We start from the raw sequence: 144,179 nt of genomic DNA, 5'->3' as shown, positions 1-144,179 counted from the left end.
TTCTAGCTAAAACTTCTAGGACTATATTAAATAGTATTGGTGAGAGTGGGCACCCTAGTCTGGTTCCGGATGTTAGGGGGAATGCTTGCAGCTTTTCCATGCTTGCTAGCCATGGGTTTGTCACAAACTCTCTTGATTGTTTTGAGGAAAGCTCCTTCTATACCAACTGCTTAAGGTTTTCATCATGAAAGTATGTTGTATTTTATCAAATGCTTTCTCTGCATCTATTGAGATAACCTTATGATTTTTGTTCTTCATCTTGTTAATGTGATTTGTCACCTTGATTAATTTGCAAATGTTGAACCATCCTTGCCTAACAGAGATAAACCCCAGTTTGTCTTGGTGAATGGTCTTTCTTATGATAACAACAATGTAACAGAGGCATAACTCAAAGATAAAAGCTATCAGAAGATAAAAACAAAAGTCAACTACACACATGCCTAAAAACAAATGCAGAAATTCAAGAAAGAAGAATTAAGAAGACACCATGACCCCATTCCCCAAAGGAACACAATAACATTTCAATATTAATATGTGAAGATGAGGCATTGAGGAAATGCCACAAATGGAATTCAAAAAATTAATCATTGGATTATTCCAAAGCAACCAGAAACAAATCCTTGAACTAAAGAAAACCATCCATGCCACGAATGAAAATTTATCCCTTGAAATTGATACTTTAAATTAAAATCAAAATGAAATATTAAAAGTGGAGAATTCAATAGGTCAAATAAAAATGCAGTGGAAAGCATTAACAGAAAATTTGGTAAAACAGAAAAAGAATATTAGAACTAGAAGAAAATCTTTGGAAACCTTTAAGTCAGACCAAAAAATACAAAAAAATAGAAAACTTATAAACAGTTTTGGAGATTTATGGGATACTATCAAACAACCCAACATACAGGTCTTAGGTATGGGAAGAGAAAATGGGCTAGAAGACCTATTCAGTGAAATAGTTATAGAAAACGTCCACAATTTGGAGAGAGAAAGGGACATCCAAGCAGAGGAAGCACATAGAACTCCTAACAGAAATGGCCAGAAAAGATCTTGAGCACGACACATTGTAGTCAAACTTTCCACAATAATCATAAAGAAAAATTCTATAGTGTGCGCAAGAGAAGCACCAGATTACTTCTCATAAGAAAACCTACAGAATAGAAGGGAATGATGAGATATAGTCCAAATCTTGAAGAAAAAAAAAACTGTCAATCCAGAACACTGTATGCTGCAAAGCTCTCATTTATGAATGAATGTGAAATAAAGACCTTCTATAACAAACAGAAATTGTGTGACCACTCATCCTGACTTATAAAAGATGCTTAAGGATGTGCTACACACATACACACAGAAAGATAGCAATGAAAGAAGGTAATGGCAGAAAATTCCCCCAGTAAAAATATAAAAGAAATCCAAAGCAAACAATAGGGATATTTATGGAAAAATTGTAGGACCAATTTGTTACTTATCAATAGTCCCTTTGAGTTTAAATGTCTTCAACTCTTCAGGTAAAATATACAGAGTAACAGAATGGATTAAAAAACAAGAACCACCTATTTGCTGCCTACAAGAAATACATCTCACCAACTAAGATACATGCAGACTGAAAGTGAAAGTTAGAAAAAAAGATATTCCACACTAACAGAAGCCATAAAGGAGCTGGTGTAACCACCCTAATATTAGACAAAATAGACTTTAACATAAAAACTGTTAAAAGAGATGAAGAGGGGCACTATATAATGAATAAGGGATCAGTCAACAGGAAGATGTAACTATAATTATTGTACATGCACCCAATTACAGGGAATTGTCTATTGAAAAGAAATATTAATGGATCTAAAAGGAGGCATACTCCAATGCAATAGTAATGGGGGACTTCCGTACCCCACTTTCGGCAATGGACAGTTGAAATAGACAGAAAATCAGCAAGGAAACATCAGAGTTAACTGATATGATAGACTGAATGGATTTAAGAGGAAGAATACATATTCTTCTCACCAGAACATGGAACTTTCTCTAGGATAGACCACATGCTAGGCCATGAAGCAAGTCTCAGCAAATTAAAAAAAAAAAAAAATTGAAATCATATCATAAGTCTTCTCTGACCACATGGAATAAAGTTGGAATTCAACAACTCAAGAATTTCTAAATAATATGTAAACACATGGAAAATGAACAGCATGCTCCTAAATGAACAATGGGTCATGGAACAAATCAAAAGAGAAATCAAAAAGTTTCTGGCAAAAACACGCCGGCGACAGGGCTCAATAGGCTAATCCTCCGCCTGCGGTGCCTGCACACAGGGTTCTAGTCCTGGTAGGGGCACCAGATTCTGTCATGGTTGCCCCTCTTCCAGGCCAGCTCTCTGCTATGGCCCAGGAGTGCAGTGGAGGATGGCCCAAGTCCTTGGGCCCTGCACCCGAATGGGAGACCAGGATAAGTACCTGGCTCCTGGCTTCAGATCAGCACGCCGGCTGCAGCAGCCATTAGAGGGTGAACCAACGGCAAAGGAAGCCCTTTCTCTCTGTCTCTCTCTCTCTCACTGTCCACTCTGCCTGTCAAAAAAAACAAACAAACAAACAAAAACAAACAACCAACCAAACAAACAAACAAACAAAAAAAAACAAAAAACAAAAAGGCAACAACAGATCATACCAAAACTTATGGGATACAGTAAAAACAGTTTTAAGAGGGAAGTCTCTCACAATCTGCAATCGGTGCCTACATGAAGAAATTGGAAAGGTACCAATAAAAGAACTTTCAATGCATCTCAAGGACTTAAAAAAAAACATCAAATCAAACACAAAATTAGTAGGAGGAAATAAATAATTAAAATTAGATAATAAATAAAATTGAAACAAAAATCAGTGAAATGAAGAGAAGGTTTTTGAAAAAATAAACAAAATTGATACACCACTGGCACAACTAACCAAAAATAAATAAATAAATAAAAATAGGGAGCAAAACAATAAAATCAGAGACAAAAAAGGAAATGTGACAACAGATTTCACAGAAATAAAAACAATCACTACAAAGAACTGTATGCCAACAAATCAGGAAACCTAAAAGAAATGGATAGATTCCTGGACACATCCAACCTACCTAAATTGAGCCATGAAGACATAGAAAGCCTAAACAGACCAATAACCAAGATGGAAATTAAATCAGTAATAAAGACCCTCCAAACAAAAGAAAGTCCAAGACAGGACAGCTTCACTGCTGAATTCTACTATTTAAAGAACTAATTCCAATTATTTTCAAGCTAATCAAAGCAATTGAAAGGGAGGGAATCCTCCCAAACTCCTTCAAGGAAGCTTGCATCACCTTAATTCCTAAGCCAAAACATGATGCAACAGAGAAAGTGAACTATGGACTAATAACCCTGATGAACATAGATGCAAAAATCCTCAACAAAATATTATTTATTTTTAAAAAAATCTTTAATATCTGTGACACAAGGGTAAAGAGAGTGTGATGGCTATATTAAATCGAAGTATATGAACAGTATCACTTTGGATGATAAATAACTGACAAAGTGGGAAAATATTTTTGGACAATTGTGACTATGCATTTGAGAGGTTTTAATCATGGATTTAAAGTTAACCCAAACCTCCAATTTGCACTCTTCTCCAGTAAGATTAAACTTCAAAAATTGACTACATATGTTTAATAAGACTCTTAAATTGTCCCTAGGAATTAGAATACAAGAAGAGTGAGACAGGAGTATGGGATTTTATCATAAACAGAGACTTTAAGGAGATACAAACTATGAAAGATGTGTCAATGAAAGATGATCCTGGTGTTAGCTAAATTGCACACACACACACAGAGACAAACTATAATATAATCATATAATATGAAACAATCACAGGAAACAGTACTTCCAAGGCTGACAGAAGACAAAATGATGTTTTCAGAAATTAGGATTTGAAAAAAGTTCTTTAAAGATTGGTATTAAGAGCAATGAGGGTGGTCTCAGTCTCCTGAGGGCGGGGTTACCTGGGAGTCACTCAGCCTGGAAAACTGCAGACTGTGTCCTGTCCTACTGCTCTCCAATCTCCAACCAATACTACCCAATGGGAGGACCTCACTGAAAGGAGTTAGCAAGGACATTGGGAAATGAAGTTGGCAAACTCCCAGCCCTAGTATCACAGAGGGGAAAAAATGTAAAAGCTTTAATTGACAAGTTCTGGTATTTCTCTGGTGGTTAAGCACGAGTTAACTCCTGAGTATAACAATGTCCTTGTGTCGAAGAATTTCACAATAAATATTAATTGCTTCATCTAAAACAATGGAAAAAGTGAAACCCACAATGCCAGAAATAATTCTTGACCTCCCTTGAGGACACTGAGCACCTTCAAACATATCCTTCAGTGAATGTTTATACCAGAAACTTGGTTCCCAATGTTATAATTACATTGATTCAATAACAATGATAAAGCGACCAAAGTCAATGCAGGCACTTTCACTATCGCCACAGAGAGGATATTTATCTGGGTAACAAGTTTCATTCTTTATCTTTCATTGTCATGTCACCTGTCCTTGAAAAGTCCTTGTGTTGGGTCACTAGTGATTATAATTTAAAGAAAAACATAGAGTTGTAGAAAAATTCCATTAAAAGAGAAAAACCAACACGAATAGATTATTCCATAAATATGCTTGAAGAAATTATGTTTAACTTGAGTGATTTATGCTCCATTTTTATTTGAATTCAAAATGATATACAATTTATTTTATAAGCATAAAATCATATTTGGCATAAAGTATGTTCATATTGGAGTTTATCATAGTCTGGCTATGTTAAAAGCTAATTTTATTTTCCAGAAAAGGTGAAAAATACACAATTACCAGCAAACAAATATTCATTAACCAAAATTTTAGAACAGTGGGGTGTGGATTCAAAACATTTTAATAGGGAAAGTTTTAAAAATAAGCACATTTAGATTTCTATCATTTACTCCAGTCATATAAAATCATTAGAATGACAAACCAGTTGTTCCTTAAGATAATCAGAAACTAAGCTGGAGCAAACCATTCTGAAAAAGCAGAAAATTATGATAAAATTTATTTTCAATAACCTATCAACCTAACTTCATTATTTTGTTCTCAACGTTTTTACTTGTTCCCCTGGAAGTTTGCAAAATAATACAAAGTTAAGTTAAGCAGTATTTAAACAGTTTCTGTTTAGTAACATGTTACTGAAATACTTTTGGATAAATAGGCCTAATAATTTAAATATGTAGTGCTTCGTAATGCAATAATTAAGTTCTTCCATTTTTTTGGATGTTGTACTTTATGCTCCAAAGTGAAAGATGAGATAATTTCTTTTAATCTTCATTTAGAAGCCAAAGACCAATAAAGCTATGGGCAGTTATCCAAGTTGTGTTCTTGCTAATTAGTTCCTCTAAGATGACAATATTTCATTATCTCCTTTCTCATTCTACATATCTGCTAGCATAACTCTCCTGTTTAGGAGGTCCAGTGTTTATCATTTATGCCATTTAAATGCTGTGCTTCATTTGTCAGCCAAGACTTCATTTTCTTTCTTTGTATGAGGCTGATGCCAGGTCCTGGGCCCTTTCTTCCTCACTGCCTGTGCCATTAGATGACAACTCATAGAGGGCTACTACAGCATTCAATAACTAATAAGTTTATCACAGAAGTCCCTTATTGCCAAACAGATATATCATCCTTCAACATACTTCTTTAAATTCTAAAACAGTGTTGACAACAAGTCCTAAAATCAGTGAATCCTAAAATGCATGTAGTTCTCAAAGATAACAGGATTTCAGTAGTATCACCAGCACAATAGAAATTTCAAGAAATGTCGTTCTCCCTGCAGCAACATCAGCAAAATAGAAAGCTGACCAAATGATGTCTTTTTGTAGACTGAAAATGGAAATAGCTTTAGAGTAAGTATATTGAAAACAAAAATGTCCCTATAACTATGACATCCTTTCAACAGAAAGAAAATAACTTTATTTTTATTCAGATGCTCACTTGGTAAAGACTGTATGGGAACTCACATATGTACCTCTGAATAAGGTTGTTTCCTCAGTTCAAGACGTCAACCAAGACAATTGATTTCTTCAGGGGTCAGAGATGAGAAGGTTTGGAGTATTCACTCACAGTATTATTTAGATACAGCATAATATATAAAATTACAAAAGAACATATGAGTTTGCAATACAAACATGTGTCTGGCAAAGTCAACATACTGGTAAATTTCATAGTCTGTTGTTGTTGAATTTGCAATGCTAATATTGAAAGTTTCTTTAAGCAAATGAGTAAAAACACCACATAGTCATGGCATTTTTTTACCTAACACAGGATGAGCAACATCCTGCCAGGTAGTCCTGTACCATGCTGTTACTTTGTATAGTTCTGAGATAGACTCTCCCAAAAATTGTCACTTTCTATGCTACTCCCACTATTTTCATATCCGTATTCTGGTTATTCAAGCCTCTCTCTAGCCATTCACTTCCATCCTCTATGTTTGAGCCTTAAGCTACCTTTCTTGATTTTAATTTATTTTCTTTTCTTTCTGATAAGCGTCCCCCTTGCTTCTGTTTTCCAGGATTATTCATACTTACACTCCTGTTTTTTTTTTTTTTTTCCCAAGAACATCTTTCCTTTTTTTCCCCCAAAGTAATGTTTGAATTAGTCACTGCTATGACCCTGTCACACTCTGTGCACAGACATATCATTGTACCATTCACATGGCTTTCAGCTAACTTAATTTGTTTCCATTTTTTCCCTCATTTAATTGCTCTTGGATGTGTCTTCAAAACTGGGATTTTTAAAAACCTTCCAAGCAATTCTGGTGTGCAGACAAAATTGAGAATTCCTTTTTTCAAGCAAGGAAATATGTACATTCTCCTACTGTAAATTCTCTAATGGTTATTATCAGCTGAGAAAGAGGGGGGGAGGAGAGGGAGGGGCCAACTAACACTTAACATTCTAATCTACAATTTTGAAGGTATTTCAAATGCATATGATACTTAGGATATCAGATGAGATAACAGCTATTACTGGTGCTGTTCTGTGAAATCCTCCATTCTATCAGGTCAAAAGGCCCTACAGAGAAGATGAGCTTCCCCCTACCAGTATTTGAATCAAGTCTGTGCATCCTCTTCCCGGCCCTTCTGTTCCCTAACTCCCAGCTTGGAATGATTTCTTCAATTCCACTGATGTGAGAGACTTGCATAGCAGTAGTTAATAGCTTCCAATGTAGAGTGGCTCTAGGTTATTTATTATCATGATTCTATAATAATAATAAAATCAGAGCAATTGAAAACCAGTGGTACTGTATGAGTAACTTCTCATTCTGTCAAGAAATCCAAATGAACTGATGACTTGCTCATGCACTGTCTGATCCACATGGTAAAGCAGTTTGTAGTGGTAGAGGTGCAGGAATGTAAAAGCTCATGTTTTAGGCCATCCTGCAGTTTTTTGCAGTGATTGCTATTCATTCCTGCATACCTTACCTCACTCACCTTATCTATCTTTCAGTTGCCACAGGTATAGTTTTCCTACCACTGCTGAGTGCAAATAGCCACAACTGTAGAGTTGTAAAGCAACACAAATTTCCCCTCCTAAAGACCTGGAGGCCAGAAGTCTGTAAGGCTCTGCAGGGCCATTGCATCAGTTCCAACGACTTTCTTTCTACCATAGGCCGCCTGCACCACGTGGCTTCTGATCCCCTCTCAACAGAAACAGTAGCCAGCTAGCGTCTCCTCTGCCCTACATCTGCTCGGTCGTTCTGCATTCTCTTCTTCAACCTAACTTCTGGCATTTCAAAGGAGACATGGCGACTTTTGGAAGTAAAGTCTATATTTTATTACATTTAAAATGCATTTGCATTGGTTTCTCCCCCCTCTCAATTTTGATGCTTTAATTTCATTTTCAAATAGAACTCATTTTTTTTCTTTTTTAATATTAAGGTTTCTCTATTGGATACATGAAATAAAATGTCAAGTATTCTAAACTTCGCATTTAAGAATTTTCTATCTCTAAAACTAGCTATTATTAACATACTACTTACAGATAATTTCTAAAATACATCTAATGAATACTTGTAAATCTATACATCGAATATTTTGTTCACATATCTAACTATTATTTGGTTGAATATTACATTTTGTTAATACTGAAAATATTATAACTATACTTTCTGCTCTTCATTATACATATTTTATAGATCAACACAGTCATTTGCCATGTAAAACCTCCAATAATTTTCTATTCAAGAGGCTGAGGTTTAGCAAAGTTTATTTGGAGTTTTTAAAATTCTTTTCAATCCTCTTCTTTTTAATGTTTCAAACTCTCAAGGGATTAAATCCGTTAAAATGAAGCTCGTCTTCAATTAGCAAGAAGAACATATGTATGCTCTTCATTAAAATCCCCAGGTATCATGAGTAGCAGTTCATTTTGGGTTTTCAGATAATTAAAGCCTCATACACATTTTCTAATACTCCATCTGGCATTAGAGTGTATTCAACTATAGACCACTTGAGTTAGCAGACTTCTGAGAAGCTTAATAACACATATTAATATTGGGATCAACTCTACATTGATGTTGCACAGATAAGTGCATTGTTATAGCACTACATTTCCTCACAACATGAAAGCAAAAAACGATGTTGGATCTTGTCTTCTTTGACAACCTTGCTAGGTTAACAGTTAGACATTCCTTTGAAGTTTCAGTATAAATATAATTTAAATGGCTACCAGACTGAAAATGGAGATACAAAATGAGATTTGAAATTTTATTTCCAGAAGTATTCTTTAACTCCATTTCCTAGCTGTGATCCTCTCACCTTCCTAGCCATTGAATTATGATGATACTTCAAAAGTTTAGGGAAAATGGAATCAAAGATAAAGCTTATTTTCTGAAATATTTTTGAAGTTCTCTCATACACATCATAGAAGTAATCATATACTTGTTGATTGAGTAAACTGCAGTTCATCATTTGTGTCCAGTTGAAGTATCACATATCTAGTCTTAAAATATTTGAAGCTTAATATAATGTTTGCTATTTGCCTGACTTTTGGATTTGCATCACTAAATGTTTTATAAGATCTCTTATAATTAAAAATGTACTCCATAGTTACAAATTATCTTAAGGATTAGGAGTCATTGATTTTTCAGCTGAGTCAAAGTTTACCTTGGTTCACTCCCCAGATGGCCACAACAACCGGGGCAGGGCCAGGCAGAAGGCAGGAGCCAGCCAAAAGCTGGAGCCCAAGCATTCGGGCCATCTTCCTCTACTTTACAAGCACCATGATAGTAGGGAGGTGGATAGGAAGTGGAGCAGCCAGAAGGCACACTAACACCATATGGGAGCCAGCATAGCAGGCGGCAGCTTAAGCAGCTGCAGAAGTGCTGGCCCCTCTCATTAGGTCCCAGCTCCCACGATGTTGCACTGGGGATTAAACGTCCAACATGTGTTCAAGTGGACACAGTCAAATCACAGCAAATACTGAAATGAGTTCTAATATGTCAAATAAAATTGCACTATAATTTTTACTAGAAGTTGTTATAACTTGCTATAAATTTATAATAAATTGTTATAATTATTAAGAAGATCTACCATTTTGAAAAAGGGGAAAGACTGTTGATGTTTCTTTCAAGTAAAGTTGGACTTGGCATTGATTGCTGTCATTAAGATGATTCATGCTCTGTGATTTAAAATAATAGTTTCAGGGGCCTGAGCTATGGCATAGTAGGCTAAGCCTCTGCCTGTGGTGCCGGCATCCCATATGGGTGCCAGTTCAAATCCCGGCTGCTTCTTTTCTGATCCAGCTCTCTGCTGATAGCCTGGGAAAGCAGTAGAAGATGGCTCAAGTCCTTGGGCACCTGCATTCACATGAAAGACCTGGAAGAAGATCCTGACTCCTGACTTCAGATTGGCACAGCTCCAGCTATTGCAGCCATTTGGGAAGTGAACCACTGGATGGAAGACCTTTCTCTCTGTCTATAATTCTGCCTCTCGAATAAATAAATACTAACAATAAATAAATAAAATAATAGTTCCCTAAAATGTCATGGGTATTCTACTGAATGCAACTAGAGCTCAGTTATTTAAAAGTTACTAGATGATATGTAAACACAGGTATATATGGAGGAGTAAAGTACACTGGGAATAATGCAAAAGTGGCATGATGAAATAGATGAGAATTTTTCAAGTTTTTCTACAAGAGAGTATAGACTAACTGGAATGATAGGCAAATGCTGGAAAACATAGTGAAGTTCAAATAGAATATGCTGTTATCATAATTGCTGCATGAAATTGTCAGTTAAAGAAATGAATCTGATCAATGTTCTCAGTATTAAAAAATAGAATCTAGTATGATGACTATTGCAAGTTAAAAGGAATTTCAAATGAGGAGAGCTACTTTAAAAAAAAAAAAGATTTTATTTATTTATTTATTTAATTGAGAAGTAGAGTTACAGACAGTGAGAGGGGAAAGACAGAGAAAGGTCTTCATTCCATTGGTTCACTCCCCAGATGGCTGCAACGGCCAGAGCTGTGCGATCCAAAGCCAGGAGCCAGGTGTTTCCTCCTTGTCTCCCATGTGAGTGCAGGGGCCCAAGGACTTGCGCCATCTTTTACTGCTTTTCCAGGCCACAGCAGAGAGCTGGATCAGAAGAGGAGCAGCTGGGACTAGCACCAGTGCCCATATGGGATGCCAGTGCTTTAGGCCAGGGCATTAACCTGCTGCGCCACAGCACTGGCCCCCGAGAGCCACTTTTGTTCTTAAGAATATATATAGAGCCGGTGCCATGGCTCACTTGGTTAATACTCTGCCTGCGGCGCCGGTTGGGGCGCCAGTTCTGTCCCAGTTGCCCCTCTTCCAATCCAGCTCTGTGCTGTGGCCCAGGAGGGCAGTGGAGAATAGTTCAAGTGCTTGGGCCCTGCACCCCCATGGGAGACCAGCAGGAAGCACCTGGCTCCTGGCTTCGGATTGGCTCAGTGCACCTGCCATGGCGGCCATTTAGGGGGTGAACTAACGGAAGAAAGACCTTTCTCTCTGTCTCTCTCTCTCTCTCTTACTGTCTAACTCTGCCTGTCAAAAAAAAAAAAAAAAAGAAGAATATATGCAACAGCAAATTTTTACTTAAAAAAACAAAATAGGACTCTTCTTAATTTTTTAAAATTTATTTCTTTAAATACAGAGTGATGATGCAGAGAGAGACAGAAGGAGAGAGAGAGACAGAGAGAGAGAGAGATTTTTTTCATTCCGTGGTTCACTACCCAAACAATTCTAACAGCTAGGTCTGGGCCACACTGAAACCAAGAGCCAGGAAATCTATCTTTGTCTCCTACATGGTGTCATGGTCCCAGATATTTGGGCCATCCTCCACTGCCCTCCCAGGCACCTTAACAGGAAGTCGGATCAGAAGCAAAACAACTATAATTCAAACTGGCACTCCAATTTGGGATGTCAGTGTTGTAAGTGGCAGTTTAATTTGCTGCACCATAATGTTGATCCCAATGCCTTTTAATATTAATCCATATTAATTCACAAAGAAAATTATATATGTACATTTTCCCTTTCTATTGATAATATTCATCAAAATCAAAATTTTCTTTAGAAGTTGATAGTACCATTTTACTAAAGATTGTACAGAAGGATATTCTATTTAAGCTATGATTAAAAGTGCCTGAATACGGAAAGGTTTGCATTTTAATATAAAATAAAATTCAGGGAGTGGGTATTTGGCCTAGTCATTAAGACACACATAATGACATCCCTGTCCTATGTTCTGTTCAAGACATGATCATTTGAGGGACTAACACTTAGTTCCAGCTCCAGCTCCTGATTCCAGCTCCCTCTTAATACAGACTTTGAGAAGCAGTGACAATGAATTAAATAATTATGTTCCTGCCACCCACATAAGACACTTGGGTTGCTTTTCTGGCTCCTGGCTTCACATGACCTAGTGCAGCTGTTGAATGAATTTTAGGAGTGAACCAACAGATTGGAACTCTCTCTGTCTCTCTGTTCCTATCTCTCAATCTCTCTCACTCTCCACATAAAATTAAATAACTAATTTAAAATATTCATATCTTACAATTTTTAAACAAAAGAGAAATAAATACATGGAGAAATACAGATTTTGAGTTTTAATTTTTAAAACAGATACTTAAAAATTCTGCTGTAGAATGATTCAAAACTGGTTTGAAGAATTGCTATTAAACCCCTCACCCAACATGCAACAAGCCAATCACTGACATAGGGTGGTAGAAGAACTGAGGTGCATTAGGAAAGTGCAGAACAAGCATCCAGGCAGTTGTTGCTTAATTCCCAGGCTCCCTAGGAGTTGGGGATAATGGTTCTGAAAGATTGCATTTAGGGCACAGAGGTGTGCATTCAGAGGACGTTCTAATTCCTGGTTGGTTTTCAGCACTCATGGCCTTTCTTTAGTTGGTTGGTGATACTGGGCCCTCTAGGGAATTTTGGGTTTTAGGGAATTTTAGTTAATAGTCTCAGATCTATGTGCAGATGGAAGCTATTTTTTTTTTTTTGCTCAGGGACTGGAAATTCCTGGAAAAGCAACCCCTCAAACAAGATGTGCATCTATGTTATCTATAGCAGAAATAAATGACCTTGCTAATCCAGTGATTATGGGCCTTGTAGAGCCAGTTACACCACCCTCTCAAGGCAATGAGATAATTTTAGTAAAAAGTTGACATGCAATCATAAAGCAGGACAAATCAACTTTAAGCTAAGAGGATGAGGCTGAGAAACTGTGGGAGATTAGAACTCCATGGTATCTATCATCTGCCTTCAAAGCCCATTTGGAGCTTCAAAAGCTCCATTTCAGCTCAAGTAACAAACTTGCAAAATGAAATTGATATCAAGAGGGATATAATAACAATGTTTTAGATAATTTTGTTTTCTAAGAAATATTGAAAGCAATATTTGTTTAAAATGTTTTAAATATATTTTAACAGCTATACTATATTGAGGTAAGTATAAAAAATATTAATTTTTAGAAGTTTAACTTTGTCTTTATCACTATATCAATAACATTTATCACTGATTAAATACTTCCAAGGAACTAAATACTACCTTAGAACACTAGATATATTCCTAACTTTAACCATGTTTTCAAAATCTGGCAAGAAATTCATTGTTATATCTCCCTCTCTGGTGAAGGTAAAATGGCTTAGAGTCTTTAAGCTGGCAGTGGATGGAATGAGGATTTAAATAAAGTTTTCTTTTTGACTCTAAGGCTTATGCATTTATCCACCATTTATACACAAAGGAGTAGAACAGATACTGCAGTGTGTGTGTGTGTGTGTGTGTGTATGTGTGTGTGTGTGTGTGTGTGTTTTCTGCTGAACTCCTGGGCAGGTTTCCTGATCAGTATGCAGTGCCCAGACATCTATCACTTAAGAAGTTTTGCTCCCTGGAATGAATTGGGTCATGCCTGCCATGCCAGAATCCACTTTATCAGCTTCATGTGGACAGGTTTAGTATGTAATTCTTGTTCTTCCCTCCCTCCCATAAGTCTTTTGAACTGCAAGATCTCCAGTAGAAGAATTTACCTTTATCTTCTGCTACAAACTCTTAGGGTTGGTGAAAAATCGGTTCTTTTCCTGTTGCCTGATTGAAAGGGGTATGAATTCAAATCACTTCCTAGTTTAAATTGGCTTTTCATTTATGGAGCTCTTCCTCATGTATTTGTCCTGGTTGTTGGCTGAGATTTTTCATTCCTAAGTGCTTTGGTTTTATTCAGAGGAAAAGCATTATCTAAGTGCAAAATGTTACAATTAATATTAAAATGAGATTCCTTGGTCTTAAAAAAAGACTTTAAAAGAAGCCCAAGGAATTGCTTAGGAAAGACACCATGTGGTTCTTTGTATTTTATAGATATGCTTTTTCATAAGGTAGAAGTGGTTTTTCAGGACAGGTAGTTTTTAAAAGAGAAACATAAAGAGCTACATATGCAAACATAAAGTATTAAGGATTCTGAAATGTCAGAAAGGAACAATGCAGTAAAGATACTTTTCATGTGACACACATTTTGAATTTAAACAGATATAGGAACTTCATTTTGCCTTACTTCATAGCTTTTATAATTGATCAGACACATATTCAACTATAACTATTGCATTAATGGTTTTGGATAGTAAGAAGTGGCTCATTGTTTCTAAAATGCAGCAGTGATACTGAATGAGGCAGTGAGACAAATACCAACACAATGCTGCCATTCCATAGTGCTCTGAAATAAAAATTATGCTCACTTAATATTGAGTTCTGTCTTTGTTCAATATGGAAATAAGTTCCTGTGTTATGAATATAAAATAAACCTAAGTGCTGTTTTGAATAATTCAAAGTTTATATATTGGCATTATACCTCAATCAAAATTATGTTTATAATTTTTGAATTTGGTCAACTTGCACAATAATCATATGGTTCTTTAGAGGAAGACATGAATAAATCATGCTCACAACAACATGCTTTCCTGAAGAAATTATAGTTCATGATATTATCATACAAGTACTTATGAAATACTTTATTGATTTATTTGAGAAAGAGAGTTGCAGAGAAATAGAGAGACAAAGAGATAAATCAACTCAAATGATGGTTCACTTCCAAAATACCCACAAACAGGGTCTGGTAGTTGCAGGAATACACATTACTGCTACTTCCACAAAGTTTGCATTAGCAGGAAGCTTTAGCCAGGAACCAGAGCCCAGCTTTGAATATAAATAGTCTGATATGGGTGCAGCATCTTAATTGCCATCTAATTGCCCACACCAAAAATTTACTTTAAAAGATGAGGAACATAGTGTTTCAATATATATCACTCTATATATACACCTGTGTGTAAATAGCAGTTCCTGTTACAGTTACATCTATTTATTCCTTCAAACAGCATGAATTTTCAGCGACTAACTTTTGTAATTAGGATGTCAGACAAACAATTTTAACTTTTCATGAAAATGTCAGGTAAAATTGCAGGTAGTCTAACATACATTCCAGCATGATACATTAAATTTTAATTTAATGAACCCAAGTTTATAAGCAATAAGGTCTTTAATACAATTCTACCTATCAACTAAAAAATACAAGGGGACTTCAAAGAGTTTATGGCAAAATGAAATTAAAAAAATGCACATTTTTCCTTTAACTTTTTGATCTCCTTGTATGAGCATTAAAGGGATAGATTTATTTATTCAAAGGTATTTTTATCTAGTCTCCCAAAACACAATAGTTTTGGTGTGCATTAATTGTCTGAAATATAACCATCTAAATTAAAGCAGAAATTCAAAGCAAGACAAGGATTTAGTAGCAGACCTTTTTCTTCTTCCTGGGTTGGATATTTATGAGTTTTATTAAAATGGTTTACCATAAAATGATATTGTAAGGAAATTTCAAATTAAAATGTGATTATACCATTTGAGAGGTGTTGAACTCACTTAGCAGACAATATACCTAGATTATCATCATACTGCTCTTAAATGTTAGGAGAAATACATCCAACTAAGGGGAAGTAAGAATTTCCATTGTTGTTATGTACTAAGAATGATCCCAAAGATAATATTCAATATTTTGGTACAGTTTTTTTTTTTTTTTAACATGCAAGCATGATTGTTTTACTTGGTTGATCTTAGCAGCTCTGTGTCACATGACAGCTTATCAACTTGTGTCACATGACAAAGCTATTCATTGTTCATTGCAGAAAGGGGTGTGTGTGTGTGTGTGTGTGTGTGTGGACTCACTTACCAATAAGATGATGGGACTATTCGATAGTGTGGGGACGCAGAACATATCACTCCTAAATGCTGAGCTGAAGGTACCTGAGAAGAAACTGAGTCAGGAAGCATTTCTTTCCTTGTCTATCTGCCTGAAAGCAGATTTACAAAGAAAAAAGTTAGTGCCAACCTCCCACTGCCACTCCCCTAGCCAGTCAACATCCTTTGTTTCACTCCTTCTCTAAAATTTCATTGTTCTTTTTTTTGTAGACACCATATAAGCCAGAATTCAAAGCCATGTCTTTCAGAACTACTTACTTTCGAGATGTCCTTCGCATGGCTGGAGGATGAATGGATTCATAGGTACATAAGAAGTGGGAGAGGTAGAGCTTTGTTTTAATCCAGGTCCTTGCCTTCTACTTAGAGATGCATTTTAAGTGCAGGCACACAGACAGTTCACAAGTGGTAGAGTTTATTTAAAAGGTGAGAAAGCAAACACATACACACACACACACACATACACACATACACACAACAATCACACATACACACAAACACGTGAGCATAGTGAGGAGTGGAGTGGGCCTGGAAGGGAAAAAGGGTAGTAGAGGGAAGTTGACAGAAGGCACCTTCAGCACCTGCTTTCGGTCTCTTTTATGAGGCTGGAAAGGGCATAGATACTTGGCACCTCCCCCAGGTCTCAATAAAGGAGCCATACAGGAATAGGAAGGTTCTGATTAACAAGGAAGGGCAGGTGCCTATGGTTTCCAGCTAGTGGATTTAATCAAATTATCCCATATCAGCAAATGGCCCAGTGAGTAAAACCTCCACCTGCTATGAGGGCATCCTGTATGAGAGCTGGTTCGAGTCCTTGCTCCTCCACTTCTGATTCAGCTCCCTACTAGTGGCCTGGGAAAGCAATGGAAGATGGCCCAAGTGTTTGAGCCACTGCCATCCTTGTGTGAGACCCTTATTAAGCACCTGGCTCCTGGCTTCTGCCTAGCCCAGCCCTGTCTATTGTGGCCATCTAGGGAGTGAACCAATGGTTTTAAAATTTCTCCCTCTCTTTCTCTCTTCAACTCTGACTTTCAAATAAATAAGTGAATCTTAATACACACACACACACACGATAATAAATTTTAACTTGTTTTTCTCTTTCTAATCTTCTTGCTTGCTACAGAAGGCTCTACCAGCTAAGAACTTATCAGCACTGACAATAACATGCTTCTTCCTCTATATTTGTTTTATGTGTTTATTCTTCAGCTGCAGAAATATATTTCTCAAAGTACACATGCTCAAAGTACATATCCACATATCCTTTAAAACCATCAGTAAAGTTAGTTCTTCTATTGGTTAAAAAGATGAAAATCGACAGATTATGCTTATATTCAGTCAAAGCAAAACGACTTCTTCCATTTAGTTTTCTGCAAAATTTCCAGGAGAGAATTTTAACACTTTTAAGACAAATGACTATGTAGTAAATTGGATTATTTTTAAAATGTTCCGGGGGTGGCAGTATGACGTAGGAGATAAAGCTGCTGCTTGTATCACAGGCACGGGTTTGAGTCCCAGATGCTCCACATCCAATACAACAGAGGAACACAGCCCAAGTGCTTGGGCCTCTGTGCTCCACATGGAGACCAGGAAGAAGCTCCTGGCTCCTGGGTTCAGCCTGGTTCAGACCTGGCCATTGCACACATTTGGGGAGTAAACCAGCGGATGGAAGATCTCTGTCTCTCCTCTTTCTGTAACTCTGCCTTTCAAACAAAAAATAAATAAATCATTTTTTTAAAAAAATTCCTATTTTCAGAATGATGCATACATGTGTGCACAACAGTAGATTTGTAAAGTAAAATTTATCAGATTTATCAAATGTGGTATTTTGTGTTTTTGTTTCATGGGATACTATGCATAATTATTCTGAATAATATATATATATAGATAATTTTATCTACAATTTCTTCATAATATGTGTTTTCTATGAAATTTTGAGGATATTTCATAAGTATGGAATTAAAGTTTTTCATACCAAAAAAAACTTCTGTTTTAATTCTGTTTTCCACAAACTTCTTTGAAGTGTTCTTGTTTGTGTATACAAATGTGCAGTGAATATATTTCACATATGCCATGAATATTTAAAATTTGCTTTTAAAAGATGGGCTTCATAACCCAAACCCTTTAACTGCTATGCAGTTGCCATGTTTTTATCCATGTTTTACTATCCAAAAGTTTATCTTCAGCTTATATTTTATTATTTAAATCAATTTCATAATTTTGGTTGCTTAAACAATTTATGAAAAAAATGAAAGCTTTATAAACTGTAAGCATGTTGTCATTTTGTGGATGTATACATTTACCCTGTCCATTTGCTCACTAATTGGTACACAAAACTTCTTGTTCCAGTAGTGTTATCCATGGCAAAGGCATAGAAATAGAGAACCAGAACAGGTTTCTACATTACAGCTCATCAACATTAGTTACGGTGAATGGACAGGGACTACATGTCATAAAAATTCTAATGTTTTTCCCTTGTAAATTTACCAGATGTTGAGTCATATAATGTGGGAGGTTTAAAATTAATCATTCAAATCATTGCTCTGTCATTATATTCTCTGGTGTTGGAGAAGATTTTAGTTGATAAATACAAATTACTAAATCTCTCTTTTTGAATGTAAACTTAAGACACTAATTTGATTATAAGGAAGGAAAATGGAAAAAAAAAGAAGTGGCTGAAGGATTTATCTAACCAGTATTCTTTTTAAAATTTTTTTCTTTATTTATTTTAAATTCAGAGTTACACAGAGAGAGAAGGAGAGGCAGAGACAGAGAAGGGTCTTCCATCCACTGGTTCACTCACCAATTAACCACAACTGCTGGAGCTTTGCCGATCCAAAGCCAGGAGCCAGGAGCCAGGAGCCAGGAGCCAGGAGCTTCTTGCAGGTCTCCCACATGGGTGCAGGGGCCCAAGGACTTGGGCCATCCTCCACTGCTTTCCCAGGCCACAGCAAAGAGCTGGATCAGAAGTGGAGCAGCCAGGACTCTAACTGGCACCCATATGGGATGTTGGCACTGCAGGAAGTGGCTTTACCTGCTACACCACAGTTTTGCCTCACAGTATTCTTTTTAAAATTATTTATTTATTTGAAGACAAGAAGAGACAGGCAGATAATGAGAGACAGGCAGACAAAGACTTGTCAACTCCTGTTTCACTCGCTAAATACATGCAACAGCCTAAGCTGGACCAGACTAAACTGGGAGCCAGGAATCCAATTCAACTATCCCACATATATGGCAGGGACTGACTATTTGAGTTGGTGTATTTGAGCGAGGACCTGGAATCAGGAGCAGAGCTGATCCTCACACCTCGACAATCAGATATGGGGGGACATTAACTTGTATCTTTTGTATCCATAATTTATTTATTTATTTATTTATTTATTTGAAAGTCACAGAGAGAGGGAGAGGCAGAGAGAGTGCGATCTTCCATCTGCTGGTTCATTCCCCAAATGGACTTAATGGCTGAGGCTTGGCCAAGCCTAAGCCAGGAGTTTCTTCTGCATCTCCCACATGAGTGGTGTATCCCCCAGCATTTGAGCCAAGTTCTGCTGCTTTTGCCAGGCTATTAGACAAAAGCTTGATTAGAAGTGGAGCAGCTAGGACATCAGTCAGGATACATACGTGATGCTGGCCTTGCAGCAAACAACCTTACCTGATATGCCACAAGGCTGGCCCCAACTTGTATTTTAACTGAGAGGCCAAACATCCACCCCAGGCAGTATTTTTGAAGCATGTATAATATTTATCAATTAATTAAGATATAGCCATTTCATCAGGGAAATGCAAATCAAAACCAAAATGAGGTTTTACCTCACCCAGTTAGAATGGCTTTCATATAGAAATCAACAAGTGACAAGTACTGGTGAGGATGTAGGGAAAAAGTTACCCCAATCCACTCTTAGTGGGAATGTAAATTGGTCCAGCCAGTGTGGAAGACAGTATGGAGATATCTCAGAAATCTGAATATAGACCTGCCAGATTATCCAGCCATCCCTTTCCTGGGAATTTACCTCAACCAAAAGAAATCAGCACATGAAATAGTTATCTGTGCCCCATATTCATTGCAACACAATTCACAATAGCTAAGATATGGAATCAACTAAGATATCTATCAATTGAAAACTGTAAAAAAAAATTATGCTATATATACTCTATGGAGTACTACTGAGCTGTAAAAAAGAATGAAATCCTGTCTTTTGCAACAAAATGGATACAACTGGAAACCATAATAATAGTGAGATGAAACAGTGTCAAAAAGACAGGTATCATATGTTTTCCCTGATCTGGGATAACAGAGTACCTAAAATGTAATGTATTGTAGACAAATGGATGTTTTGAAATTTGGTGATTGCTTATACTCCTTGTCTCTTCTGTTGAGGGACAGTGGTGTTTTTTTTTCTTCATAGTATTTGTTGAACTCTTCTACTTAGTGTAGGCTTAACCTTACCATCACTGGGTAAACTGAAAGTAGATCTTTGTGAAAATTAAGAGTTTGAATGGGGAAGGGAAGAGGAAGAAGAGTTGGAGTGCAAGAAAGAGGGAAGGTAGGGTGGGAAGGATCACAGTGATCCTAAAACTATATATATGAATACATGAAATTTGTATAAATTAAATAAAATCTGAAAGATAATAAACCAATGGCACTAATTTACATTGAAAAAAGATATGGACATTTATCATATACATCATAATCACTTAAACTTAACCTGTATTGTGTCACAGTGCAATGAATTATGATACTGAAGCCATGAAAATACTAGCACTAATTGTGTCATGTGTAAATATCTGTGCTAATTTGAATAAGGAATCAGTATATAATAGTCTAAGCCATTACCAACACTAATTTTGTATATTTCCTATAAATATTGAAAAATTAACTAGTTGTAAACTAATAATTATAAAACATCTTAGGATACCCTTAATAAAATTTGTTTCAAACGTATAAATTATATATATATAAATCGTAAGGTGAAGATTTTTTTTTTTAAGAACATGTCAAAGGTGGCCATGTAAGAGGCCACTTGGGAAACCTGCATGCTGTATTAGACTGTTCGGGTTTTGGCTCTGCTTCCAATTCTAGCTTTCTGTTAATGTGCACCATTGGAAGTGATAGGTAAAAAGTCACAAATTTTGATCCCTGGTCACCTAGCTGGGATACCCATATTGAGTTCTTGACTCCCGGCTTCTGCACAGTCCTGGCTGTTGCAGTCATTTGGAGAGTGAACCTATGGATGGAAGATTTACTTTCTCTTTCTCTCCTTCTCTCTCTCTCTCTCTCTCTCTCTCTCTCTCATTTCTTTCACTCTATATCTCAGATAAATAAAATAAATATATAAACATTTAAAAATAATGAGTTGTCTACATGTATTCTTTCCTTTAATTGGGATTTCTGAGATGTTGATATAAATTCAAAAGAAAGTATCAGACACATTAGGATGAGTCCATAGTTATCTCCTCACATATTCATTCACTTAACGTACAGAAATCTTACTCTTTCTCTTGTTTGTAAGTCAAAACAAGAGGCAACTAACCTGACTTCACTAAATCATTCATTTTTCTAAGTGAGCAAAATATTGAACAGTTGTTTAATGAACCAGAAGTTTGGCAGATGTCAAAGTTAACATCTTGAAGCCATACTGTCATAGGAAAACACAGGTGATTGGAAATAAATGCAAAATTACATATCATTGAATAGCATTTGCCAGACGAATTACTACTTTGATTTACCTTCAACATAGCTCCAGACACATCCATCAAACAAACTTGGAATTCATTCCAAATCAAATCATCGAACTATTGAGCATCAAAAAAATTAAAATCGTGTTAAAAAATCATTCTCATTTAGTCTGTATGCAATTACTTATAGATAAAAATGGCAAATATTAACATTTAAAACATATTTTGAAGCTACAGTTGAGACTATGGATTTCTGGAATACTGTTATTTAATACTGAATGTGTTCACATCACTTTCTTTAGTGAAGTTTTACTTGTTTATCTGAAACATAGCTAAGAAAATAATTTGTAAGTATAAAGTATTAGAGCAATATGTCTCCATTTATTTAAAGTTAACATTTAGTTTAATTCATACCTAAGTCTCATGATTAAAACATCAAACACTACATATGCTATGTTCTCACACTACGTACTGCAGTAACACATGGGTTGCTTGAAAATCTTACCTACAGATGCTGCTCTGGTCACCAAGGTTTATTGGAAATCCCTTGAAAAATAACTGTTCATCTCTTTTGTTTAATGATTCAGCTGATGTTTATCTCCAAGAATATATTTAATTTTGGTTTTATTATTAATGTATGTAGAAATCCCACAATGTCAAATGGTTATTTTACAAGAATAATTCTTGCGTGAATTGCAATTAGCATAAATATGCTATTTAATCATTTAAATAAACAATTTTCAGGGTTTTTGTTTTTGATTATTACAGTCATGAGAAAATAGAATTAGATAAAATATCAATCCTCAGCTTATTTTGTAATTTCAAACAGATCAAGTAGAACTGTATGAATAATTACAAATGTCAGAATTCTGAGGGCGTGCTTACCTGGAAATAATTTATCTGTTTCATTGATGCGAGTCAAAGAATGGATAATTGAAGCATATTTAGGGGCAGGAAGAGATAAGATGGGAATTTTGATGACAATTCATAAAAAATGTTTCCATAAAAATTACAGACTGCATAAATCAGGGCTAGTGCTGGGAGAATAGATGGATAATGTGTGCTAGGATTTTGTCTTTTTAAAGCCCCAATATTTACAAAGGATCTGCAAGGAGGTAGAAATTTTATAATAGAAAAATAATTCTAGAATGAAATTCTATACAGTCTCTGAGATATTTAAACCTATGATTGTTTCAGTTTGCTTTAGTGTGAAAGCCATAAACATTCAGTATAAACTCTACATTTATGTTTTCATCCTTTCCTAGGCTACAATAATGGAGCTTGCTTTGCTGGACAGCAGCAGTATTCTCAGCCCCTGGTCTGCCACAGGCTCACAATGGTTCACATCACATATTTTGGTACTGTGTTGCCAGAATTTTTGGATCAAGATATTCAATAAATTACATGCAATACTCAATACCTTATCATCCCATTATAAACTAAGAAACACCTATATATTTACAGTTGATATTTCTGGTATTTCCTCTTTCCCTTTCTCTCTCTCTCCCCCTCCCTCACTCTCCTTTCATCTTTCTACTCAAATTTACTTTGGCTGTTTACAATACATATATTTTATTAATATCTACAGAATCAGATCTTCCTTTTTTTCCTCTATCACCAGTATCAAGAAACAGAAAATCTTATTAAAGTTCTGAAAAAGTGATAAAATCAGCATTAATTGTTATGAAATCATAAGTCTACTTTGAATAACAACACATTCCCTATGTGTCTAAATCATCAGATCAGTGGTCTTTTTTTTTTTTTTTAATTTAATTTTATTTATTTGAAAGACAAAGTTACGCAGAGAGGTAGAGCCAGACAGAGAGAGAGAGAGGTCTTCATCTGGTGGTTCACTCCCCAAATGACCACAGTGGCCAGAGCTGAGCTGATCCAAAACCAGAAGCCAGGAGATTTCTCCGGGTCTCCCACATGGGTGCAGGGGACCAAGGACTTGGGCCATCCTCCACTGCTTTCCCAGGCCAAAGCAGAGAGCTGGATCAGAAGTGGAGCAGCAGGGACTCGAACCAGAGCACATATGGGATGCCATGGCCTTAACCCGCTGTGCCACAGCACTATCCCCCAGATCAGTGGTCTTAATAGCTTCTCTTATAACATCGTAACTTCCAGAGCTGTATGAGACACTAATGAAAATATTTAATATGATATTATTTTATGATAATACAGTTGCCGCTCCTCCCATTATCACTTTCATATTTCATATAAAATAAAAAGAAGAGGAATGCCTTGCTACTCTTACAGAAATGATGAAAAATGTAAACATCTCACTTATACTCATGTATTCTTAATCACATTTTAGTAATGTGATGGAAGACTGGCAAATGGATATACCTGAGTAGTCATGTGTCCAGCTAATAATTATTTTACTACCTAGGAAAAGAAAATTCATATTTGAAGCATGATAGCAATCCCTGACCCTCTCCCAGCCACATCATTTCAGATTCTGACTTTCATGTCTATAATCTTTCACTCATTGCCATGAACAACAATCCTCTAGTTCTCAAACTGCAAGGAAGTGAAGGAGTCAATAACTAGGCCAACACAATTCTTTCCAATTATCACAGTTCCGTAAGTGATGATTTCAATCTCTGAAGGAGCCGATTGTATCCTAGATGACCGAGCTCCTTGGACTCTGAATCCTTTATTTGACTTTTTCACACACAACCATGGTTATAGTCTTCAAAGACATTCCAGCTTAGAGATTTAAAACCCAATGTCATGCTTTTTAGAGTTTCTCATTTCTCTAATGCTGTTGTACTCACTTCGTTCAAATGTTAATCTTTTTTTTGTCTATATTCATCTCCTTACAATTTTTTTTAAACATTTATTTTCTTTATTTGAAAGACAGAGTTACAGAGAGAGGTAGAGGTAGAGATAGAGAGAGAGGTCCACCATCTGCTGATGTACTCCCCAGATGGCCGCAATGGCTGGAGCTGTGCAGATCCGAAGCCAGGAGCTTCTTCTGGGTCTCCCACGTTGGTGCAAGGGCCCAAGGACTTGGGCCATCTTCCACTGCTATCCTAGGCCATAGCAGAGAGCTGGGTTGGAAGAGGAGCAGCCAGGAATAGAACCAGAGCCCATATGGGATGCCGGCGCTTCAGGCCATGGTGTTAACCCGCTGTGCCACAGAGCTGGCCCCAACAATGTTTTTTAATTTTCTAGGAGTTAAATATCACCTAAATGTGCTAGCACAGTGGAGTAGCAGGTAAGACCACTACTTGCAATGTAGGCATCCCATATGGGAACTTGTTCACGTTCGGGCAGTTTCATTTCCAATCTAATTTCCTACTAATACTCCTGCGAAAGCACAGAGGATGATCCAAATATTTGGGCCCCTGCACCAATATGGGAGACCCAAAAGAAGCTTCTGGCTCCTGGATTTGGTCTGGCCCAACCCTGGTCATTGCAGCCATTTGGGGAGAGAAGCAGCAAATGGAAGATCTCTCTCTGTCTCCATACTGGAAAATTTTTCGAAGCTCCAACTGTTTCCATATTCATCCAGTTGGAAATCTAATAGATATCTTGATGTGGTTTAAACTTTGAATCCTTCTTCTTAATCCTTCTACTTAATACTATTGGTTGAACTCTTTAATTAACACACAATTACTCTTAGGTGTTTAATTTTTGTTTTCCACTTAGGGAGTAAACTAGAGGGTGGAATTTCTCTCCATTCTCTCTCTCTCTTTAATATTGCCTTTCAAATAAATAAATGTTTCTTTTTTTACAATGAGTGAATAAGAGAATAAACTTTCCTTTTGCAGATGAAAAGTTTGCCTGATCTAAAATTGCCTGTGTGGGGCTGGCCATGTGGGATAGTAGATAAAACTTCTGCCTACAATACCTGCATCACTTATGGGCTCCAGTTCATGTCCTGGCTGTTCCACTTCAAATTTAGCTCCCTGCTAATGGCATAAGAAAACAATAGAATTTGGCCCATGTATTTGGGCCCTTGTCATTCAGTGTGGGAGACCCCTAAGAAGCTTCAGCTTCTCTTAGCCTGAGCTGTTGTGGCCATCTTGGTGTGAACCAGCAGATGGAAGATACCTTTCCCCTGACCCACTCTCCTTCTCTCTGTGTAACTCTTTCAAATCAGCATGTATTTTTAAAAAGTGCATATATATTAGAAAAGAAATTTCTTAGGCCGGCACTGTGGATTAATAGGCTAATCCTCTGCCTGTGGTGCCGGCACACCAGGTTCTAGTCCTGGTCGAGACACTGGATTCTGTCCTGGTTGCCCCTCTTCCAGGCCAGCTCTCTGCTGTGGCCCAGGAGTGCAGTGGAGGATGGCCCAAGTCCTTGGGCCCTGCACCAGCATGGGAGACCAGGAGAAGCACCTGGCTCCTGGCTTCGGGTCAGTGTGATGGGCTGGCCATGGTGGTCATTGGAGGGTGAACCAACAGCAAAGGAAGACTTTTCTCTCTGTCTCTCTCTCTCTCACTGTCTACTCTGCCTGTCAAAAAAAATTTAAAAAAGAAAAGAAATTTCTTTTTTTTTTGCTATGATCATTCATTTTTTTTTAAAACTTTTATTTAGTAAATATAATTTTCCAAAATACAGTTTATGGATTACAATGGCTTCCCCCCCCCACCATAACTTTCCTCCCACCCGCACCCCTACCATCTCCCGCTCCCTCTCCCATTCCATTGACGTTAAGTTTCATTTTCACTTATCTTTATATACAGAAGATCGATTTAGCATATATAAATAAAAGATTTCATCAGTTTTCACCCACACAGAAACACAAAGTGTAAAATACTGTTTCAGTACTAGTTATAGCATTAATTCACATTGGACAACACATTAAGGATAGAGATCCCACATGAGGAGTAAGTACACAGTGACTCCTGTTGTTAACGATTTGACACTCTTGTTTATGGTGTCAGAAATCTCCCTAGGCTCTAGTCATGAGTTGCCAAGGCTATGGAAGCCTCTTGAGTTTACCGGCTTCGATCTTATTTAGACAAGGTCATAGTCAAAGTGGAAGTTCTATCCTCCCTTAAGAGAAAAGTACCTCCTCCTTTGATGGTGGCCTGTTCTTTCTACTGGGATCTCAATCTCAGAGATCTTTCATTTAGGTGTTTTGTTTGTTTGTTTGTTTGTTTGTTTGTTTTTTGCCAGAGTGTCTTGGCTTTCCATGCCTAAAATACTCTCATGGGCTCTTCAGCCAGATCTGAGTGCCTTAAGGGCTGATTCTGAGGCCAGAGTGCTATTTAGGACATCTGCCATTCTACGAGCTGCTGTGTATCCCACTTCCCATGTTGGATTGTTTTCTCCCTTTTTGATTCTATCAGTTAGTATTAGCAGACACTAGTCTTGTTTGTGTGATCCCTTTGACTCTTAGACCTGTCAGGGTGATCAATTGTGAACTGAAATTGATCACTTGAACTCGTGTGATGGCTTTGGTACATGCAATCTCGATGGGATTATATTGGAATCCCCTGGCACATTTCTAACTCCACCATTTGGGGCAAGTCCGATTGAGCATGTCCCAAATTGTACATCTCCTTGCTCTCTTGTTCCAACTCTTATATTTAACAGGGACCACTTTTCAGGTAAATTTCTTTTCATATACAGTAACTTAGAAAATGTTGTGTATACTCAGAAAAATATGCTTGTATATATTTATAGACATTAATTTTTATGTTCACACTTTATTTCCATAAGATTCTAAATATCTGCTTGAATGAACTATGGAGGGTAAGATGACTTGATTGAACTGCTTATAAAGATTTTAAATTATCTCTACTCACTTCTACCTGTCTTTAAAAGCAAAAAATGATTGAATATAGCATGGATGCATTAATAAAAAAGTTTGACAGTATGCATGTATTCTGTTTAGTTCTTCACTTCTATTCCCAGAGCAATAAAATCTACAAGGATAAATGGTCCATTGAAATCAAATGAAGTATCATTTACAAAGGTTTTTTTGCATCATATCTTAAAAATAGACCACTTGAGAAGACAGATATACCTTTGATTAAGCTTCAGGGAAATTTGAAAAGAAGTGCAATATATCTCATGCAAATTTCTGTAGAAAACATAACAAATTCAGTATCCAGAGTTTTAGAAAATGACATTTTCCTGTGCCTTATGAATGTGTGATCTTATGTTGAGTGTACAATCTTGTATTCCATTTCTTAAAGTGATTATGAAATGTATAAAATTCATAAATATTCATTATGGTACACACTTATGAGGTTTGCGTTTTTGTGTTACATTGCCATGTGAATAATAAAAGAAAAACAAGAGGCAGATTATTCATGAAAATGAGAAACAGCAGTTTTTGTTATCATTTTGCAAGTTTACTCTGTTTCTTTGAGTCCTGTGTATAACAATCAGAGATTTGTTATACCCGGAGCTTTTACCTGATTTACTATGTGTCTTCCTAGATGTCCTCGAAAGGTGAAAGAGCAAGTAAAGCAGATGGAAAACAGCAGGTACACATTTTTGATGCAAGAAACTCATTCATGATGATGACATTATTACTGTTCAAGATAGAAACAACGAAATGTAATTTAAGGTGAATAAGCAATAAAAATGCAATAAATCAAAGTAAATGAATGGTTGCTATATCTGAATAACAAAAAAGAGTATGGTGTATTTCATTCTGATATAAATACCCTCCTACAAGCAAAATGAGAACTAACCCCTCCCTAATAATAACTACTTGTGTTTTCTTTCATGTTTTTTAAGACATTTTTATTTAGCATCATGACTAGCATATTACATTTAGCAATCAATAGCATAGGTACAGAGAAAGAAAACAAAGAAAATGTACATTAAAATCTCTGTTGGAATGCTTTAAGCTTTTCACACAATAGAACCTAAATTAATTTACACAATAAGTCACAAATACAGCCCTGGAGTTGTTTTTTGTTCCTACACATTAGTATTGCTGTCTTATAACATGCCTTCTTGGTAGCAGTTTGGCCCTGCCACTATCGTACTAGTCTGAGTTCTCCTGAATCCACAGATCTATGCATGCAGCTTCCCTGTCACTGCCCTGGCGTTCCTCTCGTTTCCTGGCAGTTATTAAAACCTCCAGCCACTTCCATATCTAAGGCTGCTGCTGGAACTGCCATAGCCAGCTTGATTTCCTGGTTTGGCAAAATATTGGCCACTACCATCAGGGAAGTCAGAGTTGCTACCTCCAAATTTTCTTCTCTTTGGGCAACCATAATGTAATTGCTATAATTGACAAAATCACTGTACCTTCCACCACCTCCATGATTGCTTCCACCATTACCAAATCCACTGTAGCCATTCCCACTTCCGCCATATCCACTGACAGCTCAGCTGCCACGAAGGCACCATGACTACAGAAGTTTCCTCCATGACCACAGTTGTCTTTGCCACTAAAACCAATTCCACCAGCAGCACCAGAGCTAGTAGAACCTCTCAGGGTTGATGAAGTACTAGCCATCTCTTGATTCAGAAGGGCCTTCCACAGTTTGCTATTTCTGAATGACAATCTTATCCAGAGTCGTTGTCATCAAAGATCAGAAAATCAAAGAGGTTCTTCTGTCCGTTGAGTGGGTTAGTCATGGTATCAATCACTTTGACTTTCCCACGTTGCTCAGAACAATGTGTGTATGATGTCCTTCAGCAGCTTATTTAATGCCACCAACAAAGATCATTTTCACAGTTAGCTGGGCCATAGTCTTTGAGAATCCTCTCTTGAGGCAATCCTCTGTTGTTCCCCAACTCTCCCATTCACCTGTGTGACCTTGCATTAAGGGCTATATCCAACTGCTCCAATTACCTTAGGTTGTAAATCCAAAGTACCTGGGACCTTGGTGATTGGATCTCTCATAATCACACCATTGCTCAGAATGGCTCATGAGACTCTCACTGGCTGTTTCAAAGCTCAGCCCTCTGATGAAGAGTTTCCACAGCCTCTTTAAAAGATTGACTTAGAAACCACAGTGAAAGGAAGGGAAGCTTTGAGGTTGCTTCCTTGGCTACATTGGTTTGCAGAAAAGAAAAGCATTATGTTTTCTACCAGCAGATATTTCTTCATTACTGTCTCAATGATGTAAGCACATGTGCACAAAATCCACATATCAAAAATTTTGGAATCATTTCTTTGCAAGAGCTATTCATTTGTATTATTCTTAACCTAAAAGCAATATTGCAATTGAGATACCAGGAAGAAAAAATAAATCCTGTTTTTCTGGTCCTCGAACTATTTATCCTACTTTCATGACATTCCATTCATATATGTAAATAAATCTTGGTCTATATGATCACAAATCACCGTGGTTTCTTTTTATCTTTCTTTAGAGGAAATAGGGAGTATATATTCTGTGTGTTTATGTCATGTCCCTTAATACAGTAACTTCCTTTCACCTTGTCTGTTACTACAATTGGGTTTCCAGGCTAAATTGCATTTGTTCCTACTCTCTGAAATCCATTTCTCTTCACTCACAGAACACCAAATTATAAAAAGTAGTATGGCCTGAATTTACCTTTATATAAAATCTTATTCATTCTTGTGAATGGTCCATTCCACCTTAGATTCCTATTTTTGAAAGAATCACACATGTTCAATTCACTACATATTTTGACAGTGAAGTCCTTAATTCTCAGCCAGATGTGGCAAATTCTTCTAATATAGGGTATTAAGAATTTGCTGAAGAAAAAACATCTGTTTCAAAATGAATCTGGGACTTTGGTAAAGAGAAATGCTATTAGAAAAGATTCAGGGGCCAGGTAGGTTAGCTTGCTGCTTGAGACACTGGTGTCCCATATCAGAGTGGCAGGTGGAGTCTAGGAAGCTCTGCTTCTGGTCCAGCTCCTGGTTAATGTGCTTTGAAAAGCCATCAATAGGTTAATCTTCGGCCTGCGGTGCTGGCACCCTGAGTTCTAGTGCCGGTTGGATTCTGCCCTGGTTGCGTACCGGCAGCAGTGGCCATTTTGGGGGTGAACCAATGGAAAAGGGAAGACCTTTCTCTCTGTCTCTTTCACTGTCCACTCTGCCTGTCAAAAAAAAAGAAAAGAAAAAGAAAAAGGAAAGGAAAGAAAAGAAAAAAAAAGAAAAGAAAAGAAGAAAAGAAAAGAAAAGAAAAGAAAAGAAAAGAAAAGAAAAGAAAAGAAAAGAAAAGAAAAGAAAAGAAAAGAGAAAATGGATCAAGCGCTTGGGTTCCTGCCACGCATGTGAGCGACCTGGATAGAATTCTGGGCCCCTAACTTTGGCCTGGCCTGTGCTTGCTGTTGTGGCCATCTGGGTAGTGAATTGGTGGATGGAAGATTTCTTCTCTCTCCCTCTGGTTTTCAAATAAATAAGTATTTTCTTTAAAGGAAAAATCTGGAATAATAGGATAATTCCCCAATCACAGAATCTAAATTTCTCACAAGCAAACAGTAAAAGCCTTAAAAAAAAAAAAAAAAAAGGAAATTAATAAACATGGTGAGCAGGAGGATTTTGTGCAGGATGAGGGAGAGCAGTGAAGTTGGTCAGTTAGGATTTTAGTGGTTTCACAGGAAATATGTGTTTTTCCAATCAGAATAGGCAAGTAATGGGCCTCACCGAGTTCACAGAAAATTTGCATTATTTTCAAATTCCAGTTTCCCAAGACCTTCCATCTGCTAATTCAGTTCCCAAATGGCTGCAACAGTCAGGGCTGACCAGACCAAACCAAGAGCCAAGAACTCTAAGTCTCCCACATGGGGGGCAATAGCCCAAGTCTATCATCTGTAGCCTTTCCAGGAATATCATCAGGAAAGTGGATCAGAAGAAAAATAACTGGGACTGGAACTGGCATTTAATGCAGCAGCTTAACTCGTTGCACCACAATATCTGTCTTGGAAATTGTAGTTTAAAAATTTTAAATGCTAAATACTGTTTGTTCGATTTGAGTAAATATCACACAAGTAGAGGCTGACAAAGTTTAAAATTCAGAATTGTAAGGAGAAACTTACCAGAATATCATATCCTTTTCTAGTTAGCCGAAAAGGTTTCACTACAATTTATCAAGAAAATTTAAGTGTGGAAGTAGAACACACTGAAAACATAGGTGTTTTCTGAGTTAATTTCAAGTTCTTGAAAATTAATTGATCATGTCACTCTGATTTATAAGAGGAAAGTAGAGCAAGAACCGTAATGTTCCAACATTCAACCATTTTTCTAAAAAGGCACATAAAATATGCAAGTATAGCTCATAGACAAAAAGGAGATGAGAGAAGTGCTACTAATTTTTATTTGAAAACCTATGTGCATTCCCAGATATTTTCCTGTTTTGTCTATTATAACTTACATTACTGGAATGAAACATAAAGGGACAATAAGCATATCTCAAGATTACCTTTGATTTATTCATTCATCATTAACATGTTTTTTCTTGAATATATTTTGATCATTCTCATTGTATAAATCACTTTCTTCTCAAAAATAGAAAAGGTAATTGAAAATGAACTTTAATGAGCTGTCTGGTACTTATGTTTGAATAAGCTGTTCTTGTTTCCTTACCTTTATAGAATGTAGGCTCAGTGGGGACACAGAGACAGTTAGTCTAACCTAGTAGGCACAGCAGGCCCATAGAGCTTTCAGATTCTAAAAAAAAAAAAAAAAAAAAAAAAAAAAAAAAATCACTGCAGGGAAACAAGAATGTATAATAGGGTCTGGTAGAATTCAACATTATAATTGCATGTGCATTTTATACCTCTATAAATTGACCACAGATGGTGATTGCTAAAAGTTAACTTATTTGTCTATCATTTGCCAATTAGAGAAATGGGTGATGAAAAAAGCATGCAATGCTTATATCTTATTTTGGTACAAACCACTTAACTGGTTTCAAAAGGCAGAATAAATATGAGACAAATCAGCCACTTTATTTCCTTGGATTAAGGGAAAATTTTAGAAACAAAGAGGGAGGAAGCGTGGGAGGGAGAAAGGGAGAGAGAGAAGGTAGGGTAGGAAGCGTCATTATGGTCTTTTGCTTTACCCATATTTCTACAACTGATTCTGTATGATTCTATGATGCCCAGAATGGATGAAAATTTAGAAATATACTTCAAATTCTTGCCAGAAATAAAATTTATGCCATTCTTGACTACCATGGTTAAAAAAAAAAATCTTTTCCTTCCATGCTCATATGCTTAGATTTTATTTCCCCAGATATTTGTACCTATCATGCTGGAGTAGTAATCCCAGTTGTCCTTCTAAGCAAAGCACTAGTGCCTTATAATGAATCACAGATTTTATTTTTAAGCCTACATATTCAGCCTGGGAGTTCTGGACCTATGTCAAGGAACTGAAAGTAATTTTCCATCATATTCATTTTGGATTTTTATTTACCCTTCCTTTTAATTTAACATTTAAAAAATTCTTCTGAAATTAACCCTAGTTTCTCTTCCCCCAAGATGGTTCATTCATAATTTATTTTAGTCTTTGTTTTGTCAACTTTTCCTAAAGCCAATAATCTTTGCCCCACTTAGGATTATTATCATAACTGGTTTTCCATCAACCTGCCATTTCCCTCATAGGCATAGTTAGGCCTTCTTACTATTTCCTTAAATAATAATATCATTTAGTCTTTCACCTCTTGTTTTTATTTAAAAATTCTTTGTATAGTAAAATTTCTCTGGTAGATAATTTTTCTTTATTTTGTTTGTTGCAGTAGGCAAAATGAGTATTGGAAAATGGATACTTGGAAGGCTTCAAGTCAATCTCTTAAATTCATCCCCTAAAATATGCTGAAAAGAAGAAAAAAATTTGTATTTCTAGAACACATAGTTGAAACTTATTTAGCATTTTCACTAAAAGAATGTTAGAGAATTTGATCACCAATGTAATTGTTTCAACTGTGAATTGAATCAAGAAGAGCCAAATACAAAGTTTAATAAATTTTTGGAAAAGAGTATATTGTATATTATATACTGCATATACCCAAATATTTGTGATGAGCTTGTCCATATAACTAATTTACTAAAAGCAAAACAGAATTGTATGAATTTTTCAACCATGCTAACTTAACTCTATAAAAATCTTCCTATTAAAATATTATTAGAAATACATATAAAATAATTAAGTAAAATAAGATATTATTCATTTATTAGGCACAGGGAAATATAGTACTGTAACAAATACATGTAAAGCATTGACAAAAATATCTTCTATGTTTTTACAAGCATGTTATATTTATCATCATTTTAATATATTTCTTTTTTATGACAAAGATCAAATACTGTAAGTTTTCACTAGTAATCTTTCCATCTTTTTGTTCTATCAAACTGTTACATAGCATATTATGCAGAGAGTATAGAGTGGCTTGAATTAGCCATAACTATACAATTTAGTTCTATTTTCCCTTTATTCTTTAATGCTCGTATCTTACCATGGTTAGAAAGAGGAAAAATAAAATTGGCAGGAGATGGGCATGTATTCCTGCATCTACTTCTATTGGGGAGACTTTACCTAGAGTTATACTCAACCTTTAAAAACAAGTGATAACTCCATGGGAATAACAATATAATTCTTCACGTAAAGTGAGTTGCTGTCACTTTCTCCCTTATGCTATTCATAACATTTGCAACATTATGAGAGAGAAAAACAGAATGGAGCTATTATACCAAAGCAATAGAGATTTTGCCTACTGTAATTATATTGGCTTGGGAGTTCTTCAGTCAGGGACAATATAAAAAATATCAAAGAGACATTAAAATTTTTCAGGGTGGGGTTAAAAAAGAGCACAGCAATTTTGAGACTTTATTCTTGGGAAGGTTTATAAAAACAAGCTTATGAACAACATATTTTTGTTAAATAGAGGATCCATGGGTTTTCCTGAGCATTTTTGTTTTCTTTGAAAAGGATGTTTGTTATTTGACTCATACCTTAAGATCACATCAAATAAACTGACATAACGAAATGATTCCTTGACTGGATTTCAGCATCAATCAATCACTGAACAATCCTTGCTACTAAGAAATTGAGAAACCTTCATCAACAGATATTTGTGGGTCCAAAAGAGCAGCCCCTACAAAGAATGAAAATTTAAGTGTTCTTCAATCCTATTTTTAAATAAACATTCTGAAGTACCCTAGTGCATTGTTGATGTTGGAAAATGAAACCTTGAATGTTAGAGAAAAAGCAAGGCAGTATTTTCCAGAGTGCTGGAAATCATTTCTGTGTAACAGTATTTAGAGAGCAGGATAACCCTACACCTTCATGTCAGATAACCAAAAATATTGTCTATATTCTGAGCTCTTCCATTAAAGGATAAAACAACTAAGATTTCATTAATACACACTAAGCTGGGCAGTCTATAACATAACCTCCTTTCTTCAACACTCAGGGCATGTTTCAAAGTCATACTTGAAAGCTTATCTTTGTGCCTCATTCAAATAAAAAACAATGGAACAAATCAAACGTTGCATGAGGTAGCAATGTAAGAGTACAAAGCATAGCAATAGAAGGAATCATCGTCATTGAGTTTAACCTCAAAATCTATTTATTATTAACTTTCTATCTCATTTCATCACTTTTATGATCTCATTCTAAATCATTGCCTTCTAAAAGTGAATATTGTGTACTTGTATAAAGGTAAAATGAATATTTCAATAACTTAATGGTGTAATTTATAAATCTTTTGTAATGATTTAATTTTTCTTTAGCCAACATATTTTCAATTTTTTCTAAATAAAATTATTTTGTTTATGTTGTCAATAAAGATTACACAAAATATGAGCAAAGGAATTCATATGTAAGTATTTATTATTTACTTCAATATTTAGATTTATATAAGCCAGGATATATTTTAAGATCTTTAAAAATAATGTGATTCAAATTTTTGCAACTTTCAGATATTTACCAATTTTTATAATGACATTTTCACCTTAATAGTTATATTTCACTTGTAATAAATTATATTTTGATACTTTTATTAGAACTCTGAGAATTTTACCAGATATCTGTGTAAATCAGTTGAATTGATTTTACTTTTCAAAAAATGCCTATACATTTGCAGACCTATTAAGAATTTAAATCCAGAAGAACAATTGACACTGTCAGTATTATTTGTGTAAGCATATCTAGGTGAATTTGAAAGGCAATTTTAAAAATATAATTTGAGAAGATCGGTATTAGTCAGGTTTTTATTATAGTGGAATACATTTAAAAAGGAGGTTTATTTCAGTTCACAGTTTTAAGGTTCATAGTTTAAGATCTCGGAGTTATGGTTTGGGATCTGGGGTGACATTTTTTCTGGTAAAAGCCCCAGTGTAGCACTGAACAATAAATGAAAGAAGGAAGCATTTTTCTATCTATATCCCTCTTTCAAAAGCCACCACATTTCAATCAGGAGGGCTCTACTCTAACAAATACTACTAATCCAAACTTCCCAATTGCCCTGACTCTAAACACTTGCTTGAATTAAGTTTTCACCCTCTTTGTACCACTGATATATAACTTGGGGAACCAAGTCTTCAATATATGTGCCCTTTGGGATGCCCACATAAAAATCCAAACCATGGTAGTATTCTCTCATTCTAAGATATTTATTCATTTATTCATCTTAAAATTATATGCAAGAAAAGTTATTTAATACAGACATTGAGTAGTAAATTTGTAATTGACCCTTTTGTAAGTTGTCACTCAGGATGAGGTGTAAGAGCAAAGGAATTAATATCCATGAATTGTCACATTATCAGATTTGCAGATTATCAAGACATAGAGAAAGAAAAAGTACATAAGATGGTAAAGACAACTGGGAGAAGTGGAAACTTGTATAACTTGCAATATAAATCTTCTTTTCAAATAAAATTGAATGAGATTGTAGATAATAAGTAGGTGGCCTTTGTTCCAAATTGTATTGTATGTATTAGCTCAGACAAACAACAAAAGCTAACTCTATATGAAAGCTTCAATAATGAGATAAATTTTGTTTGGTATTTCAATACCGGGATGAATAGTATTTTTAATATTTCATTTTAAAGATTTACTTTATTTACTTCTCTGAATGATACCTTGAAGGGAAAAATAACATCCTAAAATATATTCGGGAAGAAGAAAATGTTATCTAAGAAAAACTGCTAAATCCATATGCATGATGCAGAAAACATTTACTTTACTTTTTCCTCATTATATTGTCAATACTACTCATTTTCTAGATAGGAGAATATGTGTTTTATAAAAGTGGTTTATACACATTGTATACATAGAGTGGATTGTCACACTGCCTCCTTATAATATGTAAATTATTATGTACAAATTAAAAATATATTAGAAAACAGAAAAAAACCCTAATGAATTGAAATGGAAAAAAGGTTTAATCTACTAAATGACAAGAAAACAATATTGACCATTTCTATGTTTGTATCTTCAATTTTTAGAATGTTTAAGACTTTAAGACTTAAGATAGCAATTTTTATATTTAGCATGTTTTTGTAAATAATTTTGTTTGTTATTATATAAATGATATAGTATAAAGCCTTTGGCTTGTATGAAGACTTTTTAAAAACCTATGGCACTAGCCGGCGCCGTGGCTCAATAGGCTAATCCTCCACCTTGCGGCGCCGGCACACCGGGTTCTAGTCCCGGTTGGGGCGCCGGATTCTGTCCCGGTTGCCCCTCTTCCAGGCCAGCTCTCTGCTATGGCCAGGGAGTGCAGTGGAGGATGGCCCAGGTAGTTGGGCCCTGCACCCCATGGGAGACCAGGAAAAGCACCTGGATCCTGGCTCCTGCCATTGGATCAGCACGGTGCGCCGGCTGCAGCGGCGGCCATTGGAGGGTGAACCAACGGCAAAGGAAGACCTTTCTCTCTCTGTCTCTCTCTCTCACTGTCCACTCTGCCTGTCAAAAAAAAAAAAATAAAATAAAAAAAAAATTAAAAAAAAAAAAACAAACCTATGGCACTGACAATGTATTAGTAAAATGAGAAAATGCACAAAAAGTAAGTCAGTAAGTTTTATAATACCAATTTGTTTGCAAACAAAACTCCAAATCACTGAAAAGTGCATGCAAATGACTCTATTAAACTTAATCTAGATTGAAAAGAGAGTATGTTTAAGAATGTAATGGAAATTAAAGCACTTCTTTAATTATCTGCATAAATTACTTAGCCATCAGTATTAAAAATCCAGTAATGCATTTTGGTTAACAATAAGTATTTAAGCAAGAGAACATGACTAGGTTTCTACTGAAAGTCTAATAAAAAATCATTGTATCAAAATTTGATGAGGCAATTCTAAAAAATAAAATTTGGCATGGTATTCCTCTCTTGATGATTGGTGGAAAATGATCAAATTTGGAAAACTGGTAGGAGTCTAACATTATTATAACAGATCTTATCTTTAGGTGCTCAAAACTTTGTTTTGAGGTGGGCATTTGAAAGAGCAGTTAAAAAGACTCTTGGAACACCAAATCCCATGTTGGAGGGCTTAGGTTCAAGTACCAACTCCTTCCTGATTCCAGCTTCCTGCTAATGTGCCCTGTGGGAGGCAGCAGGTGAGGATTAGAAACTTGACTCCCTGTCACTCACATGTGACACTAGGTTGGGTTTCCAGCTCCTGGCTGTGGTATAGTTCAGCCCTAGCTCTTGCAGGGATTTAGAGAATAAAGCAATGGTTGGAAAGTAGTTTGCTGTCTATATTGTTTCTGAATTCTTCTCTCTTTATATGTCTTTTTATGTTTCAACTAAATAAAATTTAAAAATTAATATTAAAATAATAATTTGTAAAAAACGAGTATTTAAATTCCCGTGTGAATACAATTTTTAAAATTCTGAATATCGTGAATGTAACAATGTAACTACATAATTTATAATATGATACATTTTCTAAGTCAAATTAATATACATCCATCTTCATATAAATTAATTGTAGCATAAAAGGTAACATCAATAATATTAGTGTGCATACTATATTTTTTCAACTTTAATTATATGTTGTAACATATTTTCAGAAGTATTATTTAAGTGGGATGATAAATACTGACAAGAATAAATAATTTTATAACATTTTAAGTTGGTATTCTTCAAGCATTAAATGAGGGCAAAAGAAGTAATTAACCTCAAAAGAATTTCAGACTCTGAAGTTTTTGAAAAATGCCTTTTTAGAAAAGATAAAATATAGCTTGAAAACTATTTGGATAATAGATAGGAATAGATTTTAGCAAAGGACATATTTAGTTTTATCCTAACATCTTTATATATCAATTTCATTCATTAATTTATTCTATTCAAAATATTGTATAATAAGGCATTTAGAGTTAATTTGAAATGTTGAAGGAAAGAATGCCTACATTCAAGAATGCTCAAATAATTTATCTGACTCTCTAGTGTTAGACAATCCCTGTTCTGAAGTTAACTCAAATCCAAACTAGCTCCCCATAATTTACTTCCAAGAGTTTAAATTACAAAACGACCTCGAATGGCTATGATACCTGTTTTTTGATGACTTCCTTTATATGTATCACATAAAAGTGGTATTTGAAAAGATAGAATTTGTTTTACTTTGAGTAATAAATACATGCTGTCTTTCAAAATTATCTGTAAAAGTTATGTTATAAAATAATAGAAATTCCTTATCAACAAGACTGTCAATTTTAATTTAGTATCCATCTCAGTCTTGTACAATACAGTTGCCATATAGGTACAAGAATCTGCCAGAAAAAAGCACAGTGTTCCCATAATAGTCTACTAGTGATGGAAATAAATCTCTCCCACAAAGTACCTCTGCTTCTCCCAACTTCATTTTAACATAAATTATATATAATGTAAAGTTTAGAACAGTACTAACTAAGCTATAAATATTGAAGGTTAATGAATGATAATATTTATTTTATTTGGGGGACGTTCCTAAGTGTAGCCAATATTTTTTTCCAAGAGTAGCATAGCAGGCTAGATTCTCTGAGCTTCTTCTACATCTCCTATGGTAATAATAAAAAATCAAAGGGACTTTCAGATATGAAGAAAGATATGGGGGTATATCTGGAAATAGATGGAAAAATCAATTGTGGCCAAGAGTGGGGAAGGGAAGGTGGGGCTTATTACTCTGGTTGCAGGAAAAAAAAAAAAAAAATCCTTCCTTTTATGAGATCCCCACATTCATTATTTTATATATTTCTTAAAATGGCACAAAGAGGGCAAAGCAAATTTAACAGACTTTGGCAGCAGAGAAGCAAAAAGAAGAAAAAAAAAGGAAATCTCAAAAAAAAAAAAATCAAGTCACTGTTTCTCATGGTGTCCATTTCACTTCAACAAGTTTCCCCTTTGGTGCTCAGTTAGTTGTCGCTGATCAGGGAGAACATATGATATTTGTCCCTTTGGGACTGGCTTAATTCACTCAGGATGATGTTTTCCAAATTCCTCCATCTTGTTGCAAATGACTGGGTTTCGCTGTTTTTGACTGCTGTATAGTATTCGATAGAGTACGTGTCCCATAATTTCTTTATCCAGTCTACTGTTGATGGGCATTTGGGTTGGTTCCAGGTCTTAGCTATTGTGAATTGAGCTACAATAAACATTAATGTGCAGACTGCTTTTTTGTTTGCCAATTTAATTTCCTTTGGGTAAATTCCAAGGAGTGGGATGGCTGGGTTGAATGGTAGGGTTATATTCAGGTTTCTGAGGAATCTCCAGACTGACTTCCATAGTGGCTTAACCAGTTTGCATTCTCACCAACAGTGGGTTAGTGTTCCTTTTTCCCCACAACCTCTCCAGCATCTCTTGTTGGTAGATTTCTGAATGTGAGCCATTCTAACTGGGGTGAGGTGGGACAAATATATGTTCTCCCTGATCGGCGACACTAACTGAGCACCAAAGGGGAAACTTGTTGAAGTGAAATGGACACTATGAGAAACAGTGACTTGATCACCTCTTGTCCTGACAGTTGATGTACAATGTAATACTTTATCCATTTTAGTATTTTTTTTTGTTCTAGTACCATTGGTTGAACTCTGTAATTAACACACAATTATTCTTAGGTGTTTAAATTTTAACTGAAAAGTGATCCCTGTTAGGAATTTGGAAAACATTATGTTGAGTGAAATAAGCCAATCCCAAAGGGACAAATACCACTTGTTCTCCTTGATAGGTGACAACTAACTAAGCACCAAAAAGGAAACCTGTTAAAGTGAAATGAACACTATGAGAAACAGTGACTTGATTAGCCCTCACCCTGACTGTTGATGAGCAGCTTAATATGTCATCCCTCTTAGTATTTTTTTTTTGTTTGTTCTACTTAATACTTTTGGTTGAATACTGTAATCAATACACAATTCTTCTTAAGTGCTGAGACTTAACTGAAAAGTGATTGCTGTTAAATATAAGAGTGGGAATAAGAGAGGGAAGAGATGTGCAATTCGGGACATGCTCAAGCTGACTTACCTCAAACGGTAGAGTTAGAAACATACCAGGGGATTCCAATTCAATCCCTTCGAGGTAGCATGTACCAATGCCATCTCACTAGTCCCAGTGATCAATTTCTGTTCACAATTGATCGTAATGATAGGACTAAGAACCAAAGGAATCACATAAACAAGACTAGTGTCTGCAAATACTAGCTGATAGAATCAAAAAGGGAGAGAATGATCCAACATGGGAAGTGAGATACACAGCAGACCCATAGAATGGCAGATGTCCTAAACAGCACTCTGGCCTCATAATCAGCCCTTAAGGCATGCAGATCTGGCTGAAATGCCCATGAGAGTATTTCAGGCATGGAAAGCCAAGACACTCTGGGGGAAAAAAAAAAAAAAAAAAAAAAAAAAAAAAAAAACACTAAATGAAAGGTCTCCACGAGTGAGATCCCAGTGTAAAGAGTAAAGAATGGGTCATCAAAGAAGGAGGTACCTTTCTCTGAAGGGAGGAGAGAACTTCCACTTTGACTATGGCCTTGTCTAAAAATGATCAGAGTCAGTGAACTCAGGGGGCTTCCATAGCCTTGGTAACTCATGGTAAGAGCCTAGGGTGATTACTGAGGCCATAAACAGGAGTGTCAATTTGTTAAGTCAACAATAGGAGTCACTGTGCACTTAGCCTCATGTAGGATCTTTGTCCTTAGTGTGCTGTACATTGAGATCTAATGCTATAACTAGTACTCAAACAGTATTTTTCACTTTATGTTTCTGTGTGGGAGCAAACTGTTGAAATCTTTACTTAATGTATGCTAAACTGATCTTCTGTATATAAAGTGAATCGAAAATGTATCTTGATGTGAATGGAAGGGGAGAGGGAGTGGATAAGGGGAGAGTTGTGGGTTGGAGGCACGTTATGGGGGGGAGCCATTGTAATCAATATTCTGTACTTTGGAACTTTCTATTCATTAAATAAAAGTTAAAAAAAATAAAAAAAATAAAAAAATAATGAAATATCTAGGAAGGTAAGAGAGAAAAACCAACATATATATCATGGAGGAAGGAGAATTTATGAAAAAAGGAAACTATTAAGGAACACAAAGAACGTATTCAGACTGATATCATGGCCCTAAAAATATCAAAATCATAAACACTGAACTGAACAATTAGGTGTTAAAAATGAAAGGCTTGGGGGCCTGCACTGAGGCGCACTGTGTTAACACACTGGCCTGAAGCGCTGGCAATCCCATATGGGCGCCGGTTCGAAACCTGGCTGCTCTGCTTCCCATCCAGCTCTCTGTTATGGCCTAGGATAGCAGTGGAGGATGGCCCAAGTCTTTGGGCCCCTGCACACATGTGGGAGACCTGGCTCCTGGCTCCTGGCTCCTGGCTTCGGATTGGCGCAGCTCCAGCCTTGCAGCAAGTTGGGGAGTGAACCAGCTGATGGAAGACCTCTCTCTGTCTCACCTCTCTGTGTAACTTTGACTTTCAAATAAATAAATAAATAAATCTTAAAAAAAGATTTTTTAAAAAAATGAAAGACTGATTATTAACATAGCAAAAATGTGAATCTACTGGGAACCAGGGTCAAAAACCACTCAGGAAATAAAAAGCAGATTGATCAATGAAAGATAAAATGAGAAAGTCAGATTAGAAACAATCATCATTAACAAAACTAGAAGGAAAGAATTGCATGAAAATAAACACAACAATGTCCTTAGAAATAATAAATTTCCTTAAAATTATTTAAAAAGATCAAAAATACTCCTAAACTTCTAAGCAGACTATATATAAAAAAGACCGACAGTTTAAAAATCAAGACTTGTAGACACCCATTGTGAGATTTAGAGTGTTACTATAGGAAATTTTATATTTTGTCAGAAAATAAAGGATACCGTCCATAATAGAAATTTTATGAAAGAAGATAATATGTAAAGTATTGCAAGTCAAAGTACATTTGAAACACATAATCTATTGAACATCATAGTTTAGTATCAGTACGCTATATTATCTTTTATTTTTCTTCATTACCCTATGACTTGCTGGGAATGTTGGCTCATTTCTGCTACTCAGCTTTGTGGGAATATCATACTTCATAACACTAGTTCAAAATAGATCAAAGTTGAAAATTTGGAATAGAGTTTCTCCTAAATACTTTATCGTTGTAGTAATGTTGAAAAATTGGAAGTCAAACCATCATAATTTGGTGACTGTCTATAAACAATATATAGCAGTTTTATGTTCACTGCAGGCTATATCTTGCTTATACCACTGACACAAGACCACGGCATGTCTTTGCACTCTACAGCTTATAATTCCTGTTCTCAATTTCCTGCCCCAGTCCCATAACATTTTGAGTTCACTGTATGTTGCTATGGAATAAAAATATTAAAACTGAATATGGAAAATTGATAAAATCAACAACTTGGAAGGCAGCTAAGTAAGAGCCTCTACTAATAACTTCCCCTGTGGAGATAGTGATTTGAATAGCTTTTCATTAATCAATCCACCCTAGAAGAGATGGGAAAGCCAAATGAGAGAAGACTGTGCCTGATCTTACTATAATAATAAGATAAATTGAAAAAAGAAGGAAAACATTACTTTTGTCAATCCTCTCTCAATTCTAAACAGTGCAGTATGAGACACTCCTCCCACTTGAACAAATGAAAGATAACTAATTCCAGGGTTTGAACTTGAAATCTAGTACAATTTCTGCTGCAATGAAACACAGGGCCAGGTAGAACTACTCTGCCTCTACCTGCAGGTCAGTTGCCATGGACTGAGCCTCTGGAATCATATTAGCCAGGTAACTACAAGGGGTAATCTCTACCACCACTCACACAATTTTGGGCAATACAGCACTAAGGAAAATACTGCACTCTGGGGAGTGGGGTAGGAGTGCCAATGCCCCAAGGTATGTATAATAAAGAAGGGAATTAGGCAAGGGAGACTTCATTCAATGGCAGGAGGTTAAACAGGGGGCTCTGTTAGACTCTGATCACCTCACTGGCTTCTGAGGCATTTAGTGCTGGGAATTCCATTGCCTTTGCAGGTCCAGGACACAGCTTGGGGAGCTGCAGAGAGAGGCAAGCCCACATTGCTCTTCCCCTACCCACCCAGACTTTTGTTGCACAGATTCATCTTGTGACCTCATCTGCCCAAGAGTCCTCTTTTCTTTTTTTTTTTAAGATTTTATTTATTTATTTGAGAGGTAGAGTTAGAAACAGTGAGAGGGAGGAGAGACAAAGAAAAAGGTCTTCCTTCCATTGGTTCACCCCCCAAATTTCTGCAATGGCTGGAGCTGCTCTGATCTGAAGCCAGGAGCCAGGTGCTTCTTCTGGGTCTCCCACATGGGTGCAGGGGCCCAAGGACTCGGGCCATCTTCTACTGCTTTCCCAGGCCACAGCAGAGAGCTGGATTGGAACAGGAGCAGCTGGGACTAGAACCAGCGCCCATATGGGATGCCGGCACCACAGGCAGAGGATTAACCTACTGCGCCACGGCGCCGGCTCCTCCAAAGGTCCTTATAAGAAATGTTTAAGTGTGTCCTACAGCTAGAGCTAAATGACCACAATTACCATCATAAAAATTCATGAGTACATAAAATCTACTGGTGGATTACACATATAAGATAAAGAGAATGTTATCACATTCAAATCTTATCACAGAAAACCAAGGATTAATAACCAGAAAGGGAGAAAAAAGCACCAAAAGATATAAAACACAATTTGAGAACAGTTAACAAAATCACAGGACTTAGTTTTTACATATCGTTGATAACCTTGAATTGCTCCAGAGCTGTTTCAGGCTGAAGTCTGGAGTCACTAACTCAATTAAAAGACATAGACCGGTTGAATGAATAAAAAATAAACAATTTTCAATTGTTTGTTCCCTGCAACACACTCACTGCATCACTGATGACACATATAAATTGAAAATGAAGGAATGAAAAAATATTCCATATAAATGGAAATAAAAAATTAGTGGAGATAGCTATGCTTGAGAGAATTCTTCAAAATCTCACAGAAAGTGCATATTAATTAAAAATTCTATGTATGTATGAAATTCAAAATTTCTTGCACTGAAATGAAATTATCTTTAACTTGTATTTCCCAGAAATATTTTCAAGTATCCTTGACTATCAGATAAAATAGACTTTAAGTAAAAATCTATAAAGACACCAAAAATTCATTATATAGTGACAAATGCACTGATTCAACAAGAAAATACAATAACTATGAATATATGTGCACCCAACACTGATGCACAGAGAGGAAGACTCTCCCACAGCAGTCATCCCTCACCACATTTTCAAAGAACTGACATCAACTCTTCCCAATTATTCTGAAACTGAAAGAGAGAAAATTATCTCAGATTAATTCAATAAAGCCACTTAGTCATATACCAAAATTAGATGAAAACACAAGCAAAAAAATTATGTACTGACAAGGTTGATGGACAGAGCTGCAAAAATTCTCAATAAAATATTAGCAAACTGAATCCAATTAACATCAAAAATGTTTTTAAAAGCCTTATCTATTTGTTCTATTTGAGAGGCAGAGAGAGAGAGATTGAGAAGGAGAAAGAAGGAAAGAAGGGAGGGAGGGAGGACAAGTAACTCCTTCCACTGATTTGCTCTAGGGTTGTGACAGGCTGAAGTCCGGAATCACTAACTCAGTCCAGGTCTTTATCTCTTGCTGCCTCCTATGACCTTCATCAATACAAAGCGGGGCAAGATACAACCAAAATGATCAATTGAGCTTTGTCCCAGGTAAGGATGCATGCAAGGATGGTTCAATGTATGCAAATCAACATATATGACATTTGACAATTAAGAACAAATTTATATGATCGTTTCAAAGATGCAGAAAGAGCATTCAGTAAAATCCAACATCTGAGGGAAAAAAAAACCCAGCATCTATTTATGAAAAAATTCCACAAATTAGGTACAAATGTGTCCTTTAACACAATGAAGGCCGTATGTGACAAATGCACTAATAACATCGCAATAAATAGGGAAAGTTGAATTCCCTCTATGACCTGGAGCAAGACAAGAAAGTGTGTTTTTAGTAGTTCCATTCATCACAGTATTCGAAATCTTAGCCAGAGAAATCAGGTAAGAGGAAAAAATAAAACTCAATCAAATAGGAAAGGGAGAAGTCTAATTATAACTGTTATCAGACACTATGGTCTTACAAACAGAAAAATTAAAGACATCACTAACAAACTGTTAGAATTGATTTGTAAATTTGGTAAAGTTGCAGGATACAAAATAATCTTTAAAAATCAATGGTGTTCTGCATGGGAGACCAGGAGGAAGCACCTGGCTCCTGGCTTCCGATCAGCGCGATGCACTGGCAGCGGCGGCCATTGGAGGGTGAACCAACGGCAAAGGAAGACCTTTCTCTCTGTCTCTCTCTCTCTCTCACTGTCCACTCTGCCTATCAAAAAAAAAAAAAATCAATGGTGTTTCTAGATAACAATAATAAATTTGTTGAAAACTAATCAAGAAAGCAATTTCATTCAAAAAAAACTACAAAGAATATTCTAGGAATAAATTTAAGTATGAAAATGAAAGATCCTGGCCAGCACCATGGCTCACTAGGCTGAACCTCCACCTGCGGCGCCGGCATACCAGGTTCTAGTCCCAGCTGGGGTGTAGGATTCTGTCCCGGTTGCTCCTCTTCCAGTCCAACTCTCTGCTGTGGCTCAGGAAGGCAGTGGAGGATGGCCCAAGTGCTTGGGCCCTGCACCCACATGGGAGACCAGGATAAGTACCTGGCTCCTGCCATCGGATCAGCACAGTGCACCAGCCGCGGCAGCCATTGGATATAACTAAAGGAAAATCAAATCAACATATCAAAATGTTACTTCTCCTTCCATGTTTATTTTAGTACTATTTGTAACAACAGAATTATAGAATCAACTAAGTTGTCCATGGACAGATGAATGGATAAAGAAAAAATGCTACATATTCAGAAAGGAATATTATTCAGCTATAAAAAGTAATGAAAACCTGCCATGTATGGAATATGGATGAATCTGGAGGACATCAGTCTAAGTGAAATGAGCCCAGCACTGAAAGACAAATAACACATATTATTACCAATAGTTGGAAGCTAGCAATGTTTATCTCATAGAAGCACAAACTTAAAATGACATCACCAGAGGCTGTGAGAGGACTAGTGGTAGAGAGATTGAGAAAACCTGAGTGACATAAACCAAAATGCAGTTAGATAGTAAGAATAATTTCTACCGTTGTATAGCTCAGCAGGATAACTGCAGTTTACAAGAATTTATTATATATTTCAAAACAACTAAAAGAGATTAGCTTGAAGTTTTCCAACACAAAGAAATGATAAATTTTTAAGGAGAAAGAAATTCTAACTACCCTCATTTAATTTTTACACATAAGTACACATGTATTATTACAATGTATCCCGTCAGTAAAATTACTATGTGCTAAGTAAAATTTGAAATTAAAAATTCTATTCTATTGGCTGAGTTCTATGGATAATTCAGTAGATATGCCTTTGATTAACTAGGTAAAAAGATTCAAAATATTACAAAATCATGATAAATATCCAATTCCTGAATGTAGCTAAGATAGCTATAATAATAAAAATTAATAAGAAAGATTAAATAGAGGAAGGAAACAAAAAACTCAATTGTAAATTCTACTATGATGCAAAGTTACAAATATTTACTAGGAATAATCTAGCTAATTTGTTTCAACTTTGACAGTTCGCAGGTGAGTGGGCATAACTTAGCAAATAAAATTATGAATGAATAATAGTTGCCAAATTATTAAATATATGAGATAAAATGGAAATCAAATATCTCAAACAAATCCACTCTTGATGTCCAAACAACATTTTGTAAAATTCAATATGCATTCTAATATGAAATGTATATTTTTTCTCTATCCATATGTCTTGGAATCAAGAATTAGTTTCTTTCAACCATTTGATGAAATGTGAATACATTTGTGGATTTGTCACAAAATTAGAAAATATTTTCTAGTTTTGACATTTTCATTAATGTGTGCTAAAAATGCTAAAATGCATTAATTAATCTTATGAAGAAGAAAATAAATGACATTTTTCTCCGAACTAACTCATTCCTATAACTCAAATAACCACTCAAATAACTCAAAGAAATGGAAAAAAGTGTCATACTCATATAAAAGTTCTAAATTAAACATGTGAATATATTAAATTAGAGTAAGACAAAATGCAAAATTTTAAAAAGAACATGCTTTCCAGAATTTCGGTAGTTAAGTGTCCTGAACTGCATCAGCTTCCTTAAGATTCTGTCAGTGAGATGAGATACATTCGGATAGGGTCCTGAGGAATTCAGAACAGTCAGCACCATTGCTCATAGAAATAATCCATATTTTCTTGATTAAATTTTCCTGTAAAGAAATTAATTTAAAAATGTTCAAGAAATTTCAATTTAATTCTAACTTTTAAAGAAAGATTTTAGGTGTCTATATTAAAAGAGCAAATTTGAAATAATTATTTTTCTATAATACTAATTTCATAATTTATCAACTAAAATGTTTCATATGGGTTCTTATCTGTCTCCTATAATATTCTTGAGAGAGGACATTGCAGTATTTCTCCTTTTAAAAAGAAGGAGATTAAGTCATAAAACAAGGGGGACACAATTTGTTTTATGTATATAGATGCTAATTTTTCAAATATTTATTTAATAAAATAGTTGATGAAAGAGCTAAGAATATATTGCAATATTTCATCCTGGCATATTGTTCCTCTGTGATAAGTGATCTGTAAATAGTTTGCTAACTTGTCTCAAATAATAATTTACAATGAAAGCAGTTAAAATTAATGATTATATTACTGCAACAAAATATTGTTTCAAGCAGTGATGTAATATCTGATTTTTGGCTGTGAACATACAACTTTTGAGCCACTACTAAAAAATCAAACTTTAGTGGAATGAGCTTAGAAGAACTATACTTAGAAAATTGGAAAATGAACTGATGACAATCAGGTGACCATTATGTTTCCTTCATTTTAGAATTAGAATCCAGCTGAGTACTTGGACACAAAACTTTCTAAGTAGTTTTAGTTGAATACAAGTATGAATTTATTCATGATATTAGAACACTATTTGAAACTAACATGTTAGCAAAAAGTTAAATATACAAATCAACAAGTAAATAATTATCAATATTATTTTACTAATTACAATGATACCATTAGATAAGGATGGAAAAGAATGGTACTAAATATATATAGAGAAAATATTTATAACATGTGTTAACAATTTCAGATTCAAGAATTCTGAAGAAAAAAAAAAAACAAGAGAAGCACAGTACTGAAGTATAGACAATTTAGTTTCTTAGGTTAGAAGGATAAGATTTTCATCCTGCTTCTGTTATTAGTTGGCCAACCTGACAAAGGATTTTATCACCTTGAAATTATCGAGATATTTCGGAATAAACTAATCTATCAAAGATTAGTTATCGTTATTACATAACACATGTGTTTGTGGATTTGAAATTGTGGTGTTGATTTTTGCTTCTTATATCATTGATCTTGTATTGAAAATGGGAATTTTCCTGTTTTTATGAGTCCATGCCCAACATTTCTTGTAAGGTTGCACACATGCACATACATAAAAATATATTCAGACAGAGCAATGGATAAAGATATAGCATAAATGTGAAGATACAAAGATGCATACTTATGTTTTTCACATTTAAACAATATTTCCAGCAGGAATGGAGTGAAAGTAACCTGCTTTTCAATATAAATCTGTCCTATTTTTTTTTTTTTTTGACAGGCAGAGTGGACAGTGAGAGAGAGAGACAGAGAGAAAGGTCTTCCTTTGCCATTGGTTCACCCTCCAATGGCCGCCGTGGCCGGTGCACTGCGGCCGGCGCACCGCGCTGATCCGATGGCAGGAGCCAGGTGCTTATCCTGGTCTCCCATGGGGTGATTTCTGATGTTTCAACCATAAGAAAGACATAAAACTATTTCATATTTAAAGATATCTTTATTCTAAAATAAGTTGAATGTTGATGTACAATGAAAGATTACACATTTTCACTTTTATTTGATTTCTTTTAAAAGAATTTATAGGCCAGCGCCGCGGCTCACTAGGCTAATCCTCTGCCTGTGGCACCAGCACTCTGGGTTCTAGTCCCAGTTGGGGCACTGGTTCTGTCCCAGTTGCTCCTCTTCCAGTCCAGCTCTCTGCTGTGGCCCGGGGAGGCAGTGGAGGATGGCCCAAGTACTTGGCCCCTTCACCTGCATGGGAGACCAGGAGGAAGTACCTGGCTCCTGGCTTCTGATTGGCACAGCGCACCGTCCGCAGCAGCCATTTGGGGAGTGAACCAATGGAAGGAAGATCTTTCTCTCTCTCTCTCACTGTCTCTAACTTCCTTTAAAAAAATAAAAAAGAAGTTATAGAGGGGAGGACATATTAAGCATATTACACAGAGTATTAAATATCATCCTTCAGTTCGTTAACATGATCTATCATGCAACATTGCTCTAAAGGTAAACAAAACATACCTCTATTCACATACTCCATGGGATAATAAATTATAGCCAAATAATATAATACAGTATACATATATAAACACATGAATGTGTACTTAAATTCAAAAATATTCATATTTGTACTTAAATAGTTGTTTTTGATTCATTTTACGATCATTTTCTCATTTAACAGCTCTTTCTGTTATGGTGTTGCAAATAACAAACATTACTCTAATGAGTTTGCCAGTAATATTGGAGGACATATTATCTAGAGAATCCCTTCTTTATTCCACAAAGTGCATCTGTTTATATTAGCTTTATGATTCAACCATGTTCATGAATGATGAAGATAAAATTTATTTTAACATGCACTTCTATTTATTTTACTTATTTCATATAACTTGGAAGTATTTTTATATTATACTAGTCTTGTTAGTGTACCCAAAGTCTAGTATTATCTTTGATATTATTGCACGGAATTATTTTTTAAAGATTTATTTATCTATTTGAAAGGCAGAGTTACAGAGAGGCAGAGGCAGAGAGAGAGAGAGAGAGAGAAAGTCTTACATCCACTGGGTAACTCCCCAAATGGCTGCAATGGCTAGATCTAAAGCTGAGGGCCAGGAGCCAGGAGTTTCCCAGGAGTTTCTTCTGGGTCTCTCACATGGATGCAGGAGCCCAAGTACTTGGGCCATCTGCTACTGTTTTCCCAGGCCATAGCAGAGAGTTGGATTAGAAGTCAGGCAGCCAGGACTAGAACTAGTTCCACATGGGATGCCAGCACCGCAGGCAGTGGCTTTACCTACTAAGCCACAGCGCTAGCCCCACATATAATTATTTTTAAGTTACAGTAGTTAGAACTGATATAAAGATTATCTTAAAAGAATAGCAACATTTTAATAGATTGAATGGTTATTCTGACCTTGTTTAAATTAATAAAAAGTGTATGAAGTATAATGATACGAACATTTTAAAGACAAGTATTTTGAACACAGCTAAATGATAAGGTTCAAGAGATAATAAAGCATTCACTTGAATTTCATCTTTAAAGCAATCTTTTACTTTTATCCACCTCTTGGAACATTTTAAAAATACTGAATTTGTTTTTTATGTGAAAATATTTGTTTGACTATAATCCTGGGATTCTGACCAGCATTATTTATGAATATTCTTATTTATTCAAATTTTTGAATGGCCTGAGAGAAAAATCATATAATTAAAGATTTCTGAATGAAGGATATTGAGCATTGAAAAAAAGCGGTCTGCACCCTAATGTTTATTGCAGCACAATTCACAATAGCCAAGACCTGGAACCAACCTAAATGCCCACCAACGGTAGTCTGGATAAAGAAATTATGGGATATGTACACTTTAGAATACTATACTGCAGTAAGAAACAATGAAATCCAGTCATTTGCAACAAAATGGAGGAATCTGGAACACATCATGCTGAGTGAAATAAGCCAGTCCCAAAGGGACAAATACCATATGTTCTCCCTGATCGGTGACAACTGACTGAACACCAAAAAGGAAACCTGTTGAAGTGAAATGGACACTATGAGAAACAATGACTTGATCAGCATAGCCCTGACTGTTAATGAACAACTTAATTCATTATCCCTCTTAGTAGTTTTTTTTTTTTTGTCTGTTCTATTTAATATGACTGGTTTAATTCTGTAATTAATACACAGTTATTCTTAAGTGTTGAAATTTAACTGAAATGTGATCCCTGTTAACATAAGAGTGGGAATAAGAGAGGGAAGAGATGTACAATTTGGGACATGCTCAAGCTGACTTGCCCCAAATGGTAGAGTTAGAAACATACCAGGGGACTCCAATTTAATCCCATCAAGGTGGCATGTACCAATGCCATCTCACTAGTCCAAGTGATCAATTTCAGTTCACAATTTATCATAATGAAAGGACTAAGAGTCAAAGAGAGCACATAAACAAGTCTAGTACCTGCTAATACTAACCGATAGAATAAATAAAGGGGAGAGTGATCCAACATGGGAAGCGAGATACTCAGCAGACTCATAGAATGGCGGATGTCCTAAACAGCATTCTGGCCTCAGAATCAGCCCTAAGGGCATTCGGATCTGGCTGAAAAGCCCATGAGAGTATTTCAGGCATGGAAAGCCAAGACACTCTGGAAAAAAAAAAAAAAAAAAAAAAAAAAAAAAAAAAAAAAAAAAAAAAAAAAACCTAAATGAAAGATCTCTGTGAGTGAGATCCCAGTGGAAAGAACAGGTCTTCAAAGGAGGAGGTACCTTTCTCTGAAGGGAGGAGAGAACCTCCACTTTGACTACGACCTTGTCTAAACAAGATAAGAGTCGGAGAACTCAAGGGGCTTCCATAGCCTTGGCAACTCATGACTGGTGCATAGGGAGATTATTGATGCCATAAACAGGAGTGTCAATTGGTAAAGTCAACAACAGGAGTCACTGTGCACTTACTCCTCATGTAGGATCTCTGTCCTTAATGTGCTGTACATTGAGACTTAATGCTATAACGAGTACTCAAACAGTATATTTCACTTTGTGTTTCTATGGGGGTGCAAACTGTTGAAATCTTTACTTAATGTATACTAAACTGATCTTCTGTTAAAAAAAAAAAAGAAGAAGAAGAAGAAATTATCAATTCCCAACTTGACTCTCACTGGGATTAAACATGACAATAGGTCTGATCTGATTTCATCATCATTTAAAAAATCATCTATTATTTTTCACTTTATGTTTCTGTGTGGGAGCAAACTGTTGAAATCTAATTAATGTATGCTAAACTGATCTTCTGTATATAAAGAGAATCGAAAATGAATCCTCATGTGAATGGAAGGGGAGAAGGGAGTGGGAAAGGGGAGGGTTGCGGGTGGGAGGGACGTTATGGAGGGGAAGCCATTGTAATCCATAAGCCGTACTTTGGAAATTTATATTCATTAAATAAAAGTTAAAAAAATATTTACTTATTTATTTGAAATTTAGAGGTACAGAGAGAGGTAGAGACAGAGAGAGATCTCCCATCTGCTGTTTCTCTCCTTAATGGTGCCAACTGATCCAGGTGGAAGCCAGGAACCAGAAGCTTCATCCGGGTCTCCCACATCAGTAGTAGGGGCCCAAGCACTTGGGCCATCTTTCACTGCCCTCCCTATGCCTTTATCAGGGAGATGGAGCAGACGTGGAGCAGCTGAGACACCAACTGTTGCTCATATGGGGTGTCCTAAGCCCCTCTAGTTCCTTAAAAGCATCAGCTCCGGCAGGAGGCAGTGATGGGGACTGGAACATGGAAAAACTGGCACTAGGGGTGGGGAGGCTGGGGGACATGCAGATGGTGGGCCTTTCTTGGGGAAAGGGGAGAATGTCTGCGGCTGCTTTACAGACAGCAGGTCTTCTCTTGCCTGGACAGCCCTTGACTGCAATCACTTTAATAAGACGCTGATAGCGCAGGGCATGCCAACCGATCCAACCCTGAGGACAGAGATTTTATTCTGACAAATCGGCTACTCTGAGGTGAAGTTCTCCATCAGTTCACACTTCATGATCACCATCTTGAACATGCGAGTCTCCTGCCAGGGACACACAGCCCTTGTGGATATTGATGAAGTTGAATGGTGAGACAATGGACTTCAATTTAACAGTGCTGTCATGAAAATGCCAAATATTGTCTACAGCACAGGTTACCATGTGACTGCAGACTCCAACCTGGTGATTGTCACAACAGGTGCACCCCTGAAGCAAGAGGAGACACGCTGTCATGTAGTCCACAAAATGTAGCCCGTTGGGGCAGCTCTGAGGCACAGTAGGTTAATCCTCCACCTGCAGTGCCGACATCCCATATGGGTGCCAGCTCTAGTCCCAGCTGCCCCTCTTCCCACCAAGCTTTCTGCAATGGCCTGGGAAAGTAGTAGAAATGGCACAAGTGCTTGGACCTCTGCACCCACAGTGGAGACCAGGAAGAAGCACCTGGCTCCTGGCTTTGGATCAGCACAGCTCCAAATAAATAAAATCTTTTTTTTTTAAATGTGGTCCATTTTAAATTAGTGATTTCCAGTATTGTCCAGTACAGCCCCTGCTGCAAACTATCATTTCCAATCCAGTGGATATTTATTTTATGTAGCCTGGAAGTTGAGTGCATTTCCTAAAAATTGTGTTATTGGAACTGGCTGTAATCTGGATACTCTTCATTTCTCTTTCTTGAATGAGCAAAAGCTCCGGATCCACTCTGAAACCTGTCATAAGTGCCTTCTTTGAGAGCATGGAGACTTGAGTATTCCTGTGTGGAGGGGAGTGAACAGTGCTGGAGTCCCTCTAAAGGATCTGAACTCAGATACAGGAACTGATCTTGATCCCATTTTCATACATAAAATTTTATCATACTGGATATAATTTTATCCAAAATTTCTCTCTGTAACTACAATGGTTAATTTATATGTCTCCTTCACAGGATTAATGGATGCTGAAATGTTAGTACATGTTATTTTTGAGTGTAATTCTAAAAGCCTATCAGGAGGAAAATAACATTTAAATTAGTAGGCTAACTAAAGAAGATCTGCTCTAATCACTGTGGATGGATGTCGTATAATCAATCAAGGGCTCAGAAAGATTGAAGGCAAAAAGACTATCAAATTTCTCTCTCTCTCTCTCTCTCTCTCTCTCTCTCTCTCTGTGTGTGTGTGTGTATGTGTGTGTATACCTTGTAGAGTTCATGGAAAACAAAACTAATTGATAAGTTTAGGAGTGGGCATTTAGCCTAGCATTTAAAATTAGTGGCTCCACATTGGGTTGCTTGCATTTGATACTTTCATCCAGCAGCTTGATCCATATTCCTACCAGTGCAGAGTCTGGGGAGGTAGTGATGATACTGGAGTATTTTTTCAAGCCTCCCTCATGGTGGACTTGGATGGTGATCCTGGCTCTTGGCTCCTGGCTCCTGGCTCCTGGCTCCTGGCTCTGGCCCAAGCCCAGCCTTGGCTATTGTGGGCTTTTAGAAAGTAATCCAGCAGATAGAATCTGTCTTTCAGTCTGCTTCTCAAATTTTTCAAGACAGTTTTATTTTGGTGCAAAATTTTGAAAAAATCCATTCATATGAATTTCTTCAAAAAAGACACACATGCACATATCTTCCATTGGTTCTTTTTGTACTATTCCTGATACTGTTAGTTTCTCTGAGGAACTCTTAAGCCATACGCTAGAACAGAAGCCATTTACTGATTGCTTACTGTGTTGGAAACAAATTTGATTGCTCTTACTGCTTTATCTTGTTTAATCCTAAACATTCATGGTTACACATCATACAGACCCCATTATACAGATGAAGGAGTTGAGGATTTCAAAAGTTATGTAACCAGCTGCAGGACACTTGACAACTCACTTTCGGAGCAGAAAATTTTAGCCCAGATATGCTGATGAGAATCATTGTTGACCTACCACATTCTAAACACTTATGTGTCTGAAAACAAACTCACAACCCTTGCACAAATATGCAAATATGCACATTTTCATTTGCACATGAAGTTAATTTTTTTCCACAGTTGTCTTTTGAAATCTTATCCTCAGTTTTGGATGTAACTTTGAAAATATTGAAATTATAACTCATACATTCAATAGATATGTTTTTTATAGCAAATGTGAGTTTGTACATGTCCAAGTTGCATAAATATTCATAGAAAAACCTCTTATGTAAAAAAATTATCTATCTGTATTTTTCTTACTTTATCATTGAATATAGTATACATTAAATTTTTATATTTGTTTTGAAAATATAATAGCCATGATAAAATTCAGTGATAATTCAAAAGCATGCCCTTGTATACTATTTTATAGACTATTCATATATTTAGCAAATATTTATTGATATATACTAGGTAAAGGTAAATACTCATAATCTCTGCCATGTGGTCTTTAAGCTTAGAGGCAAAGCAAAAAGAAACATCCAAACAACAAAAGAATGATTTTTTAAAGAATAGTGGTATAGGAAAAAAAAAAAAACAAACGCAGCACATAAGGGAAAAAATCGAGTTTTTATAAATATATAATTCATAGTTAATAGTTATATATATTAGTTTTATATAAATATATAATGGATTATTCTGGCCATAAGATGACGAGAGCAAAAGAAGTGAGGAAGTAGCATGGTCCACATATTCAAGGAATAATTAGAATGGAAGTGTGATAAGAGAAAAGGAAGATGAGCAGTCAGAAAGGAAATAGAAAGACCAGATTATTGAGTTTTACAAGTATATTTAAGGAACTTGGCTTTTATGCTGAATGAAATCAGAACCCACTAGTAAATTCTGAACGACATCACAGCTTGTGTTTTAAAAGAATCAATCATTGCAATCCCTTTTGTACAGCAGCTAGAGGAGCTAAGGAAGAAGGGGAACGTTAGAAAGCTGCTATAGTCCACAAAAGAAATGATCTTGCTTTGGATAAAGATGGAAGTTTTGAAAGTTTGGGATCTGTTCAATTTTGGGGTTTGTTTTGAAACCATCAGTATTTCCTTTTTAGGGAATAACATGAAAGAAAAGATAGCTGAGAATAATAAAAGATCTTTGACCTGAACACTGGAAGTATGCACTTTCTATGAAAAGAAATATGGAAATACATGGATGGAGCGCATTTTGGTGAGCTAATCAGAGAACTAACATTGTTCATGTCTGATTTGAGGTGTCTGCTAGATATCTAGTGTCAATAAAGGGTAGGTTATTGAAGTTTATGTGAAATGTGTGAGAGTTTGAGCTACAGATGTGAATTTTAAAGTGCTTTGAATAAAGATTTAAAGCCATTATACTGCATGAAATAATGAAGAGAGAAAGGATGGAACAAGTTGATCAAAGATGGATCCTGAGGCATTTCTATATTAAAAAAATAAAAGAAGAAAAAAATCTGGAAAATAGACTAGAATTAAAAAGTAAAATTATAGAATATAATATAGTAGAATTAAGAAGTAAAATTGAAATAAAAATATGATGTTGGATAATGAGTACAAAATTGTTAAATGGGATGAATTCCAGCATTCCAAATTACAGTAGATGACTTTAGTTCATTATAACATTGTGTGTTTTATGAATAACTTCAGTCTCCAAGCATAAAGCAATGATAAGGAAACAGAAACATTAATCAATCTAACTTTATATATTCTCATTGTATACATAATTTGAAATATTACATTACCCTAGAAATAGATCCCATTGTTACATGTTAATCAAAATTTTGTAAATCCTTCAATAGAAGTGCTATCTATTTTAATCGCTTCATACTATATACATAAATTAAAATATCATACTGTGCTCCACAAAAATATTCAATTAAAATATAAATACATGTGTTTAGAAAAAATACTAAAAATCTATTTAATTCACAGTAACTCTAGTCCCATCATTTCTGTCAATTAGCAGAACTGCTTTATATTGCTTCAAAATTATGCCAAGATTCAGCATAAATCTGATTACAAGTTATGCCATTGAGGATTCTAGGTATCATTGTATCTATCTATCCAAATATTATTAGCTAGCTGCCTACCCATCTGTACTTGTCATTTTAAATTTTCTTATTTTAATTTTTAATTAGTTTTTAACAGATTCAACATGATTTGTATATGCAATTCTAAGAAGATAATATTACCTTCCTTCCTCTTTGCCTCTCTTCCCCCTTTTCTCCCACCCAACTTTCTTCTCTTTCTTTTTTTTTTAAGATTTTGAGATAACATAATTTAAATTTATATTACAGTAAAAAGCTTAATGCCCTACTGAATATGAAGTTTAACAGAATTAGACCACATTTAAAATATTTTAACATATTTTGTATCAAGCAAAACACATAACATTGTGGAAAGAAATAAAATATGAACTTACTTTAAGATAAACACACACACATACATATGTAGCTCCAAAACAATTATTTCACATAGTGATTTGTAAATTTCCTTGTGCTGGTTCCCCTTGTGAAGCTATAGTAATGGTAAAACATTCCCTCTAAAGTTGTTGAAAATAATAATGTAACAAGCAATTCCAGGAACTTAACATTAGGGATAACAAGGCAATATGAGTTTATCAAAAATAAGTTGCTAATGTCTGAAGATTGGTGTACATACAGTAAGGGAATGAAGGCTCACTGGTGTCTATGAAAATTCTGAACTCTATGCATCTTTAGAAATCTTTAGAGATGACCTGCATCTTCTCACAACTGACAGTAAATGAATCATTACCTCCACAACAGACACATTTGATGAATTCCATCTTCTCACCTGATTTGGGTTCTGAATTCATGCATCATAGATGTTAAATCATATACCTTAATCTCATGTGTAACTGATTTGATTTTGTGACACAGTTCTCTAGATCCTTGAATTCTCTTCAGTGCCAGACTTCTGATATCAGCACTAAATGGGTTTTGTCAAGTTCCAATGGACAGACAAAGCAGAGAAAGGTAACTACGATTTCACAAAAAGAGGTCAGATTATTAGAAAAAATCTCTATATTTGTGTGTTTACCTCTTCCTTCAATACTGTATTTTCTTGTACCTTTTCTTACAGATAAAGTTAAGGGTAGTTAAATAGCTAATGACACTTTCCAAATAGTTCCTGTGTTTTAGAGCTTCATAATCCACAGTAAATAAGTATTTGTGTGTGTGTGTGTGTGTGTCAAAAGAAACATTTATATCTATAATAGTTCAACTCAGTTTTCTTAGGTCCAGCAGCACCACTACCAAGATCTTCAAGAAGGTAACCTCTTCTTTCCTGGCTGCATGAGAAATGAATTCAGGGGCTGAGAGGTAGAATGAAAGTGTTGAGGATGGGAGAAGGCATTGCTTGTTTAGGCATACATTCACTGAAACCAAAGGAATACTACTTCTGAAATAGTTAGGAACAAAAGATTTATTCTCTGGGAGCTAATATTTACCTATTTAAAGCAATTATTTGTGTCAGAAGAAATAAATATGAGGGTACTAAAATAAGTTTATTAAGATGCAATTTAAAAATTAGCTTATTTTTGGTGCAAAAATAATTCTAAATGCATGCATCATTTTTTCCTTAACACTCATTTCATGGTCTTTTAGAAATCCCTTTTAATTTATGTAATGGTAATCAGACATATTTATTTGTATTTGGGGCTCAAAATTCATTTGTTGTGGTTCTTTTATAAAATGACAGGTAGAATATTTGATTCTGTCCAAATCTTTAATAGCTTCTTTTCTAATAAATGTCAATTCCAAAAAGTAAGAAAGAAACAGTATAAAGAGGAAAGGGAATAAATTCAAATGTTTTACTCCTGTTTTTCATTAGGTTCTCTGATAGGATTTCTGCTGGACAGCTGTGATTTATTTCAGTCTCTCTCTGTAATTGATTAGGAAAGCTTTGGTTTATGTTGTATATTGCTCAGTAAATAAAGCAGGTGACCTATTGAGGCTCATAAATCAATATTCTAGCTTGAATAGACACTTCAATTTAATGTTCTATGTTACAATGCGAGCACAATTATATGTGTAGTAGCACACACACAGCAAAACCTACACAACTTGCAGAAATAGTTTGTCAAAGGGTTCACATGTTTCAGGAAATGAAAGCTGATGAGGTTTTGTCTATTTAAGAAAGAGTACCACAAAAGTAATTTACTGTTCCTCAAAAACTGGTTATTTTTGCAAGTGATAGGTTCCTGAAGATGATAAAACTGTCTTACATTTTATATGCAATAACTCATGAAGAAATTTACTTAAACACTAAAATTTATGCTTACCATCCCTCTTTCCACCTTGTAGCAATGTCCTCTTCTAATCACCTTCCCAAGCATCACAATTTTATACTTACAGCTCTCCTATTCTGAATATTTCTCAGAAAATAGCTTAAGACAATTATATTTTAAAAATGTATTATGGTCTTTTAAATTCTGCTTCTAGCTTTGCCTCAGGGAACCATGGCTTCAAGACTAAGTAAGGAGACAAGTTGAAGTTTTGGTTACATTTTATTTTTCACATCAATTAATTTTATTGATTAAAAGTTAAATTAAGTCATATATATGAGTGCACAGAGAGAATCTGGAACTGTGAAAAGGTGGTGAAATTGTAAGTTTTAAGAAAATTGAGCACTTCAAAACTTTTAAAATCCTATTAACCTATCATCTAAAATGTGTATGAATTATATGAATACATTGCTTCCAACTTCTTTCGTACTGACTCCATTCTCCTAGCTTCTCCAAGAATCTTAAGTTGGAATTTAGGACTCAATATAATTTATCACTTTCAAGTTTTGGCTTTATAGGTCATCATTGTAGTTAAATTATGACAACAGAAATTAAATATATTCACATTAAGAATAAAGTTGGAGGTTTTACTTTGTATGTAAATACAGTCTAATAATAGGTTGAGTCTTGAGACATGCCCTCCATTTCTTACCATCAAATGGAAGATATTCATCATTATTATCCTGAGCCACCTTTATATACAAGTAAGGTAGTTAATAGAAAGTCTAGGGCATAAGAAAAATTGGCAAATATAAACTATAATGATTAGAAGGATGATGATAGGGATGATGATGGTGATAATACCCATGCAGTATTTTTCTTCACTATTTTCTGATAGGCCGGTAACTTTGCATAGAGAATTAGTTCATCAATTAAAGAATTTAGTTAAAATCTTAAACACTGTAATTCTTTATACTTATGACATAGTATCCAGCTATGCTTTTCTTTAATGAAGGTTCCTGGCAGCCTTATCATATATTTTGTTTTATCACTTGTGTTTCTTCACAAGTAACTAAATAAGTATTTCCATCATGATCAATTTTTCTCATTGGTTTTTCTATGTGTTATTCAAAGATTATGTAATTACAACTGAAAGCTTGGTCCCTGTCCATGACGCTGAGTCAAAACAGAGAAAGTTCAATTTGTCAATATATGAGACCAACAGGAGACCTTGGGGTTTCAAGAAGTAATGACCTCCTTACTGAGGACAATTTGGGGTTTTCAAGGAAGCTGAAAGGAAGTCAGGCTGCTGAACCAGTTGCTGAGATTGGTTGCATGTCTGAATTCAGTGCATCTCAGATATAAATGCAATTCCTTGGCAGACTTGCTTGATGGTTTGCCTTTATCATGACGAGGACATAGCAGGATGTTCTGTTCAACTAAGTAGCTACAAAACATCATTTGGTTGAGTTATAAAAGAGACAAAGTATTGTGGTAAGAGATTCAGTGTTTAATTGCTATTACACCCACTCAATCCAGAGCCACTGCTTACCATGCCATTAGTTATACATACCCCATTGCATTTTGTTGCAAAAAGTTCAAACCCCCATTCATGCTGACAAGGGAGGGCCAGATTACTTGGCAGGTACAGTCTTCATTCTCAAGGTTAGGTTCTGGAATTCACAAGCAAGCATCATTTGTCTGAACAGACACTTAAGTCAGTCACAAGCTCAGTAGTTTTCCATTCATTGGACTATTCAAAGGAAAAGAAAGATGCATTTGTTCATGTTACATATTCATATTGATTCTCATATATGAGGACACTTTAATAGGTTTATTAAAATTCAATGAAAAAAGCTTATTTTGCCTCCAAAATTTCATATTCATGCATATGAAGGCCACTCAAAAATTCATGGAACATGCATATTATGAAAAAATATGCATGCATTTCAATTTATTTTTTCTCCCAAGTAAACTTACCTTTTCATTCCATGTTTATGGGCTGTTTGAACTTCTCTGGTGGAAATAATTTCTGAGACTAATCTGAAGTCTAGTGCTATTCTTTATCATTTTCCTACGTGTGGAGATACAGAATTGAATATTTTCACTCACTTGGAATTTTCTTTTATCTTTGTTTCCTGAATATTTATTTGTCAAGTCATGTAAATGTTATCCAAAATTGGCTACTTTATATTTTCTCTTATAGAAAATATAACATGTGAACTGAAATTTGGAAATATTTTCTATTGCGAAGCTATTGATATTTTATTCTTTAAAGTTACCTAAGTTTTGAAGGAATATATGTAATATATAACAGTGTGTTATTTGTGAGCAACTTTAGACTTATAGACAAATGTGAGCATATGATACTGAGAGTTCCCGTATATTGTTTGTCAATCCGCTAGTTTCTCCATTAGCAGTGTCTTGCATAAGTATGATATGTTTGTAATATTAATGAATTAATATGGGCACATCATGATTTAAAAGTCAATAGTTTATGTTACAAATTTTTCCTTTTCTTGCACATTCAATGAGTTTTGAGAAATATATGTTTTCCTGAATCCACTATCATAGCACCACACAAAACAGCTTTACTGCCCTAGTAAGTCCCTGCACTCTAATTACTCATTCTCCTATCTCTCTCCACTCAACCCCTATCAACCATTGGAATTTTGGTGTTCAGTTTTGGCTTTTCCAGCTTACTATGGAGATGGAATCATACAGTATATAATATTTCAGGCTGGCTTTTTTTTCAGTTAGCCATAGGCTTTTATCCTTCCTCCATGTCTTTCCATGGTGTGATAGCTTATTTCATTTTTTTCACTGGATCATGTTCTTTTTTATGAGTATAAAAGAGCTTTTATAGCCAATAACATACTGAAAAAATCTTGGTTCCTTCCAGGTTTGGACTATTGTGAATAAATTTGAAATACACATCCACATGCAGATTTGTGTGTGGACAACATTTTCAACTCAATTGAATATGTATGCCAAGTATGACTGCTGGATGATATGGCCACTGCATGTTTAGTTTTTAAAAGTAAATATATAATTTCAATGTTATGTCCAGCAGTGAATTAAAATTATTTCATTCCACAGCTTTATCAGCCTTTGCTGATAAAAAATTTTTCCAGATTTTATCATTCTAATAGATGTATAATTCATCTCATTGTAGTGCTAATTAGAATTTCTCTAATGATATATGGTATAGAAAATATTTTATGTACTTATATGCCACTTGTACTTATATGACATTTCTTTGATGAATTATCTGCTCACCTCTTTCACCTATTTTTTGAATTCAGTTGATCATTTTCTTAATAATGGGTTTTAAGTGTTACATGGATTTTGAGTGTGGTTCTCTATCAGATATGTCTTTGGAAAATATATTCTCACACTATGTGGATTGCTTGTCATTACTTTGAGAATGTATGTTTCAAAGCATGATTTTAAATGTTAATGAAATACATTTTATCAACTTTTTTGTGGATTGTGTTTTCAATGTTGTGTCCATAAAGTCATTGCTGATTCCAAGGTCATCTATTTTCATCCTATATTTTCCCCAAATGTTTTCATAGTTTTTACAAACTATGTTTAAGTGTATTATCTACACTGAATACATTTTTCTGAAAAGTGTTAAGTCTGCATCTAGATTCATGTTTTTGTATGTGTATGACCTTTTGCTATTGAAATAGCCTCAGTCTTCTATCCAAGATCAGTTAACGAAATGTTTCATTTTTTGGTATCTCAGTTCTATGTTCGACTTCAATGGTTTGTCTGTTCTTTTGCTAACACAATACTGAAGCTACATGGTGAGTATTGGCATCAGGTACTGTTAATTCTCTGATGCTGTTTTTTCTCCTTCAATATTGCATTGTCAATAATTGTTCTTTTAATTTACCTGTAAACTTTAGAATCAATTTGTTAAAGATCTATGAATTAACTTACTGGGATTTTTACTTTGACTGCATTGAATCTACAAACCAGGTTATGAGGAAATGACAGCTTATAATATTAAAAGTTTACATTCCTGAAAATGGAATATTTCTCCATTTATATACAGAGTTTTGTAGTTTTCCTCATAGAGATATTATATATAAATATAATTAGATTTATATAGAAACATATTATGGTTTAGTGATTAGGATGCCCATGTCTAATATCAGAGTGCTGACTCCATTTCTAGACACGCTACTTTAGACTCAACTATCTGATAATGTCCCTGGGAATGATTCCAGCCACCAGTGTAAGAGATTTGTGTGGAGTTTCTGGCATCTGGCTTCAGGCTGTCGCTGCCCTGGCTTTCACTGGTGTTTGGAGAGTGAACCAGTAGTTGGATGATTTCCCTCTGTCTCTCCCTGTCTCTGTCACTCTGCTTTTCAAACAAGTCATTTAAACATTTCACATTTTGTACAAATGATATTTAGTTCTTAATTCCAAATAAAATAAAAAGTTGATTTTTGTATTATTCCTTTAACCTGCAGCATTGCTAAAATCATGTATTAGGAGCAGGCTTTGGTCTAGCAGTCAACTTTCCACTTGTGATGTGTCCTCATCACCTATTGGAGTGCCTAGGTTTACATTCCAGCTTTGCATCCTACTCTAGCTTTTTGCTAATGTCTACCACCAGATGCAGTAGATGATGACTTAAGTAGTTGGGTTCCTGTCACTCACATGGAACACTTAGATTGAGTTCTTGTATCCTGATTTCAACCTTGCTGAACACTGGCCTTTCCTGGCATTTGGAAATGAATCAGTTGATGGAAGTTTGTGCTCTTTGTGTCTGTTTCTCTATCTTTCTGCCTCTCAAACAAATTTTTTTAAAGTTAAAAAAATTAACTTAAACCACATATTAAATCCAAGAATTTTTTTGGTTGACACTACTGGATTTTCTACATAAATAACCATGAACTACGCAAAGTGCTATTCCCTTTTTCCCAATTTTTACACTGTTATATTACAGGTTCTCCAGAGAGACAGACCAATATGACAGATTGATAATAGATACAGATAACTTCAAGCAGATTTACTAAAGGAATTAGCTCACACACTATGGAAACTAAGTCCCACAATATGATGTATGAAAGCTGGAGAATAAGGGAGGCTAGTAGCGTGACTCAGTCCAAGTTCAAAGCCGCAAAACTTGAAAAGGAAGTGGTGTGATTCTCATTCCAAAGCTGAAGCCTTGAGAAATTGGAGAGCGAATTGGAGGATGACTGCTGGTACAAATTCCAAGAGTTCAAAGTCCAGAGAAGCTTGATGTGCCAGCTCCAAAAGAGAAAGAGAAAACTCATCTTTCCTCTGTACGTTTGTCCAGTCAGGTTTCTCTGCTGATTGATTTATGCCTATACACACTGGGTGAACATAAATTTTCCTACACAGTACATTCATTCAGTCATCAGTTGCTTCTAAAAATTCCCCCAACAATATACCCAAAATAATGAATTATAAACAATCTATGTATTTCTAAAGCCAGTCAAGATGACTCCTAAAATTAACCAAAATTCACACTTTCAAATTTCATTATCCTGTCTTGTTATGGTATTGAAAAATAGTGGTTTGAATAAACATCCTGTCTTGTTAATGATATTAACAGGAATGTATCAAGATTCTTATTCTTATCCTGACTGATCCTGAAGTCACCTGTGGGTTTTGTAAACTCTATATTTTTAAAATTGCACTTATTTTTTCTAAGGCACATACAGAGAAAGAGAGAGAGAGAGAGAGAGAGAGAGAGAGAATGATAGAGAATTCTCTCATCTATGCATTCACCTCCATGCATTCACTCTCCACATTCATGCAACAGTCAAGGTCAGACCAGGCCAATGCCAGGAGCTAGCTGAGAACTCAATCTGATTATTCTGCCAAGGTGTCAGGTGCCCAAATACTTGAGCTATTGCCTGCTGCCTCACAGAATACACCTTAGCAGAAAGTGGAAATGGAAAGCAGAGCTTGGTCCTGCACTCTGGCACTTCAATATACTATGTAGGCATCTGCAACAGCGTCTTAAATACTGTGCTAAATGCTTATTCCAGTTTTTTAAAAAATTCTTTAACAAGTCAAGTTGCTTCCTCTTTTCTTAGTTTACTAAGAGTTTTTAACATTAGTGAGCATTATATTTACAAAATAACTCTCTGAATCTATTATAAAATCATATGATTTTCCTCCCTAGCCTGCTGATACAAGGATTTTTGAATTTTGAACCCATATACTTGTATACACTGAAAAAATCCCATTTGGCCATGGAGTTTTTTTTTTTTTTTAATATTTTTGATTCGATATACTAGTATTTTGCTGAGGATTTTTTTGCATGTGTGTTTATAAGAGGCATGGGTTCATAGTTTTCCTTTCCTGTGTTGTCTTTGTCTGATTTTGATATTAGGTAAACATAAAAATACATTTTGAAAGGAATATCTTAAACAAGATATTCTCACAAATTTAAAATATATGAAATACCTATAATTTTTAAAAGATGGTCTAACTGTTCTTGATAAATTACTTTAAAATTTCATGCAATCACTTCTATCAGGCTTTTTACTAATATAAACAGAACAGATTTAAAAGCATCTTTCCATGAGGTGGTAAAATTGCAATGCTTAACTGATGACTGATTGTTTTACTTAATCAGTTATAACAGCATGTTGGTTAATTCTTACTCAGAAAATTGTCTATAATAGTTGATTTCTCTAGTGTACTTATGATTAGGCTTATTTTCTCCAAGAAATTGATAATTTTTAATTACCATGAATTTAACTGAACAGTTTTGATGTGTTTTCTTTTGTACCTACCCCCAAATAATCAGCATATTTGATTACCAAAATTTCCTCTCTATTTCATAACAAATATCCAGATTTTAAAAGTATGAATAATGTGTCTAAAACGAGGAAGCCCTTAGAAGAAGGTTTGGAGCTTAATAGTAACAGTACTGAGCAACAAGAGCAACAAGACGACCTTGTATTTTTCTACATGCTATAACTTAGGTGTCAGCCTTTAAATTTAGCTTATTTTATTTCTGAAATTGGATCATTTCCTACTTATTATGGTGTGGAAGCAGTCATGAAACATGTAAATAATTTTAAAAATGGAAGTCAAAGAAATATCACTATGTGACTTTAAAGTCAGTAAGTCCAGAAATTTTAATAAGTCTTCAGTACTAGAGGTTAATGAATTGATAAATTATTACATAGAGAAAATTCCATTTCCTCCATATGTCTGATTTACTTAATTACTATTGATCTATCTCTTTCCCACACAATCATGAACTGTAAACAAAACTAAAACCCACAAGAAATAGATTGTATCAAAATAAGAGAATGGTTAAGTCATCCCTCTTTTTCACATTTTAATCATTTTTTTAGTCTGTATTTCCCGTTGGTTTTCCACCCAGCTGTAGTTAAAGATTTCTAGATGATCCCCAGTGATGTTTATCTCTTGGCGTTCATTTCCTTCTGCATTTTCTCCTCCATTTGGGAGTGGGTGAATTTAATGACTTGCTGTCAACTAATAGCAAGTGTGATGGGTTGTCAGCTCTGTGATTAGCCTGCTGGGTGTCATGACCTCTGCCTTGCTATTAGACTCTTTGTTTGCATTGATGTTTTGGGAAAGGCCATGTGAGAAAGAGCCAGGTATCGAGGAATCAGGCAGAGAGGAATCAAGAACAGAATCCAGACATAGAAGGTGGGGAACTGAGACCCTTCAAAATATATGAGGATTTAAATATTAAAAATATACAGAAATCATGAGAGAATTTATATTATTTAGTCCATTAAGTTTTAGAAAAATTTTCTGCACAGTAGGTATTTACATGCAGACATAGCCATTCTCCATTTTAATGGGCTGGCTTAGAAATATTTTTCTCAATTGTAAAAAGTCTGAAATCATTTATTCATTACAAGTTGTGCAATAATAGGCATAGAAGCCAAGCCACTGCAGCAAAAAGAAACCTACATGAAGGATTTCTCTGGGGGAGACCCCAGGGGGAAGAAGTGGTCATCAAAGTAGGTTGTACTTTTCTCTGAGGGGAGAGCCATAAGCTACTTTGCCACTTTGCTTATGGCTTTGTCTAAATATTGAAAGATTTTGTGGATTCCAAAGGCTTCCGTAGCCTAGGCAGCTCATGGCAAGAGCCTCCGGTGATCATTGATGTCATACATCAGAGTGTTAATTCTTAAATTAACAACAGGAATCACTGTGTACTAACTTCCCATACAAGACCTCTATCCTCAAAGAGTTGTATTATGAGAGTTAATAGTAAAACTTGTTCTCACAGATTTACTTCACTTTAATGTATTAAGTGGAAGATAATCTTAAGTCTCAGAAATTTTAGATAAGCCTAAGTGCCCAACTTGATTGCCTGTTTCCTTAGGTGCTTCTTCAATTAATGATAAAACTTGTTCTCAAAAGAAAAAAAAAGTATATTATTACAAAAATTAAAAGAAATGTCAGAAAGGAAGCAGGAGGAAGGGTGGGAGCGAGGGAGTCAGGGAAGATGCAATGGGAAGTGTCATTATGTACCTAAAACTTTTGTATGAAATACAGGAGATTTGTTCCATTTAAATGAATACAAAACTGATAAAAACAAAAAAAAAAAAATAGATTTTAAAAACCAGTGAATTTGGTGCTAACATGAATTTCTTTTTCCTTATTCACATGTTTTTACAAAGGTATAATTTTAATTTCTTTTTAAGTTTTGTTTCTTTTTAAATTAAATGTAAGCGGTTGATATAGGAATTTTAAAATATGTTAATTTTAAAATATGTTAATTCCTCTACTTTTATAGAGTTTGGAGACTGTTTACTTAAACTTGAGTTTATCCAGTGTGCCTTCTATATATTTTTGTGATTGAATGAAAAGAATGTATGTAAGATGTTCATCTTGTGATTGGACCCAACATATATATTTCTATAATTTGAAGGTCATATAAATACAAAGAGACTATACAAAAACCAGTAGCTTGATGCTCCATTTTCCTGTGACAAACCAGGGAGAAGTTTGGGGTGGAAGAATTAAGAATTATTTATTGGGGCTGGCACCATGGTGCAGTAGGTTAATCCTCCACCTGCATAACTGGCATCCCATCTGGGTGCTGGTTCTAGTCCCGGCTGCTCCTCTTCCAATCCAGTTCTCTACTGTGGCCCGGGAGGGCAGTGGAGGATAGCCCAAGTGTTTGGGCCCCTGCACCTGCGTGGGAGACCCGGAGGAATCACCTGGCTCCTGGCTTTGGATCTGCGCAGCTCCGGATCTTGCGGCCATCTGGGGAGTGAACCAATGGAAGGAAGACCTTTCTCTCTGTCTCTCCCTCTCACTGTCTGTAGCTCTACCTCTCAAATAAATAAATAAAAAAATTAAAAACAAAGAATTATTTATTGTCTTCTAGGCAGATTTTGATGTTTGGGTTAAATTTTGAATGGCAACTCAACATAAGTACAAGGGGTGCTGAAATTAAGTCTGTGATGATTTAGGGGCAATGATGTCAGCATTCAGAGAAGATATATGTAAATGCATGACCTATTCTTCCATCAGTACATAATGTAGATGTAGCTACCCATCATTTATACAATCAGCTAAATGTTCACTTTCCAATAAAAATTAATTTATAGGTGCTAACTAATGAGAATTCTTATCAGAAGTTAATTTTACTTAAGGTTTATTCAGGCACATTTGCAATATCAGAGTTCATTGCCATCTTATTATTGTTTCTTCATGGCTATATTTGGATACACAATTATGGCCCTGTAAAAATACAGACCTCAGAAAGTATCTATAGTAGATGTGGTTAAGTAGAGTTTTAAAGATGTCTGCCTTATGGAGTCCTCTGATTGTACAGTCTGTCACTAATCTAGGTACTGCCATGAGATGATTTTGCTCTTGCAATTAGGGGTAGTAACTGGCTGACTTTCAAATAGAAAGAACATCCTAGATTATCCCGATGGCCCCAATGTAATCACATGATCATTTGAAATGAGGGAACAAAAAAAAAGAAATATCAGAAAACTGTAGTAGAAGAGACCAGAGACAATCCAGGTATGAGAAAGATTCAATATGCTGCTTTTGACTCTGTGGTAATGATTTGTATACAAGGATTTGAGACAGGAGCCTCTGCTCTTAGTAACTGACAAGTGGTAGCAAGGAAATGGAGACTTCAGTTATAACACTCAAAGCAACTGAATTCTGCCAAAAATCAAATGAACTTGGAAGGTAATTCTGCTATATTCAGCTGTCTTACACATTGATATTGGCCATGTGAAGCTTGAAGCAGAAAAAGCAACTGAGTAAACCTGGATTTTTGATCTACCAGATTGTGAGAATGTTTTTGTACTTCTCTAGTCTGCTATATTTGTGGCAATTTGCTACAACAGCAATGCAACTCTAATGCATCTGGTGTTGTGATGATCAGGATCATATTGATCTTTGAACCCAAACTCCAATCATTTAAGTCAGTTTTATATTTTCTGCCAAACTGAAAGTCTGTACTCAAAATACTTCTGCCTATAAAGTCTTTGGTTATGGAAGAGATTAAAACATACAATCAACTGATATGTAATGAGAAGTTGGTGAGATACAGTATTTATTGCATATCATGAAGCAAGTTGAAAGTTGGACAGTATTTGGTATCAGAAGTCCATGGGTAGTTGGAGTTAAGATTAGTGAAATAAATGCAATGCTTAGAAAAATAACATGTCCTTTTTCTCCTTAACTTTACTCAAGCACAATGCCAACGGCATATGTACTCTTGACACTGAGAACAAAGGCAGTATTTGATTGCCATTGCAGAACTCAGCGTCTTCTAACACACTGGGAGCAGTAGAGTAGGTTTTATACTGTACACATAGTTGTGTTTTATGTACTTGAAGCAGGCCTCACCAACAGCTGTAACTAAAAGAGGAAATAGACTTGGTGGTTAAAGCAAACTTAGTTCTCACAGTAAACTCCTATACTTTATTATAGAGGAAGAGGTAAAAGGGATTAAAATAAAATTTTAGAATAAGTGACTGAATTGAAAGTTAAGGTAGGGTGCTGGCGCTGCGGTTTAGTGGGTAAAACAGCCTCCTGTGGTGCCAGTATCTCATATCTCCCAATTCAAATGTCTTTATTTAAATATCTTACATGTATGTTACAAATCATTATTCTTACTCACTTTCTTTCAAATGTTACATTTTCATACATATGCATCTTACAGCCACTAGAAATTTGCTTAGTAATCTTAAAGAAATATGATGAAGACTTAGATTTATTGGTATTAAAAATTTTAAGATTTTATCTTTACATGGGTATTACTAAGAAAAATCAAATATAACTTTGGCTAAGTGACACTGCAAATACAGTGTGCCACACCAATATGGAAAAGCAAAGAAACATCAGAAAAATCACTTATCCCAAAGGAAGTATCTATTATAAGAGATTAAGTGACTATTGTTAGATATATTTAAGAATATTAAAAAACTTACAAAACAGTTGTAAAACGTTCAGTAGTTATTCCAGATGGCATGATCATAACTATAATATTAATTACAAGAACAAAAAATACAGAATTATATCACTTCACACCCAATACCTGATTAACAAAACTATGGCAACAGACTATAGAAACAATAAAAGGGTCATTTATTAAATTTAAACATTTATTTTAAAAGTTGTTATTTATTTAATTGAAGGTGAGAGAGGTGTCCCATATGCTAGTTCACTTTAATTTTTTAGCATTTGTAAAATACATTTTAAGATTTAACAAACTTTAACATTTTGTCATACTCACTTTATATGTAGATAGTATGTACGTACATGGATATAATTTTTTGGCAACAAGGAAAATATAATGTGGTTTTCATGAAATCATCATAAAGTGAGGAAAAAAGAGTTTATCATCATGTGGATCATAAAATTCAGTGAAAACAATACTTGTCACTGTTTATACGCCAAATAATATGACATCTATAGTCTTAATATGTATTAATTTACACATATAAGAAAAAACCTCTGGTATGTGCCTTTCTGTGTCTGGGTTATTTGACTTAGCACAACAATCTAAATATTTACTATTTTTTCCAAAATTGAAGAAAACCTCCAAAGATTTTAAGAGAAGTTCACATACATATTTCTCATTAGCACTGGATGTTTTGGAGAATGTTAGAATGACTTTGAAAGTGTTTTTAAAAGATAATTTTGAAATGGAAGTTACTTTGCAAAAGTAACAGTTAGGCATAATGTTTAAATATGATATACTCGTAAATAAGCATTAAAAAGTTCTCTTGAATTAATTTTTGAAAGTATAAACACTGTAAATAAAATATTTAAATATCATCTCTGATGCTTCACTCAACATACTAAAATTATCTTTCAAAATTTTCTATACTATAGCAATTATCTTAATGACACATGTAAAATAAACTAAAAGTGAAAATGTAACCTTCTCCTTTTGGAAATGACAGCTAAATACTACCATTTATATAAAAATGTTACCAAATTGTCATGTATCAGAGATATTATATAAAGTGAGTGAATCACAAGTTCTGGAACGAAATAGTCTTTTTTTTTTTTTTTTTTTTTTTTTTTGACAAGCAGAGTGCACATTGAGAGAGAGACAGAGAGAAAGGTCTTCCTTTGCCATTGGTTCACCCTCCAATGGCCACCGCAGACGACGCGCTGCGGCCGGCACACCGCGCTGATCCGATGGCAGGAGCCAGGTACTTCTCCTGTTCTCCCATGGGGTGCAGGGCACAAGGACTTGGGCCATCCTCCACTGCACTCCTGGGCCACAGCAGAGAGCTGGCCTGGAAGAGGGGCAACCGGGACAGAATCTGGAGCCCTGACCGGGACTAGAACCCGGTGTGCCGGCACCGCAAGGTGGAGGATTAGCCTAGTGAGCCACGGCGCCGGCCGAAATAGTCTTGATTATAACACTTGGTTTTAGTAGTGATTTCTTTAGAAAATCTGAAGAAAATGACATTTTCAAAATTATTATTTAAAAAATGGGAAATGGTTGGCCGGCGCTGTAGCTCAATAGGCTAATCCTCCTCCTGTGGCACCGGCACACCAGGTTCTAGTCCTGGACGGGGCGCCAGATTCTGTCCTGGTTGCTCCTCTTCCAGTCCAGCTCTCTGCTATGGCCCAGGAGTGCAGTGGAGGATGGCCCAAGTCCTTGGGCCCTGCACCCAATGGGAGACCAGGAGTAAGCACCTGGCTCCTGGCTTCGAATCAGTGTGGTGCGCTGGTCCCAGCGTCCAGGCTGCAGCAACCATTGGGGGGTGAACCAAGGGCAAAGGAAGACTTTTCTCTCTGTCTCTCTCTCTCACTGTCCACTCTGCTTGTCAAAAAAAAAAAAAAAAAAAAAAAAGGGAAATGGCAAAATACTTAGCACTGTTTGAGAAACTAACCAGCAAAGTGTCCGTCATTGATGGGCAATAATTTTCTATATATTTTTTTTACCCTTCCTTCCTTTTATTATGTCTGTTTTGGCATCTTTTTTTTTTTTTCTCCCAGGAGTGCCTAATGTATGAATACTGATTTGATTTAATTACCTGAAAAGTTGCTTATTATGTCTGCTTCTCTTATTTCTAAGGAATGTGGATGTATGTCTTTGGAGAACATCATATAAAGCATTGATTAATAAGGCCCTTAGACTTTAAAATGCCATTAAAAAAAGATAAGTGAGGAGAATGATCCATTTTTAGTTTGCAGTGTATGGAAAGCCTTGAGTTTATTCAATAGTAATCAACAATCTCTGCCCTGTTATTTACTGATTGCTATTACATTTTCCTAAGGGGCATGAGTAGAGATTAAGTGCTTCATAGAAAAGTTACACAGCCTGAGCCTGAGGCATTGCATAATGAAGGTAAAATTAGAGAGACAATACTTCTGACATCTGTAGGAATCACATTTTGCAAATGTAGCTTAGCATTCTAGGATTTTTTTTTCCCTTCAAATTTAGATATGCTGCAAATCTCTTCAGAGATTATAGCAGTAAAACTGTCAGTGTGATTTCTCAGAATAAGTCCGAATCTCCCTCTTGAGTTCTTGACAGACATGTTTTTCATTTACCGATGGACCGAAATAGGGTAAAGCCACAACACCTTTTCCCATTAATATAAAATGTTTACCGGATGACTCTTGGGTTCACATGTTCACATCCTTCTTTACAAAGATAGAGGAATCAAGGTATACTCCAAGGATTGAATTCAAATCTAATACAAACTCTCTTGGAGCCCTCCAAACGTGACAATGCAGATGAATATAATTTAATAGTGAAAGTCAAAGCCCAAACCATGACTATTGAGCATTTTGTAGCTCCAAAAAAATAAAGACATACTCAAACAACAACAACAAAGTCAAGTAAACAGTTTTAATGGGAGCACTCCAAAGGGTCTGGATTTTAGTTGAAAATTGTGCTTCAATGTTGTGTCACTAACTGAAATAAATGAATCACAGTGATGGAAGTTTTTTTTTTTTTTTTTTTTTTTTTTTTTTTTTTTTTTGACAGGCAGAGTGGATAATGAGAGAGAGAGAGACAGAGAGAAAGGTCTTCCTTTGCTGTTGGTTCATCCAACAGTGGCCGCTGCGGCCTGCACTGCTGCGGCTGGCGCACCACGCTGATCCGAAGGCAGGAGCCAGGTGCTTCTTCTGGTCTCCCATGGGGTGCAGGGCCCAAGCACCTGGGCCATCCTCCACTGCACTCCCTGGCCACAGCAAAGAGCTGGACTGGTCAAGAGGAGCAACCAGGACAGAATATGGCGCCCCGTCCGGGACTAGAACCCAGGGTGCCGGCGCCACAGGCCTAGCGAGCTGCAGCGCTGGCTGGAACTTTTAATAATATGGGCAACTTGTCCAGAGATATTTGGGAAAGGACTCTTTTAATTTTGCAATTATTCTGTAAATATCATCTGGGACTGACATTGTGCCATAGTAGGTTAAGTCTCCCCCTATGCCTAAAGTCGTGGCTGTTCTACTTCCAATCCAGTACCCTGCTAATAGCCTGGGTGTGTAGTAGAGGATTGCCAAAGTGCTTGGGTCCCTGCACCTGTACGGGAGACCTGGAAGAAGTTCCTGCCTCCTGGCTTTGGATAGGCTCAGCTCCAGCCATTGCGACAACTGTCTGTAACTCTGCCTTTGAAATAAATAAATCATATATAGTGTAAAATAAATAAATAAATTGTGTAAATAAAATAAATATATATATAAATATACATTTATAAAATTGTATAAAAACTATTTTGAATTTTTTTAAGATGAAAATATACCTTAGCATAAGAATTAAAAGCTTATTTGGATAAAGTTCATCAATAAGAAAATATTACACCAAAGAATTTTAAAACATGTATTGCATTATTTTCTTTAATAACTTAAATTCATAATTATTATTTTTATAAGAGAATATTTTAAGTATAGGTTTATATTTACAGCTACAAGTTAACATTTCTTTAGCACATTATCTTTCACAATTATTTTCTGTTTAAAAAAAGGATAATGACATATTTGTAAAAAATATGTATTTGAATATTTTCCTTCTATCTAAAAAACAATCTCACAGTACAATGAAACAGAGTAATATGCCTAGGATTGTGTTAAATGAAGTTTGTGGATAGTGGTTTTATAATAGTTTTTGCCATTTTCAATTATTTAAAATTGCCATATTCTCTAGCTCTCAGAAGGTATAGGCCTAAAATAGGATACTTGCTAGATCGATCTTCCTAGACAAGAGAATTTTGAGAAAAAACTGTAGAAACAGATTATAGTACTGGAGTGAAATGAAAATGATCAAATATGTTTGATATATGAAGACAAGGATCCTGACCTGTAGCCAATTTTTATACAAATAAAGAAAACTCAACTCTTTCAGCCTTGAGTGAGTGGTGCTCTTTATGTATATTACAGTGAATTATACCCTGGGGCTACAAATATAATTGTTCTTGAATTTTAAAAATTATTTATGATGACGATAGACTTACATAACTAATAAGAGAATGGAATATAGTAGTGAAATTAAATCTGGATATGAATACTGTCTCTTCTGCTTCAAGTTACATGTGTTTCAGTAAGGAACGTCAGCCATCTAAACTTCACTAACATATTTAAGATAACTGGAGTGGAGCGGTGAGAGTGAAAATAAATAGTACTTCGTTAGTGTTTAGCTTAGCATAATGTCTATTACAAAATGGATTTATAAGTATATATAATTTAAAAATCGTAAAAATGGGAGCTGGCATTGCAAAGTAGCAGGTAAAGCTGCTGCCTACAATGCTGGCAGTTCGAGTCCCAGTTGCTCCAGTTCCAATCCAGCACCCTGCTAATGCGCTTGGGAAAGCAGTGGCAGATGGCACAAATGCTTGGGCCCCTGCACCCATGTGGGAGACTCTAAAGCACCTTGTGGCCCTGGCTTCGGCTTGATCCATCCGTAGACATTGTGGCCACTTGGGGAGTGAACCAATGGTTGGAAGACCTCTCTCTCTCCCTCTTTCGCTGTAATTCTGACTTGCAAATAAATAAATCTTTAAAAAAAAATTGTAAAAAATTGAATGTGAATTCCATTTCAGTTAAATTCCTATAAAATCTTAATTGATAAATATAAAATTGGTTTAGAGATCATTTGCACATTAACTGTCTGTACTTTATAAAAATTACCCTCAATGAGTGATTTTGTATAAATCTGACTGATATTTGGAAACCCAGGTATTTAACTAAACAGTATTTCTGGCTGTACTTGTGATGATGTTTCTGGATGAGACTGTATTTGAGTTGGGGACTTAGTAAAGCAGATTGTCTTTCCTAATTCATTAGGCCTGAGTAGAACAAAAGGAAGAGGGGGCACTCATCCTGCACTGCCTAGGAGTTTTGCTAGGGCATCAGTTTTCTCTTCCATCAGACTCGGATTTCTGCCATTGGCTCCCCAGATTTGGGGGATGACAGTGAAGCATATCACCGGCTCTCTTGGACCTCTACTTTTGACTTTTTAATTCAAATTATGCCATGATGGTCAGAAATACCGTTTAAATAATTGTCCAGGTGGATTTTATAACCATTGTTTATCCTAGTTCATAATAAAAATAAAAACAAGTGAATTAGGGTGCCAGTTCGAGTCTCAGCTGTTCCTTCCAATCTAGCTCTCTGCTATGTCCTGGGATAGCAGCAGAAGATGGCCCAAGTCTTTGGGCCCCTACACCCATGTGGGAGACCCAGAGGAAGCGCCTGGCTCCTGGCTTTTGGCTTCAGATTGGCGCAGCTCCAGCCATTGCGGCCAACTAGGGAGTGAACCAGCGGATGGAAGATCTCTCTCTCTCTCTCTCTCTCTCTGTGTAACTCTGACTTTCAAATAAATAAATAAATCTTAAAAAATAACAAATAAATTAAAATACCAAATTCAGTTGTCATATAGTTCTAAATAAAATTCCAATTATTAGATATTTAAATGCGAACATGGAACTAAACCTGATTACCCATAACATGAGGGAAATGATTCCTATTTCCTGAGATTATTTTAAGAACTGAATAAAGGGGAAAATACATGTGAAGGACACAATACAAAAATATGTGTGGCTGGCGCCACAGTTCACTTGGCTAATCCTCCGCCTGTGGTGCAGGCACCCCGGTTTCTAGACCCAGTTGGGGCCTGGATTCTGTCCCAGTTGCTCCTCTTCCAGTCCAGCTCTCTGCTGTGGTTCAGGAAGGCAGTGCAGGATGGCCCAAGTGCTTGGGCCCTGCACCCGCATGGGAGACTAGGAGGAAGCACCTGGCTCCTGGCTTCGGATCAGCGCAGTGCGCCGACCATAGAGGTCACTTGGGGGGTGAACTAACGGAAAAGGAAGACCTTTCTCTCTGTCTCACTCTCTCTCACTGTCTAATTCTGTCTGTCCAAGAAAAAAAAAAAATTGTGATACTACATTTGTGTAACATGGAAATTTTATATGTATCTTTATATCTATTACCCATCTACCTTAGACTTTGATTTACTTAGTTATTTGAAAGTCAGAGTTATAGATAGACAGAGGGAGAGAAATATTCCATCTGTGTGTTTATTTCCCAAATGGCCCCAATAGCCAGTGCAGGGCCAGGCCAAAGCCAGGAGCTGGGAGCTTCTTCCGGTCTCCCATGTGGGTAGCAGGGGCCCAGGGACTTTCATCATCTTCTGCTGCTCTCTCAGTCACAATTTAAGGGAGTTGAATTTAAAGTAGAGCATCTGGGACTCAAGTCAGTGTCCATATGGGATACCAGTGTTACAGGCAGTTTGCCACATGCTGGACCCCTATCTTAGTCTTAACTTTTCTTTCTTTCTTTTTACAAAGATTTATTTATTTATTTGAAAGTGAGAGTTACACAGAGAAGCAGAGGTAGAGAGAGGTCTTCCATTCACTGGTTTACTCCCCAATTAGCCACAACGGCTGGAGCTGGGCCAATCTGGAGCCAGGAACCAGGATCTTCTTCTGGGTCTCCCATGTGGATGCAGAGGCCCAAGCACTTGGGCCATCTCCTATTGCTTTCCCAGGCCATAACAGAGAGCTGGATAGGAAGTTGAGTGGCCAGGACTCGAACCAGCGCCCATATGGGATGCCATGTAACTGAAAAGTTATAGTTTTTTTTTTTTTCTTTTTAAAGCCTTTTAAAAATATTTACTTATTTGTTTTCATTTTTATTTTAAAGGTAGAGAGGCCGACAGATGGATTGGGGCAGAGAGGCAAACACAAAGAGACCTTCCCTTTGCCAGTGCTCTCCCGAAAAGCCTGCCACAGCAAGGACAGAGCCAGGCTGAAGCAAGGAGTCAAAAACTCTCCAGTCTCCCTCATGGGGGTCAGGAAACCAAGTACTTGAGCCATCCCTTACTGCCTCCCAATGTTCATTAGCCGGAAGTTATATAAAAAAAAGTGGAGTAAGTAGAACTTGAACCAGGCACTCTGGTATGGCATGCAGGCATTTCAAGCAGCATGTTAACCACAGTACTGAATTCCTGCCCCTATAATTCATTTTTTATTCTAATAGGAAACTAGTCCTAGAAAAACATTTGTTGTATTTATTTATTTATTTTTTATTTGAAAGGCAGAGTGATGAGAGATCAAGAGAGTGAACATGCTCTTCCATCTTCTGGTTCACACTCCAAATTCCTGCCAAGTCTTCGGCTCAGCCAGATGCAAACCCAGAGCCTAGAGCTCCATCTGGGTCTCCAAGATGAGTGACAGGGATCCACATACTTACTGTACTTGATTTATCTTCTGCTGCTTTCCCATATGAAAAAACTCGATGCTGGATCAGAACCAGCATAGCTAGGACTTAAACCAGCACTGCAATGTGTGATATTATTCTTTATGTAAGTCTCAGATGTTCCTGACTATCAGCAAACAGGGGCTTAACCCACCATACAACAACACCAGATTATGGAAAAATTCATCAGCAAACTTAATCAAGTACAAAGTACCTATTAGTGTTATGATGGTATTCCTTTACTTTCCTTACTCATTTTCCATTTCTGAAGATATATTTCCCTATGTAATTTAGAGTTAAATAAGACTTCTTTTTTTGCCAAAATTAATTTCTTGACTCTTTCCACTGTGATGACTTTTTGTGCTGAGTTTTCTTCAGAGTCTATAATGAGCAGTACTGATTCGTTATCTCAGTAGTCTTTACTTGGTGGTAGATATCTACTGATTCTTAGGCAATAGAGGAGACAGATTATGCCCAACTACTCACAATTGCCCATTACTTATACAGTGACTGGGCATAAGGAAAAGTTAGTCAGGCTTTCTCTACTGACGTATTCTTGGACTTCGCTCTACCCGTGAGCTTAAACAAGAGCAAAGGTGAGCACCTACCCTTTGTGTGTAATGCTGAGAACAGGCTGATCACAGGAGGGCATAATTATTTCTAAAAACCCCAATAATTCCATGTGTTCTCCCCCACCGACTAAAGTTTCCTTGAAAAGTTCCTGGTATTCTTGCCCATCCTTTCTTACATGAGGAAACTATTTTTTGCTTTGATTTTGAGACTTTGCTGGTCTTACGGTGGGAATTCTGCAATAGTGATTTTGAGTAAGGACTTATTTTAACTCATCCAGAATTATTCTATTTGACAGTACTACACTCTGGTTTGGAGGAGAAAAGAGGCTAAAAGTTTTGTGGATTGGAATTCAATGAGAAGAAATTCATAAGGAGAAAAATATATTTGTATGTATATATGAATAAATGTGTGTATATACATAGAACGTGTAGGTAATATGTGTGAATATGTACACACACATGAAGAGAGAGATATTCCAAATGCTTTGACTAGAGTGTAAGATTTTAGAGAAAGGGACATAATGTTTCATAGGAGAACACGTTCCTTTCTTTATACTAACATATGTTAATTTCCTATGTGCTCCCAAAAGATGTATGAAATATAGACTATTATATCACTTTCATGTATAAGTAATATCACAGACAGACCAAGTAGTTGGTCCAGGGTCACACTCTGAAAATGAGATGGAATTTGAACCTTAGCCTCCTGGCTTAGTATCTTCTATCCTAATCATCACATTGTCTACAGCATTCTATTGCTGATGAAAAAAACCCAAGTTTTAATCATCAGAACTTGCAACTAATTATTTCTAAAATTGTACACATAAAAATGGAAGCTAATTATCAATGGAGTGCTTCAGAAATACTCCATAAACTTTGTCTCAAAAAAACCAAGAAAATTTTGTAGTTGGATGCAGCTTTGACTTTAAAAGAGAAACACAAATATATATCATTATTTTACTCACCTTTTGTCAATTTCATTAACACTCAACATTTAAGATTTCCATATGGTCATATGATTAACAATTGTCTCTCTTGGCAATGTACTTGCATATTATTAAGCACTGTATCCTTAATATGCTTGGGCATTAATTCATTTGAAATAACCACAAAAAATTGCTATATACAAAAACTGAGGCTTATGAAAAATAACAATTTTGGCAGAAACAGAGGTTTCCATCTCATTATTATTCTCAATGTAATTCTCAAGTGTTCCTGACTATTTGAAATTCCAAAAATAATTAGTAAAAAAAAAGTGCTTGGAAAAGCATCCAACTTTGATAAAATCATAATCTTTTTCTTCAAATAAATATGACTAAGATTGGATATGAAAAACAACTGGCAATCAGTGACACATTCTGTATTTTCACAACTTAAAATGATGTAAATGCTTTTTGTAACTGAATTTTAAAAATAGTAATTGAACACAGCAGACATATATTTTGTACTATTCATTTCATGCCTTTAAGTTGAGAGAGATCAAATTAATGTACTAAAAGTCAGATCTACTGTTTACAGTTCCTCCAATTTGTAAAAACAGTGGATACTATTTTGTCTTTAATATAAATTCTCTTATATTCAAATCAGCTTATATTCCATTCATGATCAAATCACATTTCTAGCTTAGAATTATTTAATATTATTCTCTGAATAGCATAAGATCATACCTTAACTTGATAATGTTTATTTAAAATTAATTAAAAATACAAATATGGAAATAGAAATTTCAGAAAAATTATTTTTAAAACCTTTTGTACATAATTGAAAACAGGTTGTACTTCATTTTACTTTATTATTATTACTTTTATTTCAGAGATTAGAGACAGAGAGACAGGGAGATGAAGAGAAAGTTCTCATCTGTTCATTCACTCCCCCAATTCCTTGGACAATGAGGACTGGGCTGTGGTTAAAACCAGGAGATAGTAACTCAATTCAAGTCTCCCATATGAGTGACAGGGATCTTACTACTCGAGCCATCACCACTGCCTCCTGAATGCAGGAAGATGGGGTGAGGAACTAGAAATGAGTATCAAATCCAGGCACTCCATTAAGGAATGTAGACAGCTGCTAGGTCCAACTCCTGCTCTGAAAATTAAATTCTAATATTAAAGCATACTCTTTCCTGTGTCAGAACTTTGTTGCTCTTTCTGGGTGTGTATCCAGGAACTTTTAATTCTTATTTTCCATTTTTTATTTTTAAAACTTGAAAATCCTGTGTTTTCTTCACTGCCCTATAAACAGCAAATATTATTTGATACTAAAGAAAACAATATATACATTAAGAATTATGAGCTTTAACATCCCACTTTTGTCAATGGGTAAAATATTAAGACAAAAAATTAACAAAGAAACATCAGAATTAAATTGCACTATAGACCAAACGAACCCAGCAGGCACAGGGTATTCCATTAAACAGTCACAGAGCATATTTTCTCATCAGCACAAGGCATATTCTCTAGGATATATCATATGTTAAACCACAAACCAAATCCCCATAAACTCAAAAAAACTGAAAACATTTTATGGAGCTTTTCTGACTGCAACCAAGTAAACTATAAATCAGCAGGAACTTCAGAAATTAGATGAATACATGGAGACTATAGTATACACTTGAGCAACTTTATAGAATAAATCGAAAAGGAAATTAAAATATTTCTTAAACAAACGGAAATAGTAAAACTACACCAAGACCCATAGGATACAGCAAAGCATTACAAAGAGAGAAATTTACAGCAATAAAAAGTGTACTAACAAAGAAGAAATATTTCATATAAACAACGTAAAATGCAACTGAAGGCACTACAAAAAGCAATAACAGTCAAACCCAGTATTAGTAGACAGAGATAGCAAAAATCAGAGCAGAGAGGCCAGTGTTGTGGCATAGCAGATTCAGTCACTACCTGCAGTACCAGCACCCCAAATGGACATGGGTTCAAGTCCCAGCTACTGCACTTTCCATCTAATGCCTTGCTAATGTGCCTAGGAAAGTGGCTGAGGATGGCCCAAGTGTTTGGGCCCCTGTAACGAATGTGAGAGACCCAGAGGAAGCTCCTGGCTTCCGGCTTAGTTCTGGCTCAGATCCTGCTATTGTGGCCATTTAGGGAGTGAATCAATCTCTCTCTCTCTCTCTCTCTCTCTTTCTCTCTCTACCCTCTCCCCGTAACTCCATTTTTCAAACAAATAAGTCCTAAAAAAAACTTCAGAGCAGAAATTAACAATGTAAAGACTAAAAACAATGGTGGCAGACACTGTGGCTTAGTAGGTTAAGCCTATGCCTGTGGCAATAGCATCTCAGATGGGTGCCTGTTTGGGTCCCAGCTGCTCCACTTCCTATACAGCTCCCTGCTAATGGCCTGGGAAAGTAGTGGGGGATGGCCCAAGTGCTTGGGCCCCTGCATCCACATGGGAAACCCAGAAGAGGCTGCTTGCTTCCGGTTTCGCATCAGCCTGGCCCCTGCAGTTGCAGTCATTTAGGGAGTGAACCAGTGGATGATGATCTTCCTCTCTGTCTCACCCTCTCTCTGTAACTCTGCCTCTCAAATAAATCTTTTAGAAAAATAACTTGCAAGATCAGTACAATGAATAGCTTGTTTTTGGAAAAGATCAACAAAATCAACAAATCTTTAGCTGGACTAAGAAAGAAAGAAAAAATCTGAAAGAAAAGGAGACATTACAACTGATATCATGGAAACACAAAGGTTTGGGGGACATTGTAAAGAACTGTATGTCAATGAATTAGAAAACCCAGAAAAAATGGACAAACAGCTGGATCCATATAACCTACCAAAGGTGAACCATGAAGATACAGAAAACCTGGAGAGCAATAATAAGCAATGAGATTCAATCCATAATAAAAGTTTTTCAATAAAGAAAATACCATGTACAGATGAATTTTACTCAATCTTTAAAGAAGTAACATCAATGATTCTCAAACTATTCCCCACCCCACCCCACCCCCCCAAAAAAAAGAGGAAGCCCTTCCAAACTCGTTCTATATGGCCTGTGTTACCCTCATGCTGGAGTAGGAACAGAAAGCTAAAGGCTAATCTCCCTGATGAACAAAGATGCAAATGTTCTCAGTGAAATACTAGTGAATACAATTCAATATTTTTTAAGAAGATCATGTGGGATTCATCTCAACGATGGTAGGATGATTCATAATTAGATTTAAAAATGTGATATGTCACATCAGTAGGAAAAAGGACAAAATGCAATAATCATCTTGACAAAAGAAGGCATTCTTTAATATTCAATATCCCATCCTAATAAAAACTCTTAAAATTAGATATAGAAAAAATTAATATAACACACTAACAGGCATTGATGACTAACACAGAGCCAACTTCCTACTGAATGGAGAAAAGTTGAATATGTTCCCTTTAAAATCTGGAAAGAAAAGGATCCTATCTTCCACTACTCTTACAAAAACATGGCAGTCTCAGCTACAGAAATTATGCAAGACAAAGAAATAAAAATCATATAAATAGGAAGAGATAAAGTAAAATTATTCCTGTTTGCAGATGTCATGATTCTACATATAAAAAAAGCTAAAAACTACAGCAAAAGACTGGCAAAACTGATTCACAAAGTTTAATAAAGTCTCAGAATACAAAATCTACATACAAAAGCTACATAAAAACCACTAGCCATTGCGTACTTGATAAGAAAGAAATATTTTCAATTTTCAAATAACACTGTACATATTTAATGGTTCAGTGTGATTCTTCAATAGTTGAATGAATGTACATAATGAACAAATCAGGGTAATTAGCATTTCAATTTCCTTATCCTTTATGTTTGGAGAATTTGAGCCTATCTCTTTTCGTTCTTCTCAAATAGGTTATTGTTACCTACAACCACTCCTCCTCAGTTTATTCCATATCTTAGCTATTGTGAATAGTGCTGCAACAACCATGGAAGTGCATGTATCTCTTCGATATCCTGATTTCATTTATGTGAAATTATATACCCGGTAGTGAGACAGTCTTTTTTAAAAGATTTATTTTATTTATGTGAAAAGCAGTAAGTGTGTATGTGTGTGTGTGTGTGTGTGTGTGTGAGAGAGAGAGAGAGAGAGAGAGAGAGAGAATATCTTCCACTCCCCAAACAGCCACAATGACTGGCACTGGGCCAGTAAAAGTCAGGAGCCTATAATTTTATCCAGATCTACTGTGTAGGTAGCAGGATCCTGAATACTTTGAATACCTGGAATATCTTGGCTGCATTAGCAGGAAGCTGGGTTGAAGAACACAAACCAGGACTCTAACTGGGTCTCCAATATGGGATGGCAGGGGAGGATGGGACAAACATTACTGAGGTTCCTCTATATAACCACAGAGCCTAATACTCTAGTATTGTTTGAGAACACTTTCTTTGATAGACTTGAAGGAGAAAATTTTATTCCAGAAGACGCTCAGTTATTCAGCAGTTACTATTTTCTGTGCTCTTAATTACTGTTGCCTCTATCCTGAGTCACTAATTTGTTTTTACCACCACCCAGATGGAACTTCATGATGAAGTAAGTGCCTGACGCATAGCCACCAGGGTAAAAGTGGATGAATGAAGAACACAGTTACTCCTTTCAAAACCCCATTTTTGGGGTGGCAGTTTCATGCAGGGATTAAAATGTTCACGTGCTGTGTTGGAGTCTTTGGGTTTGCCCTCTCTCAGCCTCTTATTTGGCTTTTTACTCCTGCATGCCTATGAGACAGCAGGTGTGGTTCAAGGATTTGGGTCGCTGCTACCTACATTGGAGACTTAGAATGGTTTCCAGGATCCTGGTTTCTGCTTATTCTAGCCTTGGTTGATATAAGGTTTTGGGAAATGAACAAACATATAGAAGATAGCTCTCTCTCTGTCTCTCTCTCTCCCCCCAATGCAAATAAGTTAAATAGATAAATAAACCTCTCATCTTTCTTCCTGTGTATAACAACTACCAAACATTGAATGATTATAGAAGCCTTCCTGAATTGTAGGCAGGTTTATTAATGAAAATTGCACCATTTGCATGCAGGATTAATCCTACTAATCACATATACCATACACAAAGGCAAAATACATACAAAAACAACAGTGAAGTCCTAACTTTGTACAGGAAAGTTACTGCATGAATTTACTTTGATGTTAACCCTTGCTTCTCCATATTTAGTACTACCAACTTAAAGATAACTCTCAATATTCAAAACACAATGTTGTATAATTTCCCCAAGTATCTAAAAACAAGAATTGGACTCATTTTGTGTCTAAGCTGAACGATTGTGTCCTCAAAATTCATGTTCACTACCCAAATGGCCACAATGGCCAGGTCCCTAGCCAGGTGAGGGTAAAGTCAGGAACCAGGAGCTTCTTTTGTTCTCCCACATAGAGTGAGGGGCCCAAGTATTTTGGCCATCTTCTGCTGCTTTTCCCAGGTCATTAGCAGGAAGCTGGATTGGAAGTGGAGCTGCCAAGACTTGAACCTGGGCCTAACTGGGATGCTGGCACTGTAGGCCATGGCTTAACCTGCTGCACCATAGCACAGGCTCCTAAAATTTATAATTCTTTCAGAAACCAGTATTAATTATATATGTTGGAAGTTTAGGAGAATTTGCTGTGTCAGAAAAACCTGTTTCCCCAAAAGCTGGGGGATAAATGTGGTCTTCCAATGTGTCTTTAGAACCATAATAGCTGGATCCTGTGTCCAAAAATATGATCTGTGGGTAGAGTGCAAAATCATTCATGTTTAGGGACATTAATGCATATAAACTATTGAAAAATGTTTTTAAGTTCAGAAGATATATTCAAAATTGATTCACTAAATGTTTCCTGGGTCAGAAAATATGGTGATGTCAGTCGTTCGAAAATGTTATGAAAAGTAACTTAAACAATTTTGCAGAAAGAAGGGCCAATGTTTGCATGTTCAAGGTGAATGGAAAATGTCAAAAGCAGACAGATTTCTCCAGCTGTGGATGAGGAGTAAATAGTGAGAGAGTATTTCAGTGGTTCTAGAGAGACAATCAGAAAGTTTGCTGGAAAATAGAAAGGAAAGGGGAAATTGGTGAATTCTTTGGGGAATTTCAGCTTATCTATTTTCTTGGCTCATCCATGACAGAGTCCAGGTTACCGAGCCGGAAGAACACAGAAGTCTCATTTCCACAATCATGGTTATCTCAAAGCCCTTAACAAAGAACAGTATAAAATAATATATCCAAGAAATAAATGATGCTTACACTGTTTTCCAATTTGTACAACATTTAAAGCTACACGCAAAGTATGGGCAGAAACCCGAACTCTAATAAAAGTTATTAGAATGCCAAATCCCATGTTCTTTCTGCTGCTTTAAACTTTCTTCTGAGTGGTGGAGGAATGAGAGAAAGGGATCATGTGATTATTTATACTCTGTTCTGCCTCTGTTCCATACATGATTGCTCTGGAACTAGCCAATGTACTTTCCTCAGAATTAATTAATACTAAGAGATTATCTCAAAATCAGCCAAAACCCCAGAGTGCCAGTCTAGTTTATTCACTGAAGCTTCAGATCTCTTCTTCAACAGCCTTAACATATGAACCCTTAATGAGCAACCTTTCCACGATCCCAAGTTTTTTGAGCATATTTTATATGTCTCCTTTTACCCCAAAAAAGGCTGCAGTTTTAAGGGCAGAAGTTCCATCGAGGGCTTTCCTGTGGTGACCTATATTTTTCTCTCATACGCCTATTACCCTCAGTACAGGTGTAAAATAGCTAAACTATGTGATAACTTTTATTCAGATAGATTTTTGATGCCGATGTTTTCCTTGAACTCTAGTGGATGGGATTTCTGTCACTTAACGATCAAGATAAATGTGCTTTCATTTCCCTTCTCACTTTTATCTATCAACACATAGGGTATTTCCTGTTCTATATTAAATAACAATAATAAACAAATTCAGAACAGAAGCAAGGGGGAGGAATAAAAAGAAAAAAAAAAAGTCAAGGCAAGGGAAAGAGGGAGAGTGATAGGACCTTTAAGAGGCTCTGTGCTGTCCTGGATTGGGCCAGATGGGTGCCTTCCATCTAGAACAAAGGCTGGACTCCTTCCCTCCTCTCTGCCTGTTTGGGGGTGATAACCAAAAAGTGAAGTATACCTTAATGCACTACAGTTGGCATACAATGGATGGGAAATATTAAAGTTCATTACATCAAAAACTTTTCTTACACAAAAGGTATATTCCACAAAGGTAGCAAACTGACTCAAACCATCATTTGATGATTTTTTAGAGAATGTAGGCATCTCTATTTTTACTGCCACATCATCATTAGATGTGAATAACTCAAGTTAGATATGGAAAAAAAATGTGCCTTCTACATTAGAAAGTAAAAATTTCCAGCCAGAAAAAGAGGAAAGTATCCCATTTAGAACATATTTATGCTCTAGAAAATTCCAAAGGATATCAATCTGAAAATGAATCTTGAGTAGATAAATATAAACCAGAAACATGTACTTGCTGTACATAAGAAAAAAAAAAAACTTGAACAAGTTGAAAGTTGATTAGAAATGCAAGTCTCAGACAAAAACCAAATGGATGGATCTATTTTGTTAGCAGCAAGTTCTCTTGAGTGTGTAACGACTACTATAAAAACACTATCCTAGGAGCATGAAATTCAAGTACAAGGGTGACCTAATCATATTTTTCTGAGTTTTATTTTTACAAAGATGATTACGGAATTGCTTAATTTTAGATAAAGCTTGTATATTTCTCCGTTTAAAAAATCTCAGTTAACAGTTTTCATTGACTAGAAAAATAAAGCATGAGGAATTACAAATGGTTATACATTTCCTCAGAACTGATAGAAAGATAACTCTGGATGATGATTGACCTAATTAGCTTTGTTGAGATTCTCATACTTTACATGAAGTTCTAAGTAATTGTCTGCAGATTTTATTTATGTCATCTGACATTTATAATCTCTGGTAGTATCAGTGAAGACAAGCATGTTACTATTTCCCAAAGAAATTCAAGATCAGTGTTTGATGGCAAAGATTATTTTCATTCTTGTTGATAGAGAGATAGACTCCAAGCTAAGTAGTTAGGGACCAAGGGGTTCCCTCCCCATTTTTGGGGGATGAGTCTTGGAGGACATGAGAAAAGTCAAGCACCCAGCTTCTGAGAAGTATGTTGATGTCATGTGTTAGTTCTTTTAATCAATGTTTTTCAATAACCTTGTAACTCACCTGAGTAACCAAAATTTTACACATCTTGGTGGAGATCTTTCATGTACTTTCTGTTTTTCTTGAGTTTCAGTTAGAGACTTAAGTTTCAACAAATTAAACAAGGCAAACCATGACTTCTCATTGCTTCTTCCAGACCAATCATGATAACTTTGCCTTTTTTTAGCCTATAAAAACCCCTATGGGATCAGCCCCTGATGGCTCCCTGTTTCAGGGATGCCTTTCAGTATTGCTGGAAGCTTTTTCATTGCTTTCATTCTCTCTGTTTTTCTGTTTTCTAATAAACCACTTCTGCTTTAGACAACTTTCCTTGTCTGTGCTCCTAATTCTTTGTGGCTACGAGACATGATCCTTAGTGATTAGAACCACTGACTCCTACAACACTGTGACAGCAACAATGATGAGGAGTGTGCCCACATACGCGAGAGAGAAACAGAGGCAGACAAATAGACAGAGATCTTCTATACACTGGTTCACTCCTCAAATGCCGACAACAACCTGTGTTGGGCCAGGATGATGTGGGGAGCTGGGAACACAATCTAGATCTCCTATGTGAATGCTGAGAACCCAACTACTTGATCCATTACTGTTGACTATCAAGGTCTGCATTAGCAAGAAGTTGAAGAGCTGGAGCCAGGAATCAAACCCAAGCACTGTGATAGGGGACTCGAGAGTCTTCACTGGCATCTTAACCACTAGATCAAATGTCTGCCACAGTCCCAGTGGTTTCTAATAGGTGAAAAGTTATCAAGAAAATTGCAAGGCTAAGAAATACCTTTTTTTCCAACTTCTGCTTATCACTTTTTCTTTCAGATACTCTGTAGGTCAAACCTTGGTCAATTAACCTTTCTAATGAGCAATCTAACTCAAATTTATTTCATCCAACATATTGGAAGATTCCCCCAAAACAACTCTTTGAAAGATTGAAAATGAAAGCTTTGAGATACGAGTAACATGGAATGATAGACCCTGATGGCGAAGATGAAGTCCAGTTTAATGGAAGGCATTCCAGATAGGGAGCTCTCCGGGAACCCAATCAAACTGTCAAATCCAATACCTGGTATCTTGTTCTCAGAATAGTGGATATGTGAGACGATGTTTTGGTGCAGTGGGTTAAGCTTCTAATTGCAACACCTGAATCGAATATTGGAGTGCCAGTTGGTCCACTTCCAATCCAGGACTAAAACCCGGTGTGCTGGCGCCGCAAGGCGGAGGATTAGCCTAAAGAGCCATGGCGCCGGCTGGCACAAAGGATTATTATACAAAATATGGGTACAAGTGAATAGTCAAGCTATTTTTAGCAAAATTTCATATGGTGTGAATTTTAAACCAATTGTTTACATGAACTATCTCATCTTCATAAGAAATGATCTTTAGAGTATCTTCAAGCCAGCCTTTTGAAATAAAAAGTGGTGACAAGACACATACAGAATGTATGAAGTTGTGAGGATCTCAGCAAAGAGTGAGCAATCAATCCAGTATGGGGTGGCAGGAGAAACATACTACATAGAGCATACTAGTAAGCCTTAAATTATTAGCAATTTGGTAAATGCTTTCTTTTCTATGTATATAATACTTTCTCTCAAAAAAATACAAGTAGTATTCACTGTTTAAGATAAACAAAAATAAATTTTGAATACATGCAATAGAATGGGAAGTTTATGCAAATAACACTACACATGCCATCATAATTATTATCATTACTATTACTTTAGTATTGATTTCCAGGAATGCCAAAATTTACGTAATTAAATTGTACTTTGTAAGCTTTTTTCCTATTTTTACTACAATGAAATCTATTCTGGATAATTGAGGATTATTTAGTTTTGTTGTTTTAAGGAAATAGACTAAATATCCTTATCCATAAAATTTTTAAAGAGGGAACCAATGTAGAAAATTAAAAGAAAACATTTGCCAAATTGCATTTTCTTTTATCTTAATGATTACCACAGGCTTATATATATCATTATAGTTTTAAGTACCTAAACTTTCTGAAACCAATTTAGACTCTTTTAGTAATATGCATACTGAGTAAGAACAATGTGCACTGAATGTTCTATGAATTAGAAATCAGTGCTGCAAAGACTATGCTCAAAAAAAATAAGCAGCATAGAAACAGCTGGAAAAAAATTATGCTTATCCAGCCTTATGAAACGTAGTTTAAAATGAAAGAAATGAGGAAAACACTATTCATAATTTCTTTAAGACACAAAAGAATTATAAAACAGCCTCCCAGAGGACTAGTGCACTCAATTCTCCCTGATGTTAGAGAACAGAATCCAGAAAGAGTCTCTAAGAATATAATAACGTGACTTGCTAAAACTGGACTGTTTTTAGTTCTTATAATATAGAAAAAAAGAGTAAAGTCCTTGTTCTGAAATGCATAACAAAATTAAAGTTATAATTACACAAAAATTATGCAGTGGCAGCAGCAAAACCCCTTATATTACTCCCCAACTTTAATTCCCAGAATTAATCCTGATCTTATTGACTGCCTTATTAGTTGCTGTAAATAGCAAAGCACAGTGTGTTTGTGGGAGGAAGTTAGAGGCATCAGAGTATAGAATGACAAACTACATTATGATAATATATTCCCCCTATCCTGAATGGTATATTCAATTCCCAAGTAGAAGAAAATACATGTCAAAAATATTGATAATAATATCAAAAGTTTATTACTTTCCTAATTAAACCTGAAATATTTCATTTTTTCAAAGTTTGCATGGCTGGGAGCATCTGTTCATGATTTATTACAGAACACAACAAAATATAATGTAATTACTGTTATTTTCCTCCCAAGTAATTCTATCCTAATTTTTCCTGTTTAACTAGTTTTTTTTTTTTTTTCCCCACCCTACGGGTACACAATGTTAATTGTTTGCAATCACTGATTACAGTTTCTCTCTGTACCTTCATTCAACCTAAGATTTCCAACATTTTAAATTGTACAGTGTAACACATTCAATTGTTTATTATCTTTACTTTATGTCTCCATACTGAATCTTTCATGGTTTTGTATAGCAGATATTTTGAATGAGTTGCAAATATTTTTATTCCACCTCTTGACTAAGGTTCTGAAGTAAATAAACGTTAGGGAATTTTATCTTCTCCAAGATTTTCTATTTGTATTTTTAGCTTTGTGTATTTTTTTAAAGATTTATGGATTTTATTTGAAAGGCAGTACCACAGGCTGCGGCTTTACCAGCTATGCCACAGTGCCGGCCTCGAGCTTTGTATAGATTATAATTTAACCTTCCTATCAGTGAATAATATAAGAATCAGTCCTAGTTAACACAATATTGAATTTACATCTGTTCTTTATAGCTATTGGTTCAAGAAAAGACGTGGCAAAGGTTTACCAATTCTATATTTGCAGATTAGTCAAAATAGATTTGGTAGCCTCCAATAATCATCATTTCTTAGATTCTGAAAGTTTACTAAAATGGATACTAACAATCAGGCACAAAATATTTTTGAGCAAATGAATTTTCAAATTACTGACAAATAGATTAACTATTTTGATACCAATAACTATAGCATAATAAGTATATATTAAGAATCTTTTGAAAAAGGCTTTCTTGTTATCATTGTATCTCAGAATAATGTATTTCTCTACAGCTCTCCTGAACTGACTCTTTGGAAAGTTATTCACTCACTCAGTGTTGCCAAGAAAGGAATACCCTTCTGTCTTTGTGTATTATTTGCCAGAAGCACTTATTTTAGAAGATACTTTCTTCTCTTGAATTTTCTGGCATAAGTACTTCATTTTTGTTTCTGGATCACAGCCCCTCATTCTATTGTCACTTGGGCTCATTCTAGATAATGACAGTCAGGTCTGATTCTCTCCCACTTCCTGTTTATTTTTTTTCTCATTTATCAAAATTCATGTCATCATTTCATAAGTTTGCAAATACCAGATTTATACATATACCTTTTACCTTGCTCTCTAATTTTTTATACTTACTTGCATACTTGTATACATAATTCTCTAATATATTTGTGGTAGCATTTTAAACCTAATATGTTATAAACAGGAATCTTTGTTCTTTAATCTGGTACATGATAATTCATACCCTGTTCTCTATTTCAGCGAATAGATTATTAGTCATCCAAATACTCATTCAGGATTTACCAACAAATCCCCACTATCCCTCAAATTTTGCGTCAGTGACTGCCTTTGAACCTATCATTAACTTATATTTTTAATCTGTCTCTAATTCGTTTCAATTTTATCTCCATGGCTATCATCAGTTGACCATCCTGATTATCCTACACTCTTGAGATAACATTGCCCACATTGCATTCCTAATAAAGATGTTCTTTTTTTTCTTATCAGAAATTGATATGCGGGGCCAGTGCTGTGGCATAGCAGGTAAAGCTACTGCCTGCAGTGCCGGCATCCCATATCGGCACTGGTTCAAGACCCAGCTGTTCCACTTCTGATCCAGCTCTCTTATGGCCTGGGAAAGAATGAGAAGATGGCCCAAGTCGTTAGGCCCCTACACCAGCATAGGAGACCTGGAAGAAGCCCATGACTCCTGGCTTTGTATTGGCACAGCTTCAGCCATTGCAACCAATTGGGCAGTGAACCAGTGGATGGAAGACCTCTCTCTCTCTGCCTCTTCTCTCTCTGTGTAACTCTTTCAAATAAAATATAAATCTTTAAAAAATAAAAAAGAAATTGATATACTCTTTCAAAAATTCATATGGGAATGTAAAGAAAAGTACAATACCGAAGATATGGAATCATCCCAAATGTCCATCAACTGATGACTAGAAAAAGGAATTATGGGATATTTACACCATGGAATACTACACAACTTTAAAAAAAGAAAAAGGGAAATCCTGTCATTTGCAACAAAATGGGTACAACTGGAAAACATTATATTTAGTGAAACAAGCCAGGCCCTGAAGGACAAATATTATATGCTCTCACTGATATGTGGTAACTAATAAAGCACCTAAAAGGTAACCTATAAAAAGTGAAATTGACATTTTGAGATACAGTGACTTTGAACAATCCTTATCTCAACTGTTGAGGTTGAGGCTTTTTTTTTCATACTATTTCATTATTTTTTTACTTAGTATAGGGTTAATCTTATGTGGATAAATTAATTTAAAATAGACCATATTAAAAAATAAAAATGGGGATAAGAGAGGGAGGGAGTAGAAGGGAGGAAATGCAGGTGGGAGGACAGGTAGGGTGGGAAGAATCATCATGTTCCTCAATCTGTATTTATGAAATGCATGAAGTATACCTTAAATAAAAGATTTTTGGAAAAAGAAAACATGGAACATACAAAACTATGATTTTTAAAAAAGATTTTATTTATTTATTTGAGAGGCAGAATTAGAGAGAGAGAAAATAAGAGAGAAAGAGAACAAGAGAGAGGGAGACAGGGAGTGAGATAGTAGGTCCATGAAAAAAATAGAAAATAGGCCCATACAGATAGGGTAAATCGATCCTCAATATGCTGTAAAATCCATTCCAATAAAATAGTCATTTTGAGGCCAGCAATGTGGCACAGCAGGTTAAAGCTCTGGCCTGCAGCGTTGGCATACCATATGGGCATGGGTTCTAGTCCCAACAGCTCCACTTCTTCTTCTTTTTTTTTTTTTTTTTTTTTTTTTTTTTTGACAGGCGGAGTGGACAGTGAAAGAGGGGCAGAAAGAAAGGTCTTCCTTTTCGGTTGGTTCACCCCACAATGGCGCTGCGGCTGGCGCGCAGCACGTATCCGAAACCCGGAGCCAGGTGCTTCTCCTGGTCTCCCATGCGGGTGCGGAGCCCAAGGACTTGGGCCATCCTCCACTGCACTATCAGATTGCTCCTATTAATTTAAAAGTGGTTTTTTTGGTAAACAGGTAATACAGATTTTTCCAGCTTTGTTTTTAGAGTGTCCTCCTTTAACTGCATTCAGTTCTAAATGATATTTATTTGCTTGGAGATGCAAAGGGGCTTATATATCTTTTGACTAAGAACTTTTTCTCATGGAAAAATATTTTAATGACTATAATGAACATGATAATGACAGGTATCCATGCTAAGTCAGTCAGAAATAAAAGGCTAACTTGTTGGAGCTACAGAGTAAAGTTTAATAGTTCTTCTTTAGATCTAGCCCTGGGGGGGGGGAAAAAAAGAAATAATATGAGGTTTTATCTTTCGGGCCATATGAAGCATTTTTAAATGCCTACCTGCTACAAGTGGGTTTATTGTTATTTTAAAATTATTACAAAAATTACTATTTATAATCTAATGCAAAAGTAGCTTTGAAGCTGGTAAATCATTCATTAATTATGTGGGTGATCTTGAAGACAAAGCTCCAATAAGAAATAGTTTTATAGGTAAAAACTTCTGAAACTGAGGTCTGTGAAAAATGTGGCCTGTACAAATCTGCTTTGATATATAATATACTACAGTGGCACTAATATAATGTTAATTACATCCAGGATATACACAGAAGGTTTCACATCCAGAAAATGCATAATCCCTTTTTATTTCTTGAGAAATATTTACTTAGAATTTCAAAGAGATGAAGAAGGAAAAGTCAAAAGTCAAAATAAAAATGACAGGCATTAGAAAATACATCTAGTTACTCAACCATTCATTCATTTGTTTATCAAATACCTTGAATGTCACATTTGTGACTAGTCTTGCATTACATAGTGAGGATACAAGAGGGAAAAAGTCCAAAACCTTTGGCCCTCATAGACTTATGTAAATTCATTTTTCCTCTTTAAAACAACATATAGATTGCTTGTCATTATGCTTATTCTTTTTCTGAATAAAGTCTTTTTATTGCATAAAATAATTGCATAACATAACATCATGCTGAACAAGTTTTGGGATTCAATTTAATGTCTACACTCAAGACTATGCCTCAACTTTCAATAATATTGAAGTTTGGGTAAGGAGAGTTTGGTGACCATTGATGGTGCACCCAATACGGTAGTACTTAGGCATAGTAAGGGGAGTATGAATTAAATGTTTGAATATATGATGTATAAATATATATATAAATATATGTATTACAAGAAGCAAAAGTTGTTTCACTCTCCCTTTTATGTATCCTGGACACTCCCCTAAATCTTAGTGTGAAAGCTCTGAGAAACTCCCAGATTTTCACTGAGGCAGTTTCTTTAGAGATCTATAACTTCCCATTATCTCCCTTTCTTGTCACAAGTAAATAAGATTTTCCTCTGAGGAACTTCTAGTTGAAGCTTATTATTTGTAGACACCTAAGTGAATATACCTTCTCTGTGTCAGCTAAAAAAATTGATGACCCAGATGGGAGTATCCATAAACTATGATCAGGGTGACTTAGAATCAAGAGTGAAGAAACTAGCAGTGTTGGCTCATCCTGAGCTTTCTCACTATAGGGGAAAGGTTTCTCTGTCCCATTGGCTTATGAAGATTCTGCTTGATGCCTGGGAGCCCTGAGTTGCTGGATTGGAGTCTCAAGAGGTAAAATAGCCACCTGGATTTTTTCCAGCACCTTACAGAATTAAGGAGAATATAATTCAGGATTTTAACACTAATAAATACCCTAGAGTTATTAAAAGTGAAATCCTGTACAGGAAATGTGCTGTAAGAAAAAGATCAAAGGCTAAGAAAACCTAACATTTTCATGATGTATCAGAACAAAAGTTTTAACTCTGTGAGACACAGGAATGCCAGAGAAGTTCCAAAATTTTCAGAGCCCATTAAATTTTGCTCTGGGAAACTGAGGGTCATGATAGAAAAGATCTGAGAAATATCTGTCAGGTTTCTGGGTTACTTGTTCCCACCTTCCCTAGTTTCACAGATGTGGCAACATTCTGTTCTGCTTTAGAGACTGAAAACATATAGGAAATTTTATATTTTATAATTTGTAAAAATTTTGGTGTATTGATTAGTTTCTCCGCTGCTTTCTAGTATTACGTCTGAGATTTTATTCTTCCTTGCTAGTGCATTTATCCATAAATACCTCATGCTGTTCTCCTAACTCTACCTGCACTCCTCCATGTGCAAGAACAGCTTCACTGACAGACATCAGATACACCCTTCCTTAATAACACAACTAGCATTTCCTGGCATGCGATTGCTGTAAGTCTGGGGAGGTATGTTTCCATCTCTCTCAGGTTCCAGATGATGAAGTGGGAATTGATAAATGTGCATGTGAAAGTCACCATTTCTAACTTATGTAATTAGAAGACATGTGTTAAAGACCTGCAAGCTTGGGGGGGCAGCGCTGTGGCTCATTTGGTTAATCCTCTGCCTGCAGTGCTGGCATCCCATATGGGTGCCGGGTTCTAGTCCCAGTTGCTCCTCTTCCAGTCCAGCTCTCTGCTGTGGCCGGGGAGGGCAGTGGAGGAGGGCCCAAGTGCCTGGGCCTCTGCACCCACATAGGAGACCAGGAAGAAGCTCCTGGCTCCTGGCTTCGGATCTGCGTAGCACCAGCTGTAGCGGCCATTTGGGGAGTGAACCAACGGAAGGAAGACCTTTCTGTCTCTCTCTCTTTCTCACTGTCTATACCTCTAGCTGTCAATAAAAAAAAAAAAAAAAAAAAAAAAAAAAAAGACCTGCAAGCTAGTCCTGAGGAATTCCTGTCACTGATAAATGGTTTTTAAAACACACACAATCCACCCTGAGTGGATATGTAATTCGTAATAACCACATTTCTGACAGTGGATGAAAACTCAGTTGTACTTCCAAAGATCAGAAAAAAGGGTGACAATCAATATGCCAATCAAATTGAAAAGCAGTTTGTGGAGGCATGCTGAGGAATAAGTCCCATAATTGACCCCAAATTGGAACCTTAAAGTGTCAAAAGGCATAAAGAGATTTTAGCACTAAAAATGTGTTGCTAAGGAATGGAAGAAGTAACCCAATCCCCCATAAATTGAGCAAATGAAGATACATATAGCAGCGACCAGGAGAAAACTCTTCTGCCTTCTTAAAGAGACTAAGGGAGTGTCTGAGACAGCAGCTTGCATTGGACCCTGAAGCTCAGGAAAGTCAGTATTTCTAAACACCCATTTCCTGTCTCAGAGTACTGTAGACATTCAGAGAAAGTTTCACAAATTGGCTCACAATCTTGAGATCAAGCCTTTGCATGTATTTCCTGCACCCAGATTCAGGAACATAATGATACTACTCACCCTTTAATCCCTCTTACTCATGCTCTTAATCTTCTTTCTTTTCCTTCTTCTAATCCAATCATTAATTTTTGGAGTATTTTCATATTTTTTAAAATTTTACTTAAGGTGTACAAAGTTCATGTATTTCCTATATAAAGATTCAGGAACATAATGATACTTTCCATCCCACCTTCCTTCCCACCCACTGTCCTACCCTTCTTCCTCCTCTTTCTCCTATTCTCATTCATATTTTTTACAAAACTCCATTTTCATACTCATAAGATTAACTCTATACTAAGTAAAGAGTTAAATTGTAGCTGGTGCCGCAGCTCAATAGGCTAATCCTCCGCCTGCAGCGCCGGCACACCGGGTTCTAGTCCCAGTAGGGGCGCCGGATTCTGTCCTGGTTGCCCCTCTTCCAGACCAGCTCTCGGCTATGGCCCGGGGCTGCAGTGGAGGATGGCCCAAGTGCTTGGGCCCTGCACCTGCATGGGAGACCAGGAGAAGCACCTGGCTCCTGGCTTCACATCAGCGTGCCGGCCATGGCGGCCATTGGAGGGTGAACCAACGGCAAAGGAAGACCTTTCTCTCTGTCTCTCTCTCTCTCTCTCTCTCACTGTCTGCTCTGACTGCCAAAAAAAAAAAAAAAAAAAAAAAAAGTTAAATAGTATGAAGAAAAAAAGCACTATTTGAGACAAGAGCTGTCAAAAATCAACAAATCTCCAAATGTCAATTTCACTCCTATTGATTACTTTTTAGGTAATCTATTAGTTATCATGGATCAAGGAAAATATATGGTGTCTGTCTTTTTGGGACTGACTTATTTTACTAAGTATAATGGTTTCTAGTAGCACCCATTTCGTTGCAAATAACAGGATTTTTTCTTTAACCAATGAGTAATACCCCATGATGTACATATTCCATGATTTCTTTATCTAATCTTCAGTTGATGGATATTTGGGTTGATTCTATATCTTAGCTATTGTGGATTTAGCTGTAATAAACATTGGGGTACAGATCACTCTTTCATATGCTGATTTCTTTTCATTTGAATAAATTCCTGGGAGTAGCATGGCTGGGTTATACCATAGGTCTATATGTAGATTTCTGAGATATCTCCATACTGTCTTCCACAGTGGCTATACCAGTTTACATCCCTACCAACAGTGGATTAGGGTGCTATTTTCCCCCACATCCTCACCACTATTTGCTATTTTTTTATTTCTGTATGAAAGCCATATTAACTGGGGTGAGGTGAAACTTCATTGTGATTTTGATTTGCATTTTGCTGATGGCTAGTAATCCTGAGCATTTTTTCAATTGCTTGTTGGCCACTTGAATTTGTCCTGCTGAAAAAATCCCTGTTCAAATCTTTTGGCCATTTTTTAACTGGGTTATTGTTTGTTTGCTGTTGACTTTTTTGAGGTATTTACAAATTCTGCGTATTATTCCTTTATCAGTTACATAGTTTGCAAATATTTTTTCTCATTCTGTTGGTTGCCTCTTCACTTTGCCGAGTATGTCTTTTTCAGTACAGAAGCTTCTCAGCTTGCTGTAATCCCATTTGTCAATTTTGGCTTTGATTGCTTGTGCTTCTGTGGCTTTTTCTAAGAATTCTTCACCTATGCCAATGTCTTGCAGAGTGTAAGATTCAGAAAAAGGAAGGGGATTAACAAACCTGCAGAAAATCTAAAACATTTTACTCTTGTGAGCTTGTCAGAAGGTGTTCCATGAAAGTTTCCCTTGAAGTATTCCCCTCGAAAGGTGAGGTAGGGGAGTCAAACCACCACAGAAAGGGAAGCCTGCAACAAACCAGCCTGAGTTAGAGTTTTAAACATACTGATGTACAAAGAGGTGTACTGCAAGTAGGAAGGGCACTTCTTTCTACATTCTGGCCATTACCTTAAACTTTTCCTTACAAGCCCTGGCAAGAGGCCAGCACTGTGGCTTAGCAGGTAATACCACTTCCCACAGTACTGGCATCTCCTCTGCTTGCTGGATCAAGTCCTGGATGCTCCACTTCTGATCCAGCTCCCTGATAATGCACCTGGGAAAGCAGTGAATGATGGCCCACGCTCTTGGGCCCCTGCACCCACTGGGTGATTTGGAAGAAGTCCCTGGCTCCTGGCTTTGGACAGGACCATCTCTGGTCATGGCTGCCATTTGGGGAGTGAACTAGCTGATGGAAGCTCTCCACCCATCACTCTCCATTTCTCCTAGTCTTTTTCTGTAACTCTGCTTATTTAAATAAATTAATTAAAAATTAATCCTATCAAACTGCTTCTCAGGGAGGCAGATTCTTTAGAAGACTGTCCTCTTCTGCTATCTCCTTTGTGAGAAGTAAATAATGAGCAATTCCTGCTTGAAACTGATCATTTGATACATACCAAGGGAATAGACCCCTTGCTTCCGTTAACAATGGAATGTCACAGGAGTTTCCATGTCGGGACTCTTCATTGTCTGTGGGATGCCTTGTTACAGATCCCTTTCCTGAATCTATGATCTGGGAAGAAAATATTAAATGCATCTTTGGAGTTGAGATATTGTCACATTTATAATATGTATGTGGAAAATGAAAAGAACTGATAAAAATGTGCAGTATCAGCACAAAATTAATGTGTAATTCAAGGGAATGGATAAAACCTCTAAAAAAATGACAATGTGGATTCAAAGGAATAAAGCAAAAATTATGAGAGCAAGAGAAAGGAAAGTTGATTTTAGAAAAATAAAACGAGAGACATATTAATACCAAGTGTGGTACATTTTATAAACTAAGTGGGCATATTTGAGAGGAGAGAATTGTGACCAGTGCTAATAGACAGAAACTGTTAGTGGATAGATGTAGTGGTAGCTGTTCTTACATGGCTCTCTTTAAAGACAAAGCAGCATACACAAATCAGCACCATCCAAGTTCTAATCTTTATGTGCTTTTTGTACCAACCAAATATTTTATTGACTTCACTATTTGTTTAGATATAAAGGACTACAGGAAAACTAGCTTTAAACATAAAACTTATAGGAGTTAATTTATCTAATTCCTAAAACAAAATGTTGAATGAAGAAGATTATATTGAAAAGTTGGGATCTGGGAGAGTTTTGTTTTTAAACATAAAATTAAATAGAAACATTCGTTTGCATTTTGAAGTCTCTAGTTAGCTCTCATGAAAACCTTAACAATATAAGGAGAAAATCAAGACTGTCAGCAAATAAATTCAGAGATGAGAAAAGAAATATTCCTAGAACAATTGGATTGTGACCAACTGGGGTTAAAGCTAGATTTTCTCTTATGTCAAAATTATCTACCACTTCAGGATAAATCAGTTCCCGAAAAAGGAACTGATTTAAATCTAAGTCTATAGCCACAAAGGTGCTAAGGGATGGGAATTTGCACTGAGATGGTGAAACTTCAAGTCAAAGAGACTGAGTAATTTGCTTTAATGAAATTGATACTGTTTTTCAATATGATATGGTGTCATATTGCTAAAAATGTTTCAAGATTTTGTGCTCACCCTAAAATGCTAATCCACATTTAATAGCTCTGCTTAAACTGTTAGCAGTGTAATGTAGATGACTTGTGCAATAACCACGTTTGCTACATGTGCCTCATAGAAATAACATAAGAACTATCAAAAGAGGCTTATAATGTACCAGATAATTGCATGGCACTCTGATTTATAGATTCTCTAAGTTTTTATAGTTTTAATTTTCATTCAAATGCCCTGAATGCTTAAGAAAGTAGGGATAATTCTGATTTTCTGCTACAGATTTGAAATTACAATTACTCCAAGAAAGAAATATCCAGCATTTTTTAATAGCTACATAGATTGAGAGATATTATTTGTGTACAGATGAATTATGTCAAGTTTTCCAAGATTTAACTACTATTTACTGTTGTTCTTCATCTTGCCTAAAGAGATTAGAAGGAGGACCAGCACTGGCATAGTAGGTAAGGCTCTTAATGCAGTGCCAGAATCCCATATAGGTACCAGTTCAAGACCTGGCTCCTCCACTTCGGATCCAGCTCGCTCTTGATGGCCTGAGAAAGAAATGGAAAATGGTCCAATGGCTTGGGCTCCTGAATTCATATAGGAGTCCCTGAGGAAACTCCTGGCTCCCAGCTTTTGGCTTCAGATTTTCCCAGATCTGCCCTTTGTGACCATTTGAGAAGTGAAACAGTGCATAGAAGATCTCTCTCTCTCTCTCTGTCTTTCCTTCTTTCTGTCTATAACTCTACCTCTCAAATAAATAAATAAATCTTAAAAAAGGCAGAATAGAAGAGTTTATTAACTTAGTGGTGGTTGGTGGGAATGTAAACTAGTACAGCCACTATGGAGATTTCTCAGAAATCTGAAAATAGATCTACCATATGACCCAGCCAATGCACTCTTGGGAGTTTACCCAAACAAAATGAGATCAGAATATGAAAGAATTATGTGTACTCACATGTTTTGATTATTTCTGCTCAATTCACAATAGCTAAGATATGGAATCAACTCAGATGTCCATCAACTGATGACTGCATAAAGAAAATGTCACACACACACACACACACACACACACTATGGAACACTACTCAGCCATCAGAAAGAATGAATATTGCCTTTTGCAACAAAGAGGATACAACTAGAAACCATTTTTCTTAGTGAAATAAGCAGTTCCAAAAAGATAAATATCATACATTTTCTCTGATATATGTCAATTAATACAGAGTACAAAAATGTATAGGAATGAAACAGACATCTTATGATATGATTGTGGTTTCTAGCCCTTGTTTATCCTCCTGTTGAAATGTGGTCTTCCTACTTTTTACTTTTTTATTTCCTACTTTTTACTTGTTTAATATGGTTAGTGATGAATTAAGCCTGTGGTTATAGATTGGGTGGAAATTATTATTTGCACAAATTAAAGAAAAAAGAAAAAATGTATTTGTGAAAAAACATGAAATCCTCTCTATACAAATAAAAATTTAAAAAAAAACCTTAGTGATAGTTTTTTGCATTGACTCATTACCTCATTCATTCAGTAAATAGACTTGAGAGAAGTATTATGATGGGATCAAAAGCACAGGCAATGTCTTAATTCATAGAAGATCCAAAAAGAATAAAGAGTCAGAATTAGAAATTGAAGTTGTTAAGCCGGCGTCGTGGCTCAATAGGCTAATCCTCCACCTTGCGGCGCCGGCACACCGGGTTCTAGTCCCGGTTGGGGCGCCGGATTCTGTCCCGGTTGCCCCTCTTCCAGGCCAGCTCTCTGCTATGGCCAGGGAGTGCAGTGGAGGATGGCCCAGGTGCTTGGGCCTTGCACCCCATGGGAGACCAGGAAAAGCACCTGGCTCCTGGCTCCTGCCAGGATCAGCGCGGTGCGCCGGCTGCAGCGGCGGCCATTGGAGGGTGAACCAGCGGCAAAAGGAAGACCTTTCTCTCTGTCTCTCTCTCTCACTGTCCACTCTGCCTGTCAAAAAAAAAAAAAAAAAAAAAAAAAAAAAAAAAAAAGAAATTGAAGTTGCTAATTTTCAGGACTGAACTGAATCAAACACAACCAGAGAATAAGGGCAAGCTACTAGGTAAAATTAATATAACAATAATGGCAAGGAGAGTTTAGAAGTTAGGAATAAAATGAAAGCATTCTGGTTTGCAATGCTGGAAGTGATATAGTAAAGTAAAAAATAAATAAATAAAAATAAATACAAAGGAAAAAGTTGGCTATAAAAACAAACAAGCAAGCAGATGGCATTCCTACATATTCTCTTGTTAACAGAATACTTGATAACATAGAACAATTTAGAAAACAAAGACTCATCATTTAGAGTATCTGGATTGCAGAATTCTTCCTTTCTCATGTTAGAACAATTATTTTTATCTACATTGTTAGTCTCATTGAGGAATTAAGCTATAATTTTTTAGAATAACACTAATGTATAAAACTCAAACATTGTAGATAATGTTTACCTCAAATGACTAGATGAGATTTTTCTTTCCTTTTCAGTTGGAGTTTTCAATGTGAATCTAATAAATTATGTGCCAGTATGCTTCAATGTATACATATACCTATAATAGGTTGACACCCATTGTCTACTGAAGTAGTTCACAAGTTTTATAAATAATTGGATTATCAACAGTATGATTATTTTCTGCCCTTTAGATTGTTACAGTATGCTGCTGACTTCCACTTCAAAAAGCAAGAGATTGTTATTTTGACATTTACATGATTTGAGCTAAACAAAAAAGTCAGTACATTATAAAATGTGTAAATGCTTCAAGGATTTTTAGCATAGAAGGATAAAAGTGACCCCCCTCTAATAAAAATGTTCAAAATTATAACATTGTTTGATTTATCATGTATTTAAACATAAGCTTTGAAATAGTGGTTATTGCAACATCAAAGCATATGTTATATAAATGGCTTTAAAGGCAAAGTACCAATAGTGTAATTCGAAAAACTAAAGTGTTTTTTTTTCCTAAGACTTTATAGGAATATAAAAGTCTCTACCACTGTCAATGATATCTTATGTGTCCCTAATAAAAACAAATATTTTCCAAGCATTGTGATGCATTATATTTATGAGCAAGGCCTTGAGTTCTTGACAGATTTGTGACCAGTTAAGACAGGAAATCATTGGGTCATTTTCTCATCTATAAAAGAGCAAGTAACTATTGCAACTGCTAACCAGACTTTAGAGAAGGTTATTGTTAGAACACTAGTAATTTAAATGACTAAAATGCCTGCAGTATTTCAGCTGAATTACATTTTACTTGGCTACATCAGAGATACATAAAGCTAACAGGAAACATCATAACTCATGAAGAAGTTTTTCTTGATATCTACAGAAGGTTTTTTTTTTGCCAAAAATTATAAAGTTATCTGTAATATTTGATATGATAATACAGGGGTGTATGATTCTGTTATCATCTCTATCTGTGTCCGTATTTAATTGGCTGTTGTTGATGAGAAGGATGTTATGATTATTGTTACTGGTACTATCAATAGTGCACTTAACAAATGTCAGGTAGTTCTCCAATTATTTTTCTTCAAATTGCAAATAGCATAGCATCAGCCTATGTGCTTTGTTTGTGCAGAGTCCAAGCATATTATTACCTTGTGTTTTCTCTTGGTGCAAAGCATTTAAGTGTCCAAAGACCAATTCATCTGAACTAATGTTTCTAGAAATATTTTACAAAGGAAATAATATGTAATATCTACAAAAATTAGAAAATAACTGCTTTCACAGATCAATCTCTTCACATCCTTCATCAAAAGTATAGTAGTTCTTTTGTTGTGGGACAATGTTCAGGATAGAAGAATAGCTTCAGGATACCCCCATTCCTGTGGTTCACAAAAAAAGTAGGATAGTGCACTTGGTAGAGGATATTTCAATGAAATAAGGCCATCTATTAATTGGTTAATTGTGTTAACTTTGAACTTTTTTAAAAAATTTATTTACAGGTAGAGTTAGAGACAGTGAGAGAGAGAGAGACAGAGAAAGGTCTTCCTTCCATTGGTTCACTCCCCAAATGGTTGCCATGGCCACCACTGCACCAGGTGCTTCTTCCTGGTCTCCCTTGTGGGTGCAGGTGCCCAAGCACTCTGGCCATCCTCCACTGCCCTTCCAGGCCACAGCAGAGAGCTGGACTGGAAGAGGAGCAGCCGGGACTAGAACCAGCACCCATATGGGATGCCGGCGCCACAGGCGGAGGAGCAACCAAGTGAGCCACTGTGCCAGCCCAACTTTGAACTTTAAAAATTAATGTTTCAATGGGTAAGGATCCACAATTAGAGAAGTGGACATTTCAGCAAAGTAGATCCTGAAAAAAATACACTCAGTTATGTAAAATGAGGTGAAAAAACAAAGGAAAATTCAGGTAAGGTAGTAAGTCAACCAAAATATAAAGAATGCATATGCAAGGGGAGAATGTTTTCTAGATATTGCAGCAATCTAAAGTAATATTTCCTAAACAGTCAAAGAAATGCATAGAGCAACAAGAGGTTATAACTATACAATCATAGAGCAACAATGAGTTATAACTCTACTAATCATCAGGAGTTAGAACTCTACATCATCAAGGTAATCAGAAAAAAATAAAGAGATCACCAACAACCACTGTTGGTGGAAATGCAGATGAAATGTTATTACAGAAATGTGAAATGTTATAACCTTCTTATGAAATACTCAAAAATATGTAATATGAAAAGTATATACCTATATGTATGTGTGTACATATGCATACATATATTTAAACAAATACAGATATGTGTAGAGCTTACAGTAGAAATATATTTAAAATAAGTATAATAGATTATTAAATGCCTTCAGAAACATTATTAGTGCATACAATGGAATTTCATGCAGACATTTTGTACTTGGAGCACATGGGAAGATTTCTATTATACAATATAAACCGAAGAAAGCTTTTATAACAAAATCCCAAAACAAATAAGAATAACTTTCCAGTATATACGATCATATATACTTTTTGTACAAGTTGTAATGATCAGGAGAGGGCTTTTGGATACCACAAAAGTTACATAAAAAATAAGAAGTGCTTAGGGACTGTTGGAAAAAAATAGAAAAAACAGAGAGATAAATTACAGTTGAAGAACACCATTAAAATACATATCCCAAGCTATAGAGCATTATGAGCCTATGAAATTTCATGCATGTGTTTAAATACCCTTCATTCTTGGTACACTTAGTAATTTGTGTCATTATCCACCATTTTTTTTTGACAGGCAGAGTTAGACAGTGAGAGAGAAAGACAGAGAGAAAGGTCTTCCTTTTCCATTGGTTCACCCCACAAATGGCCGCTACGGCCGGCACGCTGCACCGATACAATGCCAGGAGCCAGGTGCTTCCTCTTGGTCTCCCACGTGGGTGTAGGGCCCAAGCACTTGGGCCATCCTCCACTGCCTTCCTGAACCACAGCAGAGAGCTGGATTGGAAGAGGAGCAACCAGGACAGAATCTGGCACCCCAACTGGGACTAGAACCCTGGGTACCAGTGCTGCAGGCAGTGCATTAGCCTAGTGAGCCGTGGTGCTGGCCATCCACCATTTTTTTTTTTAAAAAACTTCAGACTCTTTGCCTTTTTTTATTTTAAGCTTTTTATTTAATACCTAATCAACTCACATTTGATGTGTTCTAAACAAAAGGTGTATTTCCTCTTCATACCTATTCCTCTCCGTCTTTTCCACTTCAGAAAATTACAACACCATTCTTGCAACTCTTTCAGCTCCACTAAGAAAGCTCTCCTTCCTCTACCTTAATTTTTTTTTTTTTTTTGACAGGCAGAGTGGACAGTGAGAGAGAGGGACAGAGAGAAAGGTCTTCCCTTGCCATTGGTTCACCCTCCAATGGCCGCCGCGGCCGGCGCACCGCGCTGATCCGAAGCCAGGAGCCAGGTACTTATCCTGGTCTCCCATGGGGTGCAGGGCCCAAGCACTTGGGCCATCCTCCACTGCACTCCTGGGCCACAGCAGAGAGCTGGCCTGGAAGAGGGGCAACCGGGACAGAATCCGGCGCCCCGACCGGGACTAGAACCCCGTGTGCTGGCGCTGCAAGGTGGAGGATTAGCCTATTGAGCCGTGGCGCTGGTTTTACCTTAAAATTATATTTCTATTATTCCCCCACTCTCTTTAAAGATAAGTCCGCTGTGAATTGAGCTGCAATAAACATTAGGCTGCAGACCGCTTTTTTGTTTGCCAATTTAAATTCCTTTGGGTAAATTCCAAGGAGTGGGATGGCTGGGTCGAACGGTAGGGTTATCTTCAGGTTTCTGAGGAATCTCCAGACTGACTTCCATAGTGGCTTGACCAGTTTGCATTCCCACCAACAGTGGGTTAGTGTCCCTTTTTCCCCACATCCTCGCCAGCATCTGTTGTTGGTAGATTTCTGTATGTGAGCCATTCTAACTGGGGTGAGGTGAAACCTCATTGTGGTTTTGATTTGCATTTCCCTGATTGCTAATGACCTTGAACATTTTTTCATGTGCCTGTTGGCCATTTGGATTTCCTCTTTTGAAAAATGTCTATTGAGGTCCTTGGCCCATCTCTTAATTGGGTTGTTGGTTTTGTTTTTGTGGAGTTTCTTGATCTCTTTGTAGATTCTGGTTATTAACCCTTTATCTATTGCATAGTTTGCAAATATTTTTTCCCATTCTGTCGGTTGTCTCTTCACTCTCCTGACTGTTTCTTTTGCAGTACAGAAACTTCTCAATTTGATGCAATCCCAATAGTTAATTTTGGCTTTGACTGCCTGTGCCTCCCGGGTCTTTTCCAGAAACTCTTTGCCTGTGCCAATATCTTGAAGGGTTTCTCCAATGTTCTCTAGTAACTTGATGGTGTCAGGTCATAGATTTAGGTCTTTAATCCATGTTGAGTGGATTTTTGTGTAAGGTGTAAGGTAGGGGTCTTGCTTCATGCTTCTGCATGTGGAAATCCAGTTTTCCCAGCACCATTTATTGAATAGACTGTCCTTGCTCCAGGAATTAGTTTTAGATCCTTGATCAAATATAAGTTGGCTATAGATGTTTGGGTTGATTTCTGGTGTTTCAATTATGTTCCATTGGTCTATCCATCTGTTTCTGTACCAGTACCATGCTGTTTTGATTACAACTGCCCTGTAGTATGTCCTGAAATCTGGTATTGTGATGCCTCCAGCTTTGTTTTTGTTGTACAAGATTGCTTTAGCTATTCGAGGTCTCTTGTGCCTCCATATAAATTTCAGCACCAATTTTTCCAGATCTGAGAAGAAGGTCTTAGGTATCTTGATTGGTATTAGCTAAGACCTGGAACCGACCTAAATGCCCATCAACGGTAGACTGGATAAAGAAATTATGGGATATGTACTCTTTAGAATACTATACCGCAGTAAGAAACAACGAAATCCAGTCATTTGCAACAAAATGGAGGAATCTGGAACACATCATGCTGAGTGAAATAAGCCAGTCCCAAAGGGACAAATACCATATGTTCTCCCTGATCGGTGACAACTGACTGAACACCAAAAAGGAAACCTCCTGTAGTGAAACGTACACTATGGGAAACGGTGACTTGATCAGCATAGCCCTGACTGTTAATGAACAACTTAATACATTATCCCTCTTAGTAGTTTTTTTGTCTGTTCTACTTAATATGACTGGTTTAATTCTGTAATTAATACACAGTTATTCTTAAGTGTTAAAAATTAACTGAAATGTGATCCCTGTTAAACATAAGAGTGGGAATAAGAGAGGGAAGAGATGTATAATTTGGGACATGCTCAAGCTGACTTGCCCCAAATGGTAGAGTTAGAAACATACCAGGGGATTCCAATTCAATCCCATCAAGGTGGCATGTACCAATGCCATCTCACTAGTCCAAGTGATCAATTTCAGTTCACAATTGATCAAAATGAAAGGACTAAGAGTCAAAGGGAGCACATAAACAAGTCTAGTACCTGCTAACACTAACCGATGGAATAAATAAAGGGGAGAGTGATCCAACATGGGAAGTGAGATACTCAGCAGACTCATAGAATGGCAGATGTCCTAAATAGCACTCTGGCCTCAGAATCAGCCCTAAAGGCATTCAGATCTGGCTGAAAAGCCCATGAGAGTATTTCAGGCATGGAAAGCCAAGACACTCTGGCAAAAGATCTCTGTGAGAGAGATCCCAGTAAAAGAACAGGTCATCAAAGAAGGAGGTACCTTTCTCTGAAGGGAGGAGAGAACCTCCACTTTGACTATGAGCTTGTCTAAACAAGATAAGAATCGGAGAACTCAGAGGGCTTCCATAGCCTTGGAAACTCATGACCGGAGCATAGGGAGACTACTGATGCCATAGACAGCAGTGTCAATTGGTAAAGTCAACAACAGGAGTCACTGTGCACTTACTCCTCATGTAGGATCTCTGTCCTTAATGTGCTGTGTATTGAGATTTAATGCTATAACGAGTACTCAAATAATATATTTCACTTTGTGTTTTTATGGGGGTGCAAACTGTTGAAATCTTTACTTAATGTATACTAAACTGATCCTCTGTAAAAAAAAAAAAAAAAAAAAAAAAAAAAAAAGAGAGAAATTATCAACTCCCAACTTGACTCTCACTGGGATTAAACATGACAATAGGTCTGATCTGATTTCATCATCATTTAAAAAAAATCATCTATTATTTTTCACTTTATGTTTCTGTGTGAGAGCAAACTGTTGAAATCCTTACTTAATGTATACTAAGCTGATCTTCTGTATATTAAGATAATCGAAAATGAATCTTGATGTGAATGGAAGGGGAGAGGGAGTGGGAAAGGGGAGGGTAGTGGGTTGGTGGGATGGTATGTGGGGGAAGCCATTGTAATCCATAAATCGTACTTTGGAAATTTATATTAATTAAATAAAAGTTAAAAAAAAAAAAGATAAGTCCGCTGATCTAAGGTGCCAGCATTTCTCAACTAAGCAATTGCTGTAATTTTTTTTTTATCTTTCTCCAGCTACAAACTTGACTTCTTCAGAGTCAATATTTCAAAGTTAATGTAGTTCCACTAGCATTAAGTTATATATTAGTGATTGAATTCCTTGTTATACTTTTCAGTGCTATGCAGAATAATGCCCATAGAAGTGTCAAAATTTGAAGATAATTCAATTGACCTCATTTTAAAAACATTCTTACTTTCTCCTATCCTGTCCCAGAAATTTTGGTCTCATTGCTATTAATCCAACACAATAAGTGTGTTCATTTCCACAGTAGTGTCCTAGTGCTTGCTCATTCCATTCAGCACATTTTTTTTTTCTCCTGATATTCATACCTTGCTCCTTCACATCCCTGCTCAATTTAGCTTTATCAGAGGAATGACTTATGTGACTTATAGAAAATGGATTCCCTCCCCTAGCCCTTAAAACATTTCATCAGTCTCTCCACTCTGCATTAGCCCTTCTTCATACACACACAGAGAATACACATAAATTAATCAATCAATTGATCAGTCGATTGGTTACTAAAGACATATTTTTTCTTCCATAGCAAAATTGCCCTATGTCAACGCTATAAGATTCTGCTTTTTCAAATAGAACATGTGAAGTATAATTTTGAGAAAATAATGACATTGAATTTCATTTTGTCAAAATAGTGTTTTGTTTTTTTTTTTCTGGAAGCCTTAGGGCAGTATTAGTCTAATATCATCTCTTCTGACTGCCGAACATATGTACTATGTTTTCAATGTATGTGGCATCAGTTTTCTCCTTTTTACTCTCATTGTATCCACCCTGGGAGAACTATCCCTTTTTAACTTTCTCTTAGATTCCATCTATTTTCCATAGTGAAACATATGATACACATCCGTTTTCTTCTTTCCTTTTTTTCTTTTTTTAGACTTTTTAAGGTACACAAATTTCAAGTATTTCATATATATACGGATTCAGAAACATAGTGATATCTCACACCTTGTCTTCCCTCCTGCCTGCATTCCCACCTTTCTTCCTCCTCCCTCTCCTATTCCCAATCCTAATTAAAGAATTCAACAAATAGCATGCAAAAAAATCTTACTCTTTAACAGTAGACAAGGGTTATAAATGATCATCATATCTCAAAATGTCAATTTCACCTCATGTTTTCAGCTTCATTCTCTTTTAACAATTTCTTTGTATCTTTAACATCCAAATCCTGTCTTTTTTAAAAAAAGATCTTGTTGAAATTTCTTCATTATTATATTTTCCCACTAGAAACATTAGCTCAGATCTGTCCGTTGAACCCAAAGCATTTTTGGTTTTTAGCTTATCCATCACAATATAGTATTAATTTGTGTGTATCATAGAAGTAAGTGCATTTTTGAAAATGAAATCTGTTTTTTTGAAAATTAATCTTTGTGTACCTAAATTATTCCAGAACTCCACAAGAGATAAAGTGCATCTATAAATGAAACAGAATCTTTGACAAAAGTTTAAATTGTGAATTACTGAAATGTTATCCTAGTAAGACCAATGAATTGTTAATTTTACCTATTGAAAAATGGGAAGTAGAAATGAATAGTACATTCAGAACTACAAATAATAGGAATAATAAAGTAAAAACTGTCTATTGATTTATTATTTTTTCCACTTCATCTAATTCCTCTGGATAGATCTACAAACTATCTACAATAAAGTGATGTAGAAATGATTTCACTACTTTTAGTTTTTATTGCATTCTTTTTACTTTTATATGTTTGTAAACACTCTGGTCAGTTCTAGACAATGTCAGAGTTATCAACAAAAATAGTTTGCCAAGTCACTACACTTTTTGCTTTAAAATAGGACCAACGCAAATGACTGCATTCAACTGATACCAGTGATGTGTGTGTGTGTGTGTGTGTGTGTGTGTCTGTTGAACATGAGTATTCTGTACATGGCACTACTGAAGTTAGGAAGATTCATGGGCCTCCCCTCTCTGTCTTTGCTTTTGTATATAAGCATGCACTCTGAGGCCACATTCACTTAAGAGGTGTCAAACACCAGAATGTCTCATGAAAGGGCATAACATGTACTTAATGAGCTTTACAATCTCTTTCTTCAATAGTTAGTAACAACATGTTCCTTAGCAGGGACTACACCAAGCTACATACAGATACAACTCATGAGTGACAATAAATCCATCAACAACTTCAAATGTTACAGAAGCAATCTGATGGGGATGTCAACTGCCAGCCCATCTTATTATTTTTGTCCTTATTTTAGTAAAACATTGTTTCATAGGGATACAGGTATTCATGATCTTCCTAACACTTAAGGTGTTTTTCTCCAGAACATGCAGTGACTTGCATTTAATTAAACTTCCTCACTAGTTCTATGATTCAAAGACATGCACCTATGACCTCAGAGCATCTGCTCAAGTATTTTCAACTCTGAATTTCCGTAGATAAAATGTGTGGCTCAATCTTCTTTGTGACACTCTAACAAATACCTGAGGCTGGGTAACTTATACACAACAGGCTGCTCTGGAGGCTGTGAACCCCAAGATCAAGGTACTCCCAGTTTTGGTTGTCCAATAGGGTTGCACCTTCCAGAGGGACAGAATGCTGCACTTTCACAAAGCAGAAGAGATGAAGAGCAAGCCAGACCAATGCTACACCAGCCCCTTTGATAAGGACCTGATCTCATTCGTTAAGGAGGAACTCGCATAGCATAATCAATTCTTGAAGGTCATAATTCCTAATACTATCATGTTGGTATCACCTGAATTTTGGAGAGGATACATTCAAACCATATCATTTCCTGCACAATACATAAACATGCATATATGTGTATGTGTGTATATATATGTATATATATACACACACACACCAGTTGATAAGTCAAAATACTTGAATGTTTCCACTTATTTTCTTACAGAAAATAAGCGACAAGGAATATAATTCATAAAATAAATCCCTCCTAAAGCTCAATGGTGTCACTCAGGTACACACTCTACTTCTCTAAACCAGATAATTCCACTGGTGTCACTCCCTCTTTCTTACAATCTGTTCTCAACAGAACAGGTCAATGTAATGGGCTAAAATTTCATTACACTGCTCAGAACTGTTCATTCCTAATTCACTCAGAATAAAAGTTAACATCCCCAAAATCTCCTAAATGTCCTGCATAATTTGCCTCTCACTGTTTGTCCTGCATAATTTGCCTCTTACTATCTTTCTGATCTCATCTCTGAAGACTTTCCACTCATTTCAGGACCAGCAGATAGAGGACTTCCTGCCCCTCCATATTCAGATGGAATTCTTTCCCATACCCAGACCTTGTTTCCTGCACATATGTCTCATTAGACTGATTTTCTGTGAGGATCTACCAGGACTCCCTATCTCCTATTCATGTACTTGATCTTTCATTTATTTGTATGTTGTTTGCTTTGTCCACAACTGTAGGAAACACTTCAAAAAGTAGCTGATAGATAAATGTAGTTCAATAAATGCTAAATGAATGAGTGATTTTGTGCCCTTTTAGTAATGATTTTATTTTAATATTTATTTGAGAAAGAAAGAGAGAGAGAGAGAGAAAGAAAGAAAGAGCGAATAAATTACTCCTATCTTCTGGTTTGCTCCACAAATGCCCACAACATTGGGGTTGAGGCTAAAACTGGGAGCTTTGAACTCAATCCAGCTCTTCCATGTACATGTCAAAACTGAGCAGCGCCACGGCTCAATAGGCTAATCCTCCACCTGCGGCACCGGCACACCGGGTTCTAGTCCCGGTTGGGGCGCCGGATTCTGTCCCGGTTGCCCCTCTTCCAGGCTAGCTCTCTGCTGTGGCCCAGGAGTGCAGTGGAGGCTGGCCCAAGTCCTTGGGCCCTGCACCAGCATGGGAGACCAGGAGGAAGCACCTGGCTCCTGGCTTTGGATCAGCGGGATGCGCTGACCGCAGCGCACCAGCCGCAGTGGCCATTGGAGTGTGTACCAACAGCAAAAGGAAGACCTTTCTCTTTGTCTCTCTCTCTCACTGTCCACTCTGCCTGTCAAAAAATAAAATAAAATAAAAAAAAAAATCCAATTAGTTGGATTTGCATTAGCAAGAAGCTAGAGTCAGGAGCCAGAGCTAGATACTGAACTCCAGTGATCTGATGTGGGTTCTTAGCATCCTATTTGGTGTCCTCAACACTGCAACAAATGGCTGTCTCATCAATGACTGTAGATGCTTAGCTACAACAGCATCATCCTTACCTAGCAGTGGGTTAGTCACTGTGGCTTGATCTTACTTCTATCCCATCTGATGCCCCAGCACTGCCAGCTAAAGAGTGATGATGACATACCTGGACTTATGTGACTAGAAAGACAATGTAACAAGGTGATCTAGTCTTTTCGAAATAATGCCAAAAAATCCTTATGATGAAGTATTATATAAGTCTGAGAGGTCACTTCAATAATCCAGGAGCAGTATTTGTGTTTCTTACCAATATTATTACTCTGAAATGTGAATGTCTATTGTTGGAGCAGATAATTCCATAAACCCTTGAAGAGTGGAAGGGAAGGTATTAACATTCATTAGATGAATCCTTTATTCATTGTTAACGTGTCTCATTTCCCTCCTTCTAAGTACAAGTAGTACCTTTCAATTCCACATACAGTAAAAGATAATTGGGTACTTGGAAATAACATAACCAAAGATGAGAGCCATGAACATTCCATTGTCAGTCTGTCGCATTAATAAAAGTGCAATCATCTTGCTTTATTTTAAATATGCTATGTGAGAAAATAGAAAAAGCAATCCAGCACCCCTGGTATGCACCATTGTTCTTTATATTGCCAGGTTATTCTCTGATGCAAAAATCACAGATGTTGATCGAAATTAAAGTAATAGTTCATTCTCATGGAAGCAGTGGTTTACAGATTGCTTAGATAATGTGATAATTATGAACATGGCCATCTGCTTTATGTCCAGCAGTTAGTAATGTTACAATTTTTATTTGATTTAAAGCTTCATGTTACATAATCAGTCACTCAAAAATATTTTTATATTTTATAAGTTTGTACCTTCTGTTGTCAACCTAGGTTATTACCCAGTGTTGTTTTAATTAAACTCTGGATCACTAAAATAATGTGAAATGATCTTGTTGTGTCTATTGCTGCCAGTAATGCTGGTGAAACACACACATACACACACATGCACACACACACAGAGTTTGAAAGAGATTGGAAGTAAGAAAATTTCTCAGTTTTTATAAGTGATGACAATTAATAAAAAAGTCATAAGAAAGTTCTTTCCTCTTTTTCTCTAATTTTAGAAAGATAGTTGAATCAGAAAATTTAGAATTAAAATCTGCCATACTGAGTGCCCATATTATGTGACCCTGTTGGAACTCAGAAGGCAATACCACAAATTATTTTGCTATGGAATACTGAGTACTTTAAAGAGGCAATGTCAGTAGCAAGAGCTCAGACCTCCAGACTTCCTATCTCCATAGCCTCTTTCCCTCCTTAAATATTGGGAGGGTCTTTCTTTGAATTTTCTTTACTTGACTAAAAACAGCTCCTACTGTAGAAGACAACTGCCATCTATCTGCCCTTGCAATGTCATTAACTGGTGAAGATTATCTCATATCACAGGAAAGAAAATGAAAGATCACTCTCCACCTTACACAGAGAGACCTTTGTACAGCCTGACACCTTTTCTTCTGAAGAAACTTGTTCTGCATAACAGGACATTCTTTCTGATGGAACAAAGACATAAGCCTCAGCCATTCCCCTCATTGCTCAAAAGAGATAAATATTGGCATTTATTCCTTGCCCTTGAAACTTGATATCTCATACCCTATTGCCTTCATACTCCACCCCCCTCAGATACCTGAAAGAGGAGTTGCTCTGAAAACTAGAAAGACCAGTTCCTGGAATTCCTCTCTGCCTGCTGCCCCCGCCCCACCCCCATCCCCAGCTTTCCTAAAATATAAGAAGGCTAGGCCCCTAGGGTCAAGCCCTTCTGCCAAGTGTTCCATCGGTGTGCATGCGGGCAGTTGGTCATTCACCTCTACGAATTTACTTTCTCTGAATAAATTGCTCTGGCTGTAAATTCATATACCACATCCTCTCTATTCTGCACCTCTTTTCCAAACATTTTGGTGTCCCATGTGAGGAGGCACCAATCTGCTACTCTTTTCCTAATACTTTCCTTTCATGTGTTCATTCAAATAACCATAAAATGCCTTATTCAGAGCCCAAATTAGTTGAGTCACCCAAATTTGTACATGAAGCTCCAGAATCATGAATCAAATAAACCTCACTTTGCTTCATAAATAACTTGTCTCAGGTATTTTGCTGCAGTGATTAAAAGCTGGCTAGCCAAGTTATGTTGTTTTGATATGCAGACAACAAAGTAGTGCCTTTATAAAATGTGGATAGTGGTTTGATTTGGAGAAAATACATTAAATTTTAGTTGTGGTGGGAGACATGAACAACCACTCCGACAAGGTGTGGTTTGAGCAAAGTTTTCTAAGTATTACCTAAAGTATGCTTAGTAACCAAATGTCTTTATCCAATTAGAATATATCTAAATTTCTGCCATTGACAAATGAGAGTCAAAAAAATCAGACCAAAGTAATTTAGTTTTAAAAATTGTTATTACTATAAAGAGAACAGATTTCTTCTATTTCATAGATAAAGTTCTAAGAAGATAAACATGCTTGCATCATGCCTTCCACCCCTCAGTCCCCCTCCTTTTCTTTTTATTCCTAAAATATTTGCAATAACATAATTTCAATTTACTTTTTTTTTTTTTTTTTTTTTTTGACAGGCAGAGTGGACAGTGAGATAGAGAGACAGAGAGAGAAAGGTCTTCCTTTTGCCGTTGGTTCACCCTCCAATGGCCGCCGCTGCAGCCGGCGCACCGCGCTGATCCGATGGCAGGAGCCAGGAGCCAGGTGCTTTTCCTGGTCTCCCATGGGGTGCAGGGCCCAAGCACCTGGGCCATCCTCCACTGCACTCCCTGGCCATAGCAGAGAGCTGGCCTGGAAGAGGGGCAACCGGGACAGAATCCGGCGCCCTGACCGGGACTAGAACCCGGTGTGCCGGCGCCGCAAGGTGGAGGATTAGCCTATTGAGCCATGGCGTCGGCCCCAATTTACTTTTTAATCATGGGATTAGTGTACCAATAACCACATGTTCAACAAGTAAAAAAGTAGAAAAATCACTGATCTATAGGAATATAGAAAAGTGTTATAAGCAATAAGCAAATCATAAGATATCAGCTTCACTTTATACATTATATGTTGTTTGCATTTATTAACTGCCACATATCAGAGAAAACATATGATACTTGCCTATGATACAAAATGCGCTTTTGAGCTATTTTCACTCATATTTCTCAATAATATACTAATGTGATTTTTGATAAATGTTAATATATTAAAATTAAGGAATAGAATTGAGTAAATCTAGTATGAAGAAATTATTGCTGGATATTGGTGACTGGCATAACTAATACATATTAAAATTAAAAGTTACAAGTTTGCTTGTATAAGATTAGCAGGAGAATGAATAGGCATTTCACAAAAGAGATTCCCAGTAGCCACAAGCTCATACAAAAAGATGTTCCACTTCAGTAATTAGGAAAATAAAAACTAAAATCTATGGAGAAGCCAATATAAACTTAGTAACATATCAAAAAGCAGAAGGTGGATGATCACAAGTATCAGAAGGGAGGTGGAATAAGGAAAACTCAGAATAATCTTATTCTGCTGGTAAGATTTTATATCGGTGTTTTTGTTTGTTTTTGGAAAACTGGCCCTATCTACAACAGTAAAAATACTTGCTCTCCTGTGACTCAGCTATTCCACTTCTGTATACATATCCAGCTTGAAAGACTATTCAAGTGAGCCAGAATACACATGATAACACTACCCACAGTAACTTAAAACTGAAAGGAACCTGCATTCCATCTATTATTATATAAATTGTGGCTTACTAATATAACTATGTGTTATACAGTAATATAGATAAATGAGTTACAGGTATGCACAACAACATGGACAGAATTTATACTATATTAAAGCCTGAATCCAATAACTAAATAATGTCCACTGGGAAATACAACAGCCTGCCATTTTACCCTATTAAAAAAGTATGGCTTGATTCTGTTTTAATTGAGGTTAATCGCCTAACCATAACCATAGTTTCATTGAGTTAATATTTGACTTGATCAACGTATCTTGAACTGGGGGTTAATTATTTTCTTGATCCATAAAATACGATGTTCACTGAAACAGTCAGTTCTAAAATGGAGATATTAATTGGATGACCAATATGATGAGTTCAGATAGCATATACTGGTTCAGATTCCTATTCCAGTTCTCACTTACATTATTTTACAATAGCTACCATAACAAAACACTAAAGACTGGTGGCTTAAACCACAGGCATCTATTTTTCCTGTAGGAAAGAAGTCCAACATCCAGGTGCTAGAAGATTTTACTTATTAATCCTCTCCCTGACCTGCAGATCCACTTTCTTTCTGTGTCTTTAATCTGCTCCCTGAGTCTGAACACCCCTGATATATTTTTGTTGTTGTTGTTGTCAACATTCTTCTTATGAAGAAACCAGTCACATTGAATTCTGCATTAATCATATCATTCAAACTAAATAACCTCTTTAAAGACTCTGTTTAGATACAGTCACATTATGAGATATTTGATATTAAAGCTATAACATAGGAATTTTAGGAGGACAATTCAGTCCATATATTGCTGTCTTATCATCACACTCTTAAAAAAGTTTTTAAGATCTCATGGAATATTAGTTATAACTTTTGGAGGCAGGAGTAACATCATGACCTGACTTACTGATTACTGTGCATTGCATGCTGCTTACTTATATGTAATAACTCATGAACAGAGAAAAATATTTTGGCTTGTGATTTACAGACTTGAGTTAACAGACTTGAAAATTTGGTGTCAGAATATTAAGGGCTTGCTTTCTTCCTTAATGTCAACCAGAACATATGCAATTATGGAAGACAACCTAAGTAATAATATAAATATAGAGGTCCACCTTATCAAATTTAATTCACCCCTGTACTCTACTCAAAATGCCTATGTACTGAGTAGTCACCATGTGGGTAAGGATCAAATTGAATGTCAGACTCAACAATAGATATTTCCTCTCACCAACTTTGATCTAGCTATCACCACTAGTGCCTACTAGGACTGAGTTAACATATAACTACAGATGGATGTTCTAGATTGAACAGTAATCAGAAGGCTCTCTGGTTGCACAGTAATTGTACTGGACACCTTTTATTATGGAAAGTCAATGCCTTCTCAACGCTGGAACAGAACACATTCAAGAGAAGACAAGCACATCTTTGGCTCCAGTGCTTCTACCAGCACCAACATTCATGGAGATGCAGAATATTTGCACCATTGTGTTCCACTCAAGATCACTTTCATTGAGACAACCTATTTTATATACAGCTATGAATTAGTGCTTAAAAAGACATTGATTCTGGGATCAACTTGTTTGATAAAACAGTGAGGTTCTTTGCTAAAAATTAAGATATCACACCATTTGAGAAATAGCATCCTGAAAACTTAGAGAGTTATTGCAGAAGACTGTTTGAATACACGCTTTAAATCTAAAGCCAGTGAGTGGCATCATTCTGATCATAATAAGGATACAAAAAGTTATTAATATTTTTTCTTTAAGTTTTATTTACTTTTTATTTATTTGAAAGCTAGAGGTAAAAGAGAAGAGATGGTAGTGAGGGGAAGAGAGGGAGAGAGAAGGAGAAAGAAAGAAAAAGTATCCTTCACTCACTTGTTCACTCCCCAGATCCCCACATCACCTGGCACTGGATCAAGCCCAAAGCCATGATCCAGGAACACCATCCAGGAGTTTTATGTAAGTGGCAGGAATCCAAGTACTTGAGCTATCATCTGATGCCTCTCAGGATACACATTTTCAAGAAGTTGAATCAGAATTTGAGGCAGGACTCAAACTTAGGCATTCTATTACAGGATGTGGTCATCCCAGTCAGTGTCATAACATACTGTACCAGAATGCCAGTCCCTATGTGTTTTTTTTTCTCTTTTTTTAAACTATCATTTTGGACTTGGTTACCTTGGAGTGAGGAGTGGCCTAGCACACTGTATCACAATGCCATTCCCTGTTGCTTTTTATTCTCTTTTTTTAAGCTATCATTTTGGACTTAGTTGTCTTGGAGTGACTAGTGGCCTAGAGGAATGCTTCCAATAAGGAACACAATAACTGTTCAATTTTATCTGAAATTGCACTGATTTGTATCTACATGATCTACTTCTGATTGAACAAGCAGATCCGGTGACACTGGCCAGGGAATCCTAATTATAGTAGTGAAATAGATTACTGCTTGACACTGCAGAAACGGAGGATGATGTACTAAACCATCTAATATTTTATTGCTCAATAATCCTGACCAATTTCATAACTGCATCAATAAACCCCAGGTCATCAGGGTCCCAACTCCTTTAGGGGTAAAGGACTTGCTGTCTGGCAGTATAGATACTAGCAGGAAACCAGAATCGAGAATAGAGCCAAGACTCAAACTCAGGGCCTTTGTTATGGCATGCAGGTATCCCAACCACTCTCTTAATCATTAGGTCAAATGCCTGCCCTGGTTGCTAGGGTATTAACTTGCAGTTGGACATATGTCTGCACTTCTGTTACACCAGGATGATTCCATAGCTCATATGCCTTCTCACATCCTGTGTTATACAACTTTCTACTAAAGAGAAGCAATAGTAAATGTTGTGATGTAGAAGTGGTATTGCTGTGGATTTGTTCTGAGAGGATAAGCACGGTGGGGGAAAGAGGCACAGAGTTACTACACAGACCCCGGGAGTTAGGTGAAAGCAGGCCAGAGGCCCGCAGCCTGCAGACTCGTTTATTTCAGTTGGTACAGCAGCTTATATAGCCGAGGCAGCCAATCCAGTCAAGGGGCAATTTATGCCCTAACCAATCACAGCCTGTTGCCAGGCAGTTTCCAAAGCCATCCAATCACAGCCTGTTTCCAGAAAGGCTCCATTGCCATATGGTTTCCAAAGTCGTCCAATCACAGCCTGTTGCCAGGGAGGCTTCGTTGCCAGCAGCCATCTTGGCATGCCCTTTTCATTCCACCACAGAAGTGGTGTGACATAGGAGATATATTTTAATCTACCTTCACTTTTGCTCCCCAAGAGTGATATATCTTTACAAAATAAAACATCCCCCTTGCTTTCTATTCTCTGGTGGCTGATGATAAAAGTGGGGTACAAGCAAGACAATGAAGGGAAGAAAGTGAATGAGGTTTTTGAATTAATTGGGTCATATTCTTTTTTTTTTTTTTTTTTTTGACAGGCAAAGTTAGACAGAGAGAGAGAGAGAGAAAGGTCTTCCGGTCTTCCTTTTTCTGTGGGTTCACCCCCCAAATGCCTGCTACAGCCGGCACACTGCTCTGATCCAAATCCAGGAGCAGGTACTTCCTCCTTGTCTCCCATGCGGGTACAGGGCCCAAGGACCTGGGCCACAGCAGAGAGCTGGACTGGAAGAGGAGCAACCGAGACAGAATCCAGTGCCCCAACTGGGACTAGTACCCGGGGTGCTGGTGCCTTAGGCGGAAGATTAGCCTATTGAGCCGCAGTGCCGGCCGGGTCATATTCTTTTTGAAGTTTTGTTGCATACTGACTGCTTGCTTTGACCAAAGCCAAGAGTTTATGATGTGACTCTGTCAAATTCTCCTTTTGTGTTCTGTTAACACTTCCTCCCTCCTCTCTCTTGCCCCTTCAGATCTGGGGTGTAAAGTTTGGCACTGCTAATAGTTCTAGGGTACTCCTACCCTAGCCATACCATCAAAATATCCACAGCATTTATTAATAATTTCTGAAATTAACAAATCTTATTGTATAATGTAACTAAGATTAAAAATAAATATATCAATAAAATTATATTAGAATAATTACATATTAATATTCTTACATAGCTAACAACTACTCAAACAACTTAAGCAAATGTTGCAATTCCTCCCCATTGGCATAAATTCTTTTTACATAGCATCTAAATTATTGCTATATAGAATGATGGACAAACTCAATCACTAAAAGATTGCTGAGATATGAGAGAACCAAGCGAAGGGAAAAATTCTATTTGGGGAAAAAACTCAGCAACTAACAGCACTTTGCCAACCTAGAAGCAGATGTTTAACTATAACTATCTGTGAAACACGAATAAAAAAAATAGCATCATGTTGTGAAAGCTTTAGTAAAGAAAATATAAAAATTAGAAGCTTAAACTTGAAAATGAAAGATAAAGTAAAATTAGTTACTGTATAATTTTTCTAAATAAATTATTATTTTTAAACTCAAAGACTATCATGATAACAGCAAATTAAGTCAGGGAGTTTGATGGTTTACAAGATTTAGGGGAAATTTAGAATGAAAGTTCTGGAAAAGAATGAGAATAATGTTCACTCAAGTGGTTAGATTATATTTACATTTGGAACAAATAGCAACTTTTTAATTAAAACAAATGTCGAGAAGCTGTGTACCACTGTACAGAGCTCAATAAAAATCACTGATATAGAAAGACTTGCTTTTGAAAACAACAATCCTTCTATAAACATTTGCTATCTTTCACCAATGAGTTTTTCAGTATTATGGGAAAAACTAATATTTTATGTACATGAAGAGTGTCAGATCACGGATCCTCCATGGGTGAACTTAGAGATCATATTGTACAGATTACTTTTCTCCTTTGCACATCACGTACTTATATAATGGTCATTCTTCAGAGTAATACATTTTTATTTGGTAATATAATCATGCAAAATTCATAATAGCTGTAACACAAATTTAGTTCATTATGTATTGTATTAGTTTGGAATGGTTCTTGATTCACTGATATATTTTCTTATTTTTTCCAGCATCTACAGAAAGAAATAATAATAACAGGAATTTAGGAGTAGAAATTTAAAAGCAAAGCCAGCATTATATATGCTAACTTCTGAGACTGAAAAAAATCCAGGAATTGGTATACTTTAATGATTATTACACTATGAGTTCACAGGTATGATTGCACATGGTTGTTTCCAGCAATAACCAGTGTTATACTTTCAGTTTACTCCCTAACAGATGGTGGAACAGATAATGTTATCCTCCCACAGCTAAACATTAGATTTTTAAAAGTATAGGAGTGAATTTATAAAAGACATACAAACTGGCAAAGCCTCTCTTCATACATAAACATTTATTTGAGTTTAAATTAACTAGTTAAAATAGTACTGCAGGTTTTTGGAAAATACTGTTAGCAGTTTTAAAGTTTATGTAGGAGTGTACTTGAAGTATTATGGGATTTTTCCATTCTGTTTGAAATGTAGTTAACAGTAAGAAGTTTTTATATATATATATATATATATATATATGTGTGTGTGTGTGTGTGTATGTGTGTATACATATAAATATATAACAATATACATATATATAAACCTGACATTATTTCAAGTAACATTTCAAACCTTCCTCTGAAATGTCTATAATAGGTGTAGAATATTTTTAAAAAAATAACAATTCACCAATATCCTTGATGAACATAGACACAAAAATTATTAACATAATATCAGGAGACAGAATGGAACACCACATCAAGATTTTACATCACAATCAAGAGAGAGACACAAGAGTGGTTTAATAATTGCACATCAATAAATGTCATCAACAGACTGAAGAACAAAAATCTTATGGTCATCTCAATAGACGTGAAGAAAGCATTTGATCACATTCCTTCATGATGAATACTCTACACAAATTAGATTTAGAAGAACATCCCTCAAAATGATATAGGCTACATATGACAAACTAACAGCCAATATCATCCTGATTGGGGGAAGCTGAAAGCATTTCCTTTCAAATCTGGAACAAGATGAGGAAGTTCACTTTCACCAATCTTATTCAATATAGTATTGGGAGTATAAAGATTTCTACAATGAGATTTATAAAACATTGATGAAAGAAATCATCAAGGACACATACACAAATGAAGAAAGACACCCCTTGCTCATGGATTGGCATAATTAATATTATTAAAATGTCCATAATACCCAAAGCAATGTACAGAATTAATGCAATCCTTTTCAAAATATCAATGACACGGTTTATAGAATTAGAAAAAAACAATCTGAAAATTATTATGGAATCATGGAATGCAACAGTGATCCTGAAGGTGGGGGGGAATAGGAGGCATAATAAAACCTGACTTCAAAGCAAACCACAAAGCTCTAGTTATTAAAACAACATAGTATTAGAATAAAAATCGGCACATAGCTCAATGGAACAGAATACAGAGCCCAGAAAATATTACATACCCATACAGCCAATTGATTTTTGACATAGACACCAAAAACACACCTTGGAAAAAAGACAGTCTTTTCAATAAGTGGTGCTGGGAAACACACACACCACACATACATATATACATATACATACATACATACATGAAATTGTATCATACCTCTTACTATATGAAAACCAATTCAAAATGTATTAAATACCTAAATGTAAGACTGGAAACTCTAAAATTACTGGAACAAAATATAGAACGTGCTGACATTTTGGCATAGCAGGTGAGCCTGCTGCCTGCAATGTCAATATTCCACACAGGCACCAGTTCATGCCCCAGCTACTTCACTTCTGACTCAGCTCCTTGCTTATGGTCTGGAAGACACAGCAGAAATTGGCTCGAGTGTTTGGGACCCTGCCACCTGGCCTAGCCCTTGCCATTGTGGCCATCTGGGGAGAGGACCAATTAATGGAAGATTCTCTAACTTTTGATTTTTAAGTAATAAAAAAGAGTAAAATATATGGAAAATAATTCAAGACGTTAGGTTGATGACAATTTTTTGAATAAAACCTCAAAAGCATAGTCAATGCAAGGAAACTAAACAAAGATTATATCAGACTCAGAATCTTCTTCTTAGTAAAGGGAACAATCAAGAGTGAAGAGACACAACAGAATAGGAGAAAATATTTGCAAACTACTTATCCAACAAAGCATTAAGATCCTGAATGTATCAATAAGTAAAATAATTTCAACATTAACAAGACAATCATTACAGTTAAGAATGGCCTGGACAGAGTTCTGAAAAGGTGAAATCTAAATGATAAAAGATATATCAAAAAATGGTCAACATCAATAGCCATGAGGGAAATATCAATCCAAACCACAGTGAGAAATCTCCTCATTCCTATCTGGATGGCTGTTATCCAAAATACTGAGATCAACAAGAGCTGGTCAGGATGTGGAGCAAGCAGAACTCTCACACTGTTGGTGGGAATATAAATTAGTGCAGCCCCTGTGGAGAACAGTATGGAGACTTCTTAAGAAAAGTGGAAATGGATCTGCCATATGATCCAACAATCCCACTGCTGAGCATGTACCCAAAAGACATTGCCTCATTTTATCCAAGAGATGCTTGTCCCACTATGTTTATATCAGTACTGTTCACAATAGCTAAAATATGGAATCAACCAACATGTGCATCATCAGATGAATGTATAAATAAAATGTGATATATATGTATGTAAATGCGATATTTATATAAGTCATGAAGAATAAGAACATGTCATTTGAAGCAGAATGAATGGAATATAAGGGAATCTCCTTAATTGAAATATGCCAGACCCAGAGAAAAAATACCCCATGTTCTCTGATGTATGTGGAGGCTAAAGAAAGAGAGAGAGAGAGAAAAGGAGGGAGGGAGTTCAATCAGAACAAGATGGTTTATTATAGGCTCACAGGGGTGAGAGGGATAAAAAGAATTTGGATTAAAAAATAAGGAATTCTGAATTTGGTTAATTAATTGCTAATTGGAGAAATGGGATTAGGGGTATATTGGAAAACTTTTTTTTGCTACCTCACAATTTTTGTTTTGTAATTTGAAACAATTCTTAAATAAAATATTCAAAAATTTGAGACAACACAGTCCACCATTTTGCTTTATAAACGTCCAATTTGAGAGAGACCTTAGTTGTCATAACAAAGGCACATGGTTAACTAGTGACAGAACATTAAAGTAATATCTTTAATCACAGCTTAGGATGCCATCTATACTACTTCATTGCTAACAATTTAGTTGATTCTTTTGAAACATTTACATGTATAAAACATACAGATCTTCCATAGCCTATTTTCTTACAAAGAATTATGTTTTTACTATTTACAATATAAGTGAAGAGATACACATTTTTAAATCTGTTATCATGAAAATGTTTTTAAAAAGTAGGTCTCAGTTTTTATATAATCTTGCAAAGATACTTTTATAATCACACACATTTATTACAGATATGACAAAGGCAACTAATTAGTACTGAAGCTATTGAAATATGAACTGCTTGTATTTTTAATAACAGAATATAGTGAAAACACTGGTTTTTTTTATGTCTCCCTTCCCAAGTAGGTTGCCATTTTAACTGTGACTTTTATCAGATTTTGATTTATCTCTTTATCCATTCTTATACCTAATGGGGAACAAATTACTTATTACTCATGAAAGACACTAACTACCTAGTGTTGCAGAAAAAGAGAATATTACAATTTACATTTAAATGAGATTTGAAATGTTAATGAACAGATCTAGTATTCTAATTATCTCTACAAATATGTTAAATTAAGGTGAACTTTTGTAGATGGATCATTCCTTGCATCTTACTCTAGAATGCCCTATAGGATTTGTTTGATAACATATAAAGCATATAGTATACATATTAAATGCACTTATTTTTTATAATGGAAATTATAGTCAAATAGGTGTAATTATTATGAATAAACAGAATTTTACTATAATGAATAATCATAAATCATGTAAAACATTTTAAATTACAACATTATCCTATAACATTATTGTTCAATTGTGGATTTTAATCATTTATTTTCCTAGAATTAGAAAACATGAATCATTGTATATATGGACAGTTTTAATAATCTTTTTTCTGTGTAACAACATGAGTATTTGCTTTTTATCTTAACATCCTTTCTGTAATGTAAAATGTGTTTGTAAGTAGTAAATAGCACCAAAATTCAAAAAAAAAAATAGTCCTGTCAGTTATCTGTAGTTGGCTATTCTTTGAGCTAACAAGGATCTTGAGTTCAACATGAAAATTTCTGTCCAAATACAGGTAGTGACTCCTAGTGGAAAAAACACACGAAAAGCACCTCATCTTTTTCTATACCCCTATTATTTAAATGTGTAATGAATAGAAGGGTATTGTGGTCTTCTCTCACATTTGTGCAATTTTCTTTTTCCTGTTTTTCTTTATTCAAGAGGTAGAGAAACAGTAAAAAAGAGAGAGACAGGGAGACGGAGAGGGGAAGGAAATAAGATAGAGTGGGGCATTTAGGTTGGTTCCAGGTCTTGGCTATTGTGAATTGAGCTGCAATAAACATTTGGGTGCAGACAGCTTGTTTGTTTGCCAATTTAAATTCCTTTGGGTAAATTCCAACGAGTGGGATGGCTGGGTCCAACGGTAGGGTTATCTTCAGGTTTCTGAGGAATCTCCAGACTGACTTCCATAGTGGCTTAACCAGTTTGCATTCCCACCAACAGTGGGTTAGTGTCCCTTTTTCCCCACATCCTCTCCAGCATCTGTTGTTGGTAGATTTCTGTATGTGAGCCATTGTAACCGGGGTGAGGTGAAACCTCATTGTGCTTTTGATTTGCATTTCCCTGAATGCTAGTGATCTTGAACATTTTTTCATGTGCCTGTTGGCCATTTGGATTTCCTCTTTTGAAAAATGTCTATTGAGGTCCTTGGCCCATCTCTTAAGTGGGTTGTTGGTTTTGTTTTTGTGGAGTTTCTTGATCTCTTTGTAGATTCTGGTTATTAACCCTTTATCTGTTGCATAGTTTGCAAATATTTTTTCCCATTCTATTGGTTGTCTCTTCATTCTCCTGACTGTTTCTTTTGCAGTACAGAAACTTCTCAATTTGATGCAATCCCAATAGTTGATTTTGGCTTTGACTGCCTGTGCCTCCTGGGTCTTTTCCAGAAACTCTTTACCTGTGTCAATATCTTGAAGGGTTTCTCCAATGTTCTCTAATAACTTGATGGTGTCAGGTCGTAGATTTAGGTCTTTAATCCATGTTGAGTGAATTTTTGTGTAAGGTGAAAGGTAGGGGTCTTGCTTCATGCTTCTGCACGGGATATTTACTCTTTAGAATACTATACCGCAGTAAAAAAAACAATGAAATCCAGTCATTTGCAACAAAATGGAGGAATCTGGAACACATCATGCTGAGTGAAATAAGCCAGTCCCAAAGGGACAAATATCATATGTTCTCCCTGATCGGTGACAACTGACTGAACACCAAAAAGGAAACCTGTTGAAGTGAAATGAACACTATGAGAAACGGTGACTTGATCAGCATAGCCCTGACTGTTAATGAACAACTTAATACATTATCCCTCTTAGTATTTTTTTTGTCTGTTATACTTAATACTACTGGTTTAATTCTATAATTGATACACAATTATTCTTAAGTGTTGAAATTTAAGTGAAATGTGATCCCTGTTAAACATAAGAGTGGGAATAAGAGAGGGAAGAGATGTACAATTTGGGAAATGCTCAAGCTGACTTGCCCCAAATGGTAGAGTTAGAAATATACCAGGGGATTCCAATTCAATCCCATCAAGGTGGCATGTATCAATAAATCTCACTAGTCCAAGTGATCAATTTCAGTTCACAATTGATCATAATGAAAGGACTAAGAGCCAAAGGGAGCACATAAACAAGTCTAGTACCTGCTAATACTAACTGATAGAATAAATAAAGGGGAGAGCGATCCAACATGGGAAGCGAGATACACAGCAGACTCATAGAATGGCAGATGTCCTAAATAGCATTCTGGCCTCAGAATCAGCCCTAAATGCATTCAGATCCGGCTGAAAAGCCCATGAGAGTATTTTAGGCATGGAAAGCCAAGACACTCTGGGGGAAAAAAAAAAAAAAGGACCTAAATGAAAGATCTCTGTGAGAGAAATCCCAGTAAAAGAACAGGTCATCAAAGAAGGAGGTACCTTTCTCTGAAGGGCGGAGAGAACTTCCACTTTGACTATGACCTTGTCTAAATAAGATAAGAGTCGGAGAACTCAAAAGGCTTCCATAGCCTTGGAAACTCATGACTAGAGCATAGGGAGATTACCGATGCCATTAACAGGAGTTTCAATTTGTAAAGTCAACAACATGAGTCACTGTGCACTTACTCCTCTTGTAGGATCTCTGTCCTTAATGTGCTGTACATTGAGATTTAATGCTATAACGAGTACTCAAACAGTATTTTTCACTTTGTGTTACTATGTGGGTGCAAACTGTTGAAATCTTTACTTAATGTATACTAAACTGATCTTCTGTATATATAGAAAATTGAAAATGAATCTTGATATGAATGGAAGGGGAGAAAGAGCGGGAAATGGGAGGGTTGCGGGTGGGAGGGAAGTCATGGGGGGGGGGAGCCAATGTAGTCCATAAGCTGTACTTTGGAAATCTATATTCATTAAAAAAAAAAAAAAGATAGAGTGGGGGCAGGGAGGGAGAGAGAGAGAGAAGAAAATACAGAGACAGACAGACAGCATTCCAATCTTCTGGTTCATTTTTGAAATGATCACAATGGACAGAGCTAAACTGGGCAGAAGTCTGGGCCTGGGTATTCAATCCAGGTATCCTACATAGTTAGCAGGCCTCAGCTATTTGAATCATCGCACACTGTCTCCTAAGGTCATATTGGCATCACACACTGTCTCCTAAGGTCATATTGGCAAAGTTGGAATTCAGTTCCAGAGCCAGGTACTTCAATATGGGACATGGGCATACTAACCACTTGTCCAAATACCTCCACAAATACTTTTTTTTGATAAACAGAATTGATGAATCATCCAAAATATGAATGCATCTCCAGGATATTGAGAGCCAAAATAGTGAATGAAAAAGAGAGGCCATAAATATTGAAGAGACTGTAATACACATTCTGGAAAGAAATCAAATAGAGCACTGTGCGTCAAGTGATTAACTCAGCACATAGGAAAACCTGATGGGTAAAGCCAGCTGAAACAAGAACTTAACACATCAAAGCTGTCATAGTTGTTGTCTGCTTTAAATGGGAATGAAAACCCTTTCAATGGATTGAGGACGATGATAACAGTGCCTAGCATGGCAAAATTTCCTTTTATACTATTTTGTTCCATTTGGAAGCATCTGAGGAGTTTCTTCATGACAAGAGAAAACAGACACAACACACAGATTTGTATTTAAATCAGTGTAAAGAAGGAACAAGAAATTGAACCACAGTCATCAATTCCTCCCTCCCTGCCCATGTTTCACCTAAAGTCTGATAATGCCCTTCTGTCTCAGACAGTGCAGGCTGCTATAACAAAAATGCCATGCTGGGTGGCTTAAATTATTGGGACTTAACTCTCAAAGGCCTGGAGGCTGCAAGTCTCAGATGAGACTTCAGGTGAGGGTTCGCACCTATTTTGCAGATGGCCCATCTCCTAGCTGTGCTTCACATTTCACTGAAGGAAAGTGTTCTCTGGGTTTTACATATAAGGACACTAATGGCACCATGAGAAACTCTCTCAGGAGCTCATGTGAACCCGACTAACTCAGTGTGTCCCAGTTACAAATACCATCATATTGAGGATTAGGATTCAACATAAAAAATTTGAAGATGACACAAAAATTAAGTCATACCATCTTTCTCACACGTCATCTCAATAATTCAAAAGCCAAATCTCTTACCTATACTCATCTCTTCCAGAGGAACGTCAGCTCTTTCATATAAATTTGGTGTTCTATTTGTTACAACACTACTGTATTTATTGGTATGTTTTTCTTGGGTATTTAATAATGAAAATATTGACTAAGGATCTAGTAATGAAAAGTGCTAAACAGAAATATGGGCCAATAACCAATAAAACTTTCAGAAACATATGTACATAGAGCAGAAAAAATGAAAAAATAAAAAAATTAGGATTTTAAACATTTTAAAATGTGAAAGGAATCAGATATAAAACAAAGGGAAATAAAGTTTAATTGAAATAGTATATATGTGACTTCTTCAATTTAAGCTAAGTGGAATAAAATCAAATGTGAATAAAAGGCTAAGTTTTATAAGATACAAAAAAGAAAACTAAGAAATTTTTCACATACAAAATATATATTAGGATCACGTATTTAGTCTAGATTAGGGCCAATATTTTAATATAGTTTTATGTTTTGTTAGGAAAGTGATAAGAACATAAAGACATTCAAGGTGGGCTCAGAAAAGATAAATAATTTAATATGAATTATGAATGAAATGTATAAGTAAAAATCTGTTTCTCATACCACTAAAGTAACATGAGCTTACTATTGGTTTTATTTGATCTTTCCATCATTTCTAGAAATTTAATCTGCTGGGAACATCCCGGTGAAAATATTCTGATATTTAACAGGTTTGCTTACATTTGTTCACAAAATATCAGCCCAATGGCAATTCCATGTTCTATTCCCTCTTTACTGGGCAATATTTTGTTGGGAGGAGATGCATATTGAGGAAGGTTTAATGGGTTGGAATAAGATTTTGTTCCAGAACAATTTACCGGCAACCTAAGATAAACTCTGTTGCTTGTTTTCTTATAAAGGGGCTTAACAAATCACAGAATGTCAAAATATAAAGAATATTATCAATGATGTACATGATTAAAAAGATAAACTAAAGAGAATAAGTAATTTATTTTCTTCTCGTCCCAGTTATGCCAAATGCCCAAGTTCTATGTGAGTCCAAGGTTACCATAATAAATTACTCCTGGGGCCGGCGCTGTGGCGCAGTGGGTAAAGCCATTGCCTGCAGTGCCAGCATCCCATTTGGGTGCCAGTTTGAGTCCAAGCTACTCCAATTCTGATCCAGCTCTCTGCTATGGCCTGGGAAAGCAGTTGAAGTTGGACCAAGTTCTTGGGCCCCTGCACCCACGTGGGAGACCCAGAAGAAGCTCCTGGCTCCTGGCTTTGGACTGGTGCAGCTCTGGTTGTGGTATCCAATAGGGGAGTGAACCAGTGGATGGAGACTTCTCTCTCTCTTTCTCTCTCTATCTCTCTCCTTCTCTCTTTCTCCCTCTCTCTCTCCTTTTCTCTCTGTGTAACTCTGCCTCTCAAATAATAAGTAAATCTTTTTTAAAAAGTAATAAATTACTCCTCAGACAGCTCAGTGAATCTTTGTCACAAGGTCACATGACTGCACTACCAAGAATCAACGCAGAGCATACTCACATAGAGCTTTCTTAAAGGCAAAGGTTATATGTGGGGGAAAAACACTGATAAGCGGTGGAGACTGAGTGGAGACTGAGACTTCTTGGCCAACTCCCCAGGGTGCACTATATCCAGCTGATAACCACTAAGACATGTGCAAGAAATCTTAGTTTCAAGGAGTTTACGCAAAAGTTTAGTCTTTATATGCTTTATAGGTTACAGTACCAGACTATGATATTTAGCCATGCAAAGCAGACATAAAATATCAATCTATACATTTTTAAATAATATAAATAATTAGATTTGAGAACATGGACTTGGCTCAGCAGTTCAGTCATTCCCATTCCGTATCCAAGTGCTTGAGTTCTAACTCTGAATCTTGACTGTAGTTTTCTGATAACACAGTCACTGGAAGGCAGCAGCAATGGCTCAAGTGATAGGGTAATGGCTACTCATGTGGGAGACCTAGACTGTATTCCTCGATCTTGGTTTTTGCCTCCATCCAGCCCCATCTATGGGCAATTGGGTAATAAACCAGCAGATGGGGGCTCTCTCTGTCTCTCTCTGTCACTAGGAGAATTTGAAATCATAAATAGCATGGTATGAATAATAATCTCATGATCTCATTATTCATAGGTCAAAAGATTTCCCAAACTTTTACTTATTTTTAAAATTTTATTTACTTATTTAAAAGGTAGACTTACAGAGAAAAATGAAAAGGGGGCTCTTCCATCCTCCTGATTTTTGGAGAGCTGATCCAGTCCAGCTGTAAAGTAGCTCTGTCTCATACACAGTCTAACACAAATTACTAAAACAAGCACATTGCTACATATGCATAAATTTGATACAGTCTAGTCTCCCAAACACATCAACTAAAATATCAAAATATTCTGATGCAATTAAATTTTATAAGAAATTCACACATTCAAGGGTATAGGTTGCCACTTCTTATATCAGTGTACCTGTGCATTAAAATTGAATGTTTAAGTAAATAGATGGAGAGTGGTAGAAATCACGTTTCTCATTGTTGGAGGGAGAGGTTACAAACAACAGAAGAGGCTGGAATAACATGTGTGTTCATGACTTTGAGTTTGACGCAGTAGTATGACATTACATTTAGCTTAATATAGATACAGCAGTTACATATAAGATATTTGTAAATATTTGTATCCACATATAATATTTGAAACTTTAGTATAGATAAATATTTCACCTTGTTTATCAACTCAATGGTCCCAGAAGCAGGAATGTCCCAGGATCAATGAGAGAATCAAGCATAAGATCAATTTCTAATATTATTCTCCAGCATTAGTTGGAACAACTACTGCTAGAAGAAATGATTGATTCTAAGGTGGCTACAGTGACTATGAATCTTTTCAAGACTTACAGCATTTACTCTTTGCCAAATGGAGGTCAGAATCACCCAAGTCCTTTATTTTCTAAACTGAATATGACAATTCAGATATTGACAGGCACATCATTTTTTCTCCTTCCATAATTCCATTAATTTACATTCTCTGGCGAATTTCTCTCTCCCTCTCCTTCCCTCTTTCTCTCCATCTCTTCAGATATAAGAACCATAAAAGTTTCTGAACATGTACTCAAAACAAGGCAAACCATAATATTCATAGGGCTTTTTTGTCTTCTTTTTAAACTACATTTACAGCTTTTTTTAATGGAGATTTTATTTCATAGTTCAGAAAAGAACAAATAAATGCGAATGAATTTATTGGGCCAGGTTTCAGTTACATACTGCCCCTGTAATCTAAGACATGGTTCTAGGAATTACTGCAATATTAAAATTTAGGTATTAGGGTAATGAAAAAGATGCATTGGGTATGTACAAGCAACTATTATCATTAATTTTAAAGTTATTTTTCATGAAAAGACATAGTTTAGTTGTAATAATCTTGTGTATGCATGAAAAAGACAATGAAAAAAGGTACTGGATGATGATTCTGTCAAAATAAGAATGGTGCATTGTATATACATTTGATTACACAGCTGCATTTTCAAAAGCATTTTCTACATAAAATCTCATTGACTTCAATTAGAATTTGCAATCTAAGTAGACCATATGGCTGTGCTTAAAAGCAATGAGACTATTAAATTTAATTACTTTTATATGCATCTCACATGGTAAAGGTGCTTGTTAAAGGAGCAGCATTATGTGGGAATTATTTCTAGTAAAAATTGAAAACTAAGAACATGGCTACCGTCTGGTGGTTACTAATTGACAGTCAATTCAACAAGAAAAGTAATTTTCAGTAATACTAAAAAATGCCATGCTGAGAACAATGTCACTTTGCTAACTTTATTGCTGCTCTATATAACATTATTTGAATATAATGTGAATTAATACTACTGCTCTAAAGGCAAAGTTTTTTTTTCTGCTTACGCATCACATCTTCTTTTCTTCCATCCCCTTTGTGAGTAAGGGGGTATATATATATATATATATATATATATATATATATATTTCTATATAAATAATATATATTAATGGCCTCATAATTATTTTGTTCATCTTGTTCATTTAAGTTTTCACAAATTTGAAACCTTAATAAAGGCAAATATATAATGTATGTGGTTTATGTCTCACTGTGCAAATACAACTTAGACTTCTACAGGAAGTAGTAATATCCATGGTGAGCTCCAACTATTTCTCCCCATTGTAATAATTTGTACCCAGTATCACCAGATTGATTAAGTCAACTTTAAAGTAACCTGAATATCTATGAAAAAAAATCTTCAAAAGATAGGTGCTGACACTTTAATGGAGCAGGTCAAGCCTCCATTTTCAATGCATGCATCCCATATCTGAGGGCCTATTTGAATCCCAGATGCTCTACTCTAAATCTACCACCCTGCTAATGTGCCTAATGAAGCAGCAGATGATGTCCAGTGTTTGGCCCCATGTCACCCATGTGGGAAACCTGATTGAAGGTCCTGACTCTTGAATTTGGCCTGGCCCAGCCCTGTCTGTTGTGGCATACCCCATCTGAACACTGGTTCAAGACCTGGCTGTTCCAGTTCTCATGCTGCTGCCTGCTAATGTACCTGGAAAAGCAGCAGCAGATGGACTAAATATGTGAGCCACTGTCACAGACGTTATGAAACTCACTTGGTCTTCAAGCTCCTGGCTTCAGCCTGGCAGAGCCCTGGCTGCTGTGTCATTTTAGAGAGTGAACCAATATACAGAAAATTTCTCTTTCTCTTCCTTTGCCTTTCAAATACATAAATAGATCTTTAAAACAATATGGTAAAGTTTGTTCAATTTTTGAAGAATAATATGATTTGCTTTATCATTTTGCTCAACTACTTTGTTTTTCTGATTTTGATTCTCTTATAAATCAGTGATTATTTCTTTTTTTTTAGAGAAAGGTGTTCCTTCCGTTGATTCACCCTCCAAATGGCTTCTATGGCCGGCACTACGCTGACCCGAAGACTGGAGCCAGGTGCTTCCTCCTGGTCTCCCATGTGGGTACAGGGCCCAAGCAGCTGGGCCACCCTCCACTGCCCTCCCATGCCACAGTAGAGAGCTGTACTGGAAGAGGAGCAACTGGGACAGAATCCGGGGCCCCAACCAGGACTAGAACCTGGGGTGCCGGTGCTGCAGGCGGAGGATTTAGCCTAGTGAGCCGTGGCGCCGGCCAATCAGTGATTATTTCTAGTCAAAAAAGGCTGACAGAAGAAAAATGATTATAACTACACATAATAGAAAATGTAATTAAAGGACCTAAGAAATATGTTTTCAAATCACCACAAATTTCATTGTTGAAAAATCCTAACAGATGCATCCTTTCTACTACAGCACACATTTCTTGAAATATAATGCCAATAATCAGGGTGATAGAGATGGTTCATTGTAGTGGTACTCTGTACAAGCAAAAGAACTCTCTCTCCTGCACCCCATTTCATGCCCCAATATTTAAAAGAAACAAACTGAAGAACCCTTCCACAGTGGTGGAGGGATATTAGCATTCTTCTGTTGTTTTGTTTTGTTTGTTTTCTTATGGCGGTGGCCCTGCACCTCTTGATGGGGTACATTTTAAAGGACTGAAGCAGTTGCATGACCTGTTTCACTTAGCAGCTTGTTTCTGCACTTTCTGTGCATATAATCAGTCTTTGAGACACCACAGAACAGGTGACATATGCAAGACCCCCAAACAGCCCCACAAGAAATTGCTAACTCCACTGTGAAAAAAGCCCTTCTGCACAAACTTAAAAACAACATTTTTGAACATATCTGTATTATTAGTAGAGCTCCTAAAAATGTTTGGAGAGTTGAAAGTATTAATTAGACTTCAAAAATATTTGTAAGCAATGTATCTGAATCAAAGCCCTATTTACAAATATCAGAAGATAATTCCAAATAAATTTATTGGCACTTTGAGGGAAGCCTCTTATGAAGGAAAATTAATTTAATAATCTTTCAAAGAAAGGATGATGAGAAAGCTAAACACATTTAAAAAATAATTTTAAATACTCTGAAAATGACTAATGATAATAACATGCAAAACTAATGAGTACAGTCTTATGAAGAAAGTGGAGGTCAGGTTTTTTAAAGTAAAATTCATGATTATTAGGAAGAAAGCACAAGAGAATTTAGAGCATATATTGGACATTATAAAGTATAAATGCATAGAGCCAGATAATTGCACATTGATGCATTTTCAACTGTTAGAAAAGGTGTTATAAATTATTTCTATTGAAAATTTTAAAATGTGTTCTTCAATAGAGAGAATGTCTTAAAATTACCAATACAGTATAGTTGTAATCAACACCCAGTGCTACACACAGGAACAGAAGTATTCTTTTAGATGTTCAAAGTTCAACTTACCTGTCTTGAGTTAGTCCTCTGTTAATATAACTTTAGAATTCTGAGATTTGACGAAAATACCTACAATGTAGAGGAGACTTCTGGTAAGCTGTGTATGATATAATATGGAAACACTTCACTGAGAACATACTCAAAATAGTCACATCTTCAATGGAATAACATGTGAGACACATTTGTCATTAATTATTAATATTCTTAGATACATAAACATGTCTATTGATTTTGACTCAGTTAAGAAAATTTCTTAATATTGAAGGAAAACATCACATTTTGAATAGCTGACTGTCATTTTCCTTAACTTTATTGTAAAATCATTCTTTAGTTGGTGAAACTATTTGAGATAGCCCAAATAAAAACTCAAATATATTATGAAATATAACCAATGAAGCTGTGCAATTTTTCAATTTTAAAATATATGGAACAATCCCTTGATTTCTCTCTTTTTAAATATATATGAACTACTATATATATATATATATATATATATACCTAAACCTATTGAAAATGTGTGAAACGTTGCTAGTTTAGAGATAAGAATTATATTTTTGGATTTGAGTTGGGTCTTAATAGTCTGGGTTTTTATTGTTGCACAAAAATTTTACAAATATGTCCAGGTCAATTGAAAGATTTTATAAAGTGATGGCATGAAATCTTTGAATTTTTTTTATAGCTTTGGCATGGTTGATAGATAAAAAGACAGGATTCTTCTTAACATGAAACCATTTCTCTTTCCTTCACAGAGAGGTATATTTCTCCTGATTTTGGAAGGCATTAAACTCAATTTCATTATGTTATAAATCTATTTGAAAGTATGTTGTACCTGATTTTATATACTACCAAATATTTTATCTGTGACTCATTGCTATTTTTTTAAAAACGGAACTGTATTTCCTTCTTTGGAAAGGTCTTGTATCACATTTTTTATTGTTGTGATATATTCTCAAACTTAATTTGAATCTGTCATACCAAAAGAACATAAAGTTATTAATCAAATGGTAGATGCTACCAAATAACTCAGTTATATTAAAGAAGAAACAGGCAGGTAGGAAATTATTTTGCAATCAAAGAATGACTTGGAACAAAATATAGCCCAAAACATACATGTTACCAATTTTGACAGAAATTTGGATACCACAAACACCAGCATTGGAGAGCTTTAAGTAAAAGAGATCCAGACTTACTTGTTGTCACTAAAGGAAGGTTTTCTTCATATTTATGTAGCTAATACAATACATAATTAAGTAGGTAGATTTAATTTGTACTCAAAACATTCAATACATTGCTTATTTTTCTTTAGTTTCAAAAATATTTTAAAAACATAACTCATATACAACTCTCCTACTTGAATATGTGTGCCTTAGTTATCAAAATATAGAAATATACAAATATGGGGCCAGTATAATGGCATACTGGGTAAAGCCACCACTTATGATCCCTACATCACATATAGGCACTCGTTTATTTCTCAGCTGCTCCATTTCCAATCCAGCTCCTTATTTTAGTGGTCTGGGAAGGCAGCAGAGGATGGCTGAAGTTTTTAGGCCTCTGTAGCCATGTTGGAGGCCAGAATGAAACTCCTGGCGCCTGGTTTTGTTCTCGACCTGCCCTACCCTGTCTGTTGAGGCTGTTTGGGAAATAAATCAGGAGATGGAAGCCCCTCTCTCTCTCTCTCTCTCTCTTAAATCAGCAGATGGAAGCCTCTCTCTCTTTCTCTCTCTCTCACTCTCTCTCTTTCTGTGTGTGTGTGTGTGTATGTGTGTGTTTACCCTCACCCCTACTGTAACTCTGATCTTCAAATAAGTAAATAAATCTCTAAAAATATACATGTATACAAATAAACATGGACTATAAAATTTTTTTTTCGTAGAATGCCTTCATTTCTGAGTACCTAGCTATCAAGTGCTAAGTTCCTATCTTCTACAAATGCAAGGCCCAGCATGTGTGTTTTCTCATCAATTAGACACTCATTCATTCAACAAATCTTTACAATAATACTTTTCTGAAGGTATAATAGATAAGATACTTTATACCTGATTAAAATAAGCCTCCGATGTTAAAATTATTTTTCAAAGTTGATAGTAGGATATTTTTTTTTTGACAGGCAGAGTTAGACAGTGAGAGAGAGAGAGACAGAGAGAAAGGTCTTCCTTTTTCTGTTGGTTCACCCCCCAAGTGGCCGCTACCGCTGGCACACTGCACCAATCCGAAGCCAGGAGCCAGGTGTTCCTCCTGGTCACCCATGTGGGTGCAGGGCCCAAGGACCTGAGCCATCCTCCACTGCACTCCTGGGCCAGGATTTTAACCCAAAAATGTTTCAATATAAAGTATAGTTATAGGGAGCTCTCTAAATATGGCCTGAGTACCACCACATATTAACAGGCTTTTAATTGGGGAGAACAAGGTCGCCCACCTCTTGGAAGCTGAGCCGTGGGAGCCGCCAGGGCTGCTGGACCCGCCTGACCCGCCAGACCCGCCAGACCCGCCAGACCCGCCGAGTCTGCCCGCCAGTGCTGGAAGGGGAGGTGAGCTAAAAACCTCTCGGTAACCTGAGACATTGGCGGGGAAAGACAGAAAAAGCCTGCAGAGAAAGAGGCCTGAAACCCCATTGGGGAAAGTTCACCAGGCTGGCTGGAGGAGAGAAAAAATCGAATAAATAAGGGGAACCTGCACGGACATTTAGCCTCTCTCTCCACTCACCTTATAAAGCTGAGCAAGACAAAGGGCAGGCACCATTTTACTTAAGTAAAGCAGTACGGGATAGCGGGTGTCTCTCATTAGCCAAGCAGAAAAACCTGATTCTGGTAAGCAAAGGAATACCCACAGGGGCCAGATTTCATACATCAACTACTCTCAAGTCCACTCAGCTGTGTGGAATTACTTCCCAACTGAGTCAAAAAAAAAAAAAAAAAAAAGAGAGAGAGCAAGAGAACAATCAGAATCAGGGTGAATCACCTTTGCCACACCCTTAACCCTGAAGAACTAAACAGAGCTCTGTGGTCACACCCATCACAGCCTCTAAGGACCCATCAAAAGCAGACAGTCCTCTTAATCTAGAGTCACAGTATAACGAGAAAAAGACAAAGAATATCTCCAATATGAAAAACAAATGCAAAAGCCAAGGTAACAAGAACAAGGAAGACACTATGATGCCCCCAAATGAAATAGACACCCCAATTCAAGATTATGAAGATGATGAGATAGAAGAAATGCAAGAAGCAGATCTCAAAAAATTGATAAGAACATTAAGAAGTTCTCAAAAACAAATTCTCGAACTACAGAAATCCTTAATGAACAAGATAGAAAATCTCTCTCGTGAAAATGAAATATTAAGGAGGAATCAAAATGAAATGAAACAACTAGTAGAAAATGAAACTGTGATAGCAACGAGAAATCATAATGAAGTGAAGAGCTCAATAGATCAAATGACAGATAACATTAGAGAGCCTTAAAAACAGAATGGGTGAAGCAGAAGAGAGAATATCGGACTTAGAAGACAGAGAACAGGAAAGGATACAGTCAAACCAAAGAAAAGAAGAGGAAATTAGAAATCAAAAAAATATTGTTGGGAATCTACAGGATACTATTAAAAAAACCAACATTCGGGTTCTAGGAGTTCCTGAAGGCATGGAGAGAAAGTATTAGAAGGCCTTTTTAGTGAAACACTAGCAGAAAATTTCCCAGGTTTGGAGAAGGACAGAGACATCCTAATACTGGAAGCTCATAGAACCCCCAGTAAAAATGACCAAAAGACATCCTCACCACGACACGTTGTAATTAAACTCACCACAGTGAAACATAAAGAAAAGATCCTAAAATGTGCAAGAGACAAACGTCAGATTACTCTCAGAGGATCTCCAATCAGACTCACAGCAGACTTCTCATCAGAAACACTACAAGCTAGGAGGGAATGGCGAGATATAGCCCAGGTACTAAGAGAGAAAAACTGCCAGCCCAAAATATTATATCCTGCTAAGCTATCATTTGTGAATGAAGGTGAAATAAAGACCTTTCATAGCAAATAGAAATTGAAAGAATTTGTTGCCACTCATCCAGCCCTGCAAAAGATGCTTAAAGATGTGTTACACACAGAAACACAGAAACACGCTCATCAATATGAAAGAAGGTAAAGGAAGGAAACCTCACACCAAAAGATCACAGGAAGTTCAAAACATATATCAGAAAATATCTTTGGCAAATGGCAGGGCAAAGCTACTACTTATCAATAGTCACATTGAACATTAATGGCCTGAACTGTCCAGTTAAAAGACACCAATTGGCTGATTGGCTTAAGGAACAAAACCCATCTATTTGCTGCTTACAAGAAACACATCCTTCCAATAAAGATCCATACAGACTGAAAGTGAAAGGCTGGAAAAAGATATACCATGCCAACAGAAATGAAAAAAGAGCGGGTGTAGCCATCTTAATATCGACCAACATAAACTTTACCACAAAAACTGTTAGGAGAGTCAAAGAGGGGCACTATATAATGATTAAGGGATCAATTCAACAGGAAGATATAACAATTATCAATGTATATGCACCTAATTACAGGGCACCGGTTTATTTAAAAGTTTTGTTAAGGGACTTAAAGGGAGACTTAGACCCCAATACAATAGTACTGGGGAACTTCAATACCCCACTCTCAGAAATAGACAGATCAACAGGACAGAAGATCAGCAAGCAGACAGTAGATTTAAATGTCACTATTGCCCAATGGACTTAACAGATAGCTACAGAAATTTTCATCCTACACTTGAAGAATTTACATTCTGGTACCAGACAGGGATGCCCACTCTAACCACTGCTATTTAATATAGTTCTGGAAGTTCTAGCCAGAGCTATTAGGCAAGAAAAAGAAAGTAAAGGGATACAAATTGGGATAGAAGAACTCAAACTATCCCTCTTTGCAGATGATATGATTCTTTACTTAGGGGACCCAAAGAACTTTACTAAGAGACTATTGGAACTCAGAAGAGTTTGGCAAAGTGGCAGGATATAAAATCAATACACAAAAATCAACAGCCTTTGTATACACAGGCGATACTATGGCTGAGAAAGAACTTCTAAGATCAATCCCATTCATAATAGCTAGAAAAAAAAATCAAATACTTTGGAACAAATTTAACCAAGGATGTTATAGATCTCTACAATGAAAATTACAAAACCTTAAAGAAAGAAATAGAGGAGAATACCAAGAAATGGAAAAACCTTCCATGCTCATGGATTGGAAGAATCAATATCATCAAAATGTCCATTCTCCCAAAAGCAATTTACAGATTCAATGCGATACCAGTCAAGATACCGAAGACCTTCTTCTCAGATCTGGAAAAAATGATGCTGAAATTCATATGGAGACACAGGAGACCTCGAATAACTAAAGCAATCTTGTACAACAAAAACAAAGCCGGAGGCATCACAATAACAGATTTCAGGGCATACTACAGGGCAGTTGTTTTCAAAACAGCATGGTACTGGTACAGAAACAGATGGATAGACCAATGGAACAGAATAGAAACACCAGAAATTAATCCAAACATCTACAGCCAACTCATATTTGATCAATGATCCTAAACCAATCCCTGGGGTAAGGACAGTCTATTCAATAAATGGTTCTGGGAAAACTGGATTTCCATGTGCAGAATCATGAAGCAAGACCCCTAACTTTCACCTTACACAAAAATCCATTCAACATGGGTTAAAGAATTAAATCCATGACCCGATACCATCAAATTACTAGAGGGCATTGGAAAAACCCTGCAAGATATAGGTACGGGCAAAGACTTCTTGGAGAATACCCCAGAAGCACAGGCAGTCAAAAACAAAATTAACATTTGGGATTGCATCAAATTGAGAAGTTTCTGTACTGCAAAAGAAACGGTCAGGAAAGTGAAGAGACAACCGACAGAATGGGAAAAAGTATTTGCAAACTATGCAACAGATAAAGTTTTGATAACCAGAATCTACAAAGAAATCAAGAAACTCCACAACATCAAAACAAGCAACCCACTTAAGAGATGGGCCAAGGACCTCAATAGACATTTTTCAAAAGAGGAAATCCAAATGGCCAACAGGCACATGAAAAAATGTTCAAGGTCATTAGCAATCAGGGAAATGCAAATCAAAACCACAATGAGGTTTTACCTCACCCCGGTTACAATGGCTCACATTCAGAAATCTACCAACAATAGATGCTGGAGAGGATGTGGGGAAAAAGGGACACTAACTCACTGTTGGTAGGAATGCAAACTGGTTAAGCCACTATGGAAGTCAGTCTGGAGATTCCTCAGAAACCTGAATATAACCCTACCATTCAACCCAGCCATCCCACTCCTTGGAATTTACCCAAAGGAAATTAAATTGGCAAACAAACAAGCTGTCTGCACCCAAATGTTTATTGCAGCTCAATTCACAATAGCTAAGACCTGGAACCAACCTAAATGCCCATCAACAGTAGACTGGATAAAGAAATTATGGGACATGTACTCTATAGAATACTATACAGCAGTCAAAAGCAATGAAATCCGGTCATTTGCAACAAGATGGAGGAATTTGGAAAACATCATGCTGAGTGAATTAAGCCAGTCCCAAAGGACAAATATCATATGTTCTCCCTGATCTGCGACAACAAACTGAGGACA

The 144,179-nt window shown here is 36.2% G+C and overlaps 1 pseudogene; it reads right to left on the bottom strand.

Annotated features, from left to right (window-relative positions):
* Positions 1-28,457: 28,457 nt before the first annotated feature.
* LOC138845152 (heterogeneous nuclear ribonucleoprotein A1-like) lies at positions 28,458-88,907 on the bottom strand (annotated as a pseudogene).
* Between the last annotated feature and the right edge of the window lie 55,272 nt (positions 88,908-144,179).

Source organism: Oryctolagus cuniculus, chromosome 14 (assembly GCF_964237555.1).
Source record: "Oryctolagus cuniculus chromosome 14, mOryCun1.1, whole genome shotgun sequence".
NCBI classification, from domain to species: domain Eukaryota; kingdom Metazoa; phylum Chordata; class Mammalia; order Lagomorpha; family Leporidae; genus Oryctolagus; species Oryctolagus cuniculus.
This window is presented reverse-complemented; position numbering and strand designations above follow the sequence as displayed.